The 144,179-nt window shown below is 37.1% G+C and overlaps 5 protein-coding genes and 1 long non-coding RNA gene across 13 annotated transcripts in view; 3 read left to right on the forward strand and 3 right to left on the reverse strand.

The window, feature by feature from the left end:
* Positions 1 to 8,146, reverse strand: part of igfbp2b (insulin-like growth factor binding protein 2b) — a 13,611-nt gene extending 5,465 nt beyond the window's left edge. Inside the window, exons 1-2 of the mRNA XM_027164479.2 lie at positions 7,510 to 8,146; positions 106 to 263 (exon numbers count right to left, since the gene is read on the reverse strand). Of these exons, the coding sequence (XP_027020280.1) occupies positions 106 to 263; positions 7,510 to 7,894 (543 nt within the window). The 5' untranslated portion in view covers positions 7,895 to 8,146. The remainder of the gene's footprint in view (positions 1 to 105; positions 264 to 7,509) is intronic.
* An 8,832-nt stretch (positions 8,147 to 16,978) lies between these two features.
* Positions 16,979 to 23,834, forward strand: LOC113654371 (receptor activity-modifying protein 2-like). Of its 2 annotated transcripts, XM_027164477.2 has the most exons (5): positions 16,979 to 17,210; positions 18,182 to 18,227; positions 20,122 to 20,204; positions 21,025 to 21,163; positions 21,798 to 23,834. In XM_027164477.2, the coding sequence occupies exons 3-5, from the start codon at positions 20,144 to 20,146 to the stop codon at positions 22,027 to 22,029; spliced, it is 432 nt and encodes a 143-aa protein (XP_027020278.1). In that variant the 5' UTR covers positions 16,979 to 17,210; positions 18,182 to 18,227; positions 20,122 to 20,143; the 3' UTR covers positions 22,030 to 23,834. The 2 variants fall into 2 exon arrangements, with proteins under 2 accessions (XP_027020278.1, XP_027020277.1); XM_027164476.2 differs by lacking the exon at positions 18,182 to 18,227 and having other exon boundaries at positions 16,981 to 17,210.
* A 5,762-nt stretch (positions 23,835 to 29,596) lies between these two features.
* On the reverse strand, positions 29,597 to 86,143 carry slc4a3 (solute carrier family 4 member 3). 4 transcript variants are annotated; one of them, XM_027164474.2, is made up of 23 exons: positions 85,981 to 86,143; positions 77,011 to 77,164; positions 63,736 to 63,892; positions 60,769 to 61,010; positions 59,917 to 60,095; positions 58,394 to 58,614; positions 49,523 to 49,665; positions 47,396 to 47,576; positions 46,353 to 46,488; positions 42,469 to 42,622; positions 40,787 to 40,889; positions 40,183 to 40,367; positions 39,333 to 39,555; positions 38,304 to 38,519; positions 37,415 to 37,563; positions 36,850 to 37,044; positions 35,527 to 35,739; positions 34,756 to 34,845; positions 34,388 to 34,554; positions 32,669 to 32,922; positions 32,318 to 32,487; positions 31,712 to 31,885; positions 29,597 to 30,585 (listed from the first exon to the last, which is right to left on the reverse strand). In XM_027164474.2, exons 2-23 carry the CDS (start codon positions 77,062 to 77,064, stop codon positions 30,508 to 30,510), a joined length of 3,684 nt encoding a protein of 1,227 aa, XP_027020275.1. In that variant the 5' UTR covers positions 77,065 to 77,164; positions 85,981 to 86,143; the 3' UTR covers positions 29,597 to 30,507. The 4 variants fall into 4 exon arrangements, with proteins under 4 accessions (XP_027020275.1, XP_027020276.2, XP_027020274.2 ...); XM_027164475.2 differs by lacking the exons at positions 77,011 to 77,164; positions 85,981 to 86,143 and adding an exon at positions 73,591 to 73,726 and having other exon boundaries at positions 59,917 to 60,032; XM_027164473.2 differs by lacking the exons at positions 77,011 to 77,164; positions 85,981 to 86,143 and adding an exon at positions 73,591 to 73,726.
* Positions 86,144 to 105,288: 19,145 nt separating this feature from the next.
* si:dkey-205h13.2 (cartilage intermediate layer protein 1) lies at positions 105,289 to 110,559 on the reverse strand. Of its 2 annotated transcripts, none has more exons than XM_047814530.1 (7): positions 110,371 to 110,559; positions 108,621 to 108,693; positions 108,471 to 108,517; positions 107,880 to 107,913; positions 107,764 to 107,787; positions 107,474 to 107,645; positions 105,289 to 105,663 (listed from the first exon to the last, which is right to left on the reverse strand). In XM_047814530.1, exons 3-7 carry the CDS (start codon positions 108,480 to 108,482, stop codon positions 105,495 to 105,497), a joined length of 411 nt encoding a protein of 136 aa, XP_047670486.1. In that variant the 5' UTR covers positions 108,483 to 108,517; positions 108,621 to 108,693; positions 110,371 to 110,559; the 3' UTR covers positions 105,289 to 105,494. The 2 variants fall into 2 exon arrangements, with proteins under 2 accessions (XP_047670486.1, XP_027020501.1); XM_027164700.2 differs by having other exon boundaries at positions 108,621 to 108,709.
* Positions 110,560 to 112,388: 1,829 nt separating this feature from the next.
* On the forward strand, positions 112,389 to 115,378 carry LOC113654200. 2 transcript variants are annotated; one of them, XR_007140722.1, is made up of 7 exons: positions 112,389 to 112,490; positions 112,766 to 112,825; positions 112,950 to 113,054; positions 113,186 to 114,778; positions 114,953 to 115,012; positions 115,134 to 115,238; positions 115,364 to 115,378. It is a non-coding gene; the product is annotated as an uncharacterized LOC113654200 (long non-coding RNA). The 2 variants fall into 2 exon arrangements; XR_003443312.2 differs by having other exon boundaries at positions 113,186 to 115,012.
* Positions 115,379 to 131,180: 15,802 nt separating this feature from the next.
* On the forward strand, positions 131,181 to 139,499 carry gjc4b (gap junction protein gamma 4b). 2 transcript variants are annotated; one of them, XM_027164808.2, is made up of 3 exons: positions 131,181 to 131,367; positions 135,087 to 136,275; positions 136,829 to 139,499. In XM_027164808.2, the coding sequence occupies exons 2-3, from the start codon at positions 135,117 to 135,119 to the stop codon at positions 136,840 to 136,842; spliced, it is 1,173 nt and encodes a 390-aa protein (XP_027020609.1). In that variant the 5' UTR covers positions 131,181 to 131,367; positions 135,087 to 135,116; the 3' UTR covers positions 136,843 to 139,499. The 2 variants fall into 2 exon arrangements, with proteins under 2 accessions (XP_027020609.1, XP_027020610.1); XM_027164809.2 differs by lacking the exon at positions 131,181 to 131,367 and adding an exon at positions 131,762 to 132,069.
* The last annotated feature ends 4,680 nt before the right edge of the window (positions 139,500 to 144,179 follow it).

The following is a 144,179-nucleotide window of genomic DNA, read 5'->3' on the forward strand; positions in this document are numbered from 1 at the left end:
GCACTATCCCTGTGGCCATGTGTCTATAAGTTTGATTTACTGGGATGCGAGTAGTGTAAGAGGTCATGATCAGTGTTGTTTACGTCCACCCTAACAGAATCTTACCATTCTGGGACGAGGGTTTTTGGGCTCATCCACACGGTTCATCATTCTGGTCTTCTGCTCATTCTGGTGATGCTTAAACATAGTCTCCCTCATGTGCCAGTAGTTGGCATCTCTGTTTGGCTTCCTCAGGATCGGAGGCCTCGTGGCATAAGGTTCTCCTGACAGACAGAATGTTAAACATTCTATTTATACATTACAGATAGAGAAATAATCAAACAGGTGAATGTGGCTTCACAATTTTAAATTCATAAAAAATGACAGAGTGTCTCAAGTTGTACAAAAAGGTATGAAGTCTCAAATAAGGGGTAGGGGCAAGGGGAGGGTTTGAAACATACAAATATGTGACCCCAATACATTGCTCTTATTTCTTCAAATAAGAGAGATGCTGGAAAAGGCATGAAGTGGAAGCTGTGGATCTGGCGTGCTTGTTTTTTGGACAGTGGAAGGAAACCAAAAAACCTTGAGAAAATATGTGAACACTAGGACCAAACTCAGCACAACTTTTAACCCAAGCGAAGGATTGAACCCAGGACCCTGAAGCTTTGAGTCAGGAATGCTACACACTGTGCCTCCCTAAGACATTAGTTAAAATGGAATAATGTCTAAACAAGCCACCCACGTTCATGGCCAGTAGCATGAAAGGTACTGGAATTTGTGGGAACTTAAACTGATGATGATTAGATCACAGCTGAGGATTTGTGGTTATGGTTGTTTGAGATGGGCACTGGAGGTATTATGAGATAACAAGCTATTACAATCAATCAATTACTTTACAAAGCAGAATAGCTGCCTTCTTCTCATGAACAATTTTAGTTAGAAAATTTTATATATATATATATATATATATATATGTGTGTGTGTGTGTGTGTGTGTGTGTGTGTGTGTGTGTGTGTGTGTGTGTGTGTGTGTGTGTGTGTGTGTGTGTGTGTTTCTACTATTCCAATGCAAGGGGTACCAGTCTGGTACCAGTCTGTTTTATGATCCCATAAGTGTATGACCTCATTCTTGGTCCCTTTTGGCCACCGGCAGATCACATGTGCATGCTTATTTTTGTCCTCTATAATCAGGGTACTATCATGGTGCAATTACCATCATTTCCATCAAATGATCCCTTCCTTTTTTCTGTTTGTCCTGGCATTCAAATCACTCCCTTGAGGGACTACACTGGGGAATGTCACTCTCGGTAAATGTCAGTTCTAATGTGGGTTGGTCATTCAGTGGCTGTTTGGCTAGCTCGGTAACATTACTTGGCTCCATGCTCTCATAATTTTCGGTAGTGTGCACAGTTGAAGGAATGGGTGCCATGGAGAGTAGCACCCGTAGGCCATGTGCCCAGTTCTAGGTGCTGAAACAGTGACTGGCTTAATGTCAACACATGCCTGAGCACTGGATCTGATACAGCTGAAGGAGGATGACTACTCTGTGCATTGTCTAGCCATAGCTGCTTCAGTCTTGAATTTCATGCCAGGTTATGAGGAACAGGCCTAAGAATAGTATCAAGAAACTGCTGGGCAAGTTTTCCAGAGCTTGCCTCATTTCAAAAATTGCTGGTGGGTGTGCGTTTTGGTGGACACCTGCAGTTACGTAGACACTAAAGCATCCCCTCTCCTTGGTCACATTCCTGGGTCAGTCCCAGCAACACCTCCTACTCAAAGTCCCTTCAATACCTCTTTCTTTCCTCTTTCCATTCAGTGTGTGGGCTATGTTTTGATTCACAGTACATATACAGGCATCAAATCATTTATTTTCTCTGGTGGAACTGAACCTTGGCCTGAGGAAGATATCATCTTTGAAGTATGTGTAGATTTGTCATGACATTTATCTCACCTAATCTATTTAAGTATTGTTTTGAAATATTGTACATTGCAGCATCTGAGTTGCAATTTACAGTATACTAGTACACTAGTACAAGAATGTATATCAGCATACATACTCCGATTCAATACGCTTGTACTCTATCAGCACTTGTAACAGTAGATATTGTCATGAAACAGCTCTATAGAAATCCTGGATGTTGATTTTCTATCTCTAATAAGCACACAAGTGGCATGCATGACAAGGAAAATCTCTCTGAGATGGCATGAGGCGATGACGATCAGACTCCTTGGTTGGAACCAGACTCAAAGGAAACACATCCTCTACTGTGAGACACTTGATTGTGAGAATATTATTTACAGGTTGAACTCAAAATGTTCCACATAAATAACTACATACTTTACATAGCTACTTATACAGTATAGCTCAGCTACACAGTTTTCTCTTTTTGCCTTCATGTGCTATTTCCACATATGTCCCCCTAGAGCAGCAGTACAGGAAGCACTCCTGCTGTTACTAATATACATTTCTGACATTACACTCCAGCTTTTTTTTTTTTTTTTATAACTTAGATGTAAAATATAACAATGTCTGGGCCTTAAGGTTAGAATTGAGATATTTTGTGAGCAAAACTGTATGCAAATTGACTATACTGCGTGTGGTTGCTGATTATTCTGAATTTTTCTGATTGTTCTATAGAAAATGTCAAAGTGAATAATGTTAAAGAAATGTCAAGTGGGGTGAAAAGTATCTATGGCCACTTTTCTAGCATTTTAATCTAAAAAAAAAAAAAAAAAAACAGAGCTGAATGAAGTGAACAAGGCACATTCCAGCCTATAAATGGTTAAAGTTATAGGTCAGAAGAATAAACTGCCTTCGCGTCACGCTGAATTTTCGAATTAGCTGTTGGCAAAGGGCCAGTCTCTGGTGAGCATTCCTAAGAGTGCTGTGGGATTTGTTTAACACTTTGAAAGTAGCCTACAATCCTACTGTACCTAAATGCTGATAACCAGTGAATGGGAAAAACACCCCCTCACTGTGGTGAAGTCCTTCACCACAGACAGTGTCTTGCATAAGTATTGCACAAGTACCAGTACCAGTGTGAAACCCCTGAATTAGATCAGGTACATCCGGTTTCAATGAGATATTACATAATTAATATGATACAGCTGTTATTAGAGTGTCTCAACGTTTTTTTGAGAATATTCCATAGCATAAAAGCAATATCATAGAGATCAAAGAGCTATTAAATAAATTCCAGGGCAAAGATGTGAAAAAGAATCAATCGGGGATTGAAACATCATTAGAATGAAAAGAATATATTAAGTACTGACCCAAGGATGTTAATACTTATGCAACCATTAAACATATCCCTTTTTAATTAACCCTCTTTAAATGTTTGTAATAATCTCTATCAAGTCCACTCATTTCTTAGATTTTCTTATGTTCTTGTCTGAAGTACATTTTGCATATTGTGGTTTTTATTTAATCTGAAAACAAAATATAATAAATGATCTTATATAGCATTCAGACTGTGAGCTGCCTCCCAAGCAGTATGCACCCATAGTACTCTTTTGTCTTAGCTGTAAATATAATTGCAAAGATGAGACAGCAGTGTTGTGTTGTACATCAGAATCCCACTTGATGTAGAGATGATGAATCAGCAAACATCAGTGTGCACAGGGAAATGCCTGCAGGCCCATCATGTGCAGAATCTGTATGTGGTCATGTTTTTCTATCTTGCTGGGGACCACATGTCTCCATTAACAAATGCATATCTGACGGCATTGACAACATTTGCTTGAGCCCCATGTGGAAGAAACACTATAATTGACTGGAGTAAAATGGATGCTAATTGAAGGTCCTCACAAGGGTAGTAAGACGTGTGTGTGTGTGTGTGTGTGTGTGTGTATGTGTGTGTGTGCGTGCGTGCGTGTGTGTGCATGTGTGCATGTGTTGTTAATGTGTTGCAATGAATATATCAGAGCATGCAAACGTAAATGCAATTACAGTATAACGTACACTTTTGTCTTCTGTTATTCAGGAGCTGCTCTTGTTACACATTAAAGGTTAAACATACTTTTAGTGCTGCTCAATAAAAAATACTCTGATACAAAATAACCTCAGAGGGGATTTCCTGGAGATGTTGCTAAAGACAAATGGTATCAGCAACTTGGATTCATGTTGTAGCATGGTGTTGATCTCTATCTGGCACCATGGTAACTGTATTTTACTTATTGAAGGCTGCCAAATCTCAGGCTTTTAACAAGCTGTTGAGCAACAGCAACTTTGTTACACCCACCTAGCATGTGGCTAGGCATCTGACATTTACACCAGGGGTTACCATATACACTATCTAAATGGAGAACTTAGAAACATTGGCTCACCCTTTTATCAAAAAAGCAATAGAACAAGCAAAGTAAAACAGCCTCCAAGTTCAAAACCACTTTAAATACCCAACAATATAAGAGAGGAGGTCATAAAAACACTGTTTTTCATATTGTTCTGCTCTGAATGCAAAATGTCAAAACTGCCACCAAGCACCACACGCACTGCTAAACACCAACAGTCGTCCAGTGCAGTTCTTCCCGCATTGACCTCATGCTTGTGAACATGCAAATATGCAGACACACTTCAGGCTTGAGGCTATATTTTTAGTCTTAACAGAGAAAACTATTTTTTTTTTTTTTTACAGTTAATGCAGAGTGCTCATCTGTTTACGGTTCATCTGTCTCACTTTTCAACTAGCTCTACTTTTAGTTAAACACCACCTAAGGCCTCACATCAATTTGTCTGTTAGCATGGGGTGATTGACAGTCGGACGTGACAGTCTGAGAATACTGCTTTGATGTAATGATAGAGACTTAAAAGCACTCTTGTACGTCGCTCTGGATAAGGGCGCCTGCCAAATGCTGTAAATGTAAATGTAAATTTAACCATGCTGCACTCTTCTGTTATCTGGGTATGGTATTGAGCTCAGGGAGTACACGAGCATTTATTTCCACCACCTGGCTGACACCCATGACACTTTTAATGCCCTCACCTTGGCCTCAGGCACATGTTAAAATAAATAAAATAAGTCAAGCCGGCCACAAGGAGCCTCTCTGGGGCCACAGGTGCCGACATGCAGCCGCCACCCAAGGCATCCCCACTCTAATTAGACTCTGTAGGGGTGCTGGAGAGAGGAAGGAGGGGGAAATTGGACAGGTCCAAGCACATCACACTCCCTCAGGCTTCTAAAGGCAAGTAGAATACTCATGCCTCAGTGGAAGAAATGAAATACAAACAGACAAGAGGTCTTTAAATGATAAAACTAAAGCTGAGAGATATCAGACTGAGGGGGCAAGAGACAAAAGAACTTGTACTTTTCTGTCTCTTAAACAGTTCTAGTTAATACCTAGTTCTAAGTTCCCCTAAATGTTCTAGTTCCTCCAAATTTCAAGTGAACTTTATCACTGAAAACATGAATGGAAGCAATACAAACAGTTTTACACAATTTCCACTACCAAGAAATAATCGATTCTGGGTAAACCTGAGGCCTCTAGATGCAAACCTATAAACTATAAATGATACTTTCAATGGGAAAGAAGCTAAACTGATGGTTATAAACATACAGTATATCAGCAGAAGCCACACAAGCACATTGGTGAAGTTGCTGATCAATACTGTATGTTTCATGATTAAGTTTGCTACTGGGCAACCCTACATTGAAAGCATTGCATGAATAATCCATGTTCTGGAGTACACATTATCAAAATTACTAACAAAGCTGAGCCATATTTCCCATGTTCCATGCAGGGCTGTGATGGAGCATTAGTTGAATTTCACAATGCACATATAATGTTAATGAGAGAAAACATAAGAGTGAACTTTAGAAACCACTGCTGATGAAGATGATGGCACCTGAAAATACAGAGAAACAACAAAAGAATTTTAACTAGATAATACTAACAGTTGATGTTATTGAACACAACTTGGTGAAAACTATCCTGTTTCAGTGTTGGACCAGTGTAACAGCAAATCTGAGTCACCAGGCCTGATGCGGCCAGATTATTCACCCCTGGTGGTTTGGCAGATCCAGTTTTCGAATTTTTGGGCATCACAAAATACAATGTTTTGTGCAGAAATATCAAACCAATCCAGCCAGGCAGATTCACTTGAGAGACTGGAGCAAGCTCAAAGTTCAGAATGCTAATTGTTGCCAAACTACATTAGCTTTTCTCCCTCTTTGATTTCCTGGAAATTTAGCGGCAAGTTATGATAATGGTAGCCAATTTGTTTCAAAGTAAATGCCTCTGGCAAAGTGTAGCTTTTGTGATTATTAAAAAAAAGTTTTGAAGAATTTAGAATCAAGGTCATGTGCTTAACTAGTCTGATAATGTCAGATAGTCAAAGAAACAGGCAGAAGCCCACTATCAACAGTTCAACATGTAATGGGTTGTTTACTGGAGGGCAATGGCCTGCCAGTCAATCAGTAGCAACCTGCTTAAGTAACTTGATATTTTAGAAGTTTTAAATAGCACTAAGTTATAAGTTTAATAATGACAAAACAAGAAATCAAACAATGGTCTGATAAGAGTACTCACAGTCCATGACAAACACTAGGAAGAGGATTAAAAGCAATGAGGACAGCAGCAAGTTTCAAAGCTTTATAATCATGTGTGTATTGACATGTACACTGAACGCAGCAAAACCTTGTGCTGAACTCACTGAACTATGAGTGTCAAAATATTATTTTTTGTTGGTTTTTTTTTTGTTTTTGCAGCAACAGCAGTAATGAACTTTAAAGATGGAATAAATGTGTTTTTCAATCAGAGCACAGATTTATTATATGAAAACAGTCTAACGTATTATATTATATTACACAATATTAAGTAATTAACATTTTTATCATAATATATATATAAATTATATAATAATAATAATAATAATAATAATAATAATAATAATAATAATAATATACATTTAATATACATTTAATATACATTAATTTAATATTATAATTTTAGAAATCATATATCTAGCTTTGATCATGGTTGTGATCTCTATCACACTTTTTTTGTTTGTTTGTTATTGTTGACCTCACGCCTCACTGGCTTTGCTTTATGGACCCCTGAGGGCTGACAGCCGTTATGAATTTTGGCCCCATGACATGTTAATGCACTGGGCCTCTCACCCCAGACAATTTGAGTTATCCTGGACAACTGCATAAAGGTCTGCTTAGGCCCAATGTCTACTTTGGGCTATTGAAATCACCTTTACCTTCCTTTATTTCATGCAAAAGCTTTCCTGTAGTTCATCAAATCCCGCAGTAAAAACACCCACTTTGAGGGGCACTGATAGAACCTATATACTACTGTAGCGCATGCTCGGTACATGCAATTCGTTGTATGTCGGATCTCGTACAGTACGAATGAAGTCGTAAGACAAGTAAACGCCCCCAACTTTAGCCTTTGTAACTTTTTTAATACGAATCGAGTCGTAGCATTTGGTTAAAAAATGCATGTGTGAGACAATGCATTTCGTGCTGTTTATGAGTACATTCATATATGTTGCATACATTTCTAATGCACTTTACGCGTAACTCACCGTAATCGGACTCGAGGTCGCGCTCATCGTGCGCGTCTGTATTATCGGTTCTGACCTGGCAGCGCCCGAGTCCCCTCACCAGCTCGTCCAGCGGCATCTCGGCGCCTTCGCCCGGGGAACAGCGCAGGCCGCTTCCGCAGCGCGCCGTGTAAACCCCGCACTGCTCTCCGAGCTGCAGCGCGCACACGGGACAGCAGCCGCATCCCGGCTCCCGCACCAGCTCAGTGCATGGGGTCGGGGGTTTGGGACACGCCGCCTGCTGCTCCGCTGTACAGCTCGGACAGCGGAATACGACCTCAGCGCCGGAGGAGGAGGAGGATGATGATGATGAGAAGAGCAGCGCCAAGGAGGCGAGCAACAAAGCGCGCACGCACAGCGACCGCATCGCGTTCTGCCGAGGCAGCGCTGAGTTTATGGAGCGCGAGAACACAAACCAGATAACGGTATTCCGTTACGGTCAGCTTCAGGTGCGGAAAAGCCCAAAAAACGGCTACGGACAGGTGAGGATTGCCAAGTCTGTCTGCTGGGTCCTATCTGCTGCCATGTTCCTCAGACACAACGGCTGGAAAAAAGGCAGACAAAATACCCCGACAGGCAAATAAGAGCACTTTGAGCCCTGATTTAGTGCACACAGGCGGACACACGTGACAATGTTTTGGAGGACAGTACACGAGAAATACGAGGGTTTAGAGGAAAAAATGACTGTGACGCAATTAAACTTTTTGCTTTTCTACCATAAACTGGTAGAGGTTACATAGAGGTGGCATATCAAGGTCTTCAGTGAAAAATCTCCTGTGTGACGCCATAGATTAATATACAGGATATATCAACCAGGAAGGAACAGAAGCAGAAAAATCCATTAATGCATTCATGTTATGACAAAATACACAGGCAAGAATAGACGCAACAGTGCGTAACTCTAATTACGCATTATATTATAGCAGCTAATACATGATCAAAAAAGTCCCAAGAATTCAGCAGGTGACGTCAGATACTCATTTGCATTTTTTATGACATCAGTATCCTTATTTGCATATCAAAGCAAGATACCTGAAGAAGAATTGAATCAAGTATTTTTTTCAGTATAGAAAATAATTACTTTGATTTTTCTTTCGTTTAAAGCATGCAGGTCGAACAAACAAGGTGATCAGTGATTTATTGTTGGGAAAGTCATGATTAGTTATTGGGGAAAATGGTGACTAGTAATTCATTATTAGGAACCATTGTGAACAGTGATAGGTTTCTGGAAAAATAGTGGGCAGTGATTGGTTATTGGGAACATTTTCAATCACTTTTGAGGTAATTTTTCATGCTATAGTGCTTGATTCTATCTGTCCATCCCATACATTTATTGCTGTCTCACTCTTATTTGATGGGCGTCTGTAAACACAGTTTGTTTTATATCTGAAGGTGAAATGTTTGACAATAAAGGTCTTATTTTAATTCATTTTTTTTAGTAGTTTTACTTGTGAAAGTTAGTATCGCTGCTTTGTACAACATGCACAATTTACATTTCGAGTAGTCACCAGTCATTTAGCAGACTAACCTATGTTTTCTCACTTCTGTTCCTTCTCTACCACAATCCCTGTAATTGTAGGGATTAACTGTAAAAAGTCTTGTAGTGAATGTGAGAGCTCTACTTAGGACTGATTAGTTGGACTTGCAGCATTTTTCTGTTGGAAAATGAACACAGTACAGCCTGCACAGCCAGTCAGGGGTTTCTAAACACCTGGATTTTATAATAATGTTTTATTACAGTTTTAATCAGTATTAGTGTAACCAGTAAATGACAAGGGCAAATATTTAATGAAAAAGAAATGTTTAAAGTGCCGATACATCAAAAAAACACAATTATTAAAAACATGTGCTCTTAGAAATATTATATATATATATATATATATATATATATATATATATATATTCTGTTAATAAGATAATAATAATAATAATAATAATAATAATAATAATAGTAATAATAATAATAATAATAATAATAATAATAATAATAATAATAATAATAATAATAGACAGTCATGATGTATAGACAAATATGTGTTGTATATTACAAATGCCTAATTTGAGTCCACCCTTTTTCCAATTAGATCTAGATTGTTTTAAAATACACTTTGCATACACTGTTCTTATTATAAAGTATGTAAGATATAACCACTGTTAAAAGCAAACTAGTAAGATAAAACATGTTGGGTGTTCAAAAATTTGGGCTAACACTGCATGTAAATATCTGTTGTAAGAACAGACAAACTCTCAGTTAAAAAAAAAAGTATTACATTGTATTGTTCCTTCTTACTGAAACAGGAGCCTCAATCTGAACATATAGTATATATCATTTACGTAGAAATGTGCATATAGTGTGCATTTACTCTAAAAGGTCATTATGTTCCAATTTTGAACCTCAAATCCCTCTATATCTACATTTCAATGCTATACATACATATTAATACATACAAAATATATCACCACAGAGAGGAGGAAAGGTACACTTTATTTATTTTTAGTTTTTTAAACCATGTATAGCAGTTTGCCACTGTAACAGTGGCAGCATTACGTCTATCTTCTTAGCCGTTCAGTTTTTCTGAAAATACTGGAGGAATTTCCACCACATACACTGAATATGATTATAGCATACAACATCTAACTGCTTTATGACTTTCAACATGGAGAAATCCATTTGATTAAATGGTCCTACTGGAGAAAGTGTCGAAACACATTTCTTATTTGGTTTTTAACTTAAATCCATCCAATCCAGTAAGACGAACCTCATTCATATGGTACCCAGGGGTTGAGCGACTGGCAGCAGACTGGCTGAACCTTTTAAAGCAGGAGGAAACTGAGCATAAGGAACAAAGTGCTTTTACTCTTTTGCAAGGTTAACAAGCTTCCTGCCTTTGACCCATGGGTAAAGTCTGGGCTACTTAGCACAAAGCCATGTGGCAGGTTAAGAGCTGACGTCTGGATCATCTCAGCATCTCAGACTGCGATGATGTAATGTCTGACAGGATGCTTCCTCATCTTGCTTTCAACAGCTCACCTGATTCTACAAAAGTAGTAGTACATGGGTAATGACATTGATTGATTCTATAAACCATAATTAATCTGAACAAAGTAGCTCTCATGAACTGAAATTTATGTTTTTTTCATCCTAAATTAAAATAACATCTTTCTGAATGGTGACAACATAATGGAATATTCTGTTCAGCCCTGGTTCATTAAGGTGTTTTGGTATATAGATCACTATGGCCTTAAGTTTAATCATGAATGGCACAAATATTAGGAATAATGCTGCTGGTTACAATTCATGTTTTCCATGTTCCTGTTAATCAATGCACTAAATAATAAGGGAAACTTTAGGAAAAAACAGGCCTTGGCATTTTTAAAATAGCCTAGTCTAGTAAGTCTAGTAAGGCAGCTGTCTGAAAATGTAAGCTAGAAGCTATTATGAAATCTGTGCTGTGAATACATTTGTGTAATTGAACAGAACTGGACACCTGTGGGGTGGCACGGTGGCTTAGTGGTTAGCACGTTCGCCTCACACCTCCAGGGTTGGGGGTTCGGTTCCCACCTCCGCCTTGTGTGTGTGTGGAGTTTGCATGTTCTCCCCGTGCCTCGGGGGTTTCCTCCAGGTACTCCGGTTTCCTCCCCCGGTCCAAAGACATGCATGGTAGGTTGATTGAAAAAATTGTCCGTAGTGTGTGAGTGAATGAGAGTGTGTATGTGCCCTTTGATGGGTTGGCACTCCGTCCAGGGTGTCCTGCCTCGATGCCCGATGACGCCTGTGATACACACAGGCTCCCCGTGACCCGAGAAGTTCGGAGAAGCGGTAGAAAATGAATGAATGAATGAATGGACACCTGTGGCTGCTGATGCCTCCCAACACCAGAGTCTCTGCTTATTAGCTATGTGGAGCTTCACATTCTTCCCTGTGCCTGCATGGGTTTCCTCTCTGTTTTTTTGGTTTCCTCTACTTCCCAAAACCTTGCAAGTAAGTGGAATGATTAGACTTAATTGTCCCTAGATATGAATAAATGTCCCGTGACCCTGAACAGGATAGCAGAAATTGACTTATGTCTTAATCTGCTTTTGACATTGTGCATGTTCTTCCTGTTTATGACTGTTCTACTAACATAAATTCCTAAAGACCGTTTTAGATAGAGTTTAAACTCTGCATATTTTATGTTTCACTAATTATCCTTGTTTGCCATAATTACTTTGACATAATTTCCATGTGGCTATTCAGTTGACTTTGAATTTGGCTTTGAACCATGTTGACCTCTCTGACATGCCAAAACACACAGCCTCTTATTATATCCAGATATAAATAGTTTTGCTGAGTGTGGAGAATTGTCTGGACATCCTCATTCTCAGGCTCTTTGAACACTGGCAAAACAGACTTTACATTGTTAAAGAGGTTTTTAATGAAGCTCTGTGTATTACTTACAGTGGACTAAGGTGGGGTTCTGGTTGCCACTTTTGGGTGTGTATCCCTGCCAAAAAACTGAAAAAAAAAATATGCTTGTGTGTCTTTGATCAGCTTAATCATTTCCTGTGCCTTGTTTTTGGGTTGTATGTGTATATGCATTGAACTTATATTTGCCTCTGTTTAGCTGGATTTAAATCCAGTTACAGCTAGGCACATGTGAAATTTGCAAATGAGCTCTTTACACTTGATAGTTTATGTGCATTACTTATTTTTACTGCACTGATCATGTTTCCAATGGTTTCACAAAAACGTTTTTCAGCAGTGGTTTTGTGAGCAGTTTTAATTTCCTTAAAGGTACCAAGTTTGACAATCTATTAGGAGAGGTTTTAAATGTAGTATGTGACTAAAATGCCGTTCAGACCTCCTAATGTGATTTGAATGAGGTGATTTAAAATTGTTTTAAAACTGTCCTGGGTGAATGTATATTTGCAATTAAGTGTATAAATGGGCTGATAGAGCTAAGCCCCAATGGGTTTGCCCATTCTGGACTGCCTGACTAAATTAGATTAATGATATTAAGATCCCAAAAGACTTTGTTTTGTATTGTAAAGCTTATGAAAAAAAAATAAGTACCAAAGTGATTTTTACTAAATTAACAAAATAAATATAAATAGTAGGTTATTAATAAATAATCAGAAATAAAGTAATACATTATTGTTGTTGTTGTTGTTGGTGGTGATAATTATTTAGACAATTCCAGTCTTACTTCCCTTATTACTTCAATACATATTCATTCATTCATTCATTCATTCATTCATTCATTCATTCATTCATTCACTACCGCTTATCCGAACTACCTCGGGTCACAGGGAGCCTGTGCCTATCTCAGGTGTCATCGGGCATCGAGGCAGGATACACCCTGGACAGAGTGCCAACCCATCGCAGGGCACACACACTCTCATTCACTCATGCAATCACACACTACGGACAATTTTTCCAGAGATGTCAATCAACCTACCATGCATGTCTTTGGACCGGGGGAGGAAACCGGAGTACCCGGAGGAAACCCCTGAGGCACGGGGAAAACATGCAAACTCCACACACACAAGGCGGAGGTGGGTATCGAACCCCCAAGGTGTTCGGATACCCACCTGGATACCTCCACACTGGAGGTGTGAAGCGAACGTGCTAACCACTAAGCCACCGTGCACCCCCGCTATTCACTTATTGAATTCCACAAAAAAATAGTACAACATTTGATATGATGCTGATAGGCATTTTTCCAGAGATGGGTCACCAGAGACAGAAAAAGAATCCCATAATCTGTAGAAATTGTTAAAAATAAACAATTATGCTTTTTTCCTTTTCACCATTTTCTAGACAAACCTCCAAACCTGTTCTCCCAAAGCATTTGATGCCATGTGTATGAGATCTACTAAAGTATGTGTGGTGGGTGTACAGTATATTGAAGCGCTGCAAAGTGCATGACTGTAGAATGACTGCATGTCAGAACCTTCAGGAAAAAAGGGCAACAGCCCACATTTATAGCTTGAATTTTTTTTATTATTATTATTTTAGATACGTTTCAAATTGTGCAAACAGAAAGCCTGTGTTTAGAAACTCTCTACATGTGGAAAGAGCTAGTTTGTACAGAAGATAACACAATTATGTTTTCATCTTGCTGAGAAGTTTTTTTTTCTTACAGGCAACGGAAATGTCTTCTAATAAACAGTGTGTGATTATATTATGTGTTTGTTGCTTGGCAACTTGAGCTGGACATGCATTAGCTAAATTACCAAAACATTTGTTTTTCACCATTGCATCCTGCTCATGTATAACAGCACTTGAATGAACACAAAAAAGAATAACAGCCATGCAAACTGTCAAAAAAACAAAAACTGTTAGCGCATCATTAACAAAAATCCAATGATATACTGTAGGGCTGGCGAAGTGATCCAACAGGATATATTTTCCGTACATCCATATTGAATTACTTATGACCTGAAATTACTATGTTTGATGTGGAAACGTATTCAAAATTCAATGCAATAAGTAATGTATGTAGAAAGTGTTGTCAATAGAGGCAAGGCAAAGCAAGGCAAGGCAAGTTTATTTGTATAGCACATTTCATACACAGAGGTCATTCAACGTGCTTTACATAGAAATTAGAAAACAATTTATAAGAGAGAAAAAAATATATATGTAAAAATAAGAGACACAAAAACAAAGACCAATTAAAGAAAATAAGTGTGATTTTAATAAAAGCAGTTTAAAATATGTTAAAAAGAATAAAACAGGAGTAAAAGTGATTTGGATAAAAAGTGCAGAGTGAATCTATATAATTTATTCTTGTTGTTGATTATATATTTATCTCAAATGTAAAGAATATGTATCAGTTAATCAACGGTATAATATAAATGGATGAAGTCATGTATTATGGAGCATATAACAAAACGGTTCTATTTTTTCAACTTTATTACACGTTTTTTATTGCAATAATTGGTAGAATACTATAATGTGTTACCTCAGGTTTTATTGTACACTTTTTCAAGAACATTGCAAAGCCTGAAGGAAAGCTGGAAAAATGACAAAATCATCTGAAATATTAATATTTTCCTCAGAAAGGTACACAGTATTAACACTTAATAGCGCATCCTGAATTATGCAAAAACAACTTTTTGTCACAACTCATGGACTTGGAATTATCAGAAAAATAAAAGTGAGCCGTTCATGTGGAATTTTCTGATGCCTGCTGATAGAGTTTGTTATGCCATTTCTATATACAAGGTTTATATGGGTATGGCTAAGTTGTGTGTGATGTTAGGTGGAATTTCAATGGCTATTAAGGTTTGAAATTCAACTCATTGCATCAAGTCCTCATAAGTCTTTATACAGCCTAACGCTGGTCTATGTCTCTCTAAGTTTAGTATGAAAGCCTGGTTGAAAGAAAGAGGTACAAAACTCTTAAATAAAGAGGGTTGATCCACTTGTGAAATTGACTGCAGTCATGTCAGAATGTTTTATGGGCAGAAATCAGAGAAATGTTTATTAAAGTATTTTTTTAGGCACTACCCTGTAGGAATCAACCCTCTGGATATTTCTCTCTCTCTCTCTCTCTCTCTCTCTCTCTCTCTCTCTCTCTCTCTCTCTCTCTCTCTCTCTCTCTCTCTCTCTCTCTCTCTCTCTCTCTCTCAAACACACACACACACACACACACACACACACACACACACACACACACACACACACACACACACACACACACACACACACACACACTCACTCTTACAGTCTTTACTACTATTGTCAGGATCATTTAATCAAATATAGGGAAAATGTGACAGTTTTCTATTTATCGGTACTTTGTAGGCACTAATGCTTGCCTACCAAGCCAAAAATGGACTAGCTCCCTCTTACCTCAGAGCTCTTGTCACACCTTGCACTGCACCTTGCTCCCTAGGATCAGCTAGCACTGCTTGACAGGTACCACCATCTCTCAAGGAAAGAGGTAGGTATACAACAAGACTCTTTTCGGTTCTGTCACCGAGGTGGTGGAGTGAACTGATGTCCAGCTGAGTCACTGGTCGTCTTCGAAGGACGGGTGAAGAACTACCTCTTCCTGAAACACTTAAACTAGCACTTATTTTCCCTATATGTTGTGTGTATTATGTATATTATGTTTTAAGAAAAAAAAGTTATCTCAACAGAGTTATACAGAGGATACTCAACATAGTATCCTAAGTGTGTAGCCTAGTGAACCAATGTTGATGTATTCATTGATAGAGGCTACAAAGCACATTTGTATGTTGCTCTGGAAAAGGGCGTTTGCCAGATGCCATAAATGTAAATGAAAAATTATAAGTTATAGAAACTCAGTTAGTATAACTATAGATATATAATTTAACTTATATATCTATTATTTTCCTTATTTAGTTTTTTATATTTACATTACAAAATTGATTGTTTTTTAAACAGACTTACGCAAAATTAATATCGTATGTTAGAAAAAAAAGATATCGTGTACAATAATTAAAAAGTCTTAACTAAAATAGAATAGCATCAGGTTCTTTTTCCAAGTGCCAGGTGTTTACCGTAAATTCTTGTATATACATTCACTCCAGTTTCAACCACAGCTGTCATAAAGTTTAGTAAGAGATAAACATTATGAGTGATTAAGTCTATGGGCAAATGTTAAGTATCCTCCTCAGCTTTTCTGAGGTCTGTTGGGAACCAACAACCACTGCTGATTGGGTAGTCTTGGAATGCAGGTTTTCCACATAGTAACTCCAATCTGTAACTTCATTATCAGAATGTCAGTGTTTCCATAATGAATTTGCCAACTAGAGATAAGCTACTGTGCGTGAGAGGTAAAAAAAAAACTTTCCAAAACTCCCAAGGTCTATTCCTACTTACATTTGCATTTACATTTACAGTACAGCATTTTCCAGGCGCACTTATCCAGAGCAACGTACAAAAGTGCTTTAAAGTATCCATTATTGAATAAAGTAACTCTGGTTCACTAGGTTACAGACTTAATATACCATGAGCCTAAATATACACATATCCTACTTGATAATCATATAATTATAACAATGTTTACATAACTATTAATGCAGCTATTTCTTGCTGTGGCCTAAAGATAACCTCAGTGACTACAACAAACCATGCACACACACACGCATAGAAAACCACAGTCAACTACAACTGTAGGTTTGTAATTCATCAAAGAAACTGATGTTGTGTTTGTGAGTGGAATGATGATGATGATGATGATGATGATGATGATGATGATGATGATGATGATGATGATGATGGTGGTGGTGGTGGTGGGTGTGTGTGTTTGGGGGATTTCTCCATGTTTTAAACTCAGCTGTTCATGCATCTTATCTGTAGACACCCATCCGTAATGAGTTGTTCTCTCGCTCATGACATTCTTGCCTATCTTTCATTAGTAAAACTGGGAGGGTTCATTTTCCACTTCACATGGAAATGTGAAGAGACTAGAATATTCTTGAGGGAAAAAAGGGCTTACCCCACAGGGACATGAGAAAGGAAGCAGGGACATGGGAAAGTCCAGCAGCTCAGGATTGGTAATTGCGAAAGCCAGTTTCATTCCCATTGATAACACAACAGACTGCCAGAGGGCTACATAAAAGGCTTCAGCAACAGCAAGTAACTCCTTGGTATTACTAGGAACACTGAGGAAATCCTCCTTTTATTTTTTTTTTTCACCCGTGACATGGAGTAACATGCAAAACCCTAGGTAAGTAAAGTACAGCAGTTCAGATTTGTTCTGTTTTGTTAGAAAATGCCATAAAACTAAATACCTCGTATATAGCAGCGTTTGTAAAATAAAAGATTTACATGTTTAATGACTATAATTCTATAACTCTAGTTATTTATTGCATGAATGTGTTTTAAATTACAGCTCCTCCCTTTTATAATGTGGCATAAAACCACAAGTCTGCGTGTAGGCTGACTAAGATTAACTGAATGAGAAACACTTGTGCTACACTTTGAGAATTTGCGAATTGATTTATTTGATTTCTTTCTCAAAACTATATATTTGCTTCAAGATTTTACAAGTTTGTTTGTCATTTATCAAGTCATAATTTCCTTACACAGAAATGTGTTTTAGGAATGTTCCATAGTCCCACAGCTGCTCTTGTAGACAAACACCACCTCTGGGGATAACTTTGTTACTAAAAAGAAAAAGTGTAACCAAAACAACTAAATTACATTCTGCCAGAAGGAGCAGGAAAATGAGCTGTTGTAGAGACGAGTTTTTTTTTATGTACACCAACATAAGCTTCCCGGAATGTGCAGAAAATATGAATGTGAAAATAAATTTTAGATCAAAACCATACAAATTATACACAGATATAAGGGCTATGATGTGTATATACTGTATAAGCTGAAGTGCAATATAAGCTCTTAGATTTAATGATTGGTACTATTTAACCCTTGTAACTCTGCAAATGAATTCATTTATACTTTAAACATTCATTTAGTTTATAAATGTTCATCAAGGCTGAGATTTTCAGTGCAGAATTAGTAAATACGCAAAATATGGTTAACTAACATTCTAGTGATTTACTAAAAACTAGCAAATTGTTTCTAGCACAGTGGCTTTGTGTTTAGTGCTTATGCTTCACACCTTTGGTGGTGGTGGGGGGTTTGATTCCTCCCTCCACCCTGCATGTACCGTTTTCATGTTCTCCCTGTGCTTCAAAGTTTTCCGGGTACTCCGGTTTCCTCCTCCAGGCCAAAGACATGCATGGTAGGTTGAATGGCATCTCTGGAAAATTGTCCATAGTGTGTGATTGCGTGAATGAGAGTGTGTGTGTGTCCTGCGATGGGTTGGCACTCCGTCCAGGGTGTATCCTGCCGTGATGCCCGATGACGCCTGAGATAGGCACAGGCTCCCCGTGACCCGAGGTAGTTCGGATAAGCGGTAGAAAATGAGAGTGAGTGAGTAGTAAGTTGTTTCTAGTGCAGTGGCTTTGTGTTTAGTGCTTATGCTTCACGCCTTTGGTGATGAGAGTTTGATCTAACCCTCCACCCTGCATGCACCATTTTCATGTTCTCCCTGTGCTTCAAAGGTTTCCGGGTACTCCGGTTTCCTCCTCCAGTCCAAAGACATGATTCTAGTCTGATGGGAATCTCTGAATTGTCTGTAGCATTGTATAGTGTGTGATTGTGCCCTATGATGGGTTGGCACCTTGCTTGGTTCCACAAGTACCCTGGGTCCCTGAAACCCCGTGTAAAACAAGTGGTACAGCTAAAAAATGAATGATATTAATATATCGACAATAATATTTTACTCTCTATATAATTTATCTACAATTTGAGTAACAGTGTTGTGGCCTCATCAGTCACTATCAAAATATTGATGAAGAAATGAATACAATGCATAAATGAATAAAAAACAATGTACATGATCTGTAGTAATATTTGTCAATGTAGAGAGAAAACATGGTTGTGTGAATGCTGTGGAACTACTGTTACTTTAACGTTCATGGGAAATAACGTTTTAAGTACAGGATCTTAATTATGTTCTCACATTAATGGAAACTTGACCTTAAGGTATTTTAATGATTATTCCTCATGCAGAAATGTGGTTGTAGAGTTTATTTTTACCAAATGCTACAGCTTTTATTGATATTGTTTAGGCATACTTAAAATATGCTCATAGCTTGTTATGAATGAGACTATTTAAGATGAAATTGTCATTTACCTTTAGTTTACGTGGATATTTGTAAAACGAGAGGCAGGAAATACTCAAAAGATCTCAGTCATGGACTTAACCTTTTTGCTGTTATAGTTTTCTGCCTGCTTACAAACATCATTAATAATGCAAAAGGTGAGCAAAAATATTTAAAAATGTACTAGTAAAATCTCATTTAATAACATAGAGCTATCCATATATATATATATATATATATATATATATATATATATATATATATATATATATATATATATATATATATATATATATATATATATATATGTGTGTGTGTGTGTGTGTGTGTGTGTGTGTGTGTGTGTGTGTGTGTGTGTGTGTGTGTGTAAAAACAAGCTTTGAATAATCTTTAGTTACAAAAGCTATAAACAGGGAATAAACATCTACCCAGTGACAATACAAGCCAGGCATATCCAGGAAGTAAAAATCATAAGCTGGGGAAGTTTTATCAAATGTGACCAGGGGGGCAGTTGAAACATGATGAAGCTCACCACTGGAGAAAGCTCATAAAGATGTCAGAACAAAGCAGATTCAAATTTCCTTCAGCAAGACCATTCTTTTAATTTCCTGCAGCCTTGCATCTGATATGCTTTAGCAGCTATGAGGTTTTGAATACAAATATCAGAAATGCCAGAAAACCATGGTATTTAACCTCTAGCTACTCAGCTGTATGCATAGATTGATTGCATCCTCACTTAATAAATTCTAGTATAGAAGGATTTGGCAAAAAAAATTAAATGAAATAATAATGTAAATTCACACACTTACCTCACCATTAAAGCATGTGCTGTGAGACAAAGCAATAAAACGCAAAAGTGAAAATAATATCTGTAATTGCTCAATTGCTCAATCTTATATGTTGTCACTGGTAACTTTCTTTTGATTTCTTCTTCTTCTTCTTCTTCTTCTTCTTCTTCTTCTTCTTCAGTCTAGCGTAAAAGTGTGGAGACATGGAGCGCATCATGACCTCGCTGATTTCTACCACTTTAATCATGTGCTTGGCATTCACAGGTAATCACAAACAGACGCTGGGAAATGTCATAAGTGTCAAGATGAGTTCCAAGTGAAGTATCAGCTCTTTGAATATGTTGGGTTAAAATAGTGCTTCTGCTCTTGGCCTTTATGTCATCTAAAATAATTGAAACCATACTCTTAATGTTGGCCACAGTAAGCAGCATGCTGGACTGAGGTTTGTTTTTCCCACTCTTCTCTTCTTTAGTAATGGATCAGGATTTATGCACAAACTAATTTGTTTATAGAGGAAATGGCCTTTTACAGACATTAAATCTAAGACTGTCTGTAATTTATTGCTCCATCTAATGGATGTTGTTTTTTGCAGTGCATCGGGGAACATTTTTGGGAAGGAAGGAATTTATGTTAAATCTATAATGAATTCAGAAATTATGCTGATGCTAATACTTGAAAGTTGTTTAAAAGACCCTGGTTACACAATTAATTCCACTTGACTTTGTACATTTGAGAAAGTAAATGACTTGTTTGAATGAATATCTGGTTTTTCTCAAGGATTCTTCCTCATATCATCTCAGGGAGTTTTTCCTTGACACCCTTGCCTCTGGCTTGTTCATTAGGGATAAATATAAACTTTTTGCTTATCTTGAATTCTTATATTCGTGTTAATCTGCGCCTTGATGCCCGATGACGCCTGACATAGGCACAGGCCCTCCCGTGACCCGAGAAGTTCGGTTAAGCGGTAGAAAATGAATGAATGAATGTTAATCTGCTTTAAGACAACGTCTATTGTTAAAAACACTATACAAATATAAATGAAAGTGAATTTTTATTGTTTTTTTTTATTTATTATTATTTCCAGAGCTTCATGGGTCAGATGATTGGCTCTGTGACAGAGCCAGGTTTGATTATGGCATATACAACATCTGTGTACCTACCTTTAACAAAAACATGGCGACTATCAACTACCAGGATGAGTGTCCATGGCCCATCGCTCAACGGTGTGTTTGTGTATCTTTAACCTACGGAGTACCTGTTGTGGGTCCAGACGTACTATCCTCTTTTCAGAGATTTTGCTAGTTGTTTACTGATTCATAGAAATTAATGAATAATCTAATTTATGTCTGGATCTGTCATTTCTGCCACATGGCTCCAAGGCAAATAGTTTGGCTATGATAAAATTGCCCTGCATGGTACCTTGCAACATACTGGTGTCCAACAGTGTCTAGTGTATATACACTTCACACCAGACTCAACACCAACCTGATCAACATAATTACTGAAAATAACAGAATTAAATCATGAAAAACTTTAAGATAAATAACTATTTACTTACAGAGACTTTAATGGTTTGATTCCATTATACAAAAGAAAAGGTACTAAATAGATTCCAAATACATGTGACCTGAAATCATGGAAAGGTCGTAACTTTTGACTTCCCAGGAATGTGCTTTGATACCACATTAACGCCATACCCGCCTTATAAAGACAGATAAATTTGTTTGTTTTTGTGTGTTGTGTACAAAACTTGTGTCTAGTCTCAGTAACTATGATAAATATGAATAGCTAACAAAGATCACATACATAACAGTTGTTCTTTACATTCACTAATTTGTGCTCTCTTTGTGCCCTCAGCTACTACAATGATATGGACAACTGTGTCCAAAGTAAGGCTAAAATGACAGGATGCACTGAGCCATCTCTGAAGAACCAGATCTTTTTGGATCTCCACCGCACATATTTTCTCCACTGCCCCTACAAGAAGAACCCTGCTGCTCATGTGCTGCTGTTGTTCATACTTCCTTGCATCATCCTCACCTTTCTATTCCCCTTTTTCTGTAGCTATATCACCAGCATAGGTGAATAACTCAGATTGCTACAAAGCCTAATTTGATTAGGATTACAAAATAATCCTTTTTAATAATCCAGAATTTGAGCACCTATGTAGTCTTATCTTGTATGTATAAGAATTAGATGTTGTAAGAAAATGTATTAGTGTAAATCACCTTTTTTTTACTTCAGGTAAAAGTCAGTTCCAACTGGAACCTCTTTACCATTAGTTTATAACTGTTAAATTGTTCATTTTTACTCATTGAGTAAATAACCAAACCGCTATTACATTTACATCATTTGGCAGATGACCTTATCCAGAGCGACTTACGTTATCTCATTTTTGTACAACTGCACAATTGAAGGTTAAAGGCCCAGGCTTTAAAGCTCAAGGGCCCAGGAGTGGCAGTTAGGTGGACCTGGGATCGAACTCACAACCTTCCAATTGGTAGCCCAACACCTTAAACACTAGGCTTCCACATGCCCACATGTCATGTATTATTCAGTCATTCCCCTGAAGCAACTCTCATGAATTATTTGGTATTCACAGTGTCTTTGTAATGTACCAGAACAGCTTCACTGTGCCTTGGTATAGATTCTACACATGTCTGGAACTATATCGGACTGACCGATGAACACCATTCTCCCAAAAGATATTTTCTCAGATAGTATTTTGCGGATGGTAGTGGAAAGCACTCTCGAACCTTGTCCTGTGAATCATGGCGTAATTCAGAAAGAAATCACTCGATGTCTGTGGGAAGTGGTTGCCTAGTGGTTTAGTTGCTGGACTGCCAATCAGAAGGTTGTGATTTCAATTCCCATATCCACCAGGCTGCCACTGCTGGGCCTCTAGCAAGGCCCTTAACTCACAATTGCATATTGTTGTATAAAATGTAAGTTGCCCTCTATAATCTGTGTCTACTTAATTCTGGAAATGCAATGTCTGGCTGTCTTCTGCAGAAATTGTGATGCAAACAGACATCACAGGGAGACTTTGTTCAAGATGTAAGATAAGACCTTCACAAGATGCATGTTGTTTAGGAGTGCTAGTCTTATTCCTTAGTTCACTGTAGTGTACTGGAATATTCATACACATGGACCAGTACCTAACCGCAGAGAGTATGTTGGCTTCACAAGACTCTCCACATTAAGTATGTTGAGAACTTAACAGGTTCTGCTACACAAAAATAGCCTTAAATCAATGTATGTTGAAACACATAAATATTTATTTTGAGACAAAAAAATAACAATTTGTTTTATAGCGGTTCGAAAACATTTTTACAGTAATAGTCATTTCTACTGCTATTAAAATATCCACATAACATCATTATTTCCTTCAGTATTGCTAAAACTAAAGTCATACGTTACTTATCATATGGACGTGTTTGCCTTTTTTGACAAACTATACCTCTTACCATAGTTACAACAAGGCAACATTGAGTTATACAAATGGTCTGTTTGGGACTGACAAGAGTTAGACATGATTTAAGGATAACTGGACACATGGGTGCTGAAGGTATAGAAAGCAAACATTTATACATTATATGCATTACACTCCAAAAAATGGAAGCTATCAGGTGATATTTATACGTTTGACAATATTTTACAGTCAAGTCAATTTGCTACAAACCAAAATATTACATCGGTATGAAGTGATGTATTTTCATTAACATTTATAAAGGATAACCTTTCATTGTCTTTGCTGAGAGCAGGCCCTTATATTGATCAGGTGTAAATGTTTTTTTCCACTTGAATTAGGTAATCAAGTTTTATTTAGCCTCTGGATGCGAGAGTCTGGTGTATAAAAAGGTTTCAATAAACAAATATTATAATAAAATAAAATATTGTCTGATCAATTTTTAACTTTTTTTTTTTTAATCTATTTACTAATTTAGCACTGACCACAATGTCTCAATAAAATCGTTTCTTTTATGCTGTGAAAGTGCTATGAAGAAGTGGCATCTGTTTAAGGTTTATGGTACATAAAGAAAATATGTTAATATGAAAATATTTTAATATGTACGGATCGATCAGTGTCGATACTGCTATCTGATATTGGTTGCCCGTTGAGTAAAGACTGTTACCTGTAATGGTACATATTTGTACTGTCCTTTGTCACACTAATGAACAGCAAACACAAATTGACAGAGATTTGAATGTTTTTTGTAATTAATGATAGCAATCAAAGCAAAGAAGGCTGCAAACTGCACTCTGCAAATATATAGCAATTAGCCATAACATTAAAACCACCTGGCTAATATTGTGAAGGTCCCTCCTTGTGCCGCCAAAACAGCTCTAAACCATCAGGGAAAGGACAACACAAGATATCTGATGGTGTGCTATTAGAGCCTTTACGTCCTAGAAGTTGTGAGTTTGGGCCTCCATGAATCGGAATTATTTATCCACCAGATGCTCGGTCAGATTGACATTTGGGAAATTTGGAGGCCTAGTTATATTAACATATTGAACACTTTATCATGTTCCTCAAACCATTCCTAAATAATTTTTGCAGTGTTTCAGGGATCATTATCCTGCTGAAAGAGTCCACTGTCATTAGGAAATACAGTTGCCATGAAGTTAAGTGAAGGTAAGTGGTATGTGTCAAATTGTATGTGTCAAAGTAAAGGACTCAAGGTTTCCCAGCAGAAAATAGCCCAGAGCATCAGACCTGGGATCATGTAGCAGTGAGCCATGTGCCCTCTGTCGTTGTCTCACTGATTGTCATTCCTTGGACCTTTTTGGTTGGTACTAACCACTGCATATCAGGAACACCCTACAAAACCTTCCATTTTAGAGGTTTCTGACCTGGTTGTCTAGCCATTTTAATTTGGCTTTTGTCAAAATTACTCCTTATGCTTGTCCATTTTTTTTTTTTTTTTGCCTCAAACACATCAACTTTGAGAACTGACTGTTCATTCGCTGCCTAATATGTCCCACCCTTTTGGCAAGTGCCATTGTAATGTAACAATTAATGTTATTATGTCATCTCTCAACGGTTTTAATGTTATGACTAATTGGTGCATCGATAGAAGAAACTACAGAAAAAAACTACTATTGTACAACACATATAATCTGATAAAATATCTTACAGCATTTAAACCGTATCTTCAATAAAGAGCAAAAGGGTAGCTGAGCCGAGGATGCACATCTTATCAGCAAGTGTGCTCATTATCAATGAGCTCAAGATGATGTGAACTGTTACATATGAGAACACTTTATTTCTTTGAGCTCACTTGACACTTGAGTTATAAGTGTAGTATAGCTTTGAACACTCAACTCAAGCTACCGTCAAGCCCTCTATTAAAGAAACTGCGTAAATACCTTAACATCTTAAGAATATGCTGCCAGCACATAATGCCCTATATTTATGATGCACCTGATCGCTTAATACTAAGTTCTAAGGTTCAGTATCAATATATCAGGGTATCAGAAAACAAGCTCAACCATACCATGCACAACTCCTACTTATTCTGAAGAAGATAAAATACATCAGTGCATCTCTAATAACATGCAAGAATGATGACGGAAGTGCCATTCATTACCATCTCAATGAGTTAAGGTAATTTTAACCTTTATGTATAAAGGAAAATCTTTCAGATTTCACAGTATTAAATGTGTGCTTAAAAATATAGTATTTGAAAACATTTCCTCTCATAGGGCACAAAATCACACAACAAAATTTGTTTTTGAGAACCTACATTGCAAATAATCTTGTAATATGAAAATATCTTGAATATAATCAAACAAATTTAATCTTTCAGATTATAAAATTGTGATAAACCAAATATAAGATTATTAATGTCTATTAATTTATTTTAAAGTTTTTGTTATTCTATTGGCAAATATTTTTTAATCAATACTCTTTGAAGAAATAAATGCTTACAATCAACAAAATTGTCTACCGATTAAACAAAACAAGAGAAAAAATATATAGAATATATAGGAAACTCATATTTGGTTTATTGTAATCCTATAGGAAATAGTAGATAAATTTGACCATATTCAAGATATTTTTAGTTTTTCCATTATCAGTGTGAAATTACAAAGTAAAAAAATGTTTTTTATTTGTTTTGTTTTTTTAAACTGTGGTCATTTATAACAATAAATAAGGTCACAATAACCTGGTTGCATAAGTGTGTTCACACCTACACTAATACTTTGAAGCAATTTTTTTTTATTTACACCTCTTCATTCCAAAAACCTCAAGGCCATCTCTTGTGTACAGCCTGCTTCAGATTACCCTGAAGATTTGTAGCTGGATTCAGGCCTTGGCTCTGGTTAGATCATTTCATTTTTTATTTGAATGGATGCTTTGGGTCATTGTGTTGAAAGGTGAAATCCCTTTTCATCTTCAGCTTACTAGTAGACTCCATAAGGTTGTGCACCAAAGTTGACTGTTTCTTGTAGCCATTTATGATTTCCACCACTGTACCAAAAGCCACAGTTCTGGCTGAAGAAAAGCAGCCCTAAAGCATGATGATGCCACCAGCATGTTCTTTAGGTGACGTTTTTTTTATTTTAATTTTTTCTCACCAAACCTACCTTTTGGAATTATGAAAATTTTGGAATAGGTCTCATCAGACTATAACATATTTTGTCACATCACTCAGAATGATTTAGTTTAGCCTTTTGTGAGAAAAGGCTTTTTATCTTGCAGTCCTATCACATAGACATGACATGTGAAGAATATGAGAGATTGTTGACACATACTGAGAGTAATCAGTACTTTTCAGATGTTCCTGCAGCTACTTAAATGCTGCCAAATCTCTTTTTTTTTGGCAGCCTTCCTGTTAAGTTTTTTTCTTGTCCTATTATTTATTTTACAGAGACATCCTGTTCTTGTTTATGTCACAGTGGTGCTCCATTTTCTTGAATTTGTTCATGATAGCCATTATGAGATGAAACCAACAATAAAGAACAGCTGATATTTATTTGAGGTTAATCAGAAAAATTTTACTGATGACAGCTGTATGCTAATTATTTTAGAACATGATTGAATGGGACTGGTTTGTTCTGAACACAGCCACATCCATAATTAAAATGGGGTGTGCACACTTATGCAGCCAACCTATTTTAACCATTTTTCAATTTTTTTCTCCAGTGTTTCTTATTCATTTTTATATGTTGTAATTTCACATCAAAAGTGGAAAAAGTTCTGACATAATTTATCTTTGTTTCCTTTTTTTTTCACAAAAAACAACTTGCGATTTATTACTGCAAATGAAAAGCAGACTTTTATATTCATTGACCATTCTGTATATAAACACTGACTGCTTAAAAATGTAAATGAAATTGTAGAAAATATGCTTCTGAAAAAAAAAAGGACTTTCCATTAAACTCTCCCCACATTCTATGTTTACTTTTTCCACAATGAATCAAAAGTACTATTTAGACATCGATAAACTTGCGGTTTGCTCCATAGTTCTAAGAGCTGAATATGTTAAAGAAGAATGGTTGTAGAATTAATAAAATCTGACTTCATCCATTTTTCACTGTCTTAACTTGCCTCTAAGTGGGGCTTTTTGGAAAGTAAAGCACACATTGAGTGTCAAATGCAATAAAGGAAATATGAAAAATTGAATAGACATAATGTTACACAAAAACATACACATCATTTATGGGATCAGGTGGTTAGGTTATTAAGCAACTGGGGTGGCATTAGTCAGTTAGACCCTTCTTTGTTTGTTTTATCATGACCCAAATAACTGAAAAACCACATACTATCCACACACCTTTGGATTCACTTACAGACATAATGGTTTTAACTTTCTATTTCCTATCATTCCTGCACATGTCCACACTGACACGCACACACACTATGGCCCGTGAAATGTTTAAAGAACAGGTATCTGTGACTTTCCAGCCTGCACAGGTGTATTCTCTCCCAGCATTGAGCAAGCCTATAAACATCCCCATTGAACAGTAGCCCTGCAGATTATTAGTCTGCTTGAATAAGCAACAAGTCTGCAGTCTTGGAAACCACAATTACCTAAGAAATGCCAGCCATCATGACAATATATGCCTGTTTAAGAGCTCCTTTTGTTCCCTATCCATCGCTGTTGATTCAGACCATTCCTTTACAAGTCAGTGTCCAAGCACTCGTGCCATTGGCGTCATTCTTACAGCTGCCTGCAGACACGTTATTACAGCCACAATACAATATGGCTTAGCCTACAGAACAAAAGTCAAGAGGAAACCAAGTCACTTGTAAAGTTACAGTAAAGTGTTTGTGACCCATGTGGTCATTAAATATTCAGCATATATGTGATATCTTTAAAGAAAACAAACCACATAATGGCAGTGTTGGAACTTCAAGAATTGATTCATTCATTTTCAGTAACCCCTTTATCTTGATGCAAGATCATGAGTCTAATCCAAGAATTCTTGTTGTGAGATAGGAATACAACCTGGATGAGGTGCCAGTCCAGGACTGTATCCATGCACTTTTACATGCTCATTCATACCAGCTAATTTGGAGTCACCAAGCATTCAACCATACTGGCAGGTTTTCTTGATGCGGGAGAAACCAGAGAACTTGAATGAACATGTAGCCAGTAACCTGAGAACATTTATTTTACTCTAAAGAAATACATCTCTAACTATTTTTTTTTATTCATGTGTCAGATTATTTTAACCAAAGTGTCTTCAGTTGAACTGAGCTATTCAGGGTTCTCTGGCAGTCCTTCTTCAAACTTCAGATCACTAACTCAGATCCTTAGCCACCGAGTCACCATTTCCCTGATCACACATCTGTACTGTAACTACTGCCCAACTCTTTTGGAATCAATACAGTGCTCACATCTGAAGTTTGTGGACAACCACCCTAGAAACTTTTGTGTGGTCTCAAAACTGTCAACCTGTTTAAATGGGTAGCAGCATTTGGTCTTGAGTAATCTCTTATGTTTGAATTTCACAATCCTCAAAAGCTGTCAGTTAAATAAATAAAAATCTGTGGAACGGTGTGTGTGCGTGTGTGCGTGTGTGAAAAACTGAACCTGGTTTTGTTATTTGGGTAAAATACAGTACACACTGATATAACACAACCAACAGAAACTGGTCAGGAGGTTATTTACAGTCTAAAGGGCAACTTTTTCACTATCTATGTCTTTTAATCCATTATGAAACAGAAAACAATAATACTTCAGTTCACATGAAAAGCACGGATGAAAGTTCACCAAACCCATCTCAGAGCTTCCGAAGGTCCTTTGAGGGACTTTTTGTGTAAAAAGATAAAGGAAAAGATAAAAGAACTTTAACTGCTTATTTGTTGGCTGTGGAACAATGTAGATTTTAAAAGGTCTTGCACTTCCTTTAAACTAGTTAAAGTTTGATAGATGGGACCAAAGCCAAGTTTCCTCTCTGAACTCATCTATTGATTTGGCAGCAAAATGAAGTAAAGCCAAACATTCTCGCTTCCATTACTAGCTCTAATGCTATGCACAGCCATATACACTGACAGTTCGGCAGCCAGTGGATTAAGATTGATTTTATAATTAAACATTATAATCCGTATATATGCTATCCTCAAATCATGTACACTATGGCTTTAGGTGTTCTAATAAAACAATAAATCAAATGTAACATAAAAAATGTAACTACAAGACTTATTGTGAACACAAATGTTATTATGAACAAAAAAGAAAAAGTTTAGGAAAGTATAAGGGTCCATACTAATGTCTCTTGCTGATTCTTTCATGGCATCCGCATGTCATTGCAAATTAAACAAGTAAGTGCTGATCTGAAGAAAACTTTGTGCTTTACAGCAAATAAATAACATCAAATAAATAAAAAGCTTAGATATTACGATATATAAGAAGAAATCTCACTTAGTGTCTTCATGACAGCATTTTATAACACTACATACAAAAAAAAAAATGGAAATTCACAGAATGTTTTTTTAAAACCTGTTGGGTTCTCAGATGGATGTTACTATTACTGAAAATCATCCGGATTCTCTGGCCAGTACTTACAGTACACCACTGGTGAAAAGGCTGACAACAAGTCGGCTGCTAAATGCAGTGCATTCAGGGAATCCTGACTTTATACAGCAGTTTACGGTGCATGGTCCATTGTGGGATCCATGGTGTAGTGTTCAGAGATCCTTGTTCCAGAGTCCTTATATTTTAGCAATTCACCTGCTTTCACACAATAAACTCACCTCATCAGCTCATTAACAAACACTTCATGAGGTAAAATGTGTGTGTTACTGCTGCTAAAGCAGTATACCGTGCTGAGCCAAGGACTATGAAACACTAGACATCATCAAGTTTTAGGGAGACCACTTATGAAGAAAAATGTAAAAATTCTATAACAAATAAATAGGAATAACAACCACACAAAGTAGCTAAATTCTTTGAATCTCTGGCATGAATATCTCCATTTTACACAGAATAAGTACAATGTTTGAATATACACATTACACAATTCTTAAGAAGATTATCTGAGTTCATCATCATACATCATGGCCAGTGTCACCTTTACCCAGGGTTTTTTTCCTGTCACTGGAGACCAGGGTTTACACAAGCATGTGAATCTCATTATACTCGTCACGACCATCTTCGTCAAAATTGGGTGAATCCTCATCTGCGTCCAACTGTGGGAAGAAAACTAGATGTGAGTTCACATGAAATACATCATTCAAGGGGATCAGAATGTTCCCTAAAGTTTATGTGCCTGCCTCTAGTTAGCCAAACGCAATGGACCTGCTTTAAAATAGCAAAGCTTTGCTAATGAGGGACATGCAGATGCAATCAAACTAGCAAAAATAAAGCCACACTTGCATACATAAGAAACCAGAAAGTGGTCATGTAGTAGATCAGCCATAATGTAAGAAAGTTTAATCTAAGAACCGATGTAAGAAAAAAGTATAGGAGATTTTTGTTATTCGGATTTGGGTTTTGTAGCTACAATTGTCCTTTTTTTTCTGTCACCATCTTCACCACAGATTTTTCTTTGCTGTCAAATGCAATAAATCATAAACAGACAATTGGCAAGCCTCTTAAAGGACTGCAGATACAAGTACATACAGTATACTGCTGGATGAATCCTCAGGGTTATGACATTTTGAATCTGTTGATAGAATTTAGTCTATTTTATCACACTTCTAATTTGCTGTTTTGATTTGTCTAATTAATAAAATAATGACAGTGTTTTTGTTCATTTTAATGAGATCTGCTGTAAATAGAATCCGCTCATGGTTTGAAGGACAAGCTGACAAAGCACTCACCTGCACCTTTATAGTGGACTATTTAAGTATTTAATAATAGCCTCAAATGCATTCTGTAGCATGTTTAGTGTATTTACTGTCAAGCCAATAAATTAATTCAATTCAATTAAGAGCAATTTCAATATTGAAAGATTAGCATTAAATCTCAGTACTGAATATGGCCCATAGAACATACGTGCTCTTTGCTAACAGATTCTTAAAAGCATAATTTTAGTTTTAACATTATAGGCTTCACTGAACTTTCATCACAAAACCATACATTTTCCAGGTTACTTCAAAAATCAATAACTTTATCATGAAAGAGTTAAATAAATGTTATATGCATTAAACAGGCTGTTAGGGCAGAAAAGAAGTGAATGTTTTATGTGAAAGATAATGATGTAGGACCTCTGTGTCTTTGGGAGTCAAAAAATGAAATGTGTTTGGTTTTTTTTTAGATTTTTCCAGGTTTAGAAATGACGGTCTTTAAAAAAAATTTATGAGCATGACTTACAGCTGCCAGCTCCCTCTCCTCGAAGATCCTAGTAAGGATGAGTCTGCGCAGCGGCACGGTCATGATGAGAATGAAGGGGAAAGCCAGGGATACCACAGTGGACTTCACCACCCACAAGAGCGCAATACATAACAACTGGATTATTGTGAACATGTTCATACGCCATGTTTTCACCTAGGGACACATGAGAAAAAGTGGTTAGAGTGAAATGAGGCTTACTCAGAAATATTGAAGATAAGTTTAAATGGACAAAAAAAAAGAAATTGAGGTTTTGGGCACCACCTAGTGGGTACATCAAAAGGATTTTAGGGGTACCATCATAAAGTGATCGAATGTTTCTCCAAGGAAATAAACCAACAAAAATTCTTGAATTTATTATTTAAAATAAGACATTTCCTACAAACCGATTCAACTCTATACAACTTATTCATGACATTTATTTAGTAAATAAGAATATGCTTTTACCCGATGCACTCTAATTGAATCCAAGCGTACAGCTGTTAACCCCCCCCCCCCCCCCCGATTGCCTCCAACTGAGCAGAAACAAGTGCTGCATGTTTTTAAGAGAGCAGAGGAAATCTTGTAAATGCTTTCATGTCTCCTTACTTTAGTGACATAGTTGTGATCAGGATGGTGTTTTGCAGGTGTGACCATGAGTGTGATGCGCTCATAGAGCTGGATGCCAGTCAGGGAGGTGATGCCCATGTACAGAAAAATACCAAAAAGCACAGCCAGAGGAATATGCCGCAGCACATCTGTCATCACAATGGACATGCCTGCAGGTTTCAGAAAGAAGTACAGATATTTTAGCACAGGCAAGCATGAAATAATGAAACAAAATACAATGGCATGGTGCAAAATCATCATCAAATAAATTATTTATTTATTTATCTATTTATTTATCTATCTATTTATTTATTTATTTATTGTTATTTAACTTTGCTAAACTTCTCTTACCCACAAGAATGGACACAAACATCCCAGTTAGTCTCTGCTCTTTAACCTCCTGGATCATGGGCTTTTCTCCAGGAGCTGTAGCTTTGCTCATTACTGTCAGAGCATTTACATGAGTGACAGAACGCACAGTGGCAGCTGTCAGCCATGGCAGACCGAAGAGTGGGCAGAGAGCACCCAGTATCACGATCAGCAGCAGATCCAAGTGGAAACCTGAACCCTTCAGCAAGCGACGCTCTTTCTTATTTACTATCAGCCTGCAGAGAGAGACAGAAAGAGACATAGAGTTTAATGTTAACCTTAATGGCAATACCATACTAAAGATTCTTTTCAGCTAATGTATGTATAAGTATGTGACTGTGATGATACTCCATAAGATAATTCATATTGTCTTAACTGCACTGACCACTTTAATTTGTGCCTTGAAATACACAGTATGTGCCCATGTTTGGAGGTTTTCTTGCCACCATCAGCTCTGGCTTGCATAGATCCACAGGTTCCATTAACTCACAGCCACCAAACATGGCCACTGGGCACTCAGTCGACAGACTTTTAATAAGACACACCTGTTGCACATCTGATTCTTATGGTTTTGATTCTTGTTTGTTTATTTAGTTTCTGCTTTTCCTTTTCTCTGTTTGCCCTGTTGACCTTGGACTGTTTATACTAGAATATTGGATTAGTGCTTTGTGTTCCAATACTTTTGATTTCCTCTTCCTTTACCACTTTTATGTTGCATTTTTAAGTCTGTTCATTTCTTTATCCCTTGTCCTCTTCCCTGTACGTTAGCCATACTTTGACTTTTCTGTTTTTTCATTTGCATCCTACCTAATTTGTAGGAAATGTACAAAATTCCTGACATTATATTCCTGTAAAGCTGTTTTGTGAATGTCTTAAAACTGCTAGACAAATAAAAACATATTTAATTGAAATGTAAACACTTTCTGTCTAATCAGAAGCAAGAAAACCAATAAGCGTTCATTTCTGAGTTTTATTTTTTAAACTGTTTTTATTTGATTACATAATGTATTATAGCTAGTGTAAATAGCAATAACCTAACTCTTCAAGCTTATATAACAAAAAACTGTGTATTTTAAATTAAATTAAACAGGCTACCTTCCCCTTACTAGCAATATCTTTTGGTTAGACTTGATATTTTTAGCAATTCGCATTCATTTTTATGAGTCACTTGCAATATATGTCATCATTCAAAACAACCCTATACTTGTTTTCATATCACATGCAGGATTTTGCTGAACAAGGAACATGTCATACTCATGGGACCATCTATCATTGGAGAAGCAAAACAAATGAATAAACTAGCAGCAAAAGACTCGATCGGAAAGATGATTTGCTCTGGTTAAAAGGCAGCTAATAAAAAATGAGATAAAAAAAGGTCCATAGGTTCTACAATTTGCAGTTTATGTGTTTATGTAAAAGTAATGAATATTATTGCCTTAAAATTAGTTGTTATATGTACTTTTGGAAGTTTTCATTTAAAAATCATATCATATCCCAGAAAAAAAAAATAATGAGTTTGAATGCTTTGTTGAACTTGCTTCTTGGTTTGGATTAGATTTGAGTTGATTACTATGGTTAGATCTGTGGTAACAAAATGACCTCTGTAAGAACAACATGTAATGTAAATCTGTTGTGTCACCATAGGATTTTAATTCGGTGTAGATACAAGAAAAACACAAAGACACTGAATGTAAACCTCACGTTGTAATCTGCGTTTCCATGAAGATGAGGATGAAGACGAGAAGGGCGGGCACTACAGACGCTCCCATCATCCATGTGGGGAAGGCCTGTTTGTCTCCAAATGGGTTGATGAACCAGCCTCGTTTGTCGGGAGATGTGACCGAGAAACCAGAGGGCACGTTCAGTTTCTGCAACCACAAAAACACTGATGCTCAGATCCCAGGCCTCGCTGGTTACTGAGCCATGCCAAACATTTAACCGCATTCTAATATGCACTCTGAAAGAAACCTGGCTTCAATTACAGACAAGTATTTAATAAAGCGTATGAGCAAGCAGAGGACATCAGAATACACACTCTTGCTCAATAGTTTAGATTTTAGCATTTTTACCTGCGTGTAAGTTTCAGGGATGCAGAGGTCCACGACTACAGATAGCAGAATAGAGATGGGTATGCCAAAATCTCCGATAATTCTCCTGACCTTTAAACAACAAAATAGAGAATCAGTATAACTTGAAAAAAAGAAAAGACTTCTCAAGGCCCTATCTACTTGCGTGCTCTCTTCTGTAACATGCTTATATATATATATATATATATATATATATATATATATATATATATATATATATATATATATATATATATATATAAACAAAAATCCAGCAAAATGTTGCTATACAACAAATTGAAAGATTTTGATGTAAAATAAAGGCATTGGGCAAAACATACTAGATGTTCATGTCTTGTATATTCAACATTAAAAACTTTGTCTTAATAGTATAGTCATTCCTATACTTGTTTGCTTTGCTTAGGCTGCAATTATACACTGTGCTAGCTAATAAGCTTGCCATGTGTTATTTTATTATGCTAGTTACCACGTTTTTGCATAGTTTCCAAGCAACCTGAACAATACAGTCGGCAACACATTGGTGCTTTTATTTGCCTTGTGGGTTAATTAATAAATGTATGCTGTGTCCACACATGTACATCTAAGACAACATAAACTTCCCCCAGGACCATGGTGCAACATGAGATAGTAATACAAGTGCAGTACAGCTCAATAAAATGACAATTCCACAAATACACAGAACATTATTTGTGTATAAATGCACCACAATACAAAAGGATCAACGTAAGTATACAGTAGGTGTGGAGCGTTTACCTTGCCACCAAGGAAGCGGCTATTGCGGAATTTTCGAAGGAAGAAGGCCACAAAGAAGGTTCCCAGCATGAGCACAAGGGAGAGTAGGGCAGTGTTGGGCTGGTTTAGAAGAGGACTTGCAGTCTGAACAAGATTTTCTGATTCTGTGGGTCCATACACAGGGAGGTCTGGAGAGACTGGGTAGCTCTTCATCAGAGGGTGTTCCTGGAATACCTGCAACCAAAACCAAAACGTCATTGGCTTCTACAGTTAAACTGCCACCGTAACTGCATCCAAGTACTCTAATTCACAATATACTCATACTAAACATCCTTTATTAAAATCTGTCTTTACTCTAATAAACGTGTATCCTGTAATAATTTATAATCTCTTTATCTGTTATATAATATATAAAGAAGTGGTGCTGCCTCTAAGCAATCCCACCTAAGGATCTACATAAATTTCGACTACAAAAAGCAATGAAGAAAAAAAAAATGAATAACGTAGTTAGTATTTAACTTTATATGTCTGTCAAACACTCCTCGTTGTATTTTATTGTATGGGCCAATTAACATAGTGTAGATTAGAATGTAATCAGTTATGGGGTGTTTCCATAGAAACAGCTAAATTCTGAGACTGAGCGGTTAAAAAATTCAGATTTACACATACAAACCATTAATTCTACATTTCAGGGCACACATGATTGACATTCCGGTTATATCCTCAAGAGGAAATGAAGGTACTGTACCATTTGAAGGTTGGTGTACACAATTAAACCATTTAATTTTTTTTTGTATCACAGGAGCACTTCTACTGGGGCACGGTGGCTTAGTGGTTAGCACGTTCGCCTCACACCTCCAGGGTTGGGGATTTGATTCCCGCCTCCGCCTTGTGTGTGTGGAGTTTGCATGTTCTCCCCGTGCCTCAGGGTTTCCTCCGGGTACTCCGGTTTCCTCCCCCGGTCCAAAGACATGCATGGTAGGTTGATTGGCATCTGGAAAATTGCTCGTAGTGTGTGAGTGAATGAGAGTGTGTGTGCCCTGCGAAGGGTTGGCATTCCGTCCAGGGTGTATCCTGCCTTGATGCCCGATGCCGCCTGAGATAAGCACAGGCTCCCCGTGACCCGAGGTATAAGGTTTAAGCGGTAGAAAATGAGTGAGTGAGTGAGTGAGTGAGTGAGTGAGTGAGTGAGTGAGTGAGGAGCACTTCTACACCATGTATACACCATGTGCACAGTTCATTTCTCAGACAACGTTTTAAATAGTGTGATTTTCAATTTAATACACATGGATTTAATCCCTAAATAAGTTGGCCAAATGGTGATGGTGTGCACTGAATTATTACCTTGAAGAGTTTGGAGAAGGTCTCAAAAATAAAGATGAGAGAAATAAGAAAGGCAAAGATCTCCTGAGTGAAGGGTGAGATATAACGCACAAGGAAGCTGCCTTCTGCCGCTACAATCACCAGAACAATAAAAATGAGCCAGAAGCCGATCCACACTCGACCCGTGAGGTACTCGAAGCCCTGTGCCTGGCAAAACTGATCCAAAAGAGCAGAGAAATTAATACTTTAAAGACAGCCCAATTTAGTGCAAACTAAAATTTTAATGCAGGAAAACCTTTTGAATATTTAATTGGTTGAACTGCCATATCACTGATTATTTAACTAAAACGATGTGTGCAGAGTGGTGTTTTAGTCATGGATTAAACTTTAATTCCTGGATAATCTCCAGTGAGTGAGTCAACATCATATCAAGCTGAAGTCTAAAAGATTATCATCATTCTAACACATTCGGTATGAAGTAATATAATGAGCTATGAAACTTTCACCACTCAGTAAGTCCATGGTATTGAGCACTGACAAATCTGTTAGGTGGGCTCTGTGGCTATGTGGTCTAAGGGGAGTTTACCTTGTAGAAGGCCTCCTCAAATACCAGAAGAGGCCCAGAGAAGCCTATAATGAGCAGTGGCTGTCCTGCCAGCAGGGAAAACAGAACCCCGACCGCTGATGTCGAGATAATGAGCTCAGACACCCCCATCATACCTTGAGTCTTCTCTCCTAAATAAACCAGAACATTGGTGTCTGAACACATTTTTTATGGTAACAAATTCAAATGAAACTTCTGACAGCATACATACAGTATATATATATATATATATAAACCTGTCTCATAGCGAGAACATTTAACTCTATTCAGTCAGTAATGGGAGAAAAACTTTTTTTAACTGCTTTATCCTGGTTAAGGGTACAGTGGATCCCTAACCTGTCCCAAAAAACTGGGTAGGAATTGGGAATACATAAAAGATGTGACACCAGTCCTTTGCAGGGTTCCATGCGCTAATACAGACACACTTAAGGCCAATTTTATGTCATAGCCAATCTACCTCCCAGCATGTTTGAAAGAAAGAAAGAAACTAGATAGCCTTGAGGAATGTAAAACCCAGCACTGGCCGTAACCTGATCTTAGGATTGCTGGCAATGATTAGTATTTTAATTTATTTTATTTTGATCTAGCTCATGGCTGACCCCTGTCCATGGTGTCCCCAGCTTGTGCCGAGTCCCTTGGGATAGCTTCTAGGTTGCCATGACCCTGTGTTGGATAACATATATGTTATCCACAGAAAATATATGGATGGATGGATGGATTGATGGATGGATGGATGGATGGATGGATGGATGGATGGATGGATGGATCCGACTCATATAGAACCTTGAGTATAATTGTTTACTCCTAAATAATAATTTAAAATGTGAGTAATAAAAGATATTATAAACTCTATAGCAGACATTTCAATTACCAAGCAGTCCTCCAAAAGTGATGGTTGGTGAGAGGGCAGCAAAGTAAATGAAAATCACAGCGGCGATACACTGCGTATCTACTGCATCCTTCAGATCGCTTAGATAGTGTGGGTAGCGGCGTCGAATATCATGGATAAGTCCTCCAAATGGTATCCCAGAGCGTTTGAGTGGGTCCACCTCCAGTTCCTCATCCTCCTGATCATCTTGACTGAGATCTAACACAAAGTACATGATATACTGTATTTAGACTAGTCAGATTAGTACTCATTTCAACTGTTAAGTTTAGCGAAAGTTCATTTTTACAACTGAAATGGACTGGAATTATTTAATAAAATATAAATATGCCCTGCAAAATGAAAGTGAATATTTTAAATGTCAGTAGAAGAAATTGAACAAGATAGGACTGAACAGGATTACATAATTCAACAAACCTCTATGGAAGGGAATCACAGGTTATATCCAGACACACACACACACACACACACACACACACACACACACACACACACACACACACACACACACACACACACACACACTATTCAATTCCATTCAGTTTAATTCAATTTATTTGTATAGCACTTTGGAAATTTGTCACAAGACAGCTTTACAGGAATGTACAAATTCAGGATATAAATTATAAATGTTAAATTCAAATTAATTAAAATTAGCAAGCCAAAGAAGACAGTCATGGAAAAACTCCCTGACATGAGGAAAGACTATTAGGAACACACTAGCATCTGACTAGTGTCAGAATACTGGTCCATATTTTCCATAGATACAGTGTTTATTATGCTATTTTATTTTGCGTTAAAATTATACTTGTAACACCACTTTTCATAGCACCTTTTTATTACAACCTTTTCCACCAGAGCTAGGCATAATCTAGTGAAGTTTATAATCACACAAACTTGAAAGTCCAGGGAGCATGAGTCTTTGAGACGGCAACGCTCCCCATTGCGTTACCATGTTATGTCTACTTATGTTGCTAATTTTGTGCCAGATTTGTGGATAGAAATCACACTTACATTTGGTCTCCTGATTAGGTCCTGCCACTCCAGTCATGCTCTTCTTATTCTCTCTCTCCTTGCGCTTGCGAAGCATCTGCTTCTGGAAGGAGGCCACCGTCTTCAGAAGGTCCTTGCCCTCTACGTCTGAGGGGGGAATCACAATGCTACAGTCCAAGAACTCATTAATGCCATTCAGTAGATCCTGACGGTCATCAGCAAAGTAGGCCACTTCATGGAAGTTCTGAAAAGAGTGGGGTAGATAGAGCTATTACATAGAACTGTCACACCATGCCACTTGTTTAATACTGCTTTGTGCTTGAGCAGATACCACACAAAAAGTCCAATGTCAGAATCTTACAAAATTGAGACAAGCTTCTGTTATAGCAGGGACATCAACAAACTACATGAGACTGTTACTCGAGGAGTAGAAATGATAATGTCACCTATTGCAGTGATTTCAAATTCTGACCTTCAAATGATATCCTGATACACCAATATGCATGTTCTCCCCCTGTTCCAGTTAATCATGTCATTATCAGGCACAATCTACTCATCTTGAAATGCCCTTTGCAAAGTTTTTTATTTTTTTATTTCAATTTTTTTTTTTTGATAGATTTTCTTTTCAGGTGTCACTGACTGTAAAGAACAATAATAATGTCCATTAGAACAACCTATGATTTTTATATTTAAAAATAAACTTGACTTGATCTGTCCTGCAACTGTTCTCACCCAATAATCCTTATACTTCAATAAAGCCTACTTACTAGACTTACTTGCAGTTCCACAAAAAGACAATGTATAAACAAGGCACAATGTACAATGTATAAATAGTGCATGGAGTATTTGAAATACATATCAGAGGACTAACTTTATCGGACATGAGTGTGGAGAAGGAACGTCCAATTTCATGATAGTCCATGTTACCCTGTGATGGACCCAGTAGCACAAAAATAAAGCGCACAGGAACTGGAACCTCCAGAACTGATTCCAAGAGGACTGCTTCATTCAGGCGCACAAATGCCATTGCAGGCTGCTCCAGAAACTCCACACAGCCTAGACACACACACACACACACACACACACAGACATTTGTGTTACTATCCTGAGAGCCTTCCACTGTCATAATGGTTAATGCAGCAAATTAATGACATACAGTGTATTCAGAAAGAATTCAGAGCCCCTTTACTATTTTCAGTTTGGTTATGTTGCAGCCTTAATATGTATTCTTGTTATTTTTTCACAAGATATAAAGGCTTGCCTCTGTCTCTTTCGCTCTCTCCAAGATGAATCCAATCATAAAAGCTTTATTATTTTCGTAACGAAAATCTGTCATGACAGTATAGAATAGGATACTTCAGCAAGGTCGTAGTAAAGTGTTATTGGCACTCTGTGATGTGATGAATTAACTTAATCTTTGGTTTTAAAAATAAAATAAAAGAGAAACGAAAAACCTGAAGCAATCCTTTGCTTACCCACTAAAACCACTGTGGCCTCAGCATCCTTGGGGATCTTTGCCAGCAGTTTCATAGATCTGGTTGCAGCGTGTGCCTCTGCAGGAACGGGGTGCAGGTTTTTCTTTCATTAACAGGAGAAAATAGTTAGTAACCTATTAATGTTAAACACTGGCTGCGGTCAAAGTGTTTTGGCAGGCGGTGTGCACAAACGTCACTCTATGGCTATATTAAAGATTACAGCTCCACATGTAAGTCTGCATATGTGTTCGTTATTGCTCTTTAGATTTAATGAACCGTTTTGTCTGTCTTTAATCAAGAGGTATAAATGTACAGGACCAGGATACCAACTTGCCAAAGGGTCAGTCATTATAAAATCATTTAACATCATGACTTTTTTTTTATATGTTTTATGGGCTGAATGTGCCAAAATGTTCAGCCATGGAGATATTAAAACTTTCACAGATATTGTGTCAGGAGGCTTTAACAAGAATCGCCTGTGTACCTCAGAGTAATGCACATGTGCTGGTAGATACGCAGTCATTACAGGTCCTTCTAAAGGTGCAAACACACCATCATATGCACAAAAAAAGCATATGCACAAATCTTTACTGCATGCGTGGATAAATGGAGCAATCTTCAAGTTAAATAACGCTACCTTTTAACTACCTCTTAGGGTCAGTAAGGGATCACAGAATGTTTATCCAGGTAATAAGAAGTTAAGATCTGTGCTAAGGTTTGAGCCTAGTCAGCATGTGCATGTCGCAGCACGGAACTAAACAAGAGAAAGGTTGCCAAATAAAAGTAAAGTACGAGATGTAGTCATCATTATGTTGGCTTTGTAGAAGCCAACATTCTGTTTTCCTATTTAAGCTTAGACAAAAATGTATAAAATTTAATGCGGCCTATGCTATTACTTTTCTAAGCGATCCGAGTACCAGTACTTCCGGTACCAGGTCTCAAAGTGGCCTTTTTTTCCCATAGACTCCCATTATAAAATTTGGAGGTTTATAACTCGGCAAGCTTTCAAACTTTCTACACAAAACTCGGCCTGCTCCTTTAGGGTGATACTCTGAACAAAGTTTTAATTTGGTGTACCGACTGGCCTTTCAGTTGTCCCACAGCCCCACCCCCAAAATATGCAAAATCGAAAACATTTTTACAATATGGACATGTGACGTATCAAAACACTCAGAACAATGAGGGGAACTTCCTCACGTGTATTCTGATGATGTCACATGCTCGTCTCCAATAGCCTCCAAATGTTTTGGTACCCTATCTTTCTGTCCACTTGCCTCCAAAAGTAACACTGTCCCTTATGTCCACACGCCTCAAAACAGCACCGGCCTTTGCGAATACTTGCCTCGTCAAAGTCAACATCAAAGTTTGTTGCGATGAACTTTACAAATCTAGTTTAATTTGATGTTCTGTGGCTATGCTGAGACATGGATTTGGTACGGCAGCTTTTAGTTATAGTGCCCCATGATCATCGCCTTACACAAACATCTAAAAAACGTTTTATTTGGGAATTTCTTAATAGTTTATTTTGCAGCACTGTTATAAGCATTGTTATATCTTGCATCTGAAAACTCCTTGCAAACTGTTTTGAAAACTGTTTAGCCAGAGTTCGCTTGTGACAGAGAATTGATTACCCTGGTTAAATAGAGATTCAATTTAAGAAAATAAGCAAAATAATCAAACACCTCTTTCTCGTGCTCTGGTGATTTTGTGTCATGGTCCTGGGCCACAAGCGGCAAGCTTGTGTCATGAACATGGTTGTGGTTATGACGCAAGCTGCCCAAGCTGGTGATTGAATGGTTTCGGTGGAAACGGCCCTCCTTCTCATCATTCGGGTGACTGAAAAAAAGGAAGGTCATGTCAAATAGAAAATCATGTTTTTCCCAATTCTCACATATCTCTGTCAACTCTAATGTATTCTTTTTGTTTCATTCGGGAACATGTTTTCTGCCCTGCAAGACAAAAGGACAAAATATGCCCATGTTCATGTTGATCTTGGTTTGCGTGTATTTATGATAGTTCCAGCTTCGGGTTCAATATAAGCAAAGCAAACAAAGAAACCCCACATTACATTATATCAAAATCCAAATTGCAAACCAAACCACATTTTCCATTCAAGCTGAAGAAATCATGCCAAAGAAATCAGTCAGAATTGCAAAAGCTACAAACAGGCCACATGTGGGCCCGATAACATCAGGGGCTATTTAAACAGAAAATATGAGTTGTCAGTCCACAGTGACATATAAACATGTGCACAAAGTGATGTGAAGCATTATTATCACTATTTTGAAAAGGAATCTTTTTTTTTTTTTCTTGAGTACCACATTGTGTGCGCTCTGAAGTCGACTGCTGAATCAGCTTTTCCACTCACAACATGCTGTATTAGTGCTGGAGCTGGTACTGTTAATGCAAACCAAGAATTTGTCAATAACTGTCCCACTTTTCATTCAGTTTGAAAGGAAAAATAGTGTATAATCATAGGTTTGGTTGGATGATTAGAAATAGGATGCATAAATGTTAATTATGGAGGGTTTTTAATATTGTAATTCTGACTTGGAGAATATATTTTATCTTTCATAAGCAAATTCTTTACTGTTTCTTCCACCCCCAAATACATGCCTTTAACTCTAAATGACCCCTAAGTGTAAACAACAAGGTGAATTTGTGTGTTGTGCCCTGCAATTGGTGTACTCTCGCCTCATAAGGTGTTCCTTGGATAGGCTCTGGATCCATCATGAACCCTGTCCTGGATAAAAGGGTTAGTGAATATCGAATGAATGAATGAATGAATGAATGAATGAATGAATGAATGAATGAATGAATGAATGAATGACAGATAAATGTTTTCACATTTGCTCTTTCCCTTTTTAGCTGCTCAAAAGATATATTGTTAACATTATAAGTAACAATTCAACTCCTACTTAAAATGATACATCACTTGCGTCTAGATCAAAGTTACATAATTTTCCCCAGATGTTTTTAACAATAGCCTTCAAAAATCCCTCTCAGTGTAAGTGTTTGATTTAAAGGCAGTGAAATAAAAGTAACATTAAATGTTGTTTTCATGACAATAATAATTCTGCCATTAATTCCCATCATTCAGCTCTTAGTTCCAAAACATCAGCATTTTGGTAATGAAAACAGATCTGGTTCGAGAATCTTCATCTTTTTTGCTGTTAAATGGTGACAATGTACAAGAATCTGGCACCTTGTCTGTGGAAAGGGGCAAACGGTGTTGTGGGTTTTACCCCATATGCTGTCAACATAATGCCAGCTACTGACATCAGTGCTCTTGTTAGCTCCAAGCTTATCTGGTTGTCTAAATGCCACAGGCGTGAGTCTTAAAATATTAAAAAGCTGTATTTTACTACAGTTCCGATGTTTCGTCAGGAACAGAAGGAATAGGGTTACATGAATGAAGGGTTAATGAATTTGCTATTCATTAAGCTTATCAAGAATAACATTAAGTTATATCATCAAGGCTTATGATTATTCATTAAGCCTTAGGAAGAAACATCTTTTTGTGTCAGTGCAAGTGTGCCTGCCCAGAATATACTGTATGTGTGTACTTGTGTGTTATTACTGAGCAATAGATCTACTCCAATAAATAGCTACAGGTGCTCCATCTGGCTGTAGACCACCTAGGGAGTTAAGGATATATTTGGATCAGACCTGTAAATGACTGTAATGTCTGAGGAACATAAAGCCCCCACAGGAAAATGAAGCCAGAGCCATGTCCATGAAATTTTCTGCATTAAAATAAAGTTATCAAACTACACTGTGAGAACATTACTGCCATTTATTTATAGTGTAAATGACTAGAATGCAACTGGAATCTAAAATGTGATAGATAACAAGAACATGGACGCCTAATATTCACTCACACATGCAAATTTAGATGCACTCAGGTCAGATTTAGTCTCCCTTTTGCTGTTGCACATTTGTTTTAATGTTCTATGAATTTTATATTCCTGTAAAGCCTCTTTGCAACAGAGTCAACTGTTAGAAGCACTATACAAATAAAATTGAGTTGGATGAAATTTAGTGAGGTCAGGGACTGATGGTGGTGAGATGAACTTAGGGTACAGTCTAGTTCTAGTTCTTCCCAGGCTTGTTCTCTGGGGTTGAGATTAGGTCAGTGTACTGTAGTTGACATGAGTTTTTCCATTTCCACCTTGGCAAACCATGTCATAGTCATCCATGATGGCTCAGATTAGGGATTGGTGGATACCAATCTTGGACCACCTCTGTATTCTGGATCATATAAATTTAGCAGTATGTCCACAACCAGACTAAACAACAACACATTGTTCTTTCTTTGTTCTTTTCTGTGTCTTAAGAGTCTGGGTTCCCTAGAATGCCACCCTTCTCTACAGACATGGATACAGTATGCATCCATGTTCCCAAGAAAGAAAGAACCTAGTCAGATGTTTCCCAATGATGCTGAGGAGAATCTTTCCTTCTACATTCAATAGCATTATAATTCACTGAAGTGTCTACCTAGAGTATCTGCCTTAAGCAAATCTCCATAACATTTATTTAAATACTGGACCTTAAAAACAAGACTGGCCCTTGAAAGCTGCATTTAAACATCCTTGACATGCTCACCTTCATCCTTGCAGGCTTTGGTGGTCTGATCACTTACATTTTGATCTGTGGAGTCACCTCATTTAGAAAAACAACAGATATCTAGAGCATATATCTAGAACTTAATAGATATCTGAAAGCTAAAGATCCAAAATAGAACTATAAGAGATGTATGGAACATACTGTGGATCACTTGACCACATAGGTTAGAACATTGTCCATTTCTTAAAGAGCCTGGAATATTACATTTTATTGACAGCTTTTAGAATGGGAGTTGAAACTCAACAAATATGTTCTGATTTATAAAACACTTTACAGCTTTAAATCATATGGTCACAATATTAATGAAAAATCGCAAAGGCAATGTGTCATCATATTGCTCTTTCAGACAGTTTAACCAAAACAATCTTTCATTAAGCTCATATGTGTGCTATTTTCTAGCATTTAGGAAAACGAGGTCATTCTCTAAAAGGTTCACCGCTTCATCTGTAAAGCATTAATTCTCTGTGGGTAAGACCATGCAATATTCATCATATTAGTCTTCAAGCAGGGTGCTGGCTGCTTAGACATCACTGAATGGTCCTGATGCACTAGATGAACACAACAAGCACTGAATTTGACCCAAAAGCCTGCACGCAATCTAAAGATCACACCTTCTAACCTCACAGATTAGTTTGGGGGTGATTTTATAAAACTAAATTCAACAGAAGAAAAGATATCTAACATTCCAACTTTCCGTTGCTATCTTTCGAATAACCTCTTAAAAAAAACAAATAAGAATTTATTAAATCAATGATATGCCATGTGTATGAATTAGAGAGGACTGTTGTTATCTCAAGCTTAAAAAAGGTTGCATAATCACGCTCAAACAATCACTAGTCACTCTAGACACAAAGTTGGGGAAATGGCACAGAGTGAGAGGCCTACAGCAGTGCTGGTCAATAACATCCTCGTTTGCTATATTGATGTGTGAGTCTCTGACCTGTGTTTCAGCAATAATGCACGTAGCACATTGGCGCGGTCCTCAGCTCTGATCTGGTCTGAGATGATCATGGTTTCCACCAGCAAGTGTGCAATTCCAGGAAGGGTTGTCTGGTCCAGGTCTAACATTATGGCACCTAAATATTTAAAAGATCAACCATTTAATTGCTATATCAATACCCAAGATTTTCACATCTGAAATGCTTGTGCAATCACACCTTTCCTAACTTGGTAGGAAAAAAATTTGTCCAAACAAAGCAGAAATTGCAAAAGAATAAACATCAAAACAGTATGTTAGTGTTTTAAGGTTTTAAAGGACAGGTTACAACGTTTCTGTTATTTTGTTTGGTTTTTATTGGAAACACATCATGACCCTAGTGAAGCATTATGATCTTCCTGAAATCAATTCATGACTATGAAATCATGAAATAATGACAACAGGTGCCAATTCGCCTAAAGTGTTTATGTAATAGTCTGCTCCACATCATTCTTATTAGGCCACTTCACCTGGTGATATACTGCATTGTCAACAGTACCAGTTTTATTGTTGGGCTATTAAAAGATCTCGGACCTCCAATCTTTGTGCTCATTCAGCCATAAGATCATTGGTGAAAAGCATTAGTGATATTGGTTGAGACCGCTGTTCAGCTCAGGGCTCTGTTCCGACCACTCGATTTCTTCCACACCAACCTTGGCAAGCCATGTCTTTATAGACCTTGCTTTGTGTACTGAGCATCGCCATACTAAAACAAGTTTAAGCCCCTTAGTTCCATTGGTGGGACATTACAGCACACATACAGGCTAGACAATTCAATGCCTCCAGCTTTGTTTAACAGTTTGGGAAAGCCCCAAATAAGGATATGATAGTCAGGTGTCCAGAGACCTTTGGCCATATAATGTTTTATAATAGCACAGACATGTCTGCAATGCACAGTGATAACTTTCAATAACTTTTTGTAGGATAGTGTGTAACATGAACACACCACACTGTACTCAGAATGTGCAAAAAAGTCTCAAATTAGTGGACCTAGTAAGTACACATACCATGTGTGATGGTCCTGCGGAGTTCAAGCAGGCTCCGGAAAGACAGTGAGGCCACGTGAGGTTTGCCCCAGCGGTCCGTATCTTCCTCAACATCCTCCTCAAACTTAATCCAACGAGCCGTCTCCTTCCAGCGCATCTCCTGGTTCTTGTCCACAATCAGCTCGTTTAGCTCTACAAAGACCTAAAGATGCCAGAGTCACCTCATAAATGACTTTCACACATCATAATCACCAACTAATTCTGCTTATTCTATTGCTGTCCCTATTTCTCTTAAAACACTATGTACTATATGGATTTTTTACAATTGTATTAGAAAATTTCCCTGCTCAAACACAAAACCTAATTTGGTAGTCTAGACTAGTATCGGATCAGCAATATTCAGTGAAATACAGATTGTGTGACCACCACATCTTACAGAGAGGAGCCAGCTTCCTCTGGTTGAGCAGCTTGCCACAGTTTAATGGGAAGCATTGATAAATAAACAGTGTGGCACGCTGTGGGGTTAAACAAGGTTTAGCTTGTGACTAATGGCAGATTTTGTGCACTTAATTCATTTGTCAGATCTGAGCGAGTCAAAGACGGCACTGATGGGGAGTACAAGTTGTGCTAATAAAAATAAAATTAATAGGGCCAGGGTGCACTTGTATGGGAGTTACAGACTCTATTAACATAACAAAGAACAAATATTGATTTTGCTCTGCTTTGAAGAAACCGGTGCGGATAGAGAGGTGAAATCTCCATAGGAAGATGGATCCGTGACATAGTACTTAGTGTATCACAGACATGAAAGTTAGAAGATCATGTCGTCAGACTTTTCGGCAAACAAACTGTAAAACTGTATGTAGATATATCTATATTCTCTAGGTCCTACTATTTTTCTAATCTTAATAGTGAGAGGTTGAATTATGTATTGCAAAATGAATATAACACAATGGGGCAGGCTGTTATATGAAAATAATTAAAGATGAGGCATTATGATGCCACCCAACATGAAGTTGCCCTGAAGTATAACAGTATATCAAAAAATCTTGACAGCATGCTTTTTAATAGTTGTGAAATGTCCATAAGTCAATTTAGTTATCATTTGTCACGTTGTCTCTCTCAAAAACACATAGCTTGTCAAGTTACAAGGAAACCAGTATGTACAACGTTATCTGTCCTGCATACTCTTAGGATAGTTGAAATAATGTAAAATATTATCAAATAAATCTATTCTTTGTTAAATTAGAATGCATGTTTCAATTTGTTTTTACAAGTCCACCACAAGTCTCTGTGAATTACCTGTTACTATAGAAACCACTACATACGTTGTTAAGGTTAAAGTTAATCGAGAGCTTCTAATCGCTGGGAATCAAGAACACACACAAGTTTACATTACTTGTATTGGATAAAATGGAGAAAAACATCACCGTAAAATTTCTGTAGGTCATATATAATCTCTTTTAAATCACACATATAAAATTTTTAAAATTTGACCCTGAAACCAAGTTTTTTCACTTCCTTACAAAGTCTTATTCCTTTCAGTTCTTGGCTATGGATATATAATTTACATGCTTTCTGTCATCTCTGTTCTTCTTGCTCTTAATGCTGTTTATCATTCATCTCTCATGTTTATAACCCATGGTAAATATATCAAAGTTTTTTTTATACAGAAAATGATATGGCCCTCTCAATGGAAAAAAAAAAACAGCACCCCTGATCAGTGTTTATTTATAAAGCAGTTCAGCACAAACTGCTTTATATCATGTATCATCACATATAATCTATTACAGCGTACAAAACAGCTGTTTAGACCTCAGGTTCATTCTGACCAGGGAAAGTTTGTTCTCAGAGACATTGCTCCATATTACTGGAATAAACATCACAGAATCTTAAAACATGATGCTATTATTACAAGGAAGAATTATAAATATTTACAGAAAAAAGTAGTCTGTTGCTACTATCAAATTTGATGTCTTTTGTGAAAATCTGCATTTGAACAGAACACAGTGTGACTGTGAGATTGAACTAAATTTACAAGATTACATTTGTTTTATATGTATTAACTAAGATTACCGTATGTCTGTAGAGATGTTGCTCAGTACCGTGGTCTTAGACTTAATCCTTCTATTTGGTACACAATATTACCTCATGTGTCTTTTTGTCTATCTTCTTCCTCTTCTTCAGGCTAGAAAGAGAAGGAGAGCCGTTGTTTGCCCGAGTAACCTGACAACGAGATGACTTCTTGACCAAGTGTCGTCTTACTCCAGGGTTGTCTTCAAACCGGTGACCTGCAAACAAGCGTAGAGTTTAAAATAAATGAAACAAGGAAAAAATAAACATGTTTGCGGTAACACCATAAATGTTCTCATTATAAACATGTTTTGACTGAAAGATTATTTAATTAAAGCTTTCACTTGAGCAAAAGAACACAGATTAGTGAACAGAGGAACATAGTCAACTTTGGCCAAAGGAATCTACAAGGCAGAACGAATTATTTTCTGTGGTTAAAGCCACAGGCTTCTCCAAAAACTGGCTCTGATGTAATATTATATCACTTCAACCCACAAACCAAGGTTCTTATTAAATTTGGAATAATTGAAGGCCCAAAGTCATGCATTCTCCCAGTAGCAGAGAGCTGAGGGGACTAAGGGATCAGGCCATGCCAGGCCACAATAGGCCCTTGCTGTTTTGGGTTGTCACAGTAGCTGCAGGATGTGCCGTAAAACAAAAGTACAGTGCTGTTTCTCTTTCTACAACTACATTCTGTTCCATGTCTTTCTGACCCTGAGAACTATAGCTTCAACACAACCCTCAATCTCCCTCAAACCCAGAGCCCACTCATCCCATAACTTCTCTCCTTCTTGCACAGGGAGAATCCTGATAAACATGGCAGCCGTGCCTTTTGGCTGGACTCTGCTTGTGTTGCTGTGGTAGCAGAGCAGAAGTCCTGAAATAGAGATTTCAGGCCAAATTTTAGAGGGTAAAACCAACTCAAGCCATAACTGCATATTAAACACACTTGAGAATCATTTGAAGAACCTCCATTATAGACTATAACTCATATAAACTAATATTGGTCTAGTTATTCAAATCCTGCTTATGTATTTTGTTACAAAAGAATATATGTTTTTATAGAAAAAAAAATAATAATTCATCACAGGACACCACACACAACACACACACACTGACACATTAATTCACATACAAACAATTCAACATTTAGCAGATTATTGAGAGGTGTGAGAAAACCAGATAACTCACACACAAACAACAAGAATCTGTGAATTTCCATATAGGAGATGGCTATGCTATACTCTGAGCCACTGTACCACCAAATGATTTAATCATTTCAGAATGTAAACTGCAAAACCTAAATGGTTTATAGAAGATAAATCAGAGGTGTCAAACTCACAGAAGAGGCTGAAATTCAAAGCATGGTCTAAGTTGCGGGCGATTTATTCAACAGTTCAAAACAGCCAAGCTACAATAACTTTTCTTAAAAAATAAATAAACTTAAACAATAAATAAATGTTTTTGAATAACAATACCATAAAGAAAAATGAGAATTTTTTCAGAAATAAACAAGATAAAGACAATTTGCAAATCTTTCAAATTAAACTGTCTTTTGATTTTCAAGCGGCAATTTTCTTTAAAACAAACCCAAAACATCTACTGTAGGCTATTTAGTTTTCTCTCTCATGCCATTTTGCCCAGGCCAGATGTTTGCCTGCAAGCTTTGGAAACTCTCAGGATAGATTGGAGATGTGCATCAGTGAGATGACTTGTGTGCGGCTTTGTTCAACTTCATTGCGAAAAGTTGCTCACATAGGAATGTAGTACCAAAAATGCACAGCATTTGAGCAGCTTGTAGGTGGAGTTGGGGCAGGGGGAGGGGCTGGTGCGCACAGCTCTACACTGCATGGCAGATGTTCCAATGCATTATGGGATTTATAGTGAGTGATGTTCATGCAATTTACCAGCAGGCCATTAATAACAGACATATACAATTATCTCGCAATTCGAGTTTAACTGTCTGAGATAAATACTTGTCAAAAAAAGTGTGGTAGTATTTTATCATGTTAGAAAATGCCACAATTGTATTTAGTACAGCAGACAGCTCTGTAGAAACTTAGGAACTTAGAATCTCCGTAGGAACATGAGATTGAGGCTGTTTCTGGATTGGTACCCTGGCAGCAGGGTAGGTCTCCAGACAGGCTGATTGTTGCACAAACAGGGATGCCCCAGTCGGATAGAGCAGAGGAGCTCAACCATTGCATAACCATTGAGACGGAGAAGCCCAGGAACTGCTGACAAAATGACAAAACCAAGAATGGCTTTAATGTTTAAATAGAGATTTCTTGTTTCCTGGAAGGTGTTCAAAGGCTGCTCCATTGCCAAAAGCATCTAGCTGACTGATGAATTTGAATGCATTACTGTCATGTCTTCCAAAGTGTCTCCCAACATTTACTTTACCACAGTGTATACAAATTTTGTATACAGCATTGTTATTATCATGATCCAACATTTCAATTGCATTTATGTCAAAATGCCCTCAAATGTTCATGACAAAAGCAAAAGTAACAGTCAGTTAAATGAGTTCATGTCTTGCTCGAGCTAAATCCTGAACAAGACATGCCTACCGCTCAGTGTCTGTGAGTGTTCATGAGTCTGTGTGTTTGTGTCTGAATGGGATGAGCTATTTGTTCAATAGCTTTCCCCACCATGTTGACAACACATCACTACAGGCTCACTTCAGTTGCAACATCAGTGAGCTGTGTGTGAGGCCTAGGCTTTACATTAATTAGCTTGTGTTTCCCCTAGGAAAATCAATAAAACATTTGATTTCAAAATTCCCATTGATCAATTTCCAATGTTGGGTTTCGTTTCCACAGAGAAGAGAACGCTTTCACAGAGCATAATCAGCTGAACAGAAAAAGCTACTGGAACACATCACAAGTCATCTTGTCAAATGTTTGACATTTTACCAGGTTTATATTCTTCAGAAATGTTCCATCTATATTCCAAAATGTTCTTTTCGTTTGTAGAGTTTGCAATGCTGAAAATATTCACCTATCCAAAGAATGGCTGGGGAATAATTCTTTTTTCTTAGACGATATAGCTTTCTTATAATCTGAGGATAACCCAGCATTGCATTGGCTCCCTTGTAACTTAAGTTATGCAATGCTTCCCGGGATAAATATGCCTATAAGAACAATGTTGTTGATGATACTCACGGATAGGTTCAACAGGAGAGTTAAGGTGACTGTGGATAGACTCCAGAAGGTCATAGTCATCAAAATCCAGGACAAACTCCTCAAAGTCTTCAAACCCATCCACGTGGAACATTCCAGAGTACTCCTCTTCTCCATTTTGTCCTTTCCCAACATTCTCCTTTGAATTCTCTTGTGGTTCAGCACTAGAAGCTACTTGGTTCTGCTCCATATCTGTCATCTCCATGTCCAACGTTTCCACCCCACCCTAGACTGGTGGGTTGCTTTCATCCAGAATGTGCTTTACTTGTTGACTGTTGCAAAAGGCAGCTGATATTTGTACAGCCCAGTGTTCTGGACATCCGCTAATAGCTGACCGCCTCAAGTCGGATGGATGCAGAAGCTTGGCTCCACCAGCAGTGAAGGAACATTAAGCTTTCTAGATCCTCTATATCCACTGGGTGGAGTTCGACAGTTCCAGTGGGAGTGCTACAACGCTACACATCTGTCGTCAGCAGAAAGATGCTTCTTCAAACAACAACAAAAAATGTACAGCAAAAAAAGTCAGCGGAAAACAAAATAAGAGCAAATTGCTCTTCCCAACAAGTTTACTTTCACCATTCAAACCCACCCCGCATTCAACCAAGTCTTATCCTAAATAATCCAATTAATTTGCCCAAATAAAGCCTTTCTTGATGCCTGGAAGCTTCTGAGATGAGGATCTGGCTTCCTGGATAGGTAGCATTTCTTCTATGTGAGTGAATAGCCACGACAAAAGAGATGCCCAAAGAGTAGCCAAAACAGCACACTTTTTTTTTTTACTCCAACACAACCTATTGACTCCCTGTCGAATTTCCAGTACTGATTGATTGTGCAGTAGTGCATGTATAAAAGTGCTTGCCATAGTGTTGTTCTGTTTTCAGCCCCCCTGCATGGCCAGATCCAATAGTGCAAGCCAGAGGCCTGAATCACTGTCGGCTTCCAGCTGAAAAATCCTTGTGGGGGCTCCCAAGTACCTGACCAAAGCAGCAGCAGAAACAGCAATAGGACAGAAAGAGCCTGAGAATGAAGAGTAGCCTGATATATGCTGAGCGCATGATTAGTGGCTTCGACCAGCTGAGCATCAGATGGAGGCGTCGGCTGATACATCACACTTAGTCAAACAACGTCCAGACACATGGAGCCTCATATTAGCAACAACACTGTCTCTACATCACAGGTCTCCATGGAAACCGTTCCCATCTCTGACAGACCTGAAATGCTCTTATGCACTCCACGTTTCATAAATACGTCAAAATAACGTGCTAAAATAAAATATGTTTAACATCTTTCAGTATCAGTTCTCACAGAATAGAGAGAAATGTTGTTAATAAAATTAGTTGACAGCTTAAACAATCAGATAATAAAAAAATACAGATTTTAAAGCTTGTATCATTAGTGAATTTATCTTGCTATCTTTAGAGTTATCTTGCAAGTGTTTAGTACACTCGATTTAACTTGAATGAAACTATCAGGACAATTTGTCCAAACATACACCATTATCACATTAATCCTAATCATATCACAAACGTGGAAGTGATGTGAGGAGTGTAAAGGTTGCTGTGGGTATTGACAGGCCTCATTCTCTGTGCAGGAACAAAATGAATCTGCATGTTCCAGTGCAGGCCGAATTCTGTGATTCACTACAGGAAGTGTTGTTAAGGGTAATCAATTAGAATGGCTATGTTAATTACAGCCTCAGGACCATGTTCCTAGCTCTGATGTAGACATGACCCACTGCCCACAAACAGACCAGAAGCCCTTATAACGACCCAAAACCCCACCCACCCTTCTCTACCATTCTCTCTCCATATGAGGTTGTAGAGGAAATAACCATTAACCAATATTATTCATGAAATTAGTCATACAGTACATGCAATCTCTTAATTAATCAGGATCAATAACCTTAACGAGGCTCTTCGACGAACATGTAAAAGAATATAATCAGGTAGTAGTAGTAGCCTTTATTGTGACTGGTCACAGGTACCATGAAATTAGCCATCAACCTGTCCATACATACAATATGACAAGGGGGGGACAGGACAGGAAGACAGGGAATTGAAAAGAAATACAGCATAACATGAGGGAAGGGAGGAGAAAAAAAAACAAACCCCAGACTATGCTCCGGTGGGGAGTAGTGTGGGAACAGGAAAAACACCTCAGCAACATAAGCACATAAGCAGTACACCATAAACACACGACTTGCAACAGGGGAAGGGAGTGGGGGGTGGAGGTAATCCAGCACAGGCAAGCAGCCATCAGGTCCTGCAGCCTTTATCTTCGGCGCTGGTCACAGACCCGCTTGTCAGACTGGCGGTACAAAGCGGCGAAAGCGTAAATGAATGGTAAATGAATGGGTTTACTTACATCAATGAATTATACCATTTATAAATTGCTTTTTTCACGTCAAAATATGTGACGTGACATACGGCTAAGTATGGTGACCCATACTCAGAATTTGTTCTCTGCGTTTAACCCATCCAAACACACACTGTGAACACACACCCGGAGCAGTGGGCAGCCATTTATGCTGCGGTGCCCGGGGAGCAGTTGGGGCTTTCGGTGCCTTGCTCAAGGGCACCTCAGTCGTGGCCGGCCCGAGACTCAAACTCACAACCTTAGGGTTAGGAGTCAAACTCTCTAACCATTAGGCCATGACTTCCCCCACGTCATATGCCATAATGACATGAAAAAAAAGATTTTTAACAAGTCATGTAAGTTTAATGATGTAATAAATGACTAATAATTTTGTGTGTAGTAAAAAAAAAAAAAACACATCTTATTCATCACATGAACAGAGATAAAGATGAGCATAGTTCTCCAAAACGTGAAAAAGTTGCCAATTGCTTTTAACCACAGGAAAATATGTTATTACAGGCACTGCATAGCCTTTTGAGAAAAGGAGGAAGGGATGATGATTGCTGGTTTCAGAGAGATTACTTTAAAGCTCTAACCAAATCCATGCATCCTGTACTTCTATGTCCTCCTGAAGCTTAGAGGACACAAGCACTGGTTACTGATGCCACACACTAAAGTTAGGAGAAGTAATCTGTGGTTTGTTTTCTTATGCCTTATACTCAATTAAGAAGATTTTAACAAGGATAATTGCTGGAAAAATAACAGGGAACTCAGATCACAGTCCCAATGATCCCAACCATATTTATTTTTACATTTTACAGGTCAGGACTTGTTTACGACATTTTTAATGGCATTTGAGTAAATCTGGCCCGATGCCTGACCACTGTTGGTTTAGTGCAGGAGTGACCCTGGTCCTGCTCACTACAAAAACACATTTATGTGTATGGACATGCACTCAACAGACATTCACACAATAATCCATCCAAATTGCAGCCAGCGCAAGCCTCAAATAGCACACTTTAACCAAACACTAAATCCCTGATTAAGGAGCTGTGTCATTTACCCATTTCATATCTGTACCACTGAAAGTAGTAGAATTTTCTATGCTTGGGAATCATGGCTAGTTATGGAACTACCTGATTGATTAGATAAAATTCTTTATAAAAAATTGTAGTAGCTAATTCAAAATCAAATTTTGTGAAAATGTGAAAATAAAGACCTAGAATTTATTTTCTGTGAATACACGCATGACACAATCACTTATAGAGCAAAGGTCATCAACTGACAGTATTTCAAGGTACCGAGGACTTCACTACATTTAAAATGAACTGTTGTCTCTATTCAATCAATTTGCTTATCTGGATCTGTTTAAGAATGTAACTAGTCCTTTACAAATTTAGGTTAAATACTCCTATTGTATTCTTAACTTTAGGCACAAGAAGCACCAGGTTTGGCCTGCAGTAGATGTTACATGTAGTTGTTAAGCAGATATTTTAATCTCATTGAAAATGGAGAGAATTTGTGCAAACTTTGTAAGATGATTATATTCAAGGCATAGAGAGCACTAAATTATATTGTTGTACTGGCATTATATCATTATATAAACAGGAAGACTTTTGGGATTCCAAAGAATCTATGAGGATCCATTTTTCTGGAATTGCATCATAACATGGGTGATGCCTTTAAGACCACACAGGAAGCCATAAAATTTCAGCAAATTTTGGTAATGAAATGTTTCTTTATTAAATGTAGAAATATTCAGCAGTATTAAATACACAAAATTTAATGAAATGTTTTAGTGATTATCAAATATCGCACTGCAATATCACACTGTTTGTTTATTTACGGCAAACAGCGAACAGCACAGTCTGTATTGAAGCCTTGAAGCCCTCAACAGCACTGATAGAAACCCAGTGAAATACAGCTTCTAGACCCTACAGCAGGATCAAGTAAACTGCGTTTAATTGGGTGCACAGACTAATGATTGGACAGCAGGTTTTTTTTATACTTCATTTTGAATGGAAGTGGACGGGACAGATGGATTTTTTTAATGATTGGATGATGTCTCAAAGGGCTGAATCTTGTAAACAAGTAATACGATTGGGTTCTCAATGTTAAACATACACTACATGGCAAAACATTTGTAGACACTTGACCATGTTGGCTTTCCATACATCTGATGTGATGATTCCTGAGACAGTGTGACATTTTCTTCACACACCAAACGGAGGCCTATCAGGACGAGACCACTAAATGTGCCTGTGTCATGTCCATGATCACAGGGAGGGCTCTGGCTTCCCAACTCATCAGGGATTTTCAAATACCCTGCTGGAGGGAGGTATGTATCAGTACAATTGCCCCAGGTTTGCCAAGGCCACCAACTATGCCATTAAGTTTCGCACTCAGAGTGGGTGTGATGATACAGCTCTTCACACAGTATTCAGATAGAGATTGAATCCTTTAATACAAGCAAAGATAGCATGCAAGGAGCCACCATCACTGTACATCATGCTGGCAATCCACCTAGACACCCTCTGGTGCAATCAGCACCACAACCTCCGGTCTCAGCAATGTCTTCGTTATGGAGAAATCATGGAGCCAGCCCCCACTGTAGAAGCAAAGCTCATGCAGCTTATTCTGTCTATTGCTGTGATTTTCCAATACGGTGAATGCTGCGCCACCTGCCTTGAGAAACCTGGACATCACGCTGCTAAGGTGGGTTTGAATTCCTGTCCATACAGCCTGCTGTTACCCGTGCAATTGTGCAATGCTAACCTATTGCTTAATCTTACAGCTGTAATCAACTCTGGATTGGCCATCCACTTAATATATCGCCAGCTGGTAGATGACCTCCACATGACCTCCACCTGAAAATTATGTCTTCATCATGTTTTATGTTGGATTATTCAATGTAGGGGAACTGGTAATGTTTGTGATATCTTTATTTTAGGTTACCATGACTAAACATTTATGACCTATAAGGGTTGGAGACTGACTCTAACAAGGTCCAGGCAGTAAGGAAGTGGCCTACCCCCACCAACATTAAGGCACTTCAAAGGTTCCATTGTTTGGCCATATCTAACACCACTTTATAAGGGATTATAGTTCTGTGGTAGCCCAGTTCACTACCATGGACAATCAACTGGGAGGGATAGGGTCATGAAGAAACAACATGGGTCCCAGCCAATAATATTTTAAATCTTTCCCTTATCACTGACTTCCACCAGGCCTACCCAGATTGTCCTGAACCAAGGTCCAGGGGCCGGCGCCAAAGAAGAACGACAGTAGGTGTTTATAGAGGGAGGGGTACTGTAACAAGTTCACCAGAGGAAGCCCTCTCCAGAATATTAAACTTAATTGGTTCAATTAAGTAATTGGTAAAAATTGTGAGTAAACAAAATTCACTTACTCTTCATGTCATCCAGGTCGACAGTGGCGAGCATCTGAGCTTCTGCTTCGTCCGTGGGCACTTTTTGATAAACGGCAGTCTCCATGGCAGTCATGCTGCCTATGCAAATGCGTTCTCTCAAGTCGTAGTTGGTGCGCTGGGCTCCACTCAGACGGTGAACTGGTTTCCGGCAGAACCAGGCCCGTGTTGGGATGTTGGCTAGCTCTAAAGGTGGACTAATCCTGTAGACCAAAGACAAAATTTTTACAAAATAAAAGGGCACAATTGCATACATTTCTTACAACATTTCTTTTACTGCCACAGCATACTTATTCATACTGCCATATTCATGTAACAGGTTTACACAAATCTTTCTCTGGCAGTCCAGCACAATTTTTAGATTTTGTACACCATCTCATTCAGCCAGCAGAGGGAGCTAGAGTATAAATTTGCCAGGGCATACCTTATCCCAACAAAGCCATTTCTGTTTTTTTTTATGTAATTCCAGTAGTAAACCATCATGCTGTTTATTTAACATGTACATTTTCTGTGAACGAGTTGACATCTAGCTTTTTGAATGCTTTTCTTAATGCCACTATAAAGCGTGCATAAGCAGCAATGGACGTACTCAATCTCTGCTTTCTTCTATTGCATTATTTATTAGCTTACAAATTATTAATATTGTGCATGCCATGGAGATACACATCACATGCACAGAACATCTCTAGAGCATTGCTAAATTTCACACTGATTTATATAATAAAATGTCAGTCATAAAATTTTCTACACATCTGCAAAAAGATCATGTTCAAATCTGCATGCTCAACAGGTTAATGACTTGAGATTCTTCATGTAATTAAAGGTATATGTATTTTCTAAATTATAGAAAGGATTCTGAAGCTTTTTTTAACATTGTATAAAACTAAATACAAACTGTTTTCAAAATAATGTAAATTAACATTTTATTAATTAACATAATAAAATGTGAATAAAAATATTAATAACTAAGATTTCTATAGAGTTTTTTATTATCCAAAAATAAGGGCTAAAATAACAATATTTTATAATAATTAACATTATATAACTAGCCAACATTACCTAGCCTCACTAATATTGACTGTTAATAAATTGGGCAAAGCACAAATTGCAATATAAGTGATTAGTGGGTGGTGTGATGCTGACTGATGTGATTACAGAATTACAGTTTTCCTCCTCTTTTCCTTATTATACAACTGCACCACAGTAATTTGCCAACGCACAAACGTGAATCACACATAATACATTTTATCCATTTATGTATACATTTAAAAAAAACATAAAAACTTCCAAATTAATTCCTGTTATAACAGCTATATAACCAGTCATTCCTTGACCGGCATATCTTTTTTTAAACCTCTTTCATGAAGTTTCTGCCCTGAAAACTTTAAACAATTATATCATATTATATGATGAATTAAAGACCCAAAAGTGTGACTTTTGATGTTCATCAGCTTTTTGGGACCTTTTGGAAAACCAGCTAGTGGTGGCTTGATATCTCTGCTTACTTATTCGAGGCTTCATCCTCCTCATCTTCTTCCTCTTCTTGTTTGTCATGTGCTTCCTTCTCATGTACTTCTGCAGGTCTAGTGAGGGGCAGTTCAGGGCTCGATGGTCTCTCATTCTCCAAGTGAAATGTGGGGAGAGGAACAGATGGCATCATCACCCCCTCACTTCCCAAACTAAACTGAGAGAGGACAAAATGTTTTAAACTCTTTTTCTTACTCTCTTGTGGTCACACACACACACACACACACACACACACACACACACACACACACACACACACACACACACACATTGTGTAACACTGTCATATCAATGTTTTCCTACACACCACCTAAGGGTCACAGTCATCACATATATTCATACCGTCCTAAATTCAGCATATTTTTAGTATAGGTGCAAATTCATACTCTTGTGCGCACACACACACACACACACACACACACACACACACACACACACACACACACACACACTTCTTATATGTCATAATGTCATATTATGTATTCAGTGTGGTAGTCTTTACGCCAAACAGTCTGATCTCTATCTGAGAGGTTTTTTTCTCTTGGACACTGTCCACAGAGGTAGACATAATGCAATGTCCTTCGCACTGTCTATGTCTAATATGTCCTCTCAGATAATGACTGGGGCACCCTTGGATTAAAACTCATAATCTCCCAAAACAATTAGACTGTTGTGCCACTAGGGAACCAGAGAACTCTCTGGTCTTATCTATGGTGTGAATTTTAAACCATTGCCACTAATTCCCTAATAATGAAGCCAGCCTGAGACATATTTATGCTATGAGCACTAATACTTAATTACAAACATACAGGCATGTCACATCTAATTACCTGCATCTGTTGTTCAGGGGGCTCAGTGGGTGTGGTGTCTTGGCCCTGCACGTCTGGCTCAGATTCCTCCTCATCTACTTCGTGGATGGTGGGCGTGACGTCAGAGGGTGGCATAGACATCTTTTTTTTCCTGCGTTTCTTCTTGCGTCGACGCTCCATGCTGAGCACCCTCTTCCTGAAGCGCTGTGGGGGCAGGTGGGTGGACAGTGGGTGGTGTGTGTGGTGGAACGTGTGGCGGTGGTCTGGTTGAACAGATGCACACACAGAACAATACAAAGTATTTGACATATTTAATTGCTTAAATATTCGCCAAGGAAATCCGCAACACTGCTGCAACTCTAAGAAACAATTTCACTATGCTGAAATAGACTGTCTCTGTGTATTTTTGCAGTTGAAATTGTTATTTTGAGCACTTATAGAGATGAATGTGTGACACATTAACATTTTCCCTTGCACCAAAACTGACAGTTACTAGAATACAAAGCTACTGTGCCATGGTCAACAATTAATAATAGGCAGACGCAAGCGGCAAAGCAATCCATCACCCAGAATCCAGATGTTTTTGGTGTGCATTTCCAGCACAGGCAAACCAATTCTACCCTTGAAGTTCTAATTTTCTAGATTTATGCAGGTGGCCTTGTCATCTCTGATTATCAGAAGCATCAGACATGGCCCCCTGGTGTGAGAACAACTCAACCAGGAAGAATAGATAGCAGTCTGGTCCTAAAGATCTTAGCAGATCTGGGATGTTTTCACATGCTATGCCACTCAGACAACATCGTTAAAGTCAGACACATCAATCAATAAAGCATCATACGTCTCCATTTGCTTTGCTTTTTTGCAAGAAGCTCCAGATGGTCCCATCTGTGGGTAGTCTCAGTGAGAGAAACTCACCTGGTGGGATTGTGTAATAGTGCTGCAGCAGCAGCATCTGCACCTAGAAGCAGTGTCCCAGATTTGGGAATAGTTTACCAAACTGCAGATGGACCATTTTGCCGACGCTATATCATCTCATTGATGATTGCGGTTTTCCTAAGTGTACCAGGACAGCCTGCTGAACCAGCATGTGGTAAGCCACCAAAAGTCTCATCATCTACAATACACGTTTCCAAACATACTGCTGTTTCTGTTCACATTGCACAAAATGTAGAAACTACACCCCAGGGTCTTATAATGTCTCAAACGTCACTTGCCTCAGTTAAGGTCTGTGTTCATGACTCCACCATAAGAAAGAGACTGGGCAAAAAATGGCCTGCTTGGCAGAGTTCCAAGACGAAAACGGCTGCTGAGCAAAAAGAACATAAAGGCTTCTCACAGATTTGCCAGAAAACATCTTGATGATCCCCAAGACTTTTGGGAAAATACTCTGTGGACTGACGAGACAAAAGTTAAATTTTTTGGAAGGTGTGTGTCCCATTACATCTGGCGTAAATGTACTGTAACACCGCATTTCAGAAAAAGAAAATCACACCAACAGTAAAATATGGTGGTGGTAGTGTGATGGTCTGGGGCTGTTTAGCTGCTTCAGGACCTGGAAGAATTGCTGTGATAAATGGAAGCATGAATTCTGTTGTCTATCAAAAATCCTGAAGTACAATGTGCGGCCATCCGTTCGTGACCTCAAGCTGAAGCGAACTTGGGTTCTGAAGCAGGACAATGATCCAAAACACACCAGCACGTCCACCTCTGAATGGTTAAAAAACAAAATAAAGACTTTGGAGTGGCCAAGTCAAAGTCCTGACCTGAATCCTATTGAGATGCTGTGGCATGACCCTAAAAAGGCGGTTCATGCTCAAAAACGCTCTAATGTGGCTTAATTACAACAATCCTGCAAAGATAAGTGGACCAAAATTCCTCCACAGTGCTGTAACAGACTCAATGCAAGTTTTCGCAAACACTTGATTTCAGTTCTGGCTGCTTAGGGGGCAAGCACTTTTTCCACACAGGGTCATGTAGGTTTGGATTTTTGTTTTCCCTTAATAATAAAAAAAAAACCTTCATTTAAAAACTGCATGTTGTGTTTACTTGTGTTATCTTTGACTAATATTTAAATTTGGTTGATGATCTGAAACATTAAAGTGTGACAAACATGCAAAAAATAAAAAAAAAATCAGGAAGGGGGGCCGAGACTTTTTCACACCACTGTAAATCTCAACAAGATTGGGTTTCCTGTCTTTCTAGCCTGTAAAAAAAGACTATAGTAAGACTATGGAAGTCAAATGTTTATCATGCATACTATGTAAAAACCTTTGGGAGACTTGCAGCATATAAATAAGACACAGAGCAAATCTTTTGCTGTCCCAGTCGCACCCCATATGGCCATCAGGGCAGGCGTTCTATCCTTTTCACATCTTTGTGTTTGTTGAGAGGTTTAGTTTAACTGAATGCTTCAGCTGACCAGCAGAACAATTGTGCCCAGACATCAAACACAGGGATGCAATGACATTATCATAAAAACACTGCGGTATGCTCCAGCCTTAGGTGATTTGCATTTTTAAATTGTCATTACACGAAACCTGTCTCTCGGAATGCATAATTAGTAAAAGCTTATAAAGGAAGAGAAGACCCTTTTCATGTTGCCTATGTGAACTCTTCTTATTTGTCTTCCTCAATGAATCATTACATAATACTGAAATCATAGATTCTTTGCAGTGCATCCAAAGAGAAAAAGATTGATGAGGTTTCTAGAGAAAACTCTTGCTTTGTCGAATGCTTATGGGAAACATGGACATGTCTGTATTAAAAAATCAATTCAATTCATGCAAAGCCTGATATTATTTAACAACCTGTGGTAGCTCAATGGTTAAATGATGGACTTCTGATTGAAAGGTTAAATGAATGTCACTCTGTATAAGATGGTGTAAAGGTAATCTAGACATATAATACCTCACAAATTTCACTGCATTTTCTTCTCAGAAAGACACCAGGATTTTTTTTTTGTAGTTGTCCAAAAACAGCTATACTTACATTCAAAGTCCTTTTCATTGTAGCTGCGACCCATTTTGTCTGCACCATTCATGCCAGACTCTGTAATGATGTCCCCAAAACGCTCCACAGACAAAGCCCTATCCCAGTCTTCATCCTCTAGCCCTTCTGTGGAGCCCTTCTCCTCCTCAGTCAGAACCTGGTCAAAAGAACAGAAACCCAATCACATAGTCAGTGTCCCACTGAAGTTCAGTGGAGCTTGATATTATTAGTGAAAATGTTTATATTTTTTATTTCTTTCTCTTTTTTGAGAATGATATGCTCAGTAATACCTTCAATAAAAAAAAAGTCTTAGAATTATTCAGATAAATTTCACAATTTCTTAGCATTTAGTATGTACACCTTTTAAATCTGTTTTATCTGATATAATCCACATATATAATCCATATAGAATCCACACTTCAGTAAAAGAATATGTGATCTTTTGTACAAAGTTAATGGTTAATATCACAAACTGGATTATATTTCAATAGTGACCTAGACATGGTGCAGAATTATGAAAACTGATTGGTCAAGATATTGAACACTTCTTTTCGGTTTTTGTTTATTGGTTTGTTTGTTTGTCTTCTATTGTGTATCAGATTAAATGCGTGATCCACAAGGTTATGGGTTTTTATGTCAAATGATGGATGTCTGTGATTGTCATTGTCCAATGATTACTGTCAGTAGAAATTCAACTTCAAAAGTCACATAAAAATCCAGAAAAGATCATTCATTTGTACTAAGTAAGTATCCGAATGACACAATTGGTGCAATATTATATTCATTTCATGAATGTTTGTGCTACGCCTGAAAATAAAATCCTTATTTCTCTTTTTCCACTCTATATTTATTTATATAAATATATAAATTTCTGGTACCAAGCAGAGAGGGTGATGAGTAACATGTGTCTGCTCTGCTGACCAATAAGCCAACACAGATGCACATGCACAGTCCAGCTAAATAAGCCCTAACAGAATTATTTGGTATACATGAGATAACAGAGTGCTACAATAATATAGCATTCTCATTCTAAACTCAAAAAAGGGTTTTGCATTTGATACATCAATACATCTTGTTTTCAAAGAGTGTTTTGAAAAAAGTAGTTGTCCTAACACGATATGAAGATATACTTTACTTCTTTATTGATATAAGCCAAGGTACCAGCAATGCATGTGTTAAAAAAATGCATGTGTTAAAAAAAAAAAAAGATTTCAGTTTGCATTTGCGATTATTACGTGTCATAATGTATGAGAACATTACTGCATAAAAGTAATGTTAGTTCAATTTTAAAGGTGTTGGACTACTGTTCAGAAAGTTCAAATCCCAGGGCCACCAAACTGCTGCTGCTGGTTAAGGGCTGCAAGGCCCTTAACCATCAACTGCTCAGCTGTAAAAAAAAAAAAAAAAAGCAATAAACGTGCATTTGTTATTTCAAGGATTGCTATCTAAAAATAGAAGAAATAATGAATATGAAGAATCCAAAAAATCCAAAATGTTTAACGGAGGTGTAAATACAAAGTGCAAACTGCAGCAAAAGAGTTTCTCAAGTGTTCTTGAAATCAGTTAAGGCTCTTTGCTTCTCTGAATTTGACTGTATGAAAAAACTGATAAGGAGTATATGAGAGTATATGAGTCTGCCACAGTCAGATTTACCATTAACTAATATATGATGTTCTGGTAGCATGGAGGCCAGAAGCTGTTGACCTCTAGGCCTCAAATATTTTAATGTCAGCTTTGAAGAGGTTCAGGAGTGATGGTGTAGGTCGAGGAAGCAGGACAGCAGACTACAAGGCTGACAGATCAGTCAGAGTAAATGTCACAAGGCCTGTGGGAGGCAAAATGCAAAGCTCAGGGAGTCTACGACAACTACTACTCTCATAAGCACCTGTGCCATGTCCTGTAGCTGCTCATTTGTAAGACAACAGAGTCTAGGGGTCTCCAATGACAAGAACATGCACTCCCTGTCCTTTAAGATCCAGACCAACAAACAAAAAGGCTATTATCAGTTACAAAGAAAGTGACACATCCACCTGTCTCCAGAAAAATTGAGATTTTCTAGGCTTTCCTTAGGCTGAGATCCTTAGGTAAACACACTATGTGAAATAACATACTTGCACCTTTCTTTCAAATATGTATAAGAGATTATAGTATTTAGTATATAGTATTTATAAGAGATTATAGTACTTTTAGTATCTTTTGTTCTGAATTCTCTTACTCTTATCTCGTAAATCCTTTTCAAGGATAATACATGAGACGTATTTAAGACTTTTTAAATCAACCTGCAAGAATGATCTCATTCACACTTCTAACCAAAAGAAATGAGGTGCACCCAGTCCTTCATTATAAATAAAGTGTGCTACACACCGGTCCTCATAGTGTGTCTTTTCGTGTCCCTTCATTTTTCTTATCCTGATTGGTCCTGTTTGGACTGTTTCTATTCCTTACCCCCTATTTAGATGTTTGAGGATATCTGGTGTACAAGCTAGTGTTAAGTGCAAGTATAGATGGGTTCAAATGCATCTATTTGATAAGATAAAACATTTGTACTAAAAATGTCAATGGCCCACCAATGGTGTCTCACCAACAACTAGTGTGAAAACCTTCCTAAAGTAAATACTTGTTCAAATGTTTATTTATGTAAGACTTCTCCGCTAAAGAAGAGTTGTAAAGCATCTCATTTAAAATACTTAAATACTTAAAGCAAAATGTACACAAGTCATACATTCACATTCAGAATCTACATTAACCTGTAACACACAGTAACCTAAAGGTTTAGACTGAATTTTAATTAATTACAAATTTAACATGTGATTGCAATGTAATATTAATTAGTTTTAGCATGTTTGTAAGTCACTCTGGGTAAGGGCATCTGCTAATTGCTGAAAATGTAAATGTAATGATAGATTACATATAGAGATAGAATAAAGATAGAATAAACTATCTTATGCAGATAGAATAAACCAAACAAAGAGACATTTTGTGCTTGACTAGAAAAAAGCCTAATCACAATTCTATCATAAAGTCTAATGTTTCAGATTTGCTTTTATTTATTGACATACACTAATGTTATGCTGTTCAGTCCTACAGTACAAGCTACATCCCAAATGTCTTTCTTTTCATTACATATGATCCTTCTTCCATCTTCAGCTCGCTCACATGCAGAAATTTTTTAACTTTATACATATTCGACTTTAGATTCAATCTATAAATTTTGCGCTATTGCTAGTGCCATGCTAGGGCTCGCAAAATGCACTATATATTTAACTTTATTCAGAAAGAGAAAGAAATATAGCTCCCTTGGTTAGTTGTCTTCTTTTTATTGTAATTGTCTCGTCTAAATTACTACGATGTAATGACAAAAGAACAAACAAGCATAAAACAATGGACGGCCTTTTAGCAGATCGCTTTTTAAATGCCACTTCCCCCATCTCTTTCCAGTATTGGACCCGAGAGAGGACAGGGGACTCAAGCAGCATTTGTTTCTCTTCTCTTTGAGTCAGAGCACCACCTCATTGTGCGAATGTTAATGGTCCGGCGACGATTGAGAGCAAGCGATGGCTGTAAAGGTTATGGATTGTAGCTCTATTCAGCATGACGCTGAGACAAACTGAGGCAATGTGGGCTGGATAATCAACGCTGGCTAACAGATGTGTTTGCTTTCTCTTCATTAGCACACGGGGTAAGCTGGATATAGAGTTACACAGAGCACAGGTGGACAACAGTTCCAGCCCACTTCTACATTACTGCTGCCCTCTGACACAGCAAAGAGATGAAAGAGGCTCTGCGATTCAACTTATAGTCTTTGTGCCGTTCTACAATGGTGAAGTTATATAAAAAGTAAAGCATTAAAGGAGTCATTGTAATTGTATAAGAGAGCTCTCACAGAGTGTAGATATCCTGCACAAGGCCACTGCAGTGGGTATCATATCACCCACTCAGTAGAGGCAGGTACTGTGTGATCTTTCACAGTTGAAGCAGTAGCAAATTTTCATACTGAAAGATGCAATTTAAATGTAAATGCACTAGAATTAAAGCACACTCTGGTCATAAAACTAGCTTATACCTTGCTTGCTTAGGGCAATACTGAAATCATAGCTTTAAATTGGTCCATGCATTGGTCCATGCATTAACCTGTAAGTTATGTGAGAATAATATAATATACCATTGGCCAAAATATAACTGAGCAACCAGCTGTTGAATTATCTGCTGTCAAATAAAAGGATATGTCAAGTCAAGTCAAGTCACCTTTACTGTCACATCACCACAGCACATGTGCCATGGTGAGTGAAACTCTTGGGAGCGAGCTCCAGAGAATTGCAGAACCATTTACATAGTTAAGAAACAGAAATTAGAATAATTTACATACAGGTGAAAAATGTGCAAAATGTGGAAAAGATGCAATGTGCTCGTACATAGTCAGTACACACAGTGTACTACTAGACATATTTACAATGCACTACACATTATATACAGTATGTACTATATATATATATATATATATATATATATATATATATATATATATATATATATATATATATATATATATATATATACATACAGTATATGTAACATGTTAAGGTGCAACAGACTGTACAGATACAGAAATGTCCTGTGGTACAGATAGCTTATTGTCAAATAGATTATTATATTAAATTAAATGCAGTGTGTGTGTATAGCCCAGTGTGTATAGATGCAGTATGAATGCAGTGTGTGTAGTCCAGTGTTGAACTGTTGGAGTTAGGAGTGCAGTGTGTAGCATACCATGTTGTGGAAGTATGCTGTAGTTTGTGTTAGTTATGGCTGTTAATTGGTCTGATAGCATGAGGGAAAAAGCTGTCCCTCAGTCGACTAGTGCGGGATCGGATGCTGCGGAGACGTCTTCCTGAGGGGAGCAGAGAGAGCAGTCTGTGGGATGGGTGGCTGGAGTCATTAGTGATCCTCCGAGCTTATCTTATACACCGCCTGTTGTAGATGTCCTGGAGGGAGGGAAGCTCACCTCCAACAATGTTAAAATGAGGATATGTATATATATATCAAATAAAAGGATATGTTAAAAAGAGATCCATCTCAGTCAAGTTGTAAAACGTTGCAGCTTTTTCTAATCTTACATCTTCTAATATATTTCATGAATAAACTTGGCCAAAAAACAGACCAACCAAGACCTCTTCTAACTGCTTGAAAATCAACAAACACAATTTAAAGAAAAAACTTTTAACAATACTTTCTGACAGTGAACTTTCTTTTCAGTTCTGTAAGTATATCTTACTCCAAAAAGTTTATTTTTATGATGTTCATAGGATTATTTTTCACTGGAACCCATACAACATACAGAAATGCAGACATCAAATGTCTACAACCTTCAAGATCCAGACCAGAAATATGTACAAAACAGATTAGCGTATGAGTCCGACACTAAAATCTGTGTAAGCATTGTGTGAATATTATGTATATATTTTGTGTATTTTGTGTATACTTTGTCCTGAACTTTAACCCTTGTATGCTGTTCGGGTCTGTGGGACCCATATTCATAATCATCAATAGTTTTGAAAAACTTTGGTTCTTGTAAATTTGTTGATTTTTTTTACCACTCATAACTTGATTAAATTTGATTTTATTATTTTTATTACATTTTATTAAAAAACAACAAAAAACGAGTAGCACTTTAATTAAAAAATGTTATGTAATAAAAGTAAAGGGCAAATATTAACCACATATGCTGTTTATATTGCTTGTAATTGGGATGAAGTAAACATCTGTAGAGTATTTTAACATAAAATTTTTGATTGTGTTGAATTAAAACCCAAAAATGCAGCAACATACAAGGGTTAAATCCAATTAAAACAAATTCCTTGTACACATGAGTGTATTTACTCCTACACTGACTGCTACACTATCCAATTGTACTTATATGTATTTAGGAAACATGGTTTTGATCAAATATTGTATGACTCTTAATCTGTACTGCAGCTGCAGCTTGTTAGCACTGCCCCAGTGGCATTGTCATAGCAACACAATTCCAGCTGATCCCTGGGTTGTGACTGTGATACTGACATTTATGAAAAACCACTGCAATGTCAGGTGAAAGCGCTTCGGTGACACACATGTCCAAAAGCATGGAGCCTCCAGGATGGACAGCTAGTGCATTGTGACTTTCGCTACTGACAAAAGAGAATCGTGCAAACAATCTGATTTACCTGAATTATTAGAAAGAGTCATTTATCAGGAAATTAATCATTTGGAGTGGCTCTATGTCTAAAATCTGTCAAATCTGTCATAATATATCAATCATTATTAATTATTAAGCATCGTTAAGGTCATTTTTTAAAATGTATGTAGTATATTTCACTATGTATAAATTACAATTCTGACAACGAGCGAAATGTTTAAGGTTTTTTGCCTATAACATTGAAGATATAATACATGAATTTCACCAAAATACAAAAAGGTTTAGAAATGTAGTGGTAAAAACTGTCAGTCTAAAAATCTTACTACCTAGGTGAGATATCTCACACAATGAATGTCATGCTTTGATAAAATTTTTGAACGGTTATGCGGCACAGTGAAACGGACATAAGCTAATGAGATACTGGCTGTCAAAATATCCTTGAAGGTCCTGAGCTACAGTTGAAATGCATATTTTGTTTCACGTCATCTATACAACAATACAACAGTAATTTAATTCACCTCTGCTACAACAGTGGTGGTTTAGTGGTGGAGACTTCAACTTGCAGCAAGACCAAACAGGCACTGACTCCAGCATGCTTTGCATAAAGGTGTTGTCAAAAAATGGTGGCTTTTAAAAACAAATGCTTCTAGTTACCCTTTAGTACTAAGACTCTCAGCTGATATCACTGTATATATTGTAGCTATACACTGTATAAGACGTGAAGGACTGTTGCCTTTATTATCCATACATATTTTCTCATTTTACTCATAATCCCGGATCATGCCAATATTTCAGGCACTAGATCCAACACTAAGCCTCACTGCATATGACATTTTCTATACAAGGCACCAGTGACTCATCATGAAAATTTCATTACAGATCCTTTTTGTTTTAGCCCACGATGACGGAGAGGATTTGGAGAGATAACATTGCCAATCTTACTGAAGGACAATGAATCTGTGTCAGAAGAAAATAAAATGGGTGCCAATGGCTAAGGAGAGAAAACAAGACGATCTGAGCAAATTCACAAAAAATCTGGATGTCCAACAGACACACTTACAAACACATTTAGTTTCGTAGTTTGTTACATCATTACAACTGATTTGATTCATTTAAGCGTAAGCATTACAATAAATGTACCATAAATGTACCATTTATTACACAAACGTAGAATACACATTTATCCACACATTTAATTGCAGAATACATATCTATCCTTATTAATAGACTCTACACGAACAGAGAATAACAATAAGAGGATTTCTAGCCACAAAACATCATCAGTATAAAGTCTACTGTAATCACAGAAAACAGGTATTTAGGGCACAGATAAAGGTAGATTTAGCTCGGACATCTGGCTGTGGAGGTGGAAAACAAAACCAGAGGCAATGATACAAATGGAGAGCAAGATAAAAAGCAATATAAATTAAATTGTGGTGTCTGGTGAACTCAGAAGTAATGCTTCATGTTTGCTCTGCCTTATCTCAGCTGTGACATGTACTTTAAATGTTTTATCTACTGGTGTTTTTGCTGACTCTGGCCCTTGCCTTATGTTTTATTCATCTCAATGCCTGCACCAAAGAGAAAGCTTAAAATGGCTTCTTTTTGCCTTCTACCTGATATTTGACTAAAATCAAAGTCTCATTTCCTGGCACATACCCGCATGGCTCTAAAATTATTCTCAAAAAGGACACTGAACATATATTATAGCGTACTACAGGTAGGTGTGATCTTAAAATAGTTTCTTGTTTTTTTTGTCATAGTGGCTTGACTTGTGAGTTCCAGTGATTCCATACTGGGTTGTACCTACAACACAAAAGTCAAGAAAACAAATCAGGCTGCTTATGTAGTCACCTGATTTGTTTGAATTTGTGTTAAATCAGATATTTGCATGCAGGGATACTTCAGTGCTACACAGGAGTGATATACTCCTCACTATACTCCTGTGATTTCAGTCACTTCTCTGAATACAACAAATAAATAAGGTTTGCTTTCTCTTTCTAGCTTCTAATAGAATAGCCATTTCCCCCTGAATGGTTACTTGAGATGCCATAAGATATAGTAATGAAAGAAAGATCCTATTATGCCTATTCTATTCCTAGTTGTACTATCTACTAGGTTTCCACTTCTTTACAAAGAAAAAAAGAACTGAAACAAGATCTGTTGATATCCAAAGCACTGCCACCACACAGCCTTGGACAGGACTGATCTGGTATCAGAGACCACAGAGAACAAAATGCAGCCTTTCCTCAGCCAACAGTTTTTCAAATGCAGCCTTGCTCCAACCCTCAGCCCCTGTAAACCATCCCAGCACTGGGTCAGACTCAGTGGCGGGATGTATTGAATATCACACCTGCTTTCAATGAATGTTAATGGACGTTTTGCAGTGTGTTCCCTCTCTGTTTTCCAGCTGTCTGGAGGTCCTGCCTCTTTAATTTTTTTATGTGAGATCAGCTCTAAGTAAAGATTTCCCAGAGAAGTATTAAAAAACACACAATGGGCTGAACATTAACGAATCACTTACTGAACATTTAACTTCATTGAGCAATCTGCCTTTGAATGATTTTCTTACCCTCTTTTCTATTCATCAAAAGACCTCAAAGAACACTGCAATGCTGTAACAAAATAATTATTTTCTCACTCACGCTCACACGCACACACTCTCTCTCTCTCTCTCTCACACACACACACACACACACACACACACACACACACACACACACACACACAAACACACACACTCTCTCTCAGAACTGAAAAATCTATTTTTACTACTACATTTACAAAAAGGACACAGTAGGGAATTCAAATAATCTAATCTAATCAAATGTTTTAGCATCTTAGCTCTTTTATGAATTACCAGAACATCTGAAATCCGTAAGTTAGATTAGACTAACTGTTAGATCAGAGAATAGACCTCACTAAAGACATAATTTCCACATCTATAAGGTATTTTAAAACCACTTGTATGACCTCACACGCAGTACTAATTAAACGTTTTTTTAGTATCTCTCACATTAGCTAAAAAGTATCAGGTTCTTGGACTTTTTTAGAATTTGGGTTACATTACACTAAAATATAGCAGGCACGCTGAGAAGCACACTCAATGAACATCGCAGTGGAGGGAAGTTAAAAGGATATGACAGTTGAATCCAAAGGAAAATGAAATGTTTTTCAGTAATCTGAGTCATTTACAATGAGACAGGCAAACACAATCTGGTAAACATGAAGCTCTTTTTCTCTCAGCTTCACAAGAACATTTTACAAGCTTCTTGATCTAAAACTGAAACGACTGCCTACATATCAGTATCTATACTAGTCTGAAATACATTTCTTTTAGGGTACTTTCACATGTACAGTTAGTCCAATTGAATTTGAACCCTGACATGTTTTTTATATTGGGCCATGTGAAAACCTAGCAATCGCTCAGCATTTAGAAAAACATCCAGTCGCTGAGCATCTCGGTCTTTTTCAATCATAAAGGGATTTGAACTGGACATGTAATTTAGTTGTGAGCAGGATTGTATTCATCTATATATATATACATGTTTTCAAATGTCAAACTTTCAACTGCTAAACTGTGCTGTGTGTTTAAACCTAAGCCAAAGGATAGAGCTGTAGCACGATAGAAATATGATCATTTGGCTGGATATTTTGACTGACAAAAATAAACACTTCATACATACTCTAATGCCGGTTCCAGAATCAATCAGAGACTCCACCTCCCAAAATACACCACAGCTTACAAACATGGCTGCCAGAGATTACGTTCCTCGACTATCACACTCCACCACCATGTTCAAAAACACCGTTCTAATCACACACACCTGCTTTCAATCACACTTACAGCCTCTATAAACAGACTCTGGACACAAACTCTTTGCGATGTAATGTTTGGTGTTCCTTACCCAAACTTACAAAGCCTTTTATTTCTATGATTGCTATTCAGATTTTGATCATGCTTTATTACATGTTTTAGGGATTTTTGAATTTTGTCCTTGTATTGCTGTTTGCTGAATGCCTGACATTTTGCTAGTTAGTTTCATGTTTGACAAGTTTGCCAGTTTCTAAATTTTTAGGCACTTGTCTTTGACTCTGTCACATGACACATACGCAAAATATCCTAAGCTAAATATTTATATAACAATCTAATTTATTTAGTTCAATATTATCAATTACCTGTGTTGTTTGTGCTTGGGTGATTTTTCTGATTTCTTGTATTCTGTGACATTTTTGAGTATGTTTGCAGTCACAGACTCCCATCAGCCAACGCTTTATGTCTTGGCTTGTTTCATTATGTGCAATGTGAAACCAAATCTAAACAAATGACAGACTTAAATCAATTTTGTTCTGATAGTTATTCAGTAAACAGACTATTAAAAAAAAAACGTGCACCTAATTTGCTCTATTAATTCAATTCAGTTCAATTTATTTGTCTAGCGCTTTTAACAATTCTCATTGTCTTAAAGCAGCTTTACAGAAGTATAGGGGGAAAAAAACAAATAAATAGAACGTTTAAAATTAAGTTACTATATATCTCTAACATTTATGTGAAGAGATGGACCAGGGAGGCAAAGCAGGAACTATAAGACTGTTTTAACTGCAATGATGGGAGTATCTTTGAGGCTAGATCTGACAGCCTGACAGCCCAAGATGTGTGTGTGCCAACCAAAACCTTCCTCAAATTCAGTAACAACAAGCCATGGTTCAAAGTCAAGCTGAAAAGACTTTGACATGCCAAGGAAGTGGAGGACAAAATTCTGTATAAGCAGGCCAGGAACCTACTGACAAAAGAGCTCAGAATAGCCAAAAGAAGCTACTCTGCAAAGCTGAAAACAGGTTTTCAGCTAACAACCCTGCATCAGTGTGGAAAGGCCTGCAAGACATCACAAACTATAAGAGATCACATGCTGGATCCCCTACAGTTTGCCTACCGAGCAAACAGATCAGTGGACGGCATAGTCAACATTGTACTGCACTACATTCTGCAACACCTGGACTGCCCAGGGACATACAGTATGCCCAGATTCTCTTTGTCGACTTTAGTTCGGCTTTTAATACAATAATTCGGTCTCATCAAAGATGACAATGAGTCTGCATACCGACAGGAGGTGAAGCGGCTGGTGCTATGGTGTAGTCAGAACAGTTTAGAGCTAAACACCCTCAAAACTGTGGAGATGATAGTGGATTTTAGGAAAGACCCCTCAACACTACCCCCCTTACAAAATCCAACAGCCCTGTGTCATCTGTGGAGGCCTTCAAGTTTCTGGGCACTACCATTTCCAAAGACCTGAAATGGGAGTGCAATATAAACTCCATCATCAAAAAGGCCCAGCAGAGGATGTACTTTCTATGCCAATTAAGGAAGTATGAATAGTCTGCCACAGGAGCTGTTGATCCTGTTCTACACTGCAGTCATTAAATCTGTCCTGTGCTCCGGTTTGGAGCAGCAACAAAACAGGAAAGGAACAGACTGCAACGCACAGTAAAAACAGCAGAAAAATTAATCAGTGCCCCCCTGCCCACCCTCCAGGACTTGTACGATACAAGAACGAGAAATCGGGCAGGAAAAATTACTACTGACCCTTCACACCCTGGACACAATCTCTTCCAGCTCCTCCCTTCTGGCAGGCGCTACAGAGCTTTGCTTACCAAAACTGCCAGACACAGGAACAGTTTCTTTCCCCAGGCAATCACCCTGATTAACAACTCACCATAATTATATTCCCTGCTTCATATCTATAAGTACTGCATTATCAGAACTGTCAGTCATCACATCATCCGTATAGGTTACACACACTACTGCTGCTGTATATTGCGCAAAATCATAATATTGAACAATATCGTTATTTGTACTTTTGAGAGTCCAACACAAGTGTCAGCACACTTGGCCAATAAACCTGATTCTGATTCTGATATCCCTATCCCTAATGAGTAAGCCCGAGGCGACGATTGAAAGGAAAAACTCCCTGAGATGATATGAGGAAGAAACCTTGAGAGGAACCAGGCTAAGGGAACTCATCCTCATTTGGGTGACACTGGACAGTAAATAATGTCAATGTAAATAATGTCATTTCTACAATTGTTTATAATAATGCAACCAAGAGCTCATGAAGAACTAATAGGTCAGCACAAACTTCACTAAAAGAGTTCACTATGGACCCAACACTTATTTCTTCCTATCAAAGTCAAAGCCCATCCACATCAATCCCATGAGTCACTGGCTGTTTATGAAATCAGCTATTACAGTTACACCAGCAAATTACAATATTTTATTCTGGTTTTACTAATGATTTTTGTATTTCAATGGCAGAATTTATGTCAATCAAACCTGCCAGTGTCTTTCTTGTTTTTCCTGCACCCATTTTAGCCCAAATTTGCACTACTTGCACTTCTTCTTGCCAAGAGCCCTTGCCAGTGCAGGTTTTCCGTTTTATTAATTGTGGATAACATTATAACATTATAGATGTAATCCAGAGGCAAGTCATGATTCTGGAAAGGGTCAAGTGATGAAGCTTTACATTTCAGACTTCAACTAATTCATACACTAGAGTCCATAGTGCATAGTGTAAGTGTGTAGTACGTCCTTCAGGACACAGCTTGGCTACACACTAGGCTACACTGAAACCCAAATTGACACTCCCATGCATTCTGAGTGGCACTCGAGAAGCAAGCAGGGTAGACGATACTGTCTTGTGCGTTGTACTTTCTTTCCTTTCTCTCTGGTGTAACCAGGCACTTCAGTCACACATCTGCCACTCCATCCCTAGTTCTTCCCCCACCATCTGCCAATGCTCAGGAGACACTGCAGCTCTGGCTCTAATTAGAGATATTTGAGCCATTTCACTATATTAGAATGAATGCAGCCTCATTCTCTCTCTCTAAATATGGAATCATTACAGAGAGGTCTCTTGAGTATAACTTGTCGGAGACAGACTACACTAGGGGAAAACATCATAGCACAGTGCACACACTTAGCCAGTCCACATAGATGAAGGCTAAAAAAAGACAAATCTATTTTTAAAGATTTCGCTTTACAACAGCAAGCAGTACAACAACAGCAAGCACACAACAGCACGAGAGGGAAAAGAAATAGCAAGTCTTACCTGATGCAGGTTGATCAAAACATCTTTCTCAGGGACATAGCCTCCTGTCGCCATGGGGACAGGGAGGGGCACAGCAGCAGAAGTGTGTGGGGGTCTGAGATCAGCCCTTCTCTTTGACTGTTGGGTTTGCAGTCAGCCTGTGGGGTGGCATAACCTGAAAATAAATAAATAAATAAATAAATAAATAAATAAATAAATAAATAAATAAATAAATAAATAAAACATGCACACATAAACAGACAATCACTACTGCAGCCGCTAAGTAGTACTGGATGTAAAAGCATGGGATTCAAATAACAAACACATCAGCCATTTCCCAACCAAAACCATATGTGTACACATTATGTGAAGCAAATCAGCAGATATAACACTGCAAGTACTTGACAAACACATCCATGTACTTGAAAACCTCCAGCTGTGATTTAATAAGTGTTTATTTACCACAGGCAGCTCTACATTAAGGACGTCTTCTCAATGGAGAGCAAAAAGCTGTGTGCTTTACCAGTCCACACCTCCATGTCATGTGAACAGCAAGTTTCAGGACAGCATGGGTGTGACTCACAAAGAGTGATTAAAGTTAACGTCAAACGGAAATCAAAACACATTTTTCTTCCATAATATGGCGTTTTATCGAGTTTTCGCTCTGTGAGATGAAGGAAAGGGGAGGTGAGATGACTTTACCTCCTCTCATTGATATTAATGTTTTTTTGCTCCCACTATATTATAAAGTGTCTCTAATACCTGTGTAGTTACACATAAAATATACAGGCAGTTAATATAACTATTGAGAATGCTTTAACTGATACACATGAAGCACATCTGTAAATAGACTGTAAAGTTCTTATATCTATATACTTATGTATATACACACATAACACACATAGGTGTATACTTCTTATATCTAAGAAAGTAGAGTGGTGGGTTAGACAGATTTGTTTGATCTGATAATGCATAAGATTTGATCATGACCAGAAATGAGTAAATTTACAGAGAATTAAAACAAAATAATCTTATGATTTTTATCTAAATTGTTTCAATTGAAAATCCTACTTTAAAGGGTGCTTAACTGCATTATGATGTTATTTTGAGTGTCATGTTGCAAGATATTCATATAACTACACAGTATTTGGAGAAATTGTGCATAAATTCTCTATGGTATGACATCAGAAAATAAGAACATGCAGCTAAAGGTTTTTACATTTTGAAAAAACATGTGTTATAAGAATATGGTACTGATAAGATGTGAAAATGCCCAAGGATATGAACCAAAAAGTTAAAGGTCAAATTTGCATTCAGACAATTTTTAAATGCTAGGAATTTTACCAGCACTTGGTCAACCTAAGGATTCCCTGGAAGAGTAGCAAAATACCTTCAGGACTATAATACATTATAATTTACTACTAGTGGCAGAAGTGTTGCATTGGCTTTTCAAAAACTGCATTATCATGCGTCTGTCTCATTTGTGCTGTACTTTCTTAATCACACCTGTGCAGGTGCTCAGTGACTGAATATGTACCACAGCTGAGCAACAGGGCCAAATTTAGAGCTCAGTGTGATTCATTTCAATAGTCTGGCAGAGAAAACAAGGGCAAAGCAATTCTCTCACCAAACATTCATCAGTGTAAATGTATTGTAAGGAAAAATATGTCAAACTAAGGCAAACACAGACCTAACTACTCAGAAAAAGGTTAAGCCCTGACAGTATCTCAGTCTATCTAGTATTTGTGCCCATTTGTGCAATTATAGCCAATCCAGCCAATTTGGGCCACATGACACAAAAAAACACCTTCATCAATGTGCCATCAATGAGGCAAGAGATCTGCTGGAAGTCAAGTATTCAACACCAATATTATCAGTGACATCAAAAAGGCAAATATAATACAAACACATACTGTGCATACAGACATAAGTCCCAAACACATTTGATCCATGTATTTATATCTCTGGGATGTTTACACGGATGTAGGACATCTGTTTCTTTCCCAGCCGCACACCAATCACTCTGCTTTTGGAAATGCTTTTGGTAGGAGTTTATTAATTGCTCCCAAGATAAGATGGCTTATGTGCACACTGGTACATTAATAGCAGTTTTCTACTTGGGATAATTGCAGAAGGCAAATGATTCACTAGAAAGAATAGCCTGCTCTATAAATATGCTTGACAAATAGATTCCCTGCTGCGTTTATTTGGTAACAACATAGAGAGAAGACGAGCAACTATTACCAATGAACTGTTGCTGAGTTCTAAGTCAAAGATTTTTTATAAGTATTATATCTGTCCATCACCATCAGTGTTATATTGGCCCATGCTGTTCTTGAATATCCCATTCCAAAACAATGAGCAAACAAAAAATATGCTGCGATAATAATAACCTTCACTCAGGTGAGGAGACCTGGGGCATGGCCAATATTCCAATTAATCAATGAAGTTGTGGTTGAGTCTGTGCAGACCAGTCAAGTTCCTCCACACCAACCTTGGCAAAACAAGTTTTCTGGGTCTGCTTTGGGCACAGGGGCAATGCCATGCTGGAACAGGCTAGGCCTTGGTGCCTTAGTTCCAGTTTAGGAAAATAATAAATGTTCAATAATGCAAAAGACTTTCTGGACAATTGTGTTATTCCAATTTTGTGGCAACAGTATGGGAGAAACCTTCATATTGATGTGGTCATCAGATAAAATCCATGAAATAGCTGTCAATATTATAAAAGTTATGCAAGGTACACAAGATTTCTAGAGAACATGGGCATTTGAGACAACACACACATATGTATATTTTTAAAAATTTAGTTTTCTCCACTAAAGGATGATTTTTATTTATTACCCTTAAAGCATCACTACAGAAGTAATGCCTTTTGTGCAAGAGCTATACAGTTTCTTCAGGTTTCTTTGAGAACATTCAGTATATCTGAATAAAGGCTTTTTCCTTCATCCGCTATGAACGTATCGTTAAAGACATCTTTCTTTGCAAAGCTAGTTGAGCAATTAAGTAAGGAAACATACAGAGAAAAATGAGAAAATTTACATCTCTGCCATTTGGAGCTCCATGAAATGATCATCAGGTTTTGAAGAAAAAAAATTTTCTTGGTCATTTTGAATATCAGCTGATTTCACCTCCTGCAGCCGTAAATGATTATTTGCTGCTGAAGCTTTCTCGGCACAACAATAACAATGACTTGGTAATGGCTGGTGTTCTAGGTACAACAACATTATTAGAGGTAATTATCAAAATTCACTATCAATACTTAGCTGGCAGTTGACCTGTGGTCAGAAACTGACGTTGATGAAGAGCTAGAAAATTTATATACGCTGTATATGAAAAATATTAAATTTAGTCTCTAACCATATACCTACTGAGTGGTATATTTGTCATATACAGAGACACAGAATCAGTTATGGGCTACCTGTTTCACTTGGATCAGTGTCACACAAACCATGTCAGAGACACAAAGAATAGTACATCAAGTGGTGGTCCTTTGTTGGTCTGAGGAGGCTCCTGTAACACTTTCAATCACATACACTTAACTATATACAAATTAAAAATGTATCTGCTTCCTGTATCTGCTCAGTGTTTGAATTTCACTTCCTCGTCCCTTCACTGAAGCTTCAAAGAGCTGCAAATGATTTATGAAGCATGTCAGCATGAGTTACCACATGGAACTGCTAAAATAACTCACAGCTACTCAGAAATCACATGATGGGAGCAGATACAAAAGAGAAGGAAATCATTTTGTGTTACTTTGTCTTTCCAATTTATTTTGAGACAACTAATGCCATGCAGATGATGAAAACTAGTTTACACATTTAAAAAAAAAGAACCTTCATTATGATCGCCATTATCATTTACATGATAGTACTTCCATTAGCATGAATGTATATATGGATTTTATTCAAAGTGCAACGCTTACATGAGTTCCAGGATGAGGTGCTTAGATTGGCAGGCACTGCTGCTACATAGGATGTAGAATTAATGGCTTTCTCAATGTATACATCTTGGAAATGTGCCAGAGACTTCCTCTAAAGTGCAAATCGGTCATGTTAAGGTCCACCTTTAGATATCTGTGCACATTAGATACATTTTGTTCCCCTTGGTTGGTTCATTGCTTATACTAAAAGCTTCTCGAGACCAACACTTGGGCCACATAAGCAATTTTAATAATTTAATGATGATTTTTAAATAATTCCCCTCTGGCTAGGGACTTTATGGAACTCCACTGCCACTCCCTATTTAAACATGTTATAAGTGTCTAACCCTAAATGACCTTGAAGCCATGCAGACATGGCACCGTTAGCATACAGCCACAAGGACATCTTAGTTACAGCACAGACTGGCTTTAGTCTCTATGTTTCTTGCTGTGTTCAGAGGTATCTCTAACACAGAGATGAAATTCTGGTTCATTGTTTCATCATTTCTCAGCTTATCACCCAATAGAGAGCAACCTAAATAAAGTCCAAGCTAATGACATGCACATGGTCAATAATTATCTAAGCACATGTTATATTAACGTACATTTAAACTGCACTCACAAACCTACAAGCTCCAGAACTACAAGCATAATGTGTGGTTAACATAGCATGTGTTTAGATAATTATTTGTAGTTGAGTTATTCATCAGTCTATAATTTTCCTTCCAAGAGGAGAAAACAAAAATATACAGAGACATCCTATTCACCATCATGTGACTTAACTATAACCTGATACTGACTCAGATAACACAACGGAATAGATTACTAGGCATGAGTGCTATACATCAAATTTATAACAACTTGTGGATGTTATACAATTAATTACCAAATCCAAATGACTGTTTAGTACTAAGCCACTCTGGTAAAACTGCCAAGCAAGAAAAATATAGTATTTGTGTTACGTGTTGCAAACCATTAAGACTGCAGTGGCTCATAAGTGCAAGGCTGCAGAAACAGGAATCCAAAGGATGTATACGCTAAAAGAACACTGAAGCTGAAATATTAACATTAAGTCACATTCTATCAAGGGCATTATTTAGATGCAGTTTAATATATCCTATCAACTTTGTACACAATTAATATGAGAAATCAAATGATGACTTATTCAGAAAAAAAGAATTACTCTTCATTGTAAAAGCATAAGTAACTGCACAATATTTTTTTTGTTTCCGTAGGTTAACTAGATTGAAAAATCTGCTATCATAATTAATTCATTTAGTCATAAATCAAATCACATAAATACTTCAGCACGGTCTCTTAATCTGTGCCGATTTTTCGACTCTGAGCTGTTCTTGCGTATTTGAGTGTGATAATCTCTGCTTACAGAAGCCTCACAGATCCTGATAACAGGTGTGATCACAGCACAGCACAATGAAAAATTACCTCACCTCTGTGTGAACATGAAAAAATTTCTATCAGTTCAGTGGCTGCAGCAGATTCATTGGGTTAACAGACTAGCACCTTTTCCATCTACCTGCAACAGCATCTACTGAGCCAAGAAGATCATCAGGGTGCCTTGCTCACATCATATAACCAGTGAACTCACACGTCTACACTTTCATGGACTGTGATCATTATAACATTGTTCATGATTACAGAAAATGGTGTGGTAGGATGATATTAATAATGACATAGCCATCGTCCTACCAGTTGGTGTAATAATAACTTTTAGCAATTGATCCTTAGCTTTTATTTGATTTTTGGTTAAAATTATATTTATTTTGAATTGGTGGTCATAAAAAATGGGATTTTAAAGTTTTAAAATACATCTAGTTGTGAATAAGGACTGTATTAGGATTAACATTTGTTAAATGGCTGATTTAAATGGTCGAGCTCTGCTCTGCCTGCCCCTATGGACGAGCTGCCACTGATAATAACTTCACCTATACATCTATTAATTCATATGCTAAAATGATTTATGTTACATTCACACATACAGTGACTCGCAGCGCCAAAGCAAGCAGAGACCATTCGTTTTCAATTAGAACTGGTGACTTCCACCAACTTGTGTGACAGCATACAGGGGTGAATATATGTGAGCGTGTCCAACAATGTGACATACAGTAGTAGAGAAAAGTTTCACTTTAGGCAAATACGGAGTTGCTTGTTGCAGTGACATGCAATGGAAGTGAAGACAGTAGCACGAACGTGATCTGTGACAAAAACACACATTGCTTCTCCTTAATATTGTATGATATGATACATGTATACACACATTAATAAACATTATTACTATGGCAACCGATAGTATGCTTGTTTTTTTCTGTTAGCTTCCTATATCTTCCTGGCTGTCTCCACAAATATATTGTCTGCTGATTGTATTTGTCATGTTGACATTTGCAATGTTACTATCCAAGACATCTAAAATATGCAAATAAACTAACAAACCACAATTTTAGTAACGGTTATTAGGATTGTGACCATCTATGAAGTTCCAGATATGATTCATGTTGATGTTTTTCAGTGATATAATAAAAAAAACTTTAACCATTACACGTTTACCAGTTTTTTTGTTTTCAATTCGCAATTTTATCACCACCCCAAAAGAAAGATGTAAACTGCAAACATGCTGCTTTTTTCTGTCCCTATTACTGATCATTTTAGCTCACCAGATGAATAGTTTTGACAATGCCTTAAAGGAATTGCTTTCAAACAATTAACAAGACACTTCCTAAATCATAGCCAGTTATGTTGAATAATAACACAACATCGGTGAATACCCAGGGGAAATAGTCAGAGCACTTATTTTCTTAAAAGTGTAACTTGACCTTGCTGAAACAAGCCTTTGTTAACTCGTAATGTGTGTAAGTGATACCAGCATACTCCCCTCCCACACTGTGTGCTGCTTTATGGTTGACCTTACATCCATAACACTTCCTCAAGAGTATGAAAACAATCCAAAATCACTATATCTTACTTTAACAGTGATTTATAACCATGTCTGCAGTGTAGGTTTCCTTTTTTCTGCCAGTACCGGTAACTGAGGACAAAAGTATACAAAACTCACCTACATCTGGCATACACTTTTCTCTAGCCAACAGAAAATGACTCAGCTACTGGGGAAAATAAACAAATTGAGATATGTTCTCAATCCACTGAGAGCTTTCCAGGTGATGAATATGTACTGCTGAGTTATTAACAAGCAGCTGGTGCAATAAACGAATTTGTATTTATGACTCATAGCTTAGAGCCTTCAGGCTGCTAAAGTGACCCAGACAACCACTCAAGGAATTTACTCTATTTAGAATAGTAATAGGCCTCAAAATATATCACTGAAATCAAATTATTCCATTATGATAAGAGCTGCTTTAGTATCTGTATGACTGGGACCATAACAGAATCACCCTAGCATACAGATTTGATTAATATTCAGGACTAACGAGCTGCCAACATCTACTAGCTATATTGGTATAGGAAAATACCAAAAATAGTTTTTGGAAACACCAATTCACTAAAGAATATAAGTTATAGGACATGAAAGATACACATTTGCTACTGGTAATGGTTACTTTCATTTTGCAGCAGATTTATCTGGAGGAACCTGTGAATTCACAAACGCTGGTTTCATCAAACCATAGAAACAACATGCGCGAGACTGTGGGCCCTTTGTTGGTAAAAAAAAAAAAAAAAATTCATCATATATATCACCTTCAACATGCTGCAAAATTCTCAGATGTCCATAAATGGTAAAAAAAAATGCACATACTGACCACTTAAACTTGAAAATGTGCAATCAATTAATTTAGTCATACAGTATGTTTCAATTTACAGCATTAGAACTTGTATTTCATTATCATTTAATCCTATTCATAGTTAACCTTGTCTCTACATATCATCAGTGCATACGTTGCACACAGCTCTCCTAACATTTATCTAAAAGATTGAGGACTCATGGAGCCCTTTTCAACAAAGGATGAGTGGTTGTCATATTCTGTTGACATACATGCAAACATTTAATTTAACTATAACAAAGATGTGCAAAACATTGCAAATATGATTGTAGTAGCATAACTCCGGCTATATGTTCATGGTGCAAAAAAGGGCATGTTGCATGATTTAGACTTCCCTATTATAAAGGAGGCTATTATCCATTTTAGGTATTGATGCACCAGTCCCAGATTTCCCACTGCTGTATTGACAGAAATCTTACACAAAACATCAGCAGGTGCACATGCTTTAAGGCAGTTTGTGTCCTGTAGTTGTGTGCAAGCTCTGTAAAGTCAATGAATAAGAAAATATGTCAGATCCAATCCAAAACCAGTCCAATATCTCAGGCCCGTATCGCCAAGGCATTGAATCAGTACATCCCTAGTATGTAGGGGGTATATATATATATATATAATATAAATATATATTAATATAAATATATATTATATATTAATTATATTATATATTAAATTATAATATATAATATATATATATATTGCAATCACTATGATATCACTGAAATATGTATTGTGACATAATTTATCATAATATTGATATGATATCGTTATATTGCCCAGCCATAGCTAGTTTCAACCTTATCCCGTTAAAGAGGTCAAGGAAAAACAGGAAAGGAAAATGCATTAAATTCATAAATAGTCTAATATTCAATATTCAGTGAAGAATGGATATAGTATACAAATACATAGTTTGGCATTTTTTGAATGACCACATCTATTTTCATTTAGTATATCATCAGTATATGAATAGTGCCACATAATTCCGTATATCCTTCATCAGCCTGTTCACTCCTCCTACATACTTCACCTGCCCCTGGTCCTACACGCATTTAGCCCTCTGCTTAACACACACGCTTAATAAACACATCTTTCTTCACGGCTACATTATAAAGAAGAGAGCTGGGGTGAGAGCGCAGAGCCCCGGTGCAGCGCAGCTGTCATTTAGGCAGAATGACACCGAGGTACAGGTCTTTAAGGAGGCGGCGCGTCTTCAGCATGTAAATGCACGAAGATCAGGCTGAATGATCTCCAGGACCGTGTTGAGAGCTGCATGAGCTCGCCTACCTGCATGTGTGCGTTTGGGTAGTGGTCTCGGCTGAAAGGGTGTGAAGACGCGCGGTCAGAGAGCGCAGCGCTCCCGAAGCTCCATGCTGCTGTTGATGAAGGTAATCTCCTCTCCTCTCCTCTCCTCCTCCTCCTCCTCCTCCGCCTCCTGATCGCCTGCTGCCGTCGTCTACAGACGTGAGAATGACGTCTGGGGATCACGTGATGCACAACGTCGTCATCTCCTACAAGCTTCCGAAATCTAGACGTGCTTAAATGTACATTACAGTATTGTGGATCCTTGTCAAATGTTGATTTTTTCGCAGTAAAAACTATGATCAGCGAACAATGCACTAGGTGCTGACAATTATGTCTAGTGAACAAGTTTATTAGATCTGGAGATACGCTCTCCTGTATGCATCCTTCACCTTGTATTATAAACTGTACTTTATTTGCATTATGTACAATATACTGTTTATATACATATTCAGTATATAGGAAAATCTAGCATCTAACCTACAGCACCTAAGGATGGCACTGGACCACCATAGACAGCCAAAACAAAATGAGCACCATTTTTCCAAAAGATACCGCCTTAACTAGTGTTTTTATGATCGTGGTGGAGAACACTGTCTAACTTGCAAGCCTTTATTATTATTATTATTATTATTATTATTATTATTATTATTATTATTATTATTTACATATGATGGGTTAAATGATTATGCCATCCTACCCTGCTGGAGATGGAGTCATCCTGGAAGAAGTCACTCTCAACAGGAAAAAATGCCAGAAGACATCTAAGGAAACAAGTCGACCCAAATCATACTAGCGAGACATTATTATTAAAAAAAAAAATTCTGTGAGGTTTATAAACTGCAACCCTAGTATAAATTTTCAGGGGCAGTCATGGCTCAACTAGTTAAGGCTCTGGGTTGTTGACCAGGGTTCAAGCCCCATCATTGCCAATCTTCCACTGTTTGTCCCTTGAGCACTGCCCCTTACCCTCTCTGCTTCAGGGGTGCTGTATCATGGCTGACCCTGCACTCTGACCCCAACTTCCTAAGTTGTGATATGAAATATTTTTACCGTGCTATAATGTATATGTGACAAAATAAAGGCTTCTTCTTCTATAATATACTACATAGCCAAACGTATGTGGATGTCTGACCAAAAAACCCCATATGTCCTTCTTGAGCATCAAATTTCAAAACATGGCATTAATATGATGTTTCCCCTTCATTTTTTTGCTGTTTTAACAGCCTCTATTCTTCTGGGTGGTCTTTCCACTAGATATTGGAACATGGCTGTGTGGCCATTCAGGCACAAGAGAGTTGGTGAGAGGAGATCTGCCATGCAATCATTGTTCTAGGTGTTTAATGGGGTTGAAGTCAGGGCTCTGTGCAGGCAACTTGAGTGCTTCCAAAATGGCAAACCATGTCTTTATGGACCTCATTTGTGGTCAGGGCCATCGTCAGGCTGGAACACATTTTTAATTGTTTTAGTTCTATTAGTACCATTAGTTCCAGTAAAATAAAATTTTATTGCTATCTTATACAAAAACATCATTGACAATCATCTTGGACATACAAGCTATCTATGTTGTTTAAAAAGTCAGGAAAAGGCCTGCATATGGGTGTGATGATCGCTCGTGTACATATTTTTAGCTATATAGTGTGTCTTTCTCTATGTACTTTTCAAAGGATTTTTCTTGCTGACAGTCTGACCACATCCTGTACTGACAATTTCTCTTTTGTTTTTTATAGAATAAAATAAAATATAGAATTCACTTTAGTCACTAGCTAGTTGAGCAGTATTTGTGCATTAAGCTCCCTCCTCATTAGGAACCCCTTATTCAAACACACTTGGATCTTTTTCTCAATAAATCTTAATCCACTGTTGCAGACACTGTGCCTGCTCAAGATTTACACATCACAATGATCATTGTTTTGTTCTCTATATTCAATATGTACTGAGTAAAAATGAGAAAATATTTGTCAGATGCATACATGAAAAAACAAAATCTGCCTGGATTTCCTGGAATCTGTCTATGGTAGCAATCGCATAGACAGATTCCAGGAAATCCAGTGCCATACATTGCAACCAAATGCATATTTTTACACAAAAATCTCAACATTTCTAATGTATTAGAAGAATAAGTTTCTTTACATGTGGTTAATACAACATTATCTAATATTTTCCCTGTTAACTGTATTTGTACATAGCAAGCAAAAAATCTAGTTAACAGATTTGTTTTTATACATAAGAACACTGATAACATTTTTCTGACTATAACAGATAGGCTTTTCATGAGTCATTTATGCATACATTTGCATTTTCACTCGTTTCCCCTCACATGTCTTAGCCTGCATGTCCAGGTGCTAAATATTCAGTTACCACATTGTAATCCTCTGATTAGCATATCAGACAGAGGTGGCAAAAGTACACACATCCTTTACTCAAGTAGAAGTGCAGATACTCATTTTTGAAAAGACTCCAGTAAAAGTAGAAGTAGTGACTACACTCTTTTACTCAAGTTAAAGTAAAGAAGTATGGGCTCTGACATGTACTTAAGTAAAAAGTCGCCGATACTACTACCAGTGGTGTAGTCTAGTTTTTTGTAGTGAGTATACTGTGATCCCCCCCCCCCGCCTCGTACGCACCCATCCTAGAGCGACACCCCATAGGCACCACCACACTCACTAATGCATAAAATATGCATCTACATGTAATTGAGAGCATTATTAAAGACTGCTTATGTGTTATCAACATTCCAATTTATGATAAGCAACAAAAGACAGTCAGCTGATAAAACCTGTGCACCAGGTCCCATATTCATATAACATTTAAGGCTAAATGTAATCAGACAGTTGGCAGCACCCATTGACTTTCACAGTAGGAAAAAAATATAGACTATGAAAGTCAGTGGGTGCTGCCAACTGTCTGATTACCAACATTTTTCAAAATATCATCTTTTGTGTTAAACAGAAGAAAGAAACTCATACAGTTTTGGAACAAATTGAGGGTGAGGAAATAACACAATTATCATTTTTGGGTGAACTGTACCTTTAAGAGCTACATTTAGCCTTAAATATTATATGAATATGGGACCTGGAGCACAGGTTTTATCAGCTGTACATTTTCAATGTACATTTCATGGTGAACAAAAAACATTTGTTCATTGCAGAATATTATGATAACTGGTAGTTTACAAAGCTTTCCAAATACATTTGGACTCGGGCTGTGGGTGAAATGTCCCCCGAAGCTGCTGTAGCTTTAGGCGCAGGCTTCCGAAAACACTCAGAGTGTAGTTTGAGTCTGCTTTCGTTTCATATCTTCTTTTACATTAGTTAGTTAATTTCTAATTTGCGCCACAAAACACCGCCAAGCAACTAATTTTCCTCCTTGGTAGGTGACGTCAGATCAGGTCACAGGCCACGGAAGCCCCAATGGTTCAGATTCCAGCTCTGTCCTTGAAAACAACTCAAAATTATTGTGATGTTTTACAAATGACAAAATTAATGTTAATTAAATTAAGCACTTCGTGTTTTTTGGGTTGACACCAGGGGCGGTTCTAGGATTTCATCTTTAGGGGGGTTTAGCCCTCAGTGAGAATTTAAAACAAGAAGAGTTATATATTATATATTATATGACAACTCTGGTCATAAGAATAGTGAAATTTCACTGCTTTTGGTTGCCGTCTTTCCGCCGATTAACGTTATAGATAAACGCCTCCAGCTCTGACTGCGCGTGCACGCTGCGCGTACCTGTGCTTTTCCGTTCAAATAAAGTAGACAGCTGAAGACGCACTTTTGAAAGACTACAACACACGTGTGTAAAAGTATGGGATAAAAGCAAAGTAAAAAAAAATAGCTTTTGGATCAAACTGATAAATAATTTTCTTTCCCATCGACGACATGTCCTGCATTTTAACGTAATTTTTATTGTTTATTTATGAAAGTAAAAATGATCCTTATAGTTTAAGGGTGGCTGAGATTACAGACAGGGGGCTGAAGCCACCCTAAAAAAGGGCTAGAACCGCCCCTGGTTGACACACTTCGCAACGCATTCGCCAGGAATCCTTTGTGACGCCGATTATTTCAAACATCTCCCTCATATATGGCCATGTGTGTTCAGGAATGTCCTCGTTGTTAGTTATTTTAACATCGGTGACTCCCTCTGAATGAACATTAGCCATTCCTTTTGTAGGCGTGCTGCTCATTAGCTCCGCTATCCTTAGTCTATGTCTGATAGCCAGTAAATAATACAGTACACCAGTCACATGGGGGAAAAGCCGCACAATGATAGGATGATAGGCTGGAAACAGCGCTCAATGAGAAGAAATAATACTAAAAGTAACGAGTCCGTTTTGAAAATGTAAGAAGTAAAAAGTACAGATATTTGTGAAAAATGTAATGAGTAAAAGTAAAAAGTTGTCCGAAAAATAAATAGTGGAGTAAAGTACTGATACCAGAAAAATTTTCTGAAGTACAGTAACGAAGTATTTTTACTCCGTTACTTCCCACGTCTGATATCAGACCACGATATTCACAAACCGTCGAGCCTGTGTTATGAAGTAAGCTCATATGTGAATCAGTTTAAATAAAAATATCATACTGTACTTGTAATGTTTATTATTTAGTTTAAACTTTATTGATGTCTAAAATTAGAATAAGTAGCAAAATATTATTGTCATAAGTATAGCTACATCAGCTATATGTCTATTAGACATCAGCATGTAGATTAGATATCTGATATCAGTTAGAATCAAATCTGTTCCAGCAGCTATGATGAAGAGTTCTATTTGATTATATAAAATCCTTTTTGTGAAGCAAATCAAATGATAATTTTTAACATCTTGTTGTTCCTTTGTTGTTCCAAGCTCAGATTCAATGTTAGATTTTGATTATACTTTTGAAATATTGAAATGTTTGCTCTAAAGCCTGCAGTTATGTTGCTTTGAGTTCTAAAGTGTCATCTAGCACCGTTCACTTAAACTGATGAAGTATTGTAATGACCCTTAAGATGGCAAAAGGGATTGGCAATGGGAAGTTGAAGAGAGGTACCGTTTGTGTCCCACTGGATAATACTCTCTCATTCACTTTCAACAGCACTTGGCACGAGGCACAAAGTTCATCACATGACTCTCGTTCCCATCGAGTGCATATCCTACTACTGACATGTTTTCGGGGATGTGTAAGGAAACCTTACAAACCAAAGGAAAATCTTGCACAAATCCTCTGCATGGACAAAAACCAGAGCTCAGGGAATTATTATTAATGTTACCTGCTGTGCCACCAAGTAACTTCCAACTATGTTAGATATTATTAGATATTAGATATTATAATTATAATCTGTAATGTTCACATACCATGGATCAATCATGAACCTTCATGATGCTTCTCTCTTTCTACCCATCCCGAGTCATCCAGAAATTGTAATCTGTGAGAAATCCAGACCCTGTGAGGATCCTGAGGCATCTAGAGATTTACCAGCTCCAGTTGGACTCTGCTATACTAAAGAGGAGACGCCAACTCCATGTGGTCTTTGAGGACAACAACCTCCTCATCAATTCAACATTTGTCAGACTGTATATTTATAATCACACACTCCAGTGTCACCCATATGAGGATGAGGTTCCCCTTTGAGTCTGGTTCCTTTCAAGGTTTCTTCCTTTACATTCAAGGGAGATTTTCCTCACCACAGTCGCCTAAGTCACCTCAGACTTGCTCATTGGGGATAAATACAAACACATTTAAATATATCTAATATTAATCTTGAATTTTGTATCATATTAATCTTTATATTAACCTTTTGTTCTATGTTTATGTTCTGTAAAGCTACTTTAAGACATTGTCAATTGTTAAAATCGCTATACAAATAAATTTGAATTGAATTGAACCTGACCGGTTACTGAAAAGAGATGAAATTCATGCTTTGAAAAAACCCATGGGTCATCTATTATAGGTTATGAAAAAAACTTTGCCGTGAAAAAAAAACTTTTCAGTGAATTCATATGATGAAACCTCATACAGCATGAGGTTTCATCATCTGAATTCACTGAACATAAATTCAGGAAAGACGGGATTTCTTTTTATTTTCACTGATATTGTGAAATTGACTGATGATGTCATTAAACCGTAGTCATTTCAACCCTGTTATCCAGTCTATGTCAGCAAAGAATCTAAAAATTATACATTATTAATGTATTATTGATGTTTTTCATGTTTGATAAATGTTTTAAAAATATATAATGCAAAAATAAATATTCTAAATTTATTTGTTAGGAGTTACAAGGTCAAAATATCTGACCAATTGTGGAATTGTACAAATACAGTACAGAGATGCTGTTTTTTGTTTCTGGGTTGTTGTCTTTTTCCTGCCTTCGTGCATTTACACCCAGAAGAACAGTGACTGAACCAGTGTAACCGCCTTCACTAGAACAGGTTAGAAGAGAGGCAACACCGATGGATCAACCTATTTGTGGTTGCTGCTCATTGCTGCTGTAGAGAACCACCAACGCCTCAAAGGAAAAAACGTTATTTATTTTTGATGCTGTGTAGCCAATTAAATTGGCATCAAGAATGTGAATTGTTTGACAGCTTCTTTTGGCATAATAGATTTGTGAATTATTACAGTTACTGTGTTTGAGTGTACTGTATGAATGTATTTACAAATGATTTCATTTATGTGTTGGATGTTTGGTTTATTGGGAGGTTGATTTTTATTCATTTGCATTTGTGTTAAAATGCAAAAAAAATGAATTTGCTGTTTTCTATAGCTATTTAGCTTGAGTATTTAATATATAAGACTACAGAATAATGACTACTTTTCAAATGAAGGTGACGAAAGATTATAAATATTGTAACCTCTAGGTGGAGCCATTGGTCCAAGCTTGCTCTATATCTAGTAAAAATAGTTGATGCATTTTAACCCAGTTATTATGCTTTATCGTTGCTAGAGTCATCTCTGGGAGCAGATATTTCACATAATTTGCTATAATTGTGTGCTTCCAACTTTGAGGTGTGGGGAAGGTCCAGATACAGGTTTAATGGTTAAAACTGGTCCAAAATGTTGGCCATGTAGTTTACTTTAGCTTGTTTGTGTAAGGAAATGTAAAAGAACTCAAATTATAAGGTATACTGTTTGAGATACTTTTGAACATCAGATTTTCTGATAACCTAATGCTAAACTATAAACTAATATTGTAAGAAAGAAAGAAAGAAAGAAAGAAAGAAAGAAAGAAAGAAAGAAAGAAAGAAAGAAAGAAACATTTTTCACCTGTGGTATGGAACACACTTTATAATGTTTTAGTATCCATACACGTGTTTTACAGCTCAGTTCATGATTCATCTCATGAGTCATGAGATGATGTGGCTGCAAATATAGTGCTGTTTGGCCCAGAACTTTGGCCCAGTATATACAGTATTTACTGTTACATATTCCCTGTCACTGTAACATATGGTTGATACTATCAACTGCTATACATTTGGTTCTAAATCTTTTATTATTTTTTACCTTTGGCCTGAAAGTATACATTTGATCGTAGTAATAATAAAAATAAATAACATTTCTTAGAATTTTAAAACTGGTCACCGAATGTATGTACCCTACTGTATTTAAAAAAATTGGCCCATATGAGGTAAAATTCCTGCTGAAAAGCAGTAATCAAGCAGTGTTGAGTCAATAAATACAGGAATCCATCCTTCTGTACAGATATTGGATCACTGGATAATGCATTTTGAGACAAATCATCATCCCACGTACTGCACCGCCATGGCAACTGTGTGGAGAGTTTTGAAAACATGAACTTTGCACTTTTTGTACAATGCTTGTTTGTAAAAAAACTACAATAGCAAAACTGTAGATGTTCACATGGGATACATTTGTTGTGCACTTAGCTATAGTAGAAGTCAAGTTCTTGCATTACAGAAGCACAAGAGAACACAAAATGTTAACTGCTAATAGTAATCATATGCAATCCTGCACAGCTTGTGCTGCCAAAAAATACAGAGGTGATGAAACAAAGAACAAGTGCTAACAATGTTCATGGAAAATAGACAAGACCGAGCTGGAGTAAAGGAAAAGCATTGTGAAAACAATTAGATATAACATAGAACAAGGTAAGGTTTAAACTTTTAAATAAAAGCGCCTTTACGTGAAACATTTAAAACAAGGATTAATGTTACAAAAAGAAGCAAGCACACTCAGGAAGGGAGGAGACATTCATATTCTTTCCAAGCCATCAAAAGATATTTTGGTCAGCAGTGACGGTTGAGACATTATCTAAGACAGTTCAGTGAACAACGCCTTTGTGTTTCTGGCTCAGAGAGATGTGACTAAGGAATCTGAATCAGTGGACATCAAGCCTAATATTTATTACCAGGTGGAGTCTCAGTGACGTTAGTATATGATGAAAGAGGGCTAAGGGTACGGTCAAGTCCAAGAAAAAGGGGTCCAGATCTAGATAAAATGCAGAAGTATGAGAATTAATTGCAAAAGTAGGCAAATTATTCCATAATGTTTTACAAATAGGTGCTACAAATAATACATTCTGATAATTCAGATTCATTAAGTTTATGCCATTACCTAATGTGTTTTTGTGTTGGTGGAAATGTGCCGCTGCCATCATGACAATTATGGGGATTAACCATGTGAATGGAGCACAAAGCAAATTTCATACAGGTAGAATATTTTGTCCAGCTCTTCCTTTGATAGAATCTAGTTTGACCTGCTATTCTCCTAGATTTCTGGTAAATATACAATTGCATGGTAAGAATTAGATTTGTTATGGTTGCTCTTCGTGAACTTAGATCATGCTGTATGACTGCTTATTTCAAGTCAGAAACCATTACACTGAAGCAACTCAGTATTTGTTTTATATTTTTTGCCATTTTGCCACTTCCTCTCATTTTTTTCTTATTTAAATGGATTACACTGCTGTTAGCATTTTCAGAAAGAAAAAATATAACTAGACTTCAAAGACCAAAAGAAAAGCCACTATAGGATTTCTAAAGAGTGGAATGTAGAAATCAATGAATATGTTTTCATTAAATCCTACTGTTAGATTTTCCTGAATTTGGCAGAGCAGTTGTTGGGAGACTTGCCTATGTACTAAAATGCTTCTAATACATAAAGAAAAGTAAGTCAGACTAAAGTTCAGGGGAAAAACGTCTATTGAAGATATTTGTATAGCATAGCGTTCTTTTGGATCTTAACCAAAAGCACTGTCTGTGTGATCAGACCTAAGATAAACCTATACCTGTCAACAAAATGTTCTCATACAAAAGGTACTGTTAGGACCTCCTACTGGAGACCCTACAAACGGCAGGAAGGGCCAATTGGTCCACACCTTTATGGTAATTACATTTGGAACAATGTAGCATCAGATACTGTATTGATTACACATTAAAGGATTATACATAAAATCCTTTACTACTTAACATTTATTTACACATTACACCAGGAATCCCATGACTATCATCATGTATGTGTCAGAGGCAACAAAACATAATAGAATCTTTTCCCGAAATGTCTTGGTCATGCACCAAGGAGAGGTTCGACATTTTTGTTACAGAAAGTGCGTCAGCATGCAACCCGGGGGAGTGACGGCAAGCTTACGGGCTTAACTTGCTCATCTGTTCCATAAAAAGTGTGTGTGTGTGTGTGTGTGTGTGTGTGTGTGTGTGTGTGTGTGTGTGTGTGTGTGTGTGTGTGTGTGTGTGTGTGTGTGTGTGTGTGTGTGTGTGTGTTTGTGAAAGGAGTGATTCATTTAATGAACACCGAGGAGTTATAGAGTTTGATTCTGTAATAAGAAAAGCAGCGAAGTGAAATCACCACCCACCTGCTGGTGTCATAACAAAGGAGGATAAATTCAGGCTGTGACTTGTCATGCTGTGAGAGGTTTAAAAGGATAAGAAAACATTTCAGGTTGCTATACAATGCAAAATTCCTATTCGTAACACATTTTTAAAACAAAATATCCTGAAGAAACAAAAGTTTAGATCTTTGGCCTTCAATATATGCAAGGCAAAGTCTTAAGATGCTTTTTGAAAAAAAACATAAATAACATAAAAATGAAAAGTGTGTAAACAGTTAATACAAATTATTATGCTAAGTTTGAGTAATATCTAAATGGTAGAGCTTAAAGATCCCTATTGTAATTATGTGAGGCTAGAGATGGCAAGCTAATTACAGACTAATTTAAGTTTAATTACCTTAGGAAGTGGTAAGTCTTTAAAAGGTTGTGATGGACATTTTTACTAAGAAGCTGTTTGTGAAGTTCTGACCTTCTGTGTGCAGGACTAGAAGTTGGTTTTGACTAGACATTGTTATTACCAGAGGCTCCTAAACAATTCTAGACAGACCTTGGTGAGGGTAAGATCATCCTAATCGGGATATGATCAGGCGTTGTCCGTTTAGCTGTAGATGATGTTTTCCTTTCTTCAGATTCAGTGTTTTATTCATGTGTTTATAAAAACACAGTGTAACAAATTATCAGGGCCCGTCCTTGCTCATGCTACACGAGGAGCTTTGGGTCCTGTTGCAGAGCAGCACACAATAAATTTGAAGACAGACAGCTGATCTGTCTTGATCCGTTTCTTCATTGTACATGGAGAGATTGTGGGACCACTTGAGCAATGCTAGAGAATCAGAGGGAGTGTGGTGCACTGTGGGGTGCAATAAGTGATTTGAGGTAAGGGAGTGCAAGTCTGTTTTTGGCTTTGAAAGCAAGGAAGCCAGCAGAGGGAGCATGCAATGGGTGCTGTGGGATAACTTATGAAGGCTGAACACAAGTCGCAGCTGCATTCTAGATCAGTTTCAAAGGTTGAATGGCTCTCAGAGGTAAACCCGCCAGGAGAGAGTTACAGTATGTAAACGTTGTAGTCTTGTAGTGATAAGGCCTCACTTTCTGTTTGGCATCTTGACAACATGGCATCTTGTGAAGCAAAGTCTGAAAATGCTTTTAGATCATTTTCATGAAGATTCAATAAAGAATTATATTAGGAGAAGCATCAAATATTCCATAAAGCCTTTTTTGCTTGAGCCATGGAGTAGGGTGAAAAATTATGATGTGTCTGTAACTGATGATTCCTGAAATATGATACAAATATAAACTCTGTATCGCTACCTTACTGACTCCGCCTCACTTGCTTGAGTATCAGGAGACACTACTAACTATTAACCATATTTCTATGAATTTATATGATGATTATTTTATTTCAGAATATAGCAAAAGTTAATAATAATCGGTTGGTTGAATAAACTTTTGAACTTTTGAAAGTTGAACTTTTAAGAAAATTGATACTGCAAATCTCATGCAAACTTTCTCGGCCATAGCACTGACACTGATGAAATTCACACTTCTCAACCACAAACTCTTGCATATATATCTTTATGACCTCAATAAAGAAATTCACCCTATGTGTACCATTTTATACTCCTTTGATAATCACAAGTCTAGAGATAATCCTAAATATATGTATGCTCTATATTTATAAAGATGTATGCTCTATAATAGACATATAAGATGTATAATCTATAAAAGATTAGACAAGGAAAAGGCAGGACTGCTTTAAAACAACAGGGAACATTGACTTCTTTCAACACACAACACATAGCCTATCTAAGGGATATTTCTGTCTACAGGAGAGATTATGAACGTCACCACAGCTGGTTAAAGATAAAATGCATATGATATGCACATCAGCAAATAGACTGTAGGTGCTGTGTTTGGCATATGTGATTGATATGTTTAAACTAAATGTAAGCAAAGTGTGTGTCTGTCCTATCCTACTGTATCTCATCATAACGCCAACAAAGGTCAGGTGTTAAAGGCAGCTTGTCAAAGACGGCAGATAAAAAGGACCTACGAGTTTTCACTAGAGCTCGAGAAAAGTCAGAGGTCATGAAGGACAGAACACATAACCTTGTGTTTGTTGGGAGATGTAGAAAAAACACAGGTGAGCTATGTTTTTTTTTTCACAGCTGCTATTATCTGCCCTTATTGTGCTATCTGAAGAAATTTTGTTATTTCTGGTCAGAAACTGATAAGAGTGTTTTAATGGGCTTTGCAAACTGTGACTGTTTAATCCGTAATGTATAATGTACGTCACAATCAGGTTAGGTCAGACTTTAAACATTACTATGGGCCAAGCTGGATGATATTAAAGGTTGTAATCAGGGGCTGTGTAAAGTTTCCACCGAATATACACTTTAAGGTCTTAGAATAAAAAACAAGTTGATATGGTGAAAGTTTTATTCAGTGATTCAGTCTCAGACAGAAAATTGTAACTTTAGGTTTATTAATATGCGAGAGTAAAAACTGTATTTTAGTATAAATATATTGTTCTGGTTTGTGTTTTAATCCTTACATATATAATAATATGTTTCAATCTGAAATTTCTATTGAACCTGAAAAAATTAAAATATTTATTTCATAGTAGAAGGTCTACATTCCAAAGACTTTTTTTTTTTTTTACAAATCTACCAATTTTCTTATGAATATAAGTTGAGAACTTAAATGTTTTCAGGCATATAAAAAATATAAAATATAATAGGTCCTTCACTTTATTCAGAAATATTATAGTTCATGATACATAGGACTCCCACTAGATGGAAGCATTTGCCCCAGTTGCAGATGTGGCTGCACCAAACAGCTGACTCACTGTTAGCAATGCAGCAGCAGTAGCATTTATGGGGTCAAATGGGGTGGATTTTTTTTGGCAGCTGTGTTTAAAATAAAAAGAGCCTAAAACACGATTCTGGGTGACATTTTGCCATCCCTGTAATTTGTGTGATGCACGTATATATTCAGATGCCAAAACCCGGGTCCCCATAAACAGTCATACTTCATTTGTGCAGTCAAGATGACTAAACGGATTAGCCTGTTATTTGAAATGACTTTTTGTGTGTATGTGGCTTGTAAAAAAAAAAAGGGATCAAGAATAGCAACATGATGTTACTCTTTACACTTTTCTTCATAAAGAAAGGAAAACCAAAATGGCCGTTTGGCTTTTGGCATACTTAATATGCACTAAAAAGTTTGTGAACATCCCATTCCAGATTTAGTTCCCACTTTGCTGTTTTAAAAACCTCCAATCTTCTAGGAGACTGACTTTCCACTTGATTTTAGAGCATGTCTTTTGGGATTTGCTCATTAAACCACAAAAGCAATAGAGAGGTCAGGCATTGATGCCAGGCAAGGAGGCCAAGGCAGCAGTCCAGAAGGCCTGAGGCACTGTCATGCTGGAACAGGTTTGGGCTAGGCATATTCGTTCCAGTGAAATGAGATCTTAATGCTACAGCATACAAAGACATTCAAACAATTGTAGTCTTTAAACTTCCTGCCTGCAGTTTGGGTAAGGCTTACATATGGGTGTGAAGCTCATGTGTCCATAAACTTGGCTATATAGTGTATACTTACACATACTTAAAAGACAGACTAACTTTAAAGGTTTATCTGAATAAATTGTGAAGAAATATGAATGTGAATAACGGAGGTTGCTAGCAAGACATTACACATATCAAGTTTTTTCCTGGTTTACTATGTATCATTTTAAGATACGCGTTATTTAATACCACATTGTTTATTAATATTTTGCTGTTATCTTTCATTTAAAAATATTCTGTGATATCATAGGATATGTCACGGTAGCCTTGATGGCTTTCTTTCAGTCCTTGCTCTATTGCCTGGCAGATTTTCAAAGGAATTTAACATGAGGAACTAACTGCTTTATTTGTAGAGGTCACTGATTACTGATTATATGTTTTTAGAGTCACTTCTGTGATGGTCTATGTGAAATAGGTAATAGATTAATTTTTTAGGTCACTACAAGAACAATACAGAATGTTTATCCAATTTTAATCTTATTGGTTCCCCGAACCAGCTCTCATATACCATCTCCCATATCTGAACTTTAACTCCAGCTGAGACAGTGACAAACCTTAAAATGCCCTGAATTGTGTAATCAAAAGATGATGTGATTGTCTGCCTGCCAGTGGCCAGACATTCCTCGGGTCCTAGCTTTTAGAAATAATCATCGATTTAACATGTGCTGTTGTGCAAGCACCAGTTTGTTGGTTCACAGATGTTTCCTTGATATGTTTGTTTGCTGTCATTTATGCAGTGTAGCTTTCAGTCCAGCATGGGTCCTGCATGTTTTGTTTTTTTGTCAGTGACAAATGTAGTCTCTGATGCATCATATAAAGAATGTGTGAGAAGAAGTGGTTTGTAGTAGTATTGACATCCGCTGTCTGACCAATAGCACATTGAGGCTTTGTTGCATAATCAAAAGCCAGGCCAAGATACACTGTTTTTATATGAGGCACTTAAGACAAAATGTGGCAAATTACTTGAGGGCATGTTTGAAAGTAGGCTCTCTAGAGTAATGGTTTAAAAGTCACTAGGTTAAAAATCATGTGACAGGATTGCAGTTGAACTTTTTTAATTAAATCCTGCCCTAAGCATTTGAGCTAAACAAGCTAATCTTTTGCACTGCTATTTGTACACTTAAATGAGCCCAACCCTTAAACCAACAGCATAGTCTAGTTTGTACCAGTAAGTTATATTGAAGCACTTTTTAATTTTCTTTATTTTTTAATTGTTTTTCTTTTCATTTTCACTGTTAATGTTGTTCAAGTATGATCAAAAGGTATTCATGCATTAAAGACAATGAAAAATAAGTTATCTTAATACATTTACCTACATGTTTTTGAGTATTTAATGTAATTTGAGAGATTGATGCTTTTTCTCACGCGGCACAACAGAAAATCATCAAGATTGTGAGTTTGTGTGATTGTGATTGTGATTGTGATTGTGAGTCCTACAAGCATCATTTACAGTTCTGATGGAAAATTAAAGAAACGCTGTACAATCTTATCAAAACATGAAATAACAAGGCAGGATATTCTGATTTTAGGTCTCTTTGAATGATTTTTGATCTCACTAGACAAAGGCTAATGTAAGTAACCAGCGTTTTAGACTGATTTGAACTACCATGGAACCACCTTTCTGTACTTAATGTTGTGTTATTTCATTTCTAATATTGTATTGCAGTTGTATTGCAGTTGGCCCGGTAAGTGTTTCTTGAAGATTTTCTGGTCATGAATAATTTGGGAATGTCCATTATTTAACTATAACTGGGCATCGCAGAACAAACAGCGCAATACTGTGTCAACATTTTACCCTAATTTATAAAATTAATCAATTTAGAAGATTAGGACATTATAAATAATGTAAGTAAGCAAGAACGATACAGCATATGTCCACCTCTAATGGAATATTCATGGGAGTCACCAAATATTAACGCCCATAAAATCCTTTAACATTAAGTTCCTTTGCTAAAAGTCAAACATCGCTGTACTTTGTACACACATCACGTTGCATTAGTTTGAAACCGCTATGTTCCACACTCACACACGTGCACTATGTTTGCTTTGCACTTAAGAGAATGAGATAAGCTTGTAGACACATTCCTCCAAATAACAGGTCACATTCAGGTGATTCATTTTGCAAACAATGATACAGCTTTGAATGTAATTTTATCACAGTGTCAGTGTCATCACTTGTTATGTAGTAAGATTATAAACAAATGGAAGGCAGTCTAACTTTTAATAAAAATTAAACCATCTTAAAATAAGAGTGATTCTAATTCTATTGTCCGGGCATGTTGGCATAATTGATGTATTACAAATATTTTTTAGTTCATTACTGCATGTCACGCATATGTGTTGTGTTGTTCAAAGAAAGACCAATTTTGGCAGGCAGTATGGAATAACAACTATGAGTCATACTGCAGTTTACAGAGGTTTAGGTTTGGCTAATCTACTAAATAAGTGAACTTGTAAATCACTGTTTAGCCAAAACTTCCAGTCCATTAATGTGTCAGTACTTTTTTTTAAAGAAACTAGAATGGTAAATGTCTAGTAACAACTCTGAGTTTTCTTGTTTGGTGCTTGATTTTTGGACTTGCATGATTAATCGAACGGAACGGAACGGAACAGACGCGTGTCACTTCAAAACTGTAGGTTTCATTGTCCGACTGAACTACATTTATTATAGAGTTTTCTTTTTCGCGCAGGGTTACTTGAAAGGCCAGAGTGGGCAGGATGTGCCCAACGGGCCACCAATTGAATTGCCCGTCTATAGGGTTTTGCGATAATGTATGAACTTTTCATTCAACAGATAGATGCAGATATTATAATTCTAAACAGTGAGAATTTCAACTATGAGTATGAAGCACAAGTTGATCTGCATTGATAATAGGTTTAGTGAGCAAACTATAAAAGCAAACCAACTTTTCCTGCCAACTGAAATAAATGCAGCTTAGTCTTAACCACTGACAGACCGTTTCATGACACAACCTGCTATCAGGCTAAGGAATGCATTATCAGAAGCTACAATCATTTCAGTCAAGTTTCATAAAGTTAGAGGCAAATATCTAAGATTTACTGCTGAACATTCATAAGACGAATGGCAAAAACTGTGATCTTAAAACACCCACTGTTTTCTCAGGTGTACCGAACGGACCGGTTACTGCTGATAAGACTAAAGAAAAGGATAACTTTGATCTCATATGTATCAACACTAACAATAATAACATAATGTGATATAAAATTTCAGTGTTAAAATACAACACAGTAATACAGTGCAACAATACAATTACTAAAAATATAAAAAAAATTAGACTACACACATCTTCCCTCATTAACGCATTACCTGGTACTACCACTCTAATATATCTGGAATGCTTTCAGGACTATGGGTCTGTTTTATTTCATTTTACTATGTGTGGAGACAAGGACACATCTGGCATGTTGAACAGATTCACAAATGTCTTCTCTCTAAATTAGACTGTATTTTATTACTCATACAGTACACATGTTTTAGTTTGCTGCATGTACTGTAGACACAACTGGTCTTTATATGATTTTTTTTTATTTTTTGAGATCTACTTCTGATTTATGTCGACAGTAAATATAAAAGAAAAATGTACAGCATACATTCATCAGTTAAAATGAAGGCCTCCATGATGTGCTTCCAAACCAAGCTCCCCAAAATAAACTGACATTTTAAGAGGGTTGTGGTTTCCAGTTGGATTTTATGCATCCAAGTCAATCCTAAAATAGTTTGTAATGTTCTTTCTCAGATTGAAATAGAGTGGATTTATACCTGAAAAATCTCTCAGTTTTAGTTGTCCAAGTGTTTTACACTTTATCCTGTGTTAGTAAACGGTTCACTCACAGTGCAGCTGTTATATTTTTCATTTGACATTCAGCTTGAATGTGTTCTCTATGCGATGCTCTGAAGTTACTCTATAGTTACTGAAAAGGTTTACTATCCAACGTGTTCTACCTGTTTTTTGTTTTATTTTAATGGATGAAAATACAGATAAGGAATGAGGATAGCTTTGACTGGTGGTCCTTGTTGTGGAATAGCAAGAATTTTGAGTATTGCTCCCTAAAGAAAAGGGCCAGAGGCCTCCACAGCTGTTCCTCTTCTCTTTTTGGTGTCAGGCCCACAGCTGCAGACTTCTGAATAGAATCTGGTTGTAGCTTGTTCTCTTCTATTAAAAAACATATTAATCTGTTTTCCAACCATCCAGAGGAGAAGATATTTGAGCATATTGAACACAAGTGGACATTTATAAAATTCTGGCATGTATGCTTTTTAATTAGGTGCCTTTATTGTTCACAAGTCCACGTGTAGTGTTAGTATCTTGTGTAAAAATGATGATAATATTTTGCTTTTTTTATTGTTTTAAGACAATTACTCTAAGAGCTGCCAGAATATGACACCAAAAAAACAATTGTGAACTTATTTAACACAAAATAAAAAAGGCATATACAAACCTTCATATACAGATTTTAATGTCATCTCAATACGTCATATCATGTGATCTGATAAGCATATAAACAAAATGAAGCTACATACAGTATAAGCCTAGAATAAGACTAAAAAGATGAATAGGAATAATGCTGAGAGGAAGAAAATAAATTGATCATGACTACACTAAACTGTAATTAACCCAGTGCCTGTTATGCAAGCAAGTCATACTAAGGCAGCCTTGACTTGTGAATAGGCTGTACCTAAAATCAAATTAAACAAAGAACCTGTTCACAGCCGTTGCTCCTAGTTAAACAACAATACCTGTTTTAGTCGATAAGATCTGTGATACAGACCGATAAGGACAGATACGTCCTAAACAGCCTGGATTTCTACAGAATAGAATTATATTTGTTTTGCATTTATAACAATATACACTGTCACAAAAGCAGTTTCTTCACAAAATCCAGATGCAGATTTAGATCGTTACAGAGCAAGACAGCAACAGCAAGAAAAACATGTGGTTAAAACCATGAAAGGAATCCTCTTCTTGGTGACATCAAATGATGGGGTTATAAATCATTCTAGATTGCAGGAGTAGAAAAGTAAAGTGTGCTAAATGTAGATGTGTTAAAAGTGTGTTCTGTATAAATACATTGGCATTAAGAGACTCAGGGTTGAGAGATGAGAACATATCATTCTTTATGAATACTGAGAAATTTCATAGAAGGTATAAATCTACAGTATCTATACTTAAGGATTGAAAGTGTAGCTAACTTCTGAATAACAAATGGAAGGCTGGATTATTCCTGGATGGCAAGTTGATATAATAGTGAATCTGCACCTTTTGATTAAAGGAAATATGGAAGATCATAAAAGTTTACAGAGGTGCAATGGTTCAACATCATTCAGTGTTTTACACATCATTAGAATTTCTTCCTACTGTAGCTTTTACACATTCCATATATTTAAAGCTGGCTTCTGCTTCTTCTATAGTACCAAAATTTGCACTGAGATAAAGTAATAATAGGCTAATATAAATAATAAATAATAATAAGACACTGATTGGAGGCCAATAGGAGGTCATTTACAACTTTAACCAATACAGTGCTTTCCTGATGCTTGAAGCCTGACTGACAGATTTAGTGTTTAAAATAAAGTTATTATAAAGAGGTTCATTGCTTAGCTACAACCTTTTTGGGGGGATCATGCAGATAAAGCGGAGTTGTATTAAGCAGACCACAATTAACTAAAATAAATGTAAAGATCCAAATTGTCTCTCTCACATGGCTAATTTACAACACAATTATACGAACCAGAGTTTTTGATGTGATTTTGAAACCAGCCGTCAGTTTGTGGATGATTTTGGTTTCCATTGACCATTGTGACACAAGTTTTCTCTCAATATTTTTGCAGCACAATATTTTTTTTGCTTTAGTATTAAACATCAATAATAATAATAATAATAATAATAATAATAATAATAATAATATAGCCAGATATTGCTTTAAATTTACTTTGTTTGCTTTATTTAATTCATAATAAGAACAGCATACAAGAACATTTTACATTCCATCACCAAAGTAAACCCTAAGAAAACATCTCCAAAAACAAGACTAACTCACTGACAGAACCAAAGCCCTAATGAAAGAATTTTGGATAGTATGATAAAATGGCTGAATAAACAAAGCACGCATATGAGCAGAATCTAAGAAATAGTTTCATTTGCCAAGACTAGGTCTTCCTCCAATGCAGCAAGGATAGGCCTGATCGGGGGCCAAGGGCATGGACAGCCAAAACGCACTTTATAGTCCAAACAGCATTCTTCATTCCTTTGGTTAGAATTTACACAGGCAAAGCCAGTAACTGTGTCATACCTGATAGAGAAAGAGAAAGATTAGGAAAAGGCCAAGCTAATAAATCAAATCAAATCAAACACTGAAATATTTTACACTGAAAATGTATGATTTTGTAGACTTATTTTAACACTTTGTTACTTTATATAACAAATTACACAGCATTTTCAAATGTTCAATTGTAATTCATTAGAAGGTGTTGATCAATTAATGAATTAATTAAAACTGCAGTTTGACAATAGTTCTAGCTGCAAGATCCAAATACATTATCATTACTATAGTAATCTTTCATTGCTATAGTGGATTTTTTAATTTTTTGGTATGGTGATTTTTTTTTATGTGAGGAGAATTTATATAGCACATTTGGAAGGAGTCTGCTGTGTCAGCTTTTGTAAGTGTACATGAAGGCGGAGAACTTCCACCAATGCACCATTTAATTACTATGCTGTGATCAGATCTGATAGAGTAATCAATTAACTGAGCCAAGGTAGCTACTTTTGTGGAAGCCAAAAATCGACCAGCACTCTCTTATCTCAAAGCTCTTATCACTCCTTGCACTGCAACACGGTCCATCAGATTTTCTAGCAATGCTTGACTGATCCCAACATCTCTCAGGTTATGTATATACAGTACTGTGTCTCACAAAAGTGAGTATACCCCTCACATTTTTGAAAATACTTAATAATAATCTTTACATGTGACAACACTGAATAAATGACACTTTGATACAGTAGTGGTGAGTGTACAGCTTGTATAACAGTGTAAATTGGTCCCAATTAGCAATTTTCTCTCCCCGGTGTCATGTGACTCGTTAGTGTTACAAGGTCTCAGGTGTGAATGGGGAGACGGTGTGTTAAATTTGGTTTTATTGCTCTCACTCTCTCATACTGGTCACTGGAAGTTCAACATGGCACCTCATGGAAAAGAACTCTCTGAGTATCTGAAAAAAATGTTGCTCTACATAAAGATGGTGTGGGCTATAAGAAGCCAAGACCCTGAAACTGAGCTGCAGCATGGTGGCCAAGACCATACAGCGATTTAACAGCACAGGTTCCCCTCAGAACAGGCCTCGCCATGGTCGACCAAAGAAGTTGAGTGTATGTGGTCAGCGTCATATTCAGAGGTATGACGCTGACCACGTGCACTCAACTCCTCTCTTACAAAGATAAGTGTGTCTTACCTATAGTCAGGCAGTAATATTTAAAATAAAATATTAACAAAAATGTGAGGGGTGTACTCACTTCTGTGAGATACTGTATATATAGGTAGGTGTATATATTGACTCTCCTCTGTTCTGGCACTTGTGGTGGAACAAACTACCCTACATGTCCAAAAAGTTGAGTCACTCAAATGACAGGTGAAGACCTACCTCTTCCTGAATTATTTAAGCTAGTACTTAATTTTCACTGTTTTATCTATCCTGCTAAGAGAGACTTAGACTCATGGTATACTAAGTCTTTGACCTAGTGAACGTCACACTTCAAAGCAGACCTGCAGTTCACCTCCCGAATATAGGCCAGTTTTGTGGAGAATCTGGGGGTGACTGTCAATCCCCTGAATCCCCACAATCTTAAGGTAAGGCTTACAAATATGGGCCACAACAGATTCCCACTTAACACTTCCCAAATCACAATACAATCACATTGCCTTGTTCTCAGTCAGCAGATTTTTAATGAGACTCACTTGTTTCCAATCACACACTCACAGACACAGCTTTACAAGAGTCTCTCGCACAGTCTCATACTGTGAAGATGACCCTGTTTTTGCCTACAGTTCCCGTGCTTCTGCTTAAAAATCAAGATATACAGCGCACAATGCATGTTAGACTTACGCTTGAAACACTTGTCCAATGCTTTCAGCAGTAACACCTGTTAGTGTTGCAGCTTGAATGCTCAGAGGTCTGGTGCAGATCTTCCTTGGATATTCTGATCTCAAATTACTCAAGGTTTCATAATCTCCTTTCCCACTGGGATTGTCCCGGTCAAACCACTGAGTGAAACAAACTGCAACAAGAGAAAATGTAAACAAAGCCTTCAAGTATTTTCTACACATGCATGGGAAATCACTATTCTTACTGCCATTACGTAGCAACCTTTGTTCTGTCATTCAAATTGTTCTTACTCTTTTTGTCCAAAAGTTGTGCTCCTGCAAAAAAAAAATGCATAAATATTAAAAACTGAAAAAATATCTACATTTTCTTTTGATGACAATAATCCAGTGCTCTTCCTCTTCCTTACCAGTATGTGTAGCAATCAAAATCACACTTAAGATCTAGGATAAAATCCAGTGACAGTCAGTCAATTAGAAAACTGAGTATTAATAACTGCACAATGTAACACACATTGACACACAAAAATTGAAACAAAAACATATTTTGTACAAGAAAAAATCTACTGTAAATCGCAGTGAACAGTAATAAACTGAACAAAGTGAGTATTTGGTATGAGAGATGTTGCTTTCAAACAATGCATCAGTAATCTCAGGTAGACTTTGTGCAGTTTTATAAAGAAAGCTGAAATTAGTGTTTTTCTGAGCATCTTACAGAATATATTAAAGTCCTTCTGCAGACTTTGACCTCTAACTTGATACTGTTTTTAACTTGATACTGTGATCTAAGTTGATACGCATGCAGAAGTCATAAAAAAAATTACAAGGTTTTCCACAGTAACATACCTCAAGCATACAGTAGATAAATACATTTTAGAACCTAAGCAACTAAGAAAGTTAGGAAACAAATTAAGAATTTAAGAAAAAACTATTTTGCAAGATACATAAGAAAAACAATGTGCAGCAATGTATTGTTCTGAAGGTGAGAAAATGACACTTACCAACAGCTTCATACTGTGAGTTAGACTTTAATGCTGCTGCTAAAAGACTAAAATATTAAAGGGTAAAATATTAGAGGGCTTAGAGTAACTACTCTAAATGAAATGGTATTAAATGGTATGAAAATGGTATGAAATAATATTAGTGCTTACCGATTCTGTAATTCCCTTGGAAGGTTTGCAGTCTCTCTGATGCCAAATCTGATAAGGCTTCTCTTATAAACCTCTGAACGGACAAAGGGCTTTATAAAAAATACCACATTCACATGGAAAATTTAAGTATGCCACTAATATTTAAGTACTAACACAAAAGCTTTTAACTGGGTCAAAATGTATAGTGAAACAGTACCATAACTATACCATTTGTTTAAAGTGAAAAATGATCTTTTTTCACATAGTTTCAGGGTTTGGATTTCATTGTAAACAATTGGTAAGTAAACTGATCTGTGATCGCTGAACAATGATCAGGAATAAGGCTTAAAACCCATTCATATTTCTTTATCACCTCATGAAACATTAGAAACATGATTAAAGTCGACAAAGATATCTAAAAACACCCCATACCTACATTTATTAAATCTAAAAACTCCCATATCCGTTTTCAATTCATGCTCTAACATAAAATAACTGAATTGAAGCTTTTATATATTAAATTGGAGGAAAACAAGATTTTTGCTCTTCTCTATTTATCTATTTGCTTCATGGAAATAAACAAAAGTATCTGGACATAACAGTTTTACTCACTGCTTTTACAATGTATACACATTATGGCATGTTGCACACGACAATATAGTGATAACATGAAATATTACTTATGTTAAGTGTAACTGATAAGTCTTGTGTGTTTAATAAATGGAATGTTAGAGTGAAACCAGGTACTGATGCCTAAGTAGTTGATTTTAGATCAAAATTCAAAGAAGAGATCAGGAATGTGTAAAATCTATCCTTTTGTACAAAGCAGTTAACATGGCCGACTTGAATAGACACATATAAATAGTGAGAATCTTGAATATTAAATATTAAACATATTTATATTTTTCTTTTTACATATCTTGTTCTAAAATCTTCTTTTTGTTTCCAATCTTTAATGGATAAATAATCCCAGATATTCACAGTGGACCCAGACCCTAGTGTGTGATCAAAAAGTGGCCTTAATAGGCCAAAAATGTCTTTGTTTGCTGTTCATGTATTCTTTATTAAATTAATAACTTAATATGATATTAAGAAATCACATGGCCGTAAAGCCTTAATATCTGAACCGTATTTGATGTTACAGAATTTGTTTGGTGATTAACAAAGAGTTTTTAGATGGAATATCAAAATGGCTCTTTACCCAGACAGAACAATAAAAAATTAACAACTAAAAAACTATTGCACCAGAACCATGATGAGTGTGAAAATGTTGTTTAAGGTAAGAAAGTATGAAAGAAAGTATAGAAAGTATTAGTGATTTTGCTTGTATTAATGCATAAATAAAGTCAAGTAATTATGCCTACAGTATGTACAGTAGGACATGTTTGTACTGTGGGATTAATAGATTTTATCATCGGCAGCATCACACAGACCATTTGAAAACTGAAATAAGAAATTCAGTAGTTTAACAAAAAGCCCCAGTGTTTATTACACTTCATAATTTCCTTTTCTGTCCAAGTAATTTAATAGTCAAGTAATGTGCAGGGCTTTCAGCCCTTAAACTGAAATAGCATGTTGTCTTGGTCAATCTGCAGCTGTACCCATACTGACACTTCTAGTGCTTAAAAACAAGGTACACAAAGGGCAACACTGTCTACGGCTACACCCTCTAGACTAATAGTGGAGCCTTACCCAAGTTTCATTGACAAAGAATGTCCAGACAAAAAGGCATTTGGTATAAAGTGCAAGCAGTAGCTAACTAAAGCCTTACCAGTGTGTTGAGAGTTTGACCCAAGAGCTTTCCATAACCAGAGACTGATCAGTGAACATTTAATGCCTTTCACCAACACTTTAAAAATCGATTCAGAGAAAATATCTATTGTTCTAGAGATGTTTCATTTCAGCCAAAATGTGTTTGTCAAGTAAGTTTGCAAACTCAAGGACATTTTCAAGGCTGTTTCCAATCTTTCCTTAAAATAACTGGTGAATCATTTTGGGCAGCAGTAATTACCAAAAGCTGTATACATATCAGTGTTCCACATCTACCAAAGTGTAGCCACATGCCAAATGCCTTGTGCATTACTCTAACCATAGACCAATGACTTGTTGACTAGTGACCAATGACCATGTGGCCATGTGGTCATACTTCATTTCAGCACTGTTCCATTTCCGTTTAGGTCAAAAATCATAGCTCCCTGAAATAAGCATGAAACTGAGGTTTCTGATGTTTTTTTCTTTTCAGTCAGCCAGCCAGAATTTCCTTTGATATTTTGTCAGTAAACACACAAAAAAGCATACATAAAAAATAAAGTACTGTGAAATGAGGTCACAAATGATTGAGAGAAAGCTTCCAGCTGCCAGTATTTAGTTAAAAATTGCCAACATAAATAGATTATTTGTTTTGCCAGACTTTGGAGAGTGTGAAAGGTAACCGGAATAGATTTACTCATGGGAACAAAGTGAGTCAGTTGGCAAAAGCATTTCAACTTTTTCAACATTTCAACAAAATTAAAAACTGTACAAGCCAGTTAACATAATTTCTATTATCTCTGAATATGTGATGAATAGATTACTAAAATCCCCAATCATCTAAACAAAATCTTTGTTTTTCATCCAAATAATCAAACACACACTAGGTTTTAGTTTAAGTTTCAGCCAGAGTTACTGCATCTCTTAAAGGTGCATTTAGAGCTAGGGAATTGTTTTTGTTGCCATATTTGGTTTTTAACTTTATTACTAAAATGTTTTTTTACCCATTTTTGCCAGTTCTCCGAACTGTGTCCATCTGCCACATTACAATGTGTTTACGGGTTGAAAGGGGCTCTGAATCGAAACATTGAACTAAAACCAAGGAAAGGACCTGTGAAGAATGCTATAAACTTTTCATAGGCATTAACTTTTACACATTATCATTGCGCACAGACAACAGTTATGTCCGATACTAAAGGCAACGTCTTCAACACAGAACTGAAGGCAATACATAATGACAAATGCTTTCAACGCCATAAAAAATTTCTGTCTGCATTTTCAGACTCATCGTGCTGGAATATTTTGAGATGTACAATATATCAAATGCGGCATCTTTCAGGCTGGAATAAGGTAGTCTTTTTGTTTAGGGTATATAAAATGTAGTTCAAATCTGACCAGCAATATTAACAAAGCAAATGTGCACATACAGCTGATGTAAACCCAGTATAGATATTAGCATGGACATTGCAGAATTAAACTGAATATGTTGTCAATATTAAACTTTGTGGAAGCATAATGCCATATAATCCCAATATATCATAGAAAATATGTTTCTTTTTAAGTCTGGTTCTTCTATGTTTCTTCCTCCTGTTGTCTTAGAGTGTTTTTGTTGCTTCTGAAATCTCTGGTGTGTTCATAAAGTATCTAAATCTATCTTAATTCAGTTAGTCTGCCTTTGTGACAGTCTATTGATATAAAAAAAAAACACTATACAAATAAAATTGAACATTATATTTAATGTATTCATTCATAATATTATTAAGCAGATTTCAACTATTTTAATTTTTATTTTTATTTTTATTATTATTATACTTCAGCCCACGTGCTACCACTATAACTTTGTGAAACTTGGAACATGGCTCTGGATTAATATGTTTAAAAAAGTGGTAAAATCAGATCTAAACAATATTATATAGATTTTATGTTCAAAATAATTGTTTATGTGCAGTCTAAGGTTACAATGTGATAAGAAGAAACTTTCCTTTATTGCAAAACAGCTAACAATGCCAGCTAATTTGTTTATCCTAACAAACAAATGTACAAATCTGTGGCTGGAGTTTATGAGTAACCGTGGGTAAAGGTCACATTATAGGTATAAATTCAGGAGGACCCTGGAATAAGCAAACGGTTGAACAGCCACAGGTGAGTAAAATCGCATGGATAAATCTGTTCAGTGTCAGTTCACTTTGAAAAATGTCAGTTCATTTTGAAAAGGTTCTTATAATAATAATAATAATAATAATAATAATAATAATAATAATAATAATAATAATAATAATAATAATAATACATCGTCTTTTATTTGTCTTATATTAGAAATACAATACTATGTTAATGTTAAAATTCTAGATATACTTAAACTACCACTGTACAATGTGAGTTTATTGATTTAAAGTTAAGCTTCTTTCTTTTTTTAGGGATCAGAAAAATGAAGTTGTTTGTCATTTGTCTGGTTGCTTTACTCTTCATAAATAACAGTAGGTTTTTTATATGAAACTATAATATATTTGAATTTTCTTTTTTTCAAGTTTGATGCTTTTGTATTGATTAGAGATGAAACGCAGAAATCCTCCAGTTGCTCTTGTATTTGGTCTGTTTTAGGTGAGGCTTTGTGGTGTTATGCATGTTTTGGAAAAAATTGTTCAGCTAGACGAGAGGAATGTGGCTCACGTTTGATAAACCCTGTCTGTGCCACCGTAGATGCCCGTAAGAAATTTATTTACAATATTTATCTGAACATTTTAACCCACTGTCTCATGAGCCTGTCTTAAGATCCATGTGCACTCTGCTAATACAGTTTATTGAATAAAACAACAAATTATTCTGTCTTTCAACAGCCACATTTTATGTGAAAGGATGCATGAGTGAGTACATCTGTAGGGGGCAACAGAAGGCTCCGGGTACCACTGCTACCTGCTGCGATTATAGCTACTGCAACTAATAAGAAGATACAGCAGCCACAGCGATGTCTCTATATAATCATCACTTACCAGAAGTTAAAAACCAGCACTCTTTTATTTTTCCGGCATATAATATAGAATTTGTCTGTAATTAATGATTTGTTCTGTTAAATAATTGTATCTGAATTAAATAAAATAATTAACAACAGCCTTTATGAATAGTTTTTTGTAGCCCTGTGATAATCAGAGTTTGATAAGGCATTCAATAAGATATGTCTTTATCTATACAGATTTTGTATATACTGTCCATTTGTGTTCATTAGTGATCATGTTACTTGTGGTATTGGTTTTCACAGAAAAAGAAAACTAAAGGTAGTTTTATTGAAGACTTACCTAGACAAATGAACACTTATAAAATAGAGTTAGCATCAGAGATTGGATACATTAATAAGCTGTTGACAGACCAGATTCAAAGGCTATTCTAAGGGAAGTGGGCATATATTTATAAATACACCCTTCAGTGTCACACAAATGAGGATGAGGTTCCCGTTTGAGTCTGGTTCCTCTCAAGATTTCTTCCTCTTCCATTTAAGGGAGTTTTTCCTCACCACAGTTGCCTCAGTCACCTCAGACTTGTTCATTGGGTATAAATACAAACACATTTACAAATAAGTCTAATATTAATCTTGAACTTTTGTATTAAATTTGTATTATGTTTTTATGCTCCGTAAAGCTGCTTTGAGACAATGTCTAGTGTTAAAATGCGCTATACAAATAAATTTGAATTGAATATTAGGATTATGTTTCATTGTCAAATCTATTGATATGTTAAAAGTAAAAAAAAACAGAATTTCTTAAACTGGTCATGGAAATATTGTTTCTTTGTGCTCATGCAGTACAGTAGGGTACGTTCGCTTTAACCTCTTACTTAAATTGGTGTTCCATAATTAAGAGTGAATGAACTGATGAACTCCACAGACATTTCCAGAAATCTAGAAATACTAATCATCTCTTTACTAGTTTATTTAAAGAACTTCATCAGTGAAGGATTTCCCACCAAATTCCACTTGCAGATTTTTACATCTTGAGTTTTACTTGCAATTTTATTCAATAAGCCACTAATATGAGAAGACACTAAGACTAAGTTTTCTCATTAGATTACTTTTTATTTTTTCCTTTTTAAAAAAAAAAAGAACAACATCTATTGAATGAAAGAAAACAAAATGTACAATTTGTTTGGAAATTCCTTTAGACATCCTTAACAATGCGATGAAATTTTACCCGGTACCTGGAACACTTCATAATAGGAGGGTGAAAGATTGTTTCTCCCTTTGTTGGAACAGAATAATAAGCCTGAAAAGATTTTATAGACAGGTATAATGGGGTGTAATGTAGCTGGTAGAACAGCACAAACAATACTGTAAAAATTTAATTCGCTGGGGCTTATGTGTAATCTTGGATAAAAATCAAAATGTTGATATAAATTCAGGGGGACACTGGATTAAGCAAAAAAAGTGGAACACCCAGTAGGTGAGTCAACAAGACACAGATGAAACTAATTTTTTTTAAACAATTTTCGTAATAATAATGATGCATTGTCTTGTATGTGCTATCATTTATATTAGAAATATGAAACTTTGTTAATATTAATAAAAATACTTTTATGAGTTTCCTGATTTAAAGTTAACCTTCTTTCTTTTTTAGGTATCAGAAAAATGAAGTTGTTTGTCATTTGTCTGGTTGCTTTACTCTTCATAAATTACAGTGGGTTTTTTTATCTTAAACTAAAATATATTTGAAATCTTTTGCAAAATTGATGCTTTTGTATTGGTTAGAGCTGAAATGCAGAAATCCTCCAGCTGCTCTTGTATTTGGTCTGTTTTAGGTGAGGCTTTGTGGTGTTATGCGTGTGCTAAAAAAGGCTGTTCAGGTAGACAAGAGGAATGTGGCTCTTCTTTGAAAATTCCTGTGTGTGCCGTCATAGACTCCCGTAAGAAATCAACTTACAATCAATCTCAATCAGTGAAAAACCAAGCCTAATAAAATAAAAAATAAACCTGCAAATATATATCGTAATATTGTAATACTTAATACAGTTTATCTGCCTGTCAATAGCCCAATCTTATATGAAAGGATGCATAAGTGAGTCTGTCTGTAAGGAGCAACAGAAGGCACCGGGTACCACTGCTACCTGCTGCAATACCAACTTCTGCAACCGCTAAGAAGATAAAGAAGCCACAGAGATGTCTCTATATGATCATTAGCTAAAAAGTTAGAATTCAGCACTCATTTCTTTTTCATGCATAGTTTGTTTGGAATTCATGATTTGTTCAGTTAAATAATATCTTGATTAATTGATTTCATTTATTAAATAATGTGAATCTTAATTTGATTAAATAAAAGAATTACCATCAGCATATAAATATTGCAGTTTGTTTTTGTCCTGCCCTATTATTATAGGAGTTCAGTAAGACATAAAAGAATGAATAAGACATCGGCAATAAAAGCTATGTCTTTATCTCTTCACGTTTTGTATATACTGTCCATTGGTGTTCATTATCTAGTGGATTCTTGCAACAGGGGTTGAAATCCAGTGATTTCTTTGCCGGTTCCAAGCCTGGACAATTAGAGAGGGTTGCATCAGGAAGGGTATCCGGTGTGAAACGTGCCAAACTTAAACATGTGAATCATCAGGAAAGGTGTACAAGACAGTAGTGAGACCGGCTATGCTGTATGGGGACGAGGATGGACAGGAATAGTATTAAGCACATCAGAGGGACAGCTCAGGTTGGCTGTTTTAGGGACAAAGTCAGAGAGGCTAGATTGAGATGGTTTGGACATGTACAGAGGAGATGGTTATATTGGTAAAAGGATGTTGGAGATGGAGCTGCCAAGTAAGAGGTCAAGAGGAAGGCTAAAGAGGAGATGTATAGATGTGTTAAAAGAGGACATGAAGTTAACTGGTGTGAGTGGAGAAGAGGATGCCGAGGATAGATTAGGTGGAAACATGTCATTTGCTGTGGTGACCGATAACGGGAAAAGTCGAAAGAAGAAGACGTGTTCATTAGAGATTATGTTACTTGTTTCCATTAATAAACTGTTGACAGACAAGGTAGCTTCCTGAAAAGGCTTCTATAAGGAATGCATGCCTATTATGATTACGATTCATAGTAAAATTCATTACTTTGTTAAAGGTGACATACAGATAAGAATTTCTTAGACCTGAAATGGACATGATATTGTTTATTTGTGCATATGCATTGCAGGTGGTCAAGCTCACTTGTCCTGGCAGTTATATTGAAAAATCTAGAAATAGTAAAATGTCAGCTGTAATAGTTTGTATAGAGGACAGTGTAGGATTACCACATTTCATTTACAGTAATTTTTTGTCTTGCACTTTTCTTGCAATATTATTCAATGTACATGATTGCCCCATTAGGATATTTAATGATGTTCTTTAAGTTGAGACACTTATTCACATGCACATTATTTTAAGATTTGCATTTAATTAACATTTTCTCATCAGATGACATTTTATTTTCTCTCTTTTGTGGAAAGAATGACAAAATATATCTATTGAAGTATAGAAAAAATGTGTACAATTTCTTTGGAAATTCCTTCAGACATCCAAATCAATGCCATTAAATTTAACCCGGTACATGTCTGGTACATTATGTAATAATACACTCCCTTTGTTGGAACAAGATGATAAGCCTGAATAGATTTTATACACAGGTATAATGAGCAGCAATGTAAGAGATAGAACCGCCCAAACAATCCTGCACTGAACAACAGATGACAGCTAGTAACGTTTCAAATTACTCATATAAAAATGTCTCATAAAAAAAAAACTTTCTGATTTCTGTGACTTAAAAGAAAATAAACCCAGAAAATGATGTCAGATCTCTTTCCACCATGTGATATGTCAACCAAGAAAATTTAAATAAAAAACTAATTTTATTGGGAAAAAGTAAAAGAAAGAAAAAATATAAATTTTGTGAGTATGCACACCCTTTAACTAATTATTTTTTTAAAGCAAATTTTGCTTATTATATAGGACTGTATGCAATCTTTTGAATAAGAGTCTACACCATAAGTCCTAGCCACATAAAGTGGACAACTGTGTGAGACAAGGACAGTCCAGACAGACAATACAAAACTCTTCAATACAAAATACACAAGACAAAGTTGTAAACATGAACACCTGCTGACTCTGGTCTGACCACACAGAACTCTTACTAAGTCAATTTCAGTATGTTGATCTTCTTCTAAAGCCATGCTTCTATTGACTTGGATTTCTGCTAAGGGTCATTGTTGTCTTACAATGTGAAAATTACTGATATTTTTAGCAATCCATAATTCCCTCAGTGTTGATTAGAGCTCCAGTACCAACTGAAGAGATGTAGCCTTTTAGCATTATGCTGGCACCACCAAGCTTCTTCAAGGATTCTAAAACAATTGAGTTGCGAGTTGAATTCATGTACATGCTAAAGTTTTCAATGTAAGTCTATTTTTTATTCTTATGTCTTTGTGCTACTCCAACCAATAAAAACTTAAGATAAAAAAGTTTTTCCATTAGAAATAGTGATTAACTCTAGCCCTGCCTATCTTATATAAGTCTGTTGTCAGGTTGCATAACAATTACTGTAACATAATGAGGTCACCAAATAGCATAAACAGGCAGAACCTGGTGTGACATGATTGCCTCCTTGTTTTTCCAACATGACTGGATAGAGCAGGACAAGTCTGCCACATAAGTCTGGTGGCTTGGTAAAAGGTTACAGCTCTCTGAGCAAGTAAACTGAATCTGAAACTAGGCATTAAACCTATAGTCTGCAGTATGGGCTAAATCAACTTAAATAAAGGATCCAGCATTTAGCCTTTACTTAACCATGACTAAAATAACCAGACTATGATTAATGGAAACAGATTCAAAGTAAATGCAGGAAACAAAAGCAAAAACTCTTGTGAAAATATTTATCATGTCAACAACATCTCTGTTTCTCAACCAAATAATTAAACCAACAGGTTTTAAGTATTAAACAAGCACTTTGTCATGTTTAAGGTTACAATATTTAAATCAATGGGATTGCCATTCTGTTACCTACACATCATATAGTAACCTTACTAACTGTATGACTTCTTTGAAAGTATAAATCTGTGATATTTATACTTTCAGAGATTTCTTGGTCTGCGAATACATTTTGTTCTGCCCGAAGGTCCAAATATCATTAGCTTCAGTGAACTGTTCCATCTGCCACTTTACAATGTGTTTATGAGGCTTGCTTCAGAGCCATTCCTATATGAAACACTGAATTCAAAAGGAGGGAAGGACCTGTGGAGAATGCTGTAACCCTTTCATAGGCACTAACCTTCACAAGAATTGTATTCACTGGTAAGGCTAAGGCTACAAACAGACACCATGAAAAAAACATTCTGGTTGCCTTGTGGGACTGGGCCTTAATGAAATGTATGTTTTGAGATATATACATGCTCAGATAGAATGGCATGTGCATTTTTCCCATGTGTTGTCCTTGGGTTTTACAGGAGAAGAATATAATAAAAACATTTAGGAGCAAACTGTGAAACTGTGAAATTAGGGAAAATGTGAATACAATAAACCTGGATATATCCAAAAGAAATCTGGAGGCATTTCCAGAAAGATAAAAGACATACATAAAGACTATTCATATGAATATGAATGTATATAAATACAGCTTTATATACTTACCATATATGTCATGCATTTATCTAAAAGCCAATAGCAACCATGTAGATATAAAACACAACACAACACAAAAATCCATGCAGATATAGGGAAAGGCCCTCAGTTAATTTCACATCACATATGTATATTTGTATACACAGTCGTATGTGTGTATAATTGATTAGCTGTGTGTAAAACACTGTTCTACTACCACATTTTACAAAATAACCAAGACCCTTCTACAAAACCCTTTATGTTGTAGAAATTACAATGATCAAAATTAGAGAACAGTAACCATTGTACCACTAAATGAGATTACAACTAAAATATTTTTAAAGTTTGAGGGTTACATTTGGCCAGAATAAGTAGGATGCTTGAGCTACTTGTTTTGAATGACTTCTGCAGCTGCCGGACATCACTAGTTTTCTCACACTGCTTTGGTGTTATCTTGGTCCACTCTTCTTCCAGTCTTTTCCAGAGCTCTGTGACTGTAGTGAGTTTCTTGCCAATAATGTTGTTGCCAAGAATTTTCCAGAGATTTTCAGTTAGGATTAGATCATGACTCTTGGATGGCCATTTAAGTAGTTCAATGTAGATTCAAGGAACTGCTGTACTGTACATTTTTCGCCTAGTGACAGGTGGCATTGTCTTTGAAAATTGCAGGCTGATTGGAGATGATTGCAGGGAAGGAACCACATGTTACCGAAGGAGGATCTGATAACCACTTGCATTTATCATGCGATGTAGCTGCATAACAAGCCCCGCTTTAGAAAACATCCCCCAAACCACAACACTTCCTCCTCCGTCTTTCACCGATTGTACGTGACCAAACAGCTGCCATATACCAGTTCCAGCTTCCTTTTTTCCCATGCATATAATCATACTTTTAAATGTATAAATCATTGGCTAGGCTATATCAGTAACCTTGAATATAGGCCAAGATACTGAAAAAGTATAAAATCAGGTACATTGGGTTAAGAAATGTATGAACCGCCAATAGGTGAGTCAGAACACATGGGTAGATCTGTTACCATTTTCGTTAATGTTGTAAACTTTGCTAAAATTAAAATTTGAATTATTTTTCAATTTGTTATTTCTTTAGGTATAATAAAAATGAAGGTGCTTTTCATTTGTCTGGTTGCTTTAGTCTTCATAAACTATGGTAGGTTCTTTTTCTAATTAGATATTTTGTATAATTTAGTTAAAATACAGAAATCCTCCAGCTGCTCTTGTATTTGGTCTGTTTTAGGTGAGGCTTTGTGGTGTTATGCATGTGTTGGAAAAGGCTGTTCCGTTAGACGAGAGGAATGTGGCTCTCTTTTGCAAAATCCTGTTTGTGCCACTGTCGATGCTCGTAAGAAATTTATCTTAATCGGAAAAAAAACGTCACCTACCTATCACATGAAATTTGGAAATGTATATTTTGTATATGTTTTAAACGATACATTTCTATTGTTTTGTTAGCCTTTCCTGTCCTGTGGTGTAATATGCTATTCTGTACTGAACTCATTCGGTTGTGATGATAATAAATCTATCTGTCTTCCAACAGCCACCATTTATATGAAAGGATGCATGAGTGAGTACATCTGTAGGCAGCAACAGCAGGCTCCTGGTACCACTGCTGTCTGCTGTAGTTACAACTACTGCAACTAATACAAAGGACATCAGCCTCTTTGTGATCATCGCTAGCCAAGAATATAAATCATTTACAGGAATTATTTATATTTCAGACATGTGATGTATTAATTGGATTGTTCTGCTAAGTCATGAGCATTCAATAAAATAATTAGCTTCAACCACAAAATATCCAGTTTCTCTTTTTCCTAAAATAAAAGAATTGAATACGACATATTTAATATAAGACGTATTTATCTATACATATGGTATACATGGTGGTGTGCATTGGTGATTATAATCATCATGGTATAGCATTTCTTTAATAGTTTAATTTAATAGTTTTTCATTGAAAATCTAATACAAATCTCCACCTTGTGTGTGTGGAGTTTGCATGTTCTCCCTATGCCTCGGGGGTTTCCTCCGGGTACTCTGGTTTCCTCCTCCGGTCCAAAGCATGCATGGTAGGTTGATTGGCATTTCTGTAAAATTGTCCGAGTTTGTGAAAAAAAAAAGTGTGTGAGTGTGTGAGTGAATGAGAGTGTGTGTGTGCCCAGTGATGGGTTGGTACTCGGTCCAGCGTGTATCCTGCCTTGATGCCCGATGACCCGAGAAGTACGGATAAGCGGTAGAAAATGAATGAATGAATGAATGAATCTAATACAAATCTGTCTTTTTTAATTAGTCAGTTTTACTTTTCCAGCTTAAAATCAGAAGAGAAAGCAGGCCCGTTAATGTCCAGTAAGAGATGTGGGCATAATATTATTACATTTAATCTGACAATATACTGATTTGTTAAAACTGACATACAAATCAATTTTTTAACCTGAAATTGACATACAATTATTGATTCCTTGGGCTCACACTAAGACACGCTTGCTTCTCCTGACATAATTGAGAGTGACTGAACAAAAGAACACAATTTCGCCGACAGTGCCAGAAATCTGGGAATAGTAAAGAGTGATAGCTTTACTGGCTTGTTTAGAGGACTTCATCAGTAGGGGGATTACCACCAAATTTCACATTCAGAATGTTTTTCACTACACTATTTTTAGATTTTTTTTTTTTTCAGTGTGCTGTTTGTTGTGTGTGTGTCCCAGCGCATAAAGATATTTAGGGATGGTCATAAGGGGCATGCACTCAATCATATACAGGAGATTTTAATCTAATCTATCTCCATAATTATAATAAAACTTATAATAACTACTCCATAATAGAATGGTGAAAGACTGGTTTAACTCTTTGTTGGATAATGAACTTGAATGGATGTTTTAAATATGGGAATAAACAATAATTGGAAGCGATGTAACAGATGCAGTTCAAACAATTCTACACTGAGTAACAGGGGACAGCTGGTAAAGCTTTCAAAATACACATGTCAGTTTTATCTTAATATGAAAATGTTCTCTTGTAATAATTGACTGTGGATCAGTTGTAAACCGTTCGGGATTAGTAAACATTGTGAATAGAGGGGTGTTCTTTCTCTATGTAAATACTCTGACGTTGTGTGTGACGTACAGGTCTAAAGAACATACTACGTGTATTACAACAGATATTATTCCAAAAATGGTTCATTATTTATTATTAAAAGCTTCACTTAATCAATGAAAAATTGCACTTTTTCGATTTTAATAATACTAAAATATGAACTATAGAATACGATACCATACATACATAAATATGTAACTAGTTTAGCTTGTCTTAACATTCAATTGTTTGGCACAATGGTTTAATACTGCCAGGCTGCAGTGAATTATCTTTCAATGTGTTCACCCAGAAATGTGTCAATATTTACTACATAATTGCACGAAAATTATATGCAAACAGAGGTTTGCCAGGCCGTACCATTTTGACCCATAAGAAGTCAATATCTAACACAAGTAGTATTCAACTTTGTCAAAATATATCTACATTTTGAGCTGATGTCTCCAGTTTCACAGTGGCATATTCTTCCTTCTATTACTAATGTGTTAAATCATAAACTCTCACTTCTAGGCTGGTTATTTTGGATTTGTATAGAAGCAGGTACAACAGCACCCACAGTGGTTAAAAGGAAAATATATAAAACAATATGAAGACGCAAAACTGGGGCTGATTTCTTTCCAGTCATTCAATGTCAGTCATTTTAATTCAATTCAATTAAAATGTATTTGTATAGCGCTTTAACCATGGACATTTCCTCAACTAAGCTTTACACAGAACATAATAACTATAGTACAAAAGGTTTTATATTGTACAAAGATTAATGTTATAGAAATGTTTAGTGGTGGCTCAAGTGGTTAAGGCTCTTGGTGGAGGATTGTGGTTCAAGAACCAGCACTGCCGAGCTACAACTGTTGGGCAATTGAGCAAGGCCTCCAGGGGGACCGTATCATAGCTGCTCTTGTGCCTCAAACCCAAGCTCCTTAGTTGGGATATGCAAAGAAAAGAATTCCACTGTGCTGTAATGTATATGTGGTGATAAGAAAGGCTTCTATGTATTCATTCATTAATATCAGATTTATATTTTAATGTGTTTGAATTTATTCCCAATATGCAAGCCTGAGGTGACTGAGGCAAGGAAAAACTCTCTTAGATGGAAGAGGAAGAAACCTTGAGAGGAAGCAGATTCAAAAGGGAACTCATCCTCATTTGGGTGACGCTGGCGTGTGTGATTATAAATTGTTATAAACACCGGAAAGTGTTATTATGAATAATGTCCTTTCTATTGTCATATACACTCTGGAGATTGTTGTCCTCAAAGACCACATGTAGTAGGCAGTGATAGAGAAGACACGTGAAATAGAATATGAATGAGGTAGATCATCATTAGATTATCACAAAATCTCTGTTAAGCATGTCTAATAGACACAAGAGAGACATGGCTCTGATTCCTAAGGACCTTATGAAATTATGGAGCTTCCTATATCTCTTTATATGTGTCTCTCTTATAGTAATCTGTAATACCTTACAGATTTGTTCTTATTATGCTACTGAGACCTTGTCATATAATGTTATAAAAAAAATTGCTCAACCCTAACAAATTTCCTTTTTAAACTATTGAGAAATATGTAATATTTAGTGATATATAATAGTATGAGCAGCCATTGCTGTTTAACAGCATTTCTGCTTTGGATTCAAAACAACACAAAACAGTGTTTTAGTGAGGCATACTGACATCCATGTACACTTGATGGAAATAATGGGTTTTCTTTATTTTGTGAATAAAGTTGTTTTTACAGATAAAATACCTCTAAGTTGAATTATTGTAATGCTTTACTGTCTGGATGTTCCAGTAGGAGCAAAAACATGCTCCAGTTAGTCCAGCACGCAGCAGCTAGAGTCCTAACTAGAACCAGATATGATAAGATGATAAGATATGAACACATCACTCCAACAATCTTATCCACACTGCATTGGCTCTCAGTCAAATTTCTCATTGATTAGAAAATACTATTACTAATCTTTAAAGCACTTAATGGTCACACACCACTGTACCTGAGTAATCTTTTGTTTTTTTGTGATCCGTCACTCCTACTACGATCAAAAGGTTCAGGCTATTTGCTAGTACCTCAAGTGCAAAAGGCTAGACAAGGGGGGGAAGAGCTTTTTCTTACAGAGCCTCACAGTTATAGAACATCTTTCCAATTACTGTTGAGGACTCAGACACAGTCTCAGTGTTTACATCCAGGCCAAAAACACATTAGTTTAATCTAGTTTTTTTATGAATAGCTTTTCTTAGGAGCAGATCGGCAGGGTTCATGGGCATAGAGCAGCGGTGTCCAATCTTATCCACAAAGGGCCGGTGTGGGTGCAGGTTTTCATTCCAACCAAGCAGAAGCCACAGAAGAGTGTTTGGTGAACTGGGATGTCTGGATGTTGTTGCTTTATCACCCTCTCAAGTCACTCAGGTTTGCTGACTGTGGAAGTGGTGGGACGCTTTATGCCCTAAGAAGCCCTTTTGGCGCTAGCATTTTCGTTATGCTGTCATAGCTAGTCTTGTCTGAGTCTCTGTCTGTATTTTGCACATAATGTACATTGTCCATCACATGATTACAATCATACCTAATAGTTTTTTCTTTCTTACCCTCTCTTTTAACTGTTTAATGATGTTACCAGAATTAAAGTGGTCATGTTATTTTGAGAACCATGTTAAATCAATCAGTTATTTATTCATTTACGGTAATTGCTTTATTTTTTTTATTCAAATGTTGTAAATGGCACTGTGTGCTGGACTAGCTATCCCAGATTTGATACCAGTTAATACAGGTCACCACACTCCATATTTTCTCATGATTATTTACTGCTCTGGGCAATTTAGCATAGCTAATCCACCTACCTGCTGGGGGATACAGGAGAAATTCTATGAATGAAAGCTCTATGAACACTGGGAGAAGGCTCTGCAAAGGCAGTAACAAGAGACCAGGACTAAAATCAGTGTCTAAGGTAGTTTATACAAATGTGTAAATTTGACACCTCATATTAAATCATTTTGAGAGGCCATAAAGTTGTTGGTGACCTAAACTTCTCACTCATCCACAATAATTTTGTATCCCTCTGTAATGTAACTGCAGATTCGAACAGAATTCATGAAAAAGAATTATAACATAATTAATATGTAAATACATACGGTACAGTACATATCAATCATGCTAAACATAGCACTTCATGTTGCCAACAGACTTTTTTTTCCATTATATTAAAGATATACACCCACCGATTTCTGTACTCTTTTTGTGTAAATATGCACACTACCTATAACAATACCTCATGTAGACTCCATGTAGACTCATATGTTGCATTATTAATTATATGCAGAAAAAGCATCAGTGTGCAGTGGTAGCTTTGCGGTTAGGTTTTGCAATAGTAACCAGACGCTTATGAGCATTACTTTTTTTCTAGCCATATCAGGTCAAGAAGGTATCCAGTACAGGACAATGAGCTCATTCTGCATTTGTGGCTTTCACATGGGGCCCTCTTGTGGTCTACAAACTGAAAGATATGACTGAGGTGGTTTGTTGGGATGAGGGATTCAGGAACAGCCCTATAGTTATGGTTCAGTTTACAAAATGCAAGAAAGCCTGCAAGCTCTGCCTGTGGATTATATTCTGCCTCACTTGTAGATCACGTTTATCATGTTATTGCGGTGCTTTCTTAAATTGAACTTTTTTTTTACAACTGTTAACATTTGAACAGCATATTTTTTCTGATCTTACTACTGTACATATCCACTAACATCAAACCTTTTATACAAATCTATGCTATTATAATTCTGCACACAAACTAGCTCAGTCCCATTAGAGCTATATTTATATTACCCACATTTAAGCTTAAAATATTTCACGGCTATGGCATGAGGGAAGTTGGCATGATTTGCATTGTTTTGTTACAGTAAAACAAAGGGAATCCCCATAATACAGAAATAAACATATAACTATACTGTATGTTGGTCATTTTTTGCTGTGAATATTCATGATTCAAAAGTTTATTGTTATATACTCAGTAAAACGAGCAGTTAAAGGGTACAGTGAAATCCTTGTTTCGCATTTCTTCTGATAAACCATTAATACTGTACAGATGGAGTGCTGTGTACAGGTAGAGTGTAATATACTTTATACGCTGTGGGGCTATAGTGAGACAATTGCAGTAAACTTGCACAATGAAAGAAACGTTAGTCAGATTATACAAGTATCACAGAATATAATCCAAATCAGAATATCTAATGGTGAGTTCAAAACTAAGCTTTGCTGATTTCCAGATGTTTCTGTCTGTTCTAAGTTATTAATGTAGGCTTCTATAAATATTAAATAATAACATGCAAAGGTATCTGCCCTAGTGGGAGCCAAAGTAGCTTCATAAATTTTACTTCTTCCTCTGTGGTTTAGAAACTATTACTTGGTTTATTGTGTTAAAATTATCCTTCAGTGGCACAGCTTTGTGCTTGAATGTTGTTTTGTCAGTACTTAAAAGACTTTTTTGTAGACCAAACTGTAAACTAGTGTCACTTTAATGACTTCCAAACACATTATCCCACAGTAACAGACAAAGCTTTCAGTATCACATTAATTGTTGCCACATGCAGACTGTGTATATCATGTAATGGCTAAAGCTAAACAAATGTATCTAATCAACAGCAGGGATGTAGATTACATTGGTTTTGACCTCTGTGACTGTCTTAAAGAAGTAATAATTAAAATTTAATGAATAAAAATACTATTTTTTAAAGGAAACATTTAAAAAATTCCTTGCCAGAAGCTGAAATAAAGTAAAGTATGCTATACGCAATATATTTCCAGGACATTATGAAGTGTATTTATTTTTTTTTTCCTCGCAGCAGGTTATTTTGAATTATTAGAATTGCATGTGTTAATTGCTGGATTTTGTATACCTAAAATCCTTAAAAAATAAATAAATAAATAAATAATAAGGTTCCAGACGTTAATCTTTTCCCTCACTCTGATATGATTAACTATTCAGAATTTTACATTATAAGTGTTAAGGCTTGGGAACCAAGAAACCCTGCTGAAGACCTGTAGAGAGTTGCTGGTGCAGCACAACTCTTGAAGCACCCTTCCTCCAACCATCTGCTCTCCTGCTGGGGCAGTTAAGGGCTTGCCGCTCTGTCTCCAAGGCAACACCCGTGTTCCCCAGTTCCATAATAATCTGAAGTGTGCTACCAGGTTTTACACATGTTTCTGCTTGTAGCTCCACCACAGCTAGTGGGACAGAGGCTAAAAAACAGGGCAGACAGGCCTACTTGATGTTATAGAAGACTCATGACTGACCTGTTTGCCCCACCTACTTCTGAGGATAGAGTCCAGTAGAAGAGCCGAACTCTGCCCAACCCCCACTGCCTCGTACCCCTGCCCCCCAACACTCTCTCTTACACGCTAAACAAAGCAAAGGTAGGAAACATTCCCTTTGTCTGTTATGGACCATAGATAAGCAAAGCATGGTGGTTGTTTTTTTTTTATTATTATTTAAGTTACATTTAAATTTCTTGTTCTTGCACTTTACATCTATATGTAGCTCGCATCCCTTATAGTGTGTAAAGTTGTCCGTACATTTCTAAAATGAATTATTCATAAGCAAGTGGTAAGAAGGGAGCGGTATGAAAAATGTAGTCTTTATATAAAAGTAGGAATAACTACAGTGATATGCAGTGATTTTTAAGTTTCTCAATTAATAATTAAGAATAATTAATTTATTAGTATTAATAAATAATTACAAATAAATAAATAGCAATTAATTAATAATAGGTGCACCTGTCCTTTGTTTCTGACACATGAATGTAAATGTGACAATGTGGCTTGTGACGTTAGATGCTGTAACACATACACTGGCCCAGTGACATGGGTTAGCAGATGTTTTTAACATATAAACTACCTGGCATCCAGAAAATTACTTTGGAGGTTTGTCTGTGGTGTCTGCATACAGCAGATGTTTTGAGTATGGAAGTCTATTTTCTTGTTGAAACCAGCATGGGTAGCAATAAACACACCACAAAACAGACCACACTATTTACTATTTAGCTGTATTTGTCTGCCTCAGTGTTCCTGTATAAACTTGCACAAAAATGTGAGCAAGAGACAAACACTCTTTCAAAGAGGCTTGCATTTCACGTTAAATTATAGGTGGTACGTAGTCAATAACCATTGGAACTTCACGCATGCTATATTAACAAAAAGACTTATTGTAAAACGGTTGGCAGGGAGATTGAGTCGAGAATGTGTCAGCACTATGGTAGCTTTTTCGGGAAAATCTCCTCCCCTGTAGTTCTAGATATTTCTCAGCACGACACACATTTTCCTCATCTATTATAATTAGAATTGCATTTTATATTTTATATTATAATTTAAAAAATATTACTCAAATAATCTCATAGACATCCTTATCACAAACCATTATTCATATCACTGGAATATATCCATAAATGCTACGATATATCTTCGGAATATATTCATGTTCAACTAGCTTAGGTAACTACCCAAAGGCTTTGTTGGAGCTTTCGATTTCATTAAGCTCCAGTCAAATCCAAAATACTTTTACTATAATAAAAAGGAGAATGCATCTGATAAGCAGATTTTTTCACTTGCTTTAAATAGTAAGCTTTTTGTCTTTAGCTAAAGTACCAGTACATGACAATTTCACACATTTCATATTCAATCAAAAAGTCATCAGTTGTTTTAGTGACTTGTAAGTGATCTGCTAAAAGTCCATTAGTCAGACACCATGTATTCAAATTCAGTCATTGACTTACTTTTGTTCTGAGCCTTTTTGACTTGATTTAGACCTTGGGGAATGTCTATACAATATATTTTACAATAACGTCTGACAACTTTCATGATACAATGCCCTTATGTAATTGCACAAGACCAAAAAACTGTGGAATGAGGAATATAACTACCAGGAAGAGAGTAGGAGCAGGAAAGCCCTGCCCCCAGTCACTTCATTCTTTGAAAAAGTGCTACGAGGAAGGATATTAAATATCAATAACTTCCGAACATGTTTTTCTGCAGGAAGAAAGGAAGTTGTTTAGTAACATTTCAAATGGTGAACACGTGCAACTGGTGTGTTGTAACAGCAACTTATTGTCCGATGGTGCAGCTGAATTTTAACAAAGCCTACACTATGAAAGAGTGTTGCATATCATAAGGACCTGCTTCACTTCAGAAATATATCTTCTTTGCAGTCTGTTTATCAATGGTGGAAAGCAGTTAAAATTGAAATAAAGATTACGGACACATCTGTGTGGCTTCATTAATTTCATCAAAAACTGAAAAAAACAATTATAGAAAAAAAAGGAGAAGACAGTTCATTGGATTTTTTATGTTTCTTGGCCCAATGTTTGGCCCAGCGCATATATTCAATTCAATTCAAATTTATTTGTATAGCAATTTTTTCTCAAAGTACAAGGTTATTTTAAAGAATAATATAAAGATTAATATAATACATTAATTAATATAATACATTAATATTAGATATATTTAAATGTGTTTGTATTTGTCCCCAGTGAGCAAGTCTGAGGTGACTCAGGCGACTGTGGTGAGGAAAAATGGTATGCTAATGAATGGTAAAGGAAGAAACCTTGAGAGGAACCAGACTCAAAGGGGAACCTCATCCTCATGTGGGTGACACTAGAGGGTGTGATTATAAATATACAGTCTGGCAAATGTTGTATTGATATTAGTATATTCTGCAGAATGACTATTTCTCATAGTGGATAGGTGTTGAACTGCTAATCAGAAGGTCATGAGTTCGAGTCCCAGGTCCACCAAGCCACCACTGCTGGGCCCCTGAGCAAGGCCCTTAACACTAGGTTGTATATATTGAAATAAAAATTTAAGTCACTCTGGATAAGGGTGTCTGCTAAATGTAAACACCCTATTAAAGCCAGGTTCCCTAAAATGTATGCATTCTATTAGGTACAACATTAACAATAATACAGTAGATGCTGATTGTAACTCATCTGTCGTGATGGACAGTTCCTATGCCCCTCTCTACCATTTTCATCAGTTGAAGGTGACTACCATAAACTAGATATTTAAATGATGGACAACACTGATATAAGAGTGCGTCACTGGAATGAGTTTATCAGGTCAGGTTTATCAGTTGAGAACAAGTCTACCCATGCAAAACTTTCAACCAACAGTGATTCTTAAGGATGAATTAACATACCTTGCCACTAAGATCTGTAGAGACTAAACATCCCTAAAATGGATCAACAAGGTAGGCGTGAATAAAAGATAATTTTTGTGTTTAAAAATTCCAGTAATACAGCAGGATGTCTGTGATGTGCATTTCTATGTACAGTAGGTGCAACTGAACTAGATACAAGGTGGGTGTGGATCTTCTTTTACTTACCTTTATGTTTATATTTCAAATATCTGATTATTTTTATATAGATAATTATTATATTCTGTATTTTTCTGACTTTATGCTTTTTATATTTAATTGTATATTTTTTAGTCACTGGGATTTATTTCAGCAGTATATATCTTTTATCTGAAAGTGTGGAAGTAGTGTAACTTAAAAAAAAGATAAGTACATAATTGGATTCAGAGTAAAACTTTAAGGATATTTACATTTCCAGCAGACACCCTTATATCCAGAGCAACTTACATTATCTCAATTTTATACAATTGAGGATTAAGGGCCTTGGCCCCTGTTTGAACTCACAACCTTCTGAGCGGTAGCCCAACAGGTTAACCACTAGGATACCTAATGCTCTCTCTCTCTCTCTCTCATATATATATATGAGAGAGAAACACACACAGAGAGAGAGAGGATATATATATATATATACATATATATATATATATATATATATATATATATATATATATATATATATATTAGAGAGAGAGAGAGAGAGAGAGAGAGAGAGAGAGAGAGAGAGAGAGAGAGAGAGAGAGAGAGAGATTTTAATTTATACATCTTTATACATTACTTTACACTGACAATGAAAGGTGCAGGTTAGTATATTTATATTTTTTCCTGAAAATAAAGTGAAGAACAGGTGGGGTTTGAGACTTTAGGGACCCTAGAGGAAGAGGAGGAAGGGATTGGGAAAGATAGAAAAAGGAGGGAGGAGGGAGGAGGAGGAGGAGGAGGAAAAGCAATTTGGGGCTCCTCTTTTGTCCAGGCTTATTTAGAGCCCCGTCGGTGAGGGGAGAAGCAGCACATGGACCTAATCTGAACGGTTTAACAAGGACTGAGCATTTGGTTGGAAGTTTTGAAGGGGAATAATGTGGTAACCTTTTTACAGACTAAGCGAAAAAACAAAGGAGAAGCGAGTGGATCAAGTCTATCGTTGACGGTACGTTGTCTATCTAACCATACAGAGTTCAGTCGTGTTGCTAGCTTTAGCTTTGAATTGTGAGGCATGGAACAAGTTAACAGATAATAACCTGTGATGTTAAAATGCCACTGTTTGTTTCTGTCGGTCTGGGAGATTGTGTGAGTGAAAAATGTCAGATGTAATGAGAAATATGTTTGTTTTTGATGTGAAATGTCGTGAGGGAGCAAAAAGCGCGTTCATTCCTGAAGGGAGAGAACAATAGTAAAGTCGGCGTTCAGTGTGGTTTGGTCATGAGCTGTGATATTACAGCTGTTTGTCTTTAAATCTTTAACGTTTTGTTGTTGTTTATAAGGGAAGGAAGGTGATTTCTCTGAACCGGATGTGTTAAACCTTTTGTTATGTGGAAAAAGTTTAGTGTTTAATAGATAGAGAGAAGGGGGAGAGAGACAGACAGAGAGAGAAGGGAAGAGAGAGAGAGAAGGGGGGGAAGAGAGAAAGACAGACAGAGAGAAGGAGAGAGACACGTTGCATGCCACATTTTACTCCTAATGGAAGAAACATCTCTTGTGAAGCCACAATTTATAAAAAAGGGTTGAATTTTTATTTCTCTTATTTTTTTTCCATCTTAATCCTCTCATCTAAAGAATTTGTTCACAAGTTAAACAGCATGTTTTAAAGATGTTTCTAGACCATCATGAAGTAACCGCTTCATCGTGTTAGGCAAGTGCTTTTACTTTTTTACTTCTTCATATTTTTGTTACAAAGCAAAGCCGTTTAATAAACGTGTTTAGACACAGGTAGTGTTTATCCTCTCCACTTGTGTTCATTTACCCAAGATAGAAGGTTAGTCTGGAAGGTTTTCTGTCATTTACCAACATTTTCTAACCATCTTTACTTCTTATTGAGGGCTCTGTGTTTACTGATGGAAGCTTCGCGAATCGTTCTGAGTGAGTCGACTCGTAAGAATCACTGATCAGGACCTTGTCTAATTGACATCTTTTTCCAATTAAGTTTTTTAACACTCTCATGCTTTGCTTGTAGAACTCCGATTGTCAAAGTCTTTGTGGTTATACAGTAGCAGTTAAACCAGATTGTGGTACGTGTGGTCTTTCCTAGGCCAATTATGTCATGTAGATGATTCTGTTCTTGGTAATAAAAATGAGTTTTATAGGTCTATGAAAGAAATTAGTCTAAAATCTTGACCCCGGGTTAATATTCATGGATGTTGCTGTTTGGTAAAACGGAGAAGTGTGTGTGTGTGTGTGTGTGTGTGTGTGTGTGTGTGTGTGTGTGTGTGTGTGTGTGTGTGTGTGTGTGTGTGTGTGTGTGTGTGTGTGTGTGTGTATCTATATATTTTATTAGTTTATCCTGTTAGCTTGAAAGAATCACATCTGAGAGAATCATCTTGGACTTGACCTGAATCTGTGGTGGTTATTTGGATCATATGACTTTTTGGAACGTATTGAACACGTTCTATATTACAGAAAGTGATTTTACAGGTATATATAGTTTTATAGATACCTCTTGAAAAGTCAAAACAAATACCACTTTTGTCCTGGTAGAAAGAATCAAGTCAGGGTGAGTCGTTTTGGACAGGAATACTTTTGGGCTTGAGAGTTAACTGCTCTCCCAGATGTCTCACAATGCCGCCCTGTTACTGTGGTGCTCACTGAGCATAATGGCTGTCATGCTTGGGTTTTGCAGGACTCCTATGTGGAGTGTTGGACTCATGGATATTTGAAACAGTGCTGTGTTCATTCCCTTGAGGAATTTGGGGAATTTGGATTCAGATGTGCCTCAAATTCAGCTTAAAACATTCCTGTTACATAATAGAAGATGACAATCTTTCTAGTTTATGTTTTAACTGTTGGGGACTTTACACTTTGCTTATAAACTACATATTTTAGGCCTTGGGAGATGCTCTGATTTAGAAGAGAAGGTTCCTGAATATCACACCTTTTGTTTCTTCTAGTTGTAGTAGGAGTTTTGAAGCTGTGTAATCATAAATGTTTCTTAATGTGCCTTAATTTGTCCTCCATACCATGAATTGTTGGGTAATATGCATTTGTTCTCCCAGACCTGATTCTCTTCATTCTTTAGGGGTTGAGTCTGATGCCAATGATTGGCATTTAAAGCCAGCTGAACAGGGTGTAACCCTGGAAATGTTGAACTGCGAGTGTGTGTGCGTGTCACAACTGGCTCATTGTAGTGTAGTTGCCAAGTGGATGCGCCCTTCTAGCTATACCTACAAATTGTGGTAATTTGGTGCATGTGTGTGGTGGTGGTATTGGGCACGTGTAGTGTCAGAGCTCACAATGACTCTTTGTGAAGACTCTACTATAGGGGAGCTGCATCTCATAAAGCTCCTCCATGCATGCTGTGCAAGTTGTAGATTTACCATTGCCTGCAGCTATTTCCATTGCTTTCAGATATTTAAAAGAAACACATTGAGGTACATAGATGGATTTACACGTTTACCTGTATTTTACTGTATACTAAACAGACTTTAAGTCAGTTTTTGGCACCAGAGTAATTTGTAATAAGGTGAGCCTTTGCAGTCTGTCAGTCTGCCATGTACATACTCTGACATGCTGTTGCATGCATTGGGAGATGAAGACATTCCTACTTCTGGAGTATTCGACAGCCTGGCACTAGTTAAAAGCTCTCAAGTGAAGGAATATTGCTGAAGGGTATTTGTTGAGAAAAGGCTTAAGAATAGCTGTGTTTGTGGTGGGTGGAGAGGGTGGACTTGATGTCTGGTGTTAGTTACACAAGCAGTTTTAACAGCCCCAGCCAATGTTTGCTAAGGTTTTCAGTAGACTGGGTCGTTCTGAATGTCATGCAAATCCAAGCCACTGACCCCAGTGTTATAATCTTAAAACTTTTCATCCAGACTTTTAGTTGATTGTTCGAGCTGGGAAACAGCCGGGGAAATTGCACTTCACATAGAAGCGTGTTTTCCTGTTTCTCTCTTTGATCCCGTACACCAGCCAAGCTTTTTTCAGTACGGTCTGTCAAACAAACTGCCTATTTTGAGCTTCTTTTAGTAGGTAGGTGATCACCCACATTGTTCAGAAGGCACTAAAAAAAGCAAAAGGCAAAGGGCCATTTCACGCTACCTTTACTACTCTTCGGCACGTTTCTTTACACCTTTTATATTTCAGTGGTTCACCGATTCTCTACTATTATTGCTGGCTACGATGTATAAGGCTCCAATTACTTTTGTTCACGAATTAGCACAATCAGTTTTTTTCCTCTAAAAACTTTCAAAACTTAACACAGTCACATAATCAGTGTAGGAGAAACTGTTGTGTGAATGTAATGTTTCAACCTTTTCACAGTATCATGGTGGCTCCATCTAGTGGCCAAAGATTGTTTGACATTTTGGCCAGTCATTGTTCTGAAATATTAAACCCTTAGCTTTACTGACTCTGTCCATTTCTGTTTACTTTGGTTTGCCTGCTCTAAGAGTTGATATTCAGGGCAACTGCATTCAGTGTATAGGGACCGTTTGTCCTTTTAAAACTTCTGAATGCGTCTGCTGTAATTAAGATGACAAGTTTATGGTACTAACTCGGTACTCTGCGGTTCTTAATAGCTTGATGCGGAGCTGTGAGGGATTAAACTATGGACTGGTGATGATTCCTAAAAGCTGGCTTGGGGTAAAAATGGTGTAGTTTATGCTTGTCTGCTATATACAGGTGTTAATATACTTTTTTTTTTTTTTCTCTCAACAGTACTGACCAGCACACTGTAGCAGTGACATCATGAGTTGGAGTTTTCTGACACGTCTTCTGGAGGAGATCTCCAACCATTCAACGTTTGTGGGCAAGCTGTGGCTTACTTTGCTGATTGTGTTTCGGATCGTACTGACCGTGGTGGGGGGTGAATCAATATACTATGATGAACAGAGCAAGTTTGTATGCAATACACATCAACCTGGTTGCGAAAACGTGTGCTACGATGCGTTTGCACCGCTCTCGCACGTTAGGTTCTGGGTTTTCCAGATCATCATGATCACCACACCCACCATTCTGTACCTTGGCTTTGCCATGCACAAGATTGCACGTATGGAGGACACTGATTACAGTTCACGTGGCAGACGCAAACACATGCCTGTTGTAAATCGGAGCGCCAACCGTGATTACGAGGAGGCCGAGGACAACGGCGAGGAGGACCCCATGATCTCTGAGGAGATTGAGCCTGAGAAGGAGAAAGAAAAGGAGAAAGAAATAAGGAAGAAGCATGATGGACGGAGGCGCATAAAGCGGGACGGCTTGTTGAAGGTGTACGTGATGCAGCTTCTCTCGCGTGTGGCTTTTGAGGTGGCCTTCCTTTTCGGCCAGTACGTGCTGTACGGGTTCGAGGTGGCTCCATCTTACGTGTGCACACGTAGCCCATGCCCACACACTGTGGATTGCTTTGTTTCACGACCCACTGAGAAGACTATCTTTCTGCTTATTATGTATGCTGTGAGCAGCCTCTGCCTGCTGCTGACTTTGCTTGAAATCTTGCACCTAGGCATCAGTGGTATCCGTGATGTGTTCCATAACCGTGCACGGCGCCAACATCACCATCAACTAGCCTTGAATAATCCACGGTCTGTGGTCTGCACACGTCACATGCCCTCAGCACCCCCTGGGTACCACACGGCCCTGAAGAAGGATTCTGGCAAGGCAGGTGCAAGAGGTGAATACAATCTGGGGGACTTGGGACGTGAGGCTCTGGGCGATGAGGCGTCCTCGCGAGAGATAGAGCGCCTGCGACGGCACCTAAAACTAGCACAGCAGCACCTGGATCTGGCGTACCAGAGTGAGGAGGGCAGTCCAGTTCGAAGCGGCAGCCCTGAGTCCAACGGCACAGCCGCTGAGCAGAACCGCCTCAACTTTGAGAAACAAGAGAAGCAGGCCAGTTCCTGTGAGAAAGGTAAACTTATATACAATAAGTTTTTACAACTGGTGTCCCTGGTTCCTGTCAAACAAACTATTCTTAATTTTTTACAAATTTAGTTTTTAATACCACAACACAGGATTACCACAACAGTTTTGCATAGCAGCAGCTAGTAGTAATAACTAGTGGAACATGTAATCTATATCTACAGATATTCTAGCTCATATAATTCTTGCCCCAAACTTTATTTACATTTACAGAATTTAGCAGATGCCCTTATCCAGAGTAAAATAGGACATAAAATTCACCCAATAAATGATGTTCCCCATTGATGCAGCTATTCCAAAGACAAACTTCAAATCGGTGGTATGTTAAAGCATAGACTTAGTGTTATAAATGTAGAGGAAAAACCATTAAGGTCCAGTATGTTCTAGCACGATTGAGCCTTATATGCATTAGAGAATTGATTAATGAATAATAAAGCTACAGATTTAAAACCTTGACTGTGATGAACTTGAGTTGTAGTTCTGTACAGACAACACTGAGACACACACACACACCCTTTTAAAATTTATTTTATGTCTTTCAGGGATTAGAGCTTGAGTCCTGAGCCAGCATTTCGAATCTGTTTTTTTTCCTACCGAAACAACATGGAGGACCTCTATGAAGATGGACATCGTGTGTATGAGAGTGTGTGTGTGTCTGTTTGTGTGCGTGCGTGCGCACGCAGGATCTTTGCTAAGGCAGCACAACACCGAGCATGCTGGTGAGCAATAAGTACAGCATGTGCAGTATTATGGAAGGACGGCATGTCGGCCTCTGCGAAGATCTACGCAGCCAGTGATGCCTAAGGAACTGTCTGCCTGACACCCCAGAGTACACCGCGGCAAATAAAACCCTTTATTTCTGTAGCTGACTGAGCAGTTTTTGTGTGTTTATAGATACCAAGAAAAGAGCTGTATGTTTAAAGCGCTTCTTACGAAGTGTCAAAGGTTGCATCTCAAAAATGCCTTACTTTGTTTTTGTTTTTTTTGTTTTTTTTTTACTTTTTTTTTTTAATATATTAAAAACTGGAGTTTACATATTTCGTTGTCATTCCAAAAAGCAATGGATGAGCCAGTGTTAAATCACACTATATCACCTTTTGGATAGTTTAGGTACAAAGTTAGGTTTTGTGTTTAAGTAGTGATCTGTAATTAGTAACTGCATGTATATGTGAACCAGTGTCATCAAAGGGCTTGTTACTATCAAAGGTAGATTTTTTTTTTTGTTGTTGTTGTTACTGTGTTTGTTTAGTTTTGGATTTGTAGATTTTTGTAGGGGAAGTTTGGTTCTTCCTGTAGGACATAGTGTAGGATATACCACAGACCCATGCATAAAGTTCCCAAGAAGGCCTTCTGGTTTTGAATCATCTTTATTCTTTATAGACTCGACTTATATCAAAGATAATTCTCATTGGCTTATACGGTACCTGTCAAAAGTTTTGACTCACCCAATCCCTGTTTTTTTTTTCCTCTTTATTTTTATATATATTTTTTTGTTGTTGTTGTTGAAAGAAATAATGAACACACCAAAACTTGTTGGCTACCTCATATGGGGGCAAGCAATGAACGTTGTATAGAACTTTTTATATTTATTCAGAGTAGCCTTGATAACAGCTTTGTTTAGCAGATTCATTAGATCGCCGTTGCTTTCTGATTTTCCTGGTAAGAAAAAGATTCCTGGTTTTTCACATTTAAAATTCATTTACATAATCAACACACAGTACATACCTACATAGGATTAACACACACACATAGTATATACCTACATAGGCATTAACACACACACATAGTACATACCTACATAGGCATCAACACACACATAGTACATATCTACATAGGCATCAACACAATTATTAATATTTTTTGCAAAGCACATTTAAACCAAAAGCTTTATGATGGGTGTGTCCAAGCATTTGACTGGTATTAAAGAGCATCTGGGAGTAATTTTGACTATTCACCTGCAGGATCCATGTGATCTTATTCAATAGGTAATCACACTGACCTAAGACCGGCACCTTTTTTTTAGACATGTTTTGTGTTAGGCATTCAAGTGGCCTCAGATTCCACTACTTTAAATTTAAACATCTGTTTCATTTTTATTTCGTAAAAATGATGTTGCACAACTTAAAGCCCAGTTACAAGCTTATTTGCTGGTTTGTGTATATTGGGCTCCACGTTCCAAATGAATGTGATATGTAGCCTGTACTTTGACAGTAATTCATCTTGGGACACGGTGCCATCAGTGATGTGGGTCTGTACATTTGAGAAAATGCTTCTCTGCTGGTTAGAAAACTGGAAACTAGCGATCGCCGTGCTGAAGTTCAGTCTCTATGTTGGTGTCAGCGTTTGCTGTTCTGGAACATTAAAGCCACTTTTTTGGTGCCTTTGATCTGAATAATCAAAACAATGAAAACCTGGAAAATGCTTGAATACTTGTGAACCGTTTTTTTTGACCTGCAAGGAAGCTTTTGATAGTTTTGTTTTCCACCTTGTGTGCGATGTGTATATGAGTTGTTGTTTTTTTTTTTTTTCGGATGAGGACAGCAAGGTTTCTCTGTGCCATACAAAGTGTTCTATCTTTTTTTTTTTTTTTTTTTTTTAATAAATATTTTGCTTACTGCTCTTCATAATGTTTTTTGTTGTTTGTTTTTTCTTTTCTTTAAGGCCTGATGTGGATCTATCTGGCCATTCTATTTGAATTGTGTATGTTTGGTCTAATTTTAAATAGGTGTGGGGTATTTTTTGTTTGTTTGCTTGCTTTGGAAATCTGTTTCATTTGTTAAGAGTGGGCTTTTTTGGACCTTTTTTTAACAATCATTGAACTTGCTTTTGTTATTTAAGAGTCAAACTGGTCCAAATGCATTTAAATGTTTGTTTGGTTAACAACAACAAAAAAAAAAGCTACCCTTGGGAAAAGATTCGATTTTTGGTAAATGTGCCCTATTGACTTGTGTTTATCTAGTCTAATCTGACAGAGATTGGGGAATATAAAATATACTCTAATCCATGCTCACAAACATCACCTAGAAGAGATGTCCTGAGTATTTTCTTAAAACAAACTACTTGTTTTATTTCAGCATTAGTTTTGAATTTTGCAGTCATCTCATGCAGTGATTTAATTTTTTTTTTTACTTTTGTACTCTTGTCTTTTTATACATTTTGTACCAATAGTATTTTTGTGCAAGTTAAATACTGAATAAAGCTTTGGAAATAATACACCGTCTGTGATTCATTATTAAAGTTCAATTTGTATGTAGATACACAAGCTCTTGACTTTTTCCAATGTATTTCTATTACAAACCGGATGTGCAGAACGGTTTCAGTTGCCTTGAAATGTGCACACAGCTGCATTCTCACAGCATTTCAACAGCTGTCATGCACATATTAAGTTTTTATTGTTGCTGATTTAGTGTGGTATTAGGTGTGTTCACAAACCACAGAATTTATTCAAATGTTTCAAACTATTTGTTGCAAATCTGTCCAATATTCTGTCACACTGTCATGATTTAATTGAAATTGCCCATTGACTCAGGCTGTCGGTTCAAAGGCACCTAGATTGAGTTTTTTTTTTTTTCCCCAGTTCTTTAATGTAGAACTGTGCTTGTTGAGCATCCCATTCCAAAACTATTTTAATTATTATGGAGCGGGTCCATCCTTTGCAACTATAACAGTTTCTGCTCCTCTAAGAAGACTTTCCACTTAATTTTCGACTGTGGCTGTTGGGGATTTGCGCATTCAGCCTGAAGAGCATTAGTGAGATCAGGCACGGATGCTGGGTTACCGGGCTTTGTCGAAGTTCATCGCAAAGGTGTTCAGTAGTGTTTGCACAGTTTGCAGAAGAAACTCGTATCAGTGTGATTGTCAGGTATCCACATACTTTTGGCCATTTAGTGTATTATCATACTTCTTTTGTGTTGTTGGGCCATTTTGAAAAGATATAGTGTGTAATTTTGTAAAGATATTTGGATAAGCAAAGGTTTTGTAAACCTTGAAGTTGATGTGTTCTGTATAACAGTTCTTCTTCTTCTACCGCTTATCCGGGGCTGGGTCGCGGGGGCAGCAGTCTAAGCAGGGATGCCCAGACTTCCCTCTCCCCAGACACTTCCTCCAGCTCTTCCGGGGGAATACCGAGGCGTTCCCAGGCCAGCTGAGAGACATAGTCCCTCCAGCGTGTCCTAGGTCTTCCCCGGGGCCTCCTCCCGGTTGGACATGCCCGGAACACCTCCCCAGGGAGGCGTCCAGGAGGCATCCGAAACAGATGCCCGAGCCACCTCAGCTGACTCCTCTCGATGTGGAGGAGCAGCGGCTCTACTCTGAGCTCCTCCCGAGTGACCGAGCTCCTCACCCTATCTCTAAGGGAGCACCCAGCCACCCTGCGGAGGAAACTCATTTCGGCCGCCTGTATTCGGGATCTCGTCCTTTTGGTCATGACCATAGGTGAGGGTAGGAACGTAGATTGACCGGTAATTAGAGAGCTTCGCCTTGTGGCTCAGCTCTTTCTTCACCACAACAGATCGGTATATCGACCGCATCACTGCAGAAGATACACCAATCCGCCTGTCAATCTCCCGCTCCATCCTTCCCTCACTCGTAAACGAGACCCCAAGATACTTAAACTCCTCCACTTGAGGCAGGAACTCTCCACCAACCTGAAGGGGGCAAGCCACCCTTTTCCGACTGAGAACCATGGCCTCGGATTTGGAGGTGCTGATTCTCATCCCCGCCACTTCACACTCAGTTGCAAACCGTCCCAGGGCACGCTGAAGGTCCTGGTTTGAGGAAGCCAGCAGGACAACATCATCTGCAAAAAGCAGAGACGAAATCCTGTGGTCCCCAAACCGGACTCCCTCTGGCCCCATACTGCGCCTAGAAATCCTGTCCATATAAGTAATGAACAGGACCGGTGACAAAGGGCAGCCCTGCTGGAGTCCAACATGCACCGGGAACAAGTCTGACTTACTGCTGGCAATGCAAACCAAACTCCTGATCCGGTCATACAGGGACTGGACAGCCCTTAGCAGAGGGCCCCGGACCCCATACTCCCAGAGCATCCCCCACAGGTCACCACGAGGGACACAGTCGAAAGCCTTCTCCAAATCCACAAAACACATGTGAACTGGTTGGGCAAACTCCCATGAACCCTCCAGCAACCTGGCGAGGGTATACAGATGGTCCAGTGTTCCACGACCGGGACGAAACCCGCATTGTTCCTCCTGAATCCGAGGTTCGACTATCGGCCGAATTCTCCTCTCCAGTACCTTGGCATACACTTTTCCGGGGAGGCTGAGGAGTGTGATCCCCCTATAGTTGGAACACACTCTCCGGTCCCCCTTCTTATACAGAGGGACCACCACCCCAGTCTGCCAGTCCAGAGGCACTGTCCCCTACCTCCATGCGATGTTGCAGAGGCGTGTCAACCAAGACAGCCCCACAACATCCAGAGACTTGAGGTACTCAGCGTGGATCTCATCCACCCCCGGTGCCTTGCCACTGAGGAGCTTCTCAACTACCTCAGTGACCTCAGCTTGGGGAATCGACGAGTCCACAACTGAGCCCCCGCCCTCTGCTTCCTCAGTGGAAGACATGTCGGTGGGGTTGAGGAGAACCTCGAAGTATTCCTTCCACCGTCCGAGGATGTCCCCAGTCGAAGTCAGCAGATTCCCACTCTCACTGTAAACAGTGTGAGCAGGGCACTGCTTCCCCCTCCTGAGGCGTCGGACGGTTTGCCAGAATTTCTTCGAGGCCAACCGATAGTCCTTCTCCATGGCCTCACCGAACTCCTCCCAGACCCGAGTTTTTGCCTCCGTAACCACCCGGGCTGAAGCTCGCTTGGCCCTTCGGTACCTATCAGCTGCCTCCGGAGTCCCCTGAGCCAACCAGGCTCGATAGGACTCCTTCTTCAGCTTGACGGCATCCCTTACTTCCGGGGTCCACCACCGGGTTCGGGGATTGCCACCACGACAGGCACCGGAGACCTTACGGCCACAGCTCCGAGCGGCCGCATCGACAATGGAGGTGGAGAACATGGTCCACTCGGACTCAATGTCTCCAACCTCCCTCGGGATCTGATTGAAGCTCTGTATAACAGTTAAGCAATACAAATATTTCTGTTGTAAAAAACTGCAGAAAGCAAAAGACAGTACATTAAAAAGGAAACTGTAAATCTTTCCCTCAGCAGTGCAAGTTAAATGATCCAGAAATTTATACAACCTCCTAAAACCTCAAAACTACCTTAGTAACTAGTTTTAGGTTATTTCCTATAAAGCAGGACTTCCTGTATATTTTTCTAAAATGAACCTATTCACCGTAAATTATTTGACTTAAGTACACCTTGAGTATTTTAGTAAGCTTTTCTGCTTTAAATTAATCACATTAACAGTTTTTTAGGACAATTTCTAAAATGTTTTATTGTGTGATATATTACGCTTATCTAACATGACATGGACATTTCTATCAGTGTTTTAAATACCCGTAACAATAAACCCATAAACCCCAAGTTGGAAAACCCTGTTCTAAAGTAAAACTGGTTTTAAAATGTTTTTTTATTTATTTTTTATTTTTGTTAAGCTCCTTAATTTGTAGATTATCTCTGATGATCCTTGTAATAGAAAACAATTAACATTTTTTATAACTTAACAAGCCCGGCTTCCTATCTTTATGGAGTCATATGTTTTAATGAGATATGCGATACACAATGTGTACTAGAGAAAAGTATTTTACATTGAGTTCTCTTGCATGTATAAATAAAGTAAGTGGAGCGTTATTGTTTATCATTATATTAAAATTAGCATGCAGAAATCATTCTACAGCATACAAAGTCATTAAATACAGTTTTCTGCATCCAACTTTGTGGCAACAGTTTGGGGAAGAACCTCTTTTGTGCCATTTTTTTGGACATTATTTAAATATTTGTAGTTCATCAAAGCATTGTAATGGTTGAGATATTAATAATTAATAGTACACCTCATTCTTGTAACCTTTCTATATGTTTATAACACTTTAAAGGTTTGTTTGGTATAATATATTCACATTCTATCACCTCCATAATATGGATGAATATTCAGCCCATACAAGATCTTCATATATTGCTCCTAGAAATTACATGGGCATGTGGTCTTGAAACCAATACATGTATTTGTAATTTGTTTTAGATTGCGTGCTTCCTCTCATGTATAGAACTTATCACCTGTTACTTATCATTATATGTTATGTAACAACTGTGACCAAAGTCTTGGGGCTCATTCAATCCAGTTGGCGATGGCTTAGCAGCACTTTAGTCAGCATATCAGTAGGACCCATGCACAAAGACCTTAACCATGTCTGTTCCAGGGACACCAAAGCATGGCTATCACTCTCTCTGATCCTGGCAATGCTGTGCATAAAAACAAGCACAACTACATGCAAATGTTTGTTTTAATAGATACAAAATGTAAATACTGCCTAAATTATTCAAATCACAATTTTGGACATTTTGGGGCAAGTACAGCTCTAACTGGCATATATGTGTAAGTTTTGAATGTAAAACTGGAGGCAATATAATCTAGTCTTTAGAGATAACCTTCAGGTCTTTCCTTAGTATTTTAAGGATAAACAAAGGTTTTGTAAGCCCATTCATTGAAGTTAATGTGTTCTGTATTACAGTTAAGCAATACAAATATTGCTGTTGTAAAAAAATGCAGAAAGCAAAGACAGTAGATTGAAAAAGAGAGTAAATGCAATACAAGTTAGATGATCCAGAAACTGATACTGTATTACCTTTAAAAGTACCTTAGTAACTAGTTTTATGTTAATTTTCTACTGGTTCCTTCCCATACAGCAGGACTCCCTAAATATTTTACTAAAAGTGTGTAAATAAAGTAAGTGAAACATTATTGTTTATCATTATATTAAAATTAG

Source organism: Tachysurus fulvidraco, chromosome 6 (genome assembly GCF_022655615.1).
Source record: "Tachysurus fulvidraco isolate hzauxx_2018 chromosome 6, HZAU_PFXX_2.0, whole genome shotgun sequence".
Taxonomy (NCBI): Eukaryota; Metazoa; Chordata; class Actinopteri; order Siluriformes; family Bagridae; genus Tachysurus; species Tachysurus fulvidraco.

Coding starts and splice junctions, on each gene's coding strand:
- slc4a3 (XM_027164473.2), bottom strand. CDS start 73,656: ATGTTTGTAAGCTGTGGTGTATTTTGGGAGGTGGAGTCTCTGATTGAT. Junction 34,846..35,526: donor GCCGCTTCCTTGGTGGCAAG/GTAAACGCTCCA, acceptor TGTTGTTTAAAG/GTCAGGAGAATTATCGGAGA. Junction 31,886..32,317: donor ATCACAACTATGTCACTAAA/GTAAGGAGACAT, acceptor ATGTGTCCCTAG/GTGAAAACATGGCGTATGAA.
- gjc4b (XM_027164808.2), top strand. CDS start 135,117: ATGAGTTGGAGTTTTCTGACACGTCTTCTGGAGGAGATCTCCAACCAT.
- si:dkey-205h13.2 (XM_047814530.1), bottom strand. Junction 107,646..107,763: donor ACAACTTTTGGACAAAAAGA/GTAAGAACAATT, acceptor CTCTTGTTGCAG/TTTGTTTCACTCAGTGGTTT. Junction 105,664..107,473: donor ATTGGACAAGTGTTTCAAGC/GTAAGTCTAACA, acceptor TTTCTCTATCAG/GTATGACACAGTTACTGGCT.
- LOC113654371 (XM_027164477.2), top strand. CDS start 20,144: ATGGAGCGCATCATGACCTCGCTGATTTCTACCACTTTAATCATGTGC. Junction 20,205..21,024: donor CATGTGCTTGGCATTCACAG/GTAATCACAAAC, acceptor TATTATTTCCAG/AGCTTCATGGGTCAGATGAT. Junction 21,164..21,797: donor CCATGGCCCATCGCTCAACG/GTGTGTTTGTGT, acceptor TTGTGCCCTCAG/CTACTACAATGATATGGACA.